The sequence below is a fragment of the Meriones unguiculatus genome, chromosome X (genome assembly GCF_030254825.1).
Source record: "Meriones unguiculatus strain TT.TT164.6M chromosome X, Bangor_MerUng_6.1, whole genome shotgun sequence".
NCBI classification, from domain to species: domain Eukaryota; kingdom Metazoa; phylum Chordata; class Mammalia; order Rodentia; family Muridae; genus Meriones; species Meriones unguiculatus.
The window spans coordinates 116448714-116570609 of NC_083369.1; the positions used below are offsets into that span (position 1 = coordinate 116448714).

The window sequence follows — 121896 nt, forward strand, 5'->3', positions numbered from 1 at the left end:
AAAGGTCTATGACATCCTAAAACATGCAGTTACAGTGTTGCCAGTGTCTGCTTTCTTGGCCACCCTGAGCTCTTCATGTTAGAGGGCATGGAGAATGACTTGTGTGTGGCTTTGTTGCTCTGTGACCCTTCGAATCCTACAAGGGCCTCACCTCCTGTTTCTACATGGGCCACCTGAGGCCCCCAGAAGGCAAACAATTGCTCTCCAGAGTTCAGGCATTGACCTGCACTCCAGCCTTCCAGCAGCAAACCTTTGAAGAGTCTCTTTTAAATTAAAACTGAGGCTTTGGAGAAATAAAATGGCTGTCCTATCTCAGAATTACTCTGAGGATTACTCTGAGGATTACTCTCAGAATTACTCTGAGGATCTGTGGTAGAAAATAGAAGCAAAAGCACTTTGACAAGTCAGCAGTCACTAGTGCAAGAAAAGACAACAGAGAGGCAGAATCAGCCTCCTGATCCTACCACTGTAAAGAATAATAAGGTGTCCCTTATAGCACGCTTGACTATGACTATTGGTAAAAGGCTTGCCATCGTTTAAAAGATGAATCAGAGGGTTAGTATGTATCAGTTGTTGAATACTTACTTAGAACTCAAGAATTCCTAGGTTCAGTCCCTAGCATTCCACCACACATTCACATTCAGAAAGAATCCATGCTGGAACAACTAATTTTCTAGTGTCCTTCCCTTCCCAGATCACTGTAAATCACCTGAATGACAGCACCTTCACTTTCCTCATCCACCAAAATGGCTACAGATATCCATGTCAGTTTATTCTGGTGTGAATAAGTGAAACAAAGTCAAGAGCTATAAGGTCTAAGTGAGTAGACAGACCATCAATGAGGAAACCTGTCAGTCTTCTTGACTGACTTCGGATGCATCAGACTGTGTGAAATAGGACTCCCTTCAGAAGCTTAGAGTTTCTGCCTTTAGTTGATCCTAGACTTATTGTACCCAGGATGTGTACAGGGCCTTGTTTCTGCTACAGTGATCAAGATAGCCTAGAATGTTGAGACAGTACTTAGCATTGGGATATCTTGAAAGAAAACCTATTTAAAGTATGCAAAAGTGTATTTTCCTTCAAGATATCATAGCTAGAGATTGGGGATGTAGCAGTGATGAAGGGAATGAAGGGGAGAGTACCTCCAACACTCTAGAAAAACCCAACAACAGGTTCCTTTGAATGAGAACCATGTATATATTTCCAACTTGATTGTTTGTAAAATTCACTTCAACCATCTTCTCATTCTTCTTACAAGCAGTGATATTTGGATCCCACAGACTTCCTCCAAGTTGAGAGAAAACCTCATGGGTGACCTGATAATTCCTCCCTCATCTGAGCTCCCAGGGAGCTTTACAGAAACAAATCTAAATCATTAGGCACACACCCATGAGACAGGAACCAGACTGTAGTTTATCTTCTGACCCAGTTCCCAGAATCACAAAGTATCTAATGTCCAAGAATGTTTAGGAATTCCCCACCCAATGCCATTACTTTGCTAAAAATAGCTTCTTTAAGCTTGCAGTAGTAGGTATAGATCTCAGTCTTTGACTCAGTTCAATGCTCACCTTACATTTTGAGGTAAGAGAGCTGCTAGGACCTCTGTTTTCTCCTTTCAAGGGTAGGAGGAAAAGCCTTAGTTTAGGAGTTATGCCCGAAAATATGGAATAAGTGCACTGATGCTCAGGGCTTACAAGCACAAAGACATGCTGCCAGTTTTACTGGATACAATGAAGGAAGGAAATGCCAAACAGCTTACAGGAATCCCTGACAGAACAACTACAACAAAGTCCATTGTGTCACTCATGTGACTTGCAAATAAGAGTGGACAAATTTTCAGGAATGTGTATACGTAATAGCACAAATTATCTTCCCTACTCTTGGAACAATTTTGGGCTCTGGAAGGGAACTGGTTCTAGAAGAGAATCAGAGGGCCGATTCCAGGCCCTGGACCTCATAATTCTTACAGCTCCACTCTTTTACAGTGCTTCTGATGTGAAGAAAGATCTTTCCTAATATCATTAACTTAACTAATATCACTAGCATGACATTGTACTGCTCTGTAATTCATGTTCACCTTTAGAAGCAGGGATGATATGAGAAACTGTCCTAAAGCAGTTCCTTCATAAATCAAAGGAAATTCTAAGGGTCTACCATAGAGAAGGCAGTTTTTGAGAAGGAAAATAGGGCCTCCTTTGGAAAACTTTCACCCTGTGTGTTAATCCAAACAGAAGCTACCAGAGATTCCTCTGACCACAGGTCACTTGTGATAAGCAGGTGCATAGGCTATATGGACTCTCCTCCAATCACAAAACAGCTTACCATGAGTACTGCTGTTAAGTGGGATTTGGGATAAAGTGTTAGATAAGCCAAGGAACAGGAAAGGTTTTCTGTAGCTGTTACTGTACTATGTAAACCTAAGAGTCCGTCCCAGTCTGCATAGCTGCTTAGCCCAAAGCCACTCCTTTTCTGAGTTCAGTTATTTTTTTTATTTTTAATTTAATTTATTTTTTTATTATTAGTTACATTTTATTAACTCTGTATCCCAGCTGTATCCCTCTCCCTCATTCCCTCAAAAACCCTCCATCCCTCATCTCCTCCCTGCCCCTTTCCAAGTCCACTGATGGGGAGGACCTCCTCCCCTTTCATCTGACCCTGTTTTATCAGGTATCTTCCAGACTGGCTGCAAAGTCCTCCTCTGTGGCCTATCAGGACTGCTCCTCCCTTGGGGGGGGGAGGTCAAAGAGCCTGCCATTGAGTTCTTTTCAGAAATAGTCCCTGTTCCTGTTCCTATGGGAAACCAGTTGGTTACTGAGCTACCATGGGCTTCATCTGAGCCGAGGTTCTAGGTTATATCCATACATGGTCCTTGGTGGAGTGTCAGTCTCAGGAAAGACCCCTGTGCCCAGATATATTTGGTCCTTGAGCTCTTATCCTTTCCATGTCATACTAACTCCTCCTTCTTTCTTTGATTCCCTGCACTTTGCCGAAGGTTTGGTTATGAGTCTTAGTATCTGCTTTGATACACTGCTAAGTAGAGTCTTTCAGAGACCCTCTGCAGTAGCTCCTGTCCTGTTACTTGTTTTCTCTTAAGTCCAATGCACATCCTATTTGTCTTTCTAAGTGAGGATTGATCATCTTCCCCCGGGTCTTCTTTCTTGTTTATCTTCTTTAAGTATATAGATTTCATTATGTTTATCATATCTTATGATATATGAGTGAGTATATACCATGTGTGTCTTTCTCCTTCTGGGGTACCTCACTCAGAATGATCTTTTCTAGATCCCACCATTTGCCCGCAATTTCATGATTTCCTCATTTTTGATTGCTGATTAGTATTCCATTGTGTAAAAATACCACAATTTCTGTACCCATTCCTCTGCTGAGGGACATCTGGGTTCTTTCCAGGTTATGGCTATTACAAATAAAGGTTACAAACATGGTTGAGCAAATGTCCTTGTTGTGTACTTGAGCAAATTTTGGGTATATGGTTAGCAGTGCTATAGGAAAGCACCAGATTAACTTCCAAAGTGGTTGTACCAGTTTACATTCCCACCAGCAATGGAGGAGGGTTCCCCTTTCTCCACAACCTCCCCAGAATGTGTTGTCACTTGAGTTATTCATCTCAGCCACTCTGATGGGTATATGGTGAAATCTCAGGGTCATTTTGATTTGTGTCTCCCTGATGGCTAAGGATGTTGAGCATCTCTTTAAGTGTTTCTCTGCCATTCTATATTCCTCTACAGAGAATTCACTATTTAGCTCCAAACCCTGTTTTTTAATTGGGTTACTTGATTTATTGCTTTCTAACTTCTTTAGTTCTTTATATATGCTGGATATCAGCACTCTGTCAGATATAGGGTCAGTGAAGATCCTTTTCCAGTCTGCAGGCTGTCGTTTCGTTCTGATGACAGTGTCTTTTGCTTTACAGTTTTTCAGTTTCATGAGGTCCCATTTATTGATTGTTGCTTTTAGAGCCTGTGCTGTTGGCATTCTGTTCAGGATGTAGTCTCCTGTGCCAATGAGTTCTAGGCTCTTCCCCACTTTTTCTTCTAACCGATCTAGTGTATCTGGTTTTATGTGGAGGTCTTTGATCCACTTGGACTATAGTTTTATGCAGGATGATGAATATGGATCTATTTTCATTTTTCTGCATAGACGTCCAATTAAAACAACACACTTTGTTGAAGATGCCTACCACAGAGGACCTCTTAAAGACTCTACATATCAGTGTATCAAAGCAGATGATGAGACTCATCACAAAGTTTGGGCAGAGTGTAGGGAATCATATGAAAGAAGGAGGAATTTTTATGACCTGGATAGGATCGGAGATGCAAAAGGAGAGTAACAGAACCAAAATATCTGGGCACAGGGGACTTTTCTGAGACTCGTACTCCAACGAAGGTCCATTTATGGATATAACCTGGAACCCCTGATCTCACGTAGCCCGTGGCATCTCAATATCCAAGTGGGTTCCCTAGTAAGGAGAACAGGGACTGTCTCTGACATGAACTCAGTTGCTCTTTGACCCCCCAGGAAGAAGCAGCACTGCTAGACCACAGCGGAGGATATCGCAGCCAGTCCTGATGAGACCTGATAAGCTAGTGTCAGATGGAAGGGGAAGAAGAGCTCCCCTATCAGTGGACTTAGAGAGGGGCATGGAAGAAGGTAAGGGAGGTAGGGTAGGATTGGCCTACAACTTGGATACAAAGCTAATAAAATGTTATTAATGTAAAAAAATAAAATTTAATTAAAAAAAGAGTGCTCTTAGAAGAGGACCTGAGTTCCATTCCTAGCACCCACATTGGCAGCTCACAGGCACCTGCAATTCTAGCTCCAGGAAACCAGATGACCTCTTCTGAACTCTGTGGGCACCTGCACACACAAATTCACATACCTATACAGGCATACATATTTACACCTAATTTAGATGTAATATTTTAAAAAGAAGGGGCAAATGTATATTCCAACTAATGCTACTTTGTCTTGGGGGAATAACTGTCCAACAATGAGCTGGAATTCTGACCTAAACATTCACATTTTTCTCCGCAAATGCACATTCCTGATTTCATTTCTGCAAGTGTATCTTTGGCACCTTAGCCACTCTAACTAAAAGGCAGAGAGAATCTATCCAAATCAGCAAAATCAGAAATGAAAAGGGTAACGTAACTACAGACACTGATGAAATCCAAACAATCATTAGGTCATACTATAAAAGGATATATGGCACAAAATTTGAAAATCTAAATGAAATGGACAATTTTCTTGATAGAATCCATCTACCAACATTGAGTCAAGATCATGTAGGAAAGGTTGAGTAGCCCTATATCCCCAAAGGAAATTGAAATTGAAGCAGCCATTAACAGTCTCCCATCAAAAAAAAAAAAAAAAAAAAAAAAAAAAAAAAGCCCTGGGCCGGATGGTCTCAGCTCAGAATTCTACCAGACTTACAAGGAAGTGCTAACACCAATACTGCTCAAACTATTCTACAATATAGAAACAAAAGGAAATATTATCAAACTCATTCTATGAAGCCATAGTCACCTTCATACCTAAACCACACAAAGACCCAACAAAAAAGAGAACTTCAGACCTATTTATTTTTGTTGTTGTTGTTGTTAATTTTTTCTTTTCTTCCTTTTCATTAATTACACTTTATTCACTTTGTATCCCCCCATAAGCCTCTCCCTCCTCCCATCTCGATCCCACTTTCCCTCCCCTTCTTCATGCATGTAAGGCTCCTTCCCCTTTAGGGGCAGGTGATCAAAGAGCAGGCCAATCAGTTTGTGTTAGAGGCAGTCCCTCTTCCCATTACTATGGAACCCACGTGGACACTAAACTGCCATGGGCTACATCTGTGCAGGGGTTCTAGGTTATCTCCATGCATGGTACTTGGTTGGAGTATGAGTATCTGGGAAATCACCAGTGTTCAAATTTTCTGGTTTTCTTGCTCTCCTTGTGGAGCTCCTGTCCTCCCCAGATCTTACTATTTCCCACTTCCTACATAAAATTCAATGAGTACTGCCCAACAGTTGGCCATACGTCTCAGAGTCTGCTTTGATACCCTGCAGGGCAGAGCCTTTCAGAGGCCCTCTGTGGCAGGTTCCTAGGTTGTTTTCTGTTTTCTTCTTCTTCTGATTTCTTCTTCTTTGCCTTTCAGGCTAGGGATTGAGCGTTTTACTCAGGCTACTCTCTTGATTAGTTTATTTAGATGGACAGATTTTGGTAGGTTTATCTTATATTACATATCTATATGACTGAGTTTATACAGTGTGTGTGTTTCTGCTTCTGGGACAGCTCATTCAGGATGATCCTTTCCAGGTCCCACAATTTACCTGCAAATTTCATGATTTCCTTATTTTTCATTGCTGAGTAATATTCCTTTGTGAAGATGTACCACAGTTTTTGCATTCATTCTTCAGTTGAGGGGCATATGCCAAAACCATATAATGGAAAAAACATAGCATCTTCAACAAATGGTACTGGTCCAACTGGATGTCTACATGTAGAAAAATGCAAATAGATCCATACTTATGACCCTGCACAAAACTAAAGTCCAAGTGGATCAAAGACCTCAACATAAAACCAGACACATTAAATTGGTTAGAAGAAAAAGTGGGGAAGACACTAGAACTCATTGGTACAGGAGACAACTTCCTGAACAGAACACCAACAGCATAAGCCCTAAGAGCAACAATCAATAAAAGGGACCTCATGAAACTGAAAAGCTACTGTAAAGCAAAGGACATCATCATAAAAACAAAAGGACTTCCTACAGATTGGGAAAGAATCTTCACCAACCCTTTATCTGACAGAGGGCTAATATCCAGTATATAAAGAACTAAAGAACCTGAAAAGTAGCAAACCAAGTAATCCAATTAAAAAATGGGGAACAGTGCTAAACAGAGAATTCTTTGTAGAGGAATATTGAATGGCAGAGAAACACTTAAAGAAATGCTCAAGGTCAATAGCCATTAGGGAAATGCAAATGAAAACAACCCTGAGATTTCACCTTATACCCACCAGAATGGCCAAAATGAAAAACTGAAGTGACAACACATGCTGAAGAGGTCGTGGAGAAAGGGGATCCCTCTTCCACTGCTGGTGGAAATGTAAACTTTTACAACCACTTTGGAAATCATTCATGCACTTTCTCAGATAACTAGGAATAGCACTTCCTCAAGATCCAGCCATACCACTCCTAGGAATATATCCCAAAGAGGCTCAAGTACACAATAAGGAAATTTCCTCAACCATGTTTGTTGCAGCTTTATTTGTAATAGCTTTATTTGGAAACAGACCTATCTCTTTTATGAACATTGATTCAAAAGTACTCAATAAAATACTGGCTAACAGAATCCAAGAACACTTAAAAGATATCATTCACCATGACCAAGTCAGTTTCATACCAGGCATGCAAGGGTGGTTCAACATACTGAAATCCATCAATTTAATCCACCATATAAACAAACTGAAGGAGATAAACCACATGATAATCTCCTTCGATGCTGAAAAAGCATTTGAAAAAACCCAACACCCATTCATGCTTAATGTCTTGGAGAGTTCAGGGATACAAAGCACATACCTAAAGATAGTAAAGACAGCATACAGCAAGCCTATAGCCAACATCAAACTCAATGGAGAGAAACACAAAAAAATCCCACTGAAATCAGGAACAGGGCAAGGCTGTCCACTCTTTCCATATCTCTTCAGTTTAGTGCTTGAAGTCCTAGCTAGAGCAATAAGACATCTAAAGGAGATCAAGGGGATACAAATTGGAATGGAAGAGGTTTAAATATTTAGGAAGGAAGAGGGATAATAAGAGTGGTAAGGTGTGGATATACCTAAGTGTTATTAATTATTCATAATATATTACTATTTTGTAACTCACAATGAAATCTACCAAAATGCAATTGCAATTATATTAGTAATGTTATGTGTGTATGTGTGTATATATATATATATATATATATATATATATATATATATATATATATATATACATATGTGTGTGTCGGTAACTTCTACTTACCATAATTAAGAAGTAGTTTAAAAGATGTAGAGACATTTTTGTTGTTACCGAGAAACTATTTTCTCAGTAATTCCTCTATGATCTAGATTTGTTCTGCTTTCCTTGCAAACCTTCAACCTTTTCCATTAGATCCAGGCAAGAAGAAGCTGACCACTGCATTCAAGGATTCCTCTTCCTCTGGCTACCAGTTGAATTTGGCCAATAGGAAGGCTGGCAAAAGACTGAAGAGAGGAAGGGACATGTGAGTTTCAGGTATTCACTTCACCAACTCCCTCCCTATTATCACCAAAGTTGATAAATAACCCAGCCTAGGACAAGAGCTCCTTGCAGGCAGCCCTCTGCTGTAGTTGCAGCTTCTCTGTTTTGATCAAATAACAAATCCTCTCTTGGTCTTTTATGTGTTCCTCTTCTTCACACATGCCCCTCCCCAAGTCCACTGATAGGGGAGGTCCCCCTCTCCTTCCTTCTGATCTTAGTCTATCAAATCTCATCATGAGTGGTTGCATTGTAAAATTCTGTGGCTTGGTAAGGCTGCTCTCCCCTCAGGGAGAGGTGATCAAAGAGCAGGCTAATCAGTTTATGTCAGAGGCAGTTCCTGTTCCCATTACTATGTAACCCACTTGGACACTGAACTGCCAAAGGCTACATCTGTGCAGGGGTTCTAGGTTATCTCCATGCATGGTACCTGGTTGGAGTATGAGTCTCTGGAAAGACTCCTGTGTTCAAATATGTTGCTTCTGTTGCTCTCCTTGTGGAGTTCCTGTCCTCTCCAGATCTTACTATTTCCCACTTCTTTCATAAGATTCCATGCACTCTGCCTAACATTTGGCCATATGTCTCAGCATCTGCTTTGATAGGAACCTGCCACAGAGGGCCTCTGAAAGGCTCTGCCCTGCAGACTATCAAAGCAGATGTTAGCTTTTTTATACCTGCAACACTTACAGTGTCAGTTACCCCATTACAATATGCCATCTACTTTCTACCATGAGAATTTATATCATAAAAGGTAATAAAAATAGAGTAGAGATGCTAAAGTCAGGAATAACAAGACTGACTAAAAAAGCTTGCTAGTGTGTCTCAGACTTTCTTTTATCACCTATAAAAATTAGTAACAATGCCTACTTCAAAATACTGTTTACAATGAATTGTATTTAATGTACATGAATTTCATTGGCATAAAGTTACAGACATTTGTGGGGGAGTACCTTTTTTTTAATTATACATTCAGTGCACAGTAAGAACCAGGTAACTTCCATATCCATATCCTCTATCTAGGACCAACAGCCTACTATCTGTTCTGATGCATTGATTTAACCGATGTCAACTATAGTCATCCTATTGTGCTATGTAGAATAATACCAGTTGTTCCTCCTAATGATAGTTATTCAATACAATAAGCTCAGGTTAGCAACTTACACAAAGCAAAGGAAAAATAAATAAATTATCATGATTATTGGTTATTCCCATTTACTTCAAAGGCATATTGCAAAATTAGCCACATAACTGTTGCCAATGTATTTAAAGATTTTCACTTCCTTTGTTGGATAACAGATCAAATTTCATACCAGAAATCTAGGCCACAGGCAAAATGTCCCTTTAACAAAACTATACTTTCTGTACTGCTAGATTAAAATATAAGTAGCATACATCAATTTTCTAAGTAGACAAACATTTCATGCTTTAGAGGAGCACATTCACAAAAGTGGTTCTGCTCCAACTCACCATTATTGTTGGAGGGGGCACAGTGGCATAAAGTGGGATAACTGTTACTTCAGCTGGCTACAGGCTGGAGTAAATTATAACTGGGTCAAGTCAAAGCAAATCATTTGAATACATCATATGCAATTGCCCTAAGCTCCACCCCACTGAAAAAAGGATGTATCAGAGAGAAATCCAATATATATTTCTCGCCAGATATACTGAAAAATAAGAGCAGTAATTTGAAAATTTAAACCAAGAACAGAAGAAAGACAGAGCATCAAAATACAGTATCCCTCTTTCTGTTTTAAAACTGTGACCGACAGTCTGGATATGCATGCCACTGGGTGTTAATGGGCAGATACAGCCAGCAAGAGAAACTGTGGTGTTAGACTGCCTGACCCATTGCATGTCCTTCAAAGACAACTGAGGCTGCTGTCTAAAATCATGCTTGGCAGCACCAGAGAGATGACTATTTTCCAAATGTTCCCTAAGTAAACAATAGTATCAATAACAATAGAAGACTGATGATTGCTAAGAAAACTTTTTTTTTCCAGGACAGCTGCGTACTGAGTCCATGGGTAGAGAGAGAAAGACTTAGTTCTCATGTACTGCAGAGTAAGGGGTTCCAGTTCATCCCAGCCGCTGTGTGGACTATCGTTTAAGTCATTGATTGAAGAAGCCACCACTAACTATGTTCCTGAATCTGGTTTTTTACAAACATTGTAAGAACAATTTTCAATTTCACATGGAAAAGCAAAAAACCCAGAATAGCTAAAACATTCCAGTAAAATAAAAGATCTTCTGGGGGTTACTCCCTCCCTGATCTCAAGCTGTACAATAGAGTAACAATAACAAAAATGGCATGGTAATGGCATAGACATAGACTGGTGGATCAATGGAATGGAATTTAAAACCCAGAAATAAACTCATACACCTAAGGAAACTTAAGTTTTGACAAAAATGCCCAAACCATACAATGAAAAAACAAATGTTGCTGGTCTAACTGGATGTCTACATATAGAAAAATGCAAATGGACCCATATTTATCACCCTGCAGAAAGTTAAAATCCACGATGAGCAAAGACCTCAACATAAAACCAAACACACTAAATGTGTTAGAAGAAAAAGTGGGGAAGTACCTTGACCTCATTGGCACAGGAGACAACTTCCTGAACAGAACACTAACAGCACAGGCTCTAAGATCAACAATTAATAAATGGGAACTCAGGAAACTGAAAAGCTTCTGTAAAGCAAAGGAACTATCATCAGAACAAAATGACAGCCTATATATGGAGAAACGTTCTTCACCAACCCTGTATCTGACATAGGGCTAATATTCAGAATATATAAAGAACTGAAGAAGTTAAACAACAAAAAACAAGTAATTGAAATTAAAAAATGGAGTAAAGAGGTAAACAGAAAATTCTCATTAGGGGAATATCCAATGGCAGAGAAATACTTAAAGAAACGCTCAATGTTCTTAATCATCAGGGAGATGAAAATCAAAAGAACCCTAAGATTCCACCTGAAACTCAGCAGAGTGACCAAGATAAAAAAAAATCACTCAAAGAATAGTGCATACTGGAGAGGTTGTGGAGAAAGAGAAACCCTCCTCCACTGCTGGCTGAAATTCATCCTTGTACAACTACTTTGGAAATCAGTGTGGCAGACAGGTGGGGATGGTGTTAACTCAAGATCCAGCTCTGCCACTCTAAGCCATATAACCAAAATATGCCCCATCTTTCAATAAGGATATCTACTTAGCTATGTTCATAGCAGCTTTATTTGTAATAGCCATCATCTGGAAACAACACAGATGTCCTTCAGTGGAGAAATGGTGCAGAAATTGTGTTACCTTTACACAATGGAATACTACTCAGCAATTAAAAACAAGAAAATCATGAAATTTGAAGGCAAATGGTGGGAACTAGAAAAGATCATCCTGAGTGAGGTAACCCAGAACGAGAAAGACACATATATGGTAGATACTCATTTATAAGTGGATATTAGCCATATTACATAGCATAAGCATACTAAATTCTATAGTCCTAAAGAAGCTAAACAACAAGGAGGACCCTAGGGAAGATGCTTAATCCTTATTCAGAAGGGCAAAAAGGATAGACATCAGAAGAAGAAGAAAAGGAACAGGACAGAAGCCTTCCACAGAGGACCTCTGAAAGACTCTACCCACCAGTGTATCAAAGGAGATACTGAGACTCATAGCCAAACTTTGGGCAGAGTGCTGGAATCCTTATGGATAAAGAGGAATATAGAAAGACCTGGCGGTGACAGGAACTCCACAAGGAGAAAAACAGAGTCAAACACTTTGGTCCAGATATCAATGCCTGTGCCTGCAGAGACTGATATTCCAACCAAGGACCATGCATGGAGAGGACCTTGACCACCTGCTCAGAGGAAACACATGGGATGCTCAGTTACCATGTGGATTCCTTAGTAAGGATTATGGGGTCTGTCACTGATGTGAATTCAGTGGCCAGCTCTTTTATCACCTCTCCGGGGGAGGGAGGCGTGCAGCCTTGCCAGGCCTCAGAGGAAGATGATGAAGCCAGCCTTGTTGAGACATGATAAGCTAGGGTCAGATAGAAGGGGAGGAGGTCTACTTCAGGGGACTAGGGAAAGGGCTGAGGGGAAGAAGAGAGAGGGTGTGTGGGACTGGGAGGAGACATGGAATGGATCTGAAGAGAGGATGCAAAGTGAATTAAATTTAATAAACACACAAACAAACAAACCTAAATTAAGAAAAAAAGAAAAAAGATTAAAAAAAAATCAAACTACCCCACAAACATTTTATAAGAGGTACCACCACCTAGTGGTGACAAAAATGAATTAATTTCCCCCAATGACTTTATTCTCTAAAGCATAAAAATCTATATAATATTTTATACAAATTAGCCAGTTCTTAGAAAAGTAAAGCAGTTTTGGACTAATGACATTACACTATATTTGTGGTGAAGGCAAAAGAATATATGTGTAGTTAGCTCTTATGCATCTATTCAGTCTCTATGGTTATCACTTAATTCTTGGAAATAAATAACTGGCTTGTATTTTGGCAAGCCAAGAATTGTTGAGAACAAGAAGCAGTGTTGAGAACAAGAAACGACAAGGTTTGTATTTGACAAAGGACTGCTTTTTTCTCTTATTTTCAGTATTTTTTTATTTATTACAATTTATTCACTTTGTATCCCAGCTGTACCCCTACTCTCACCCCCTCCCAATCCCTTACTCCCTGCACATCTCCTCCTATGCCTCTTCACCAGTCCACTGACACTAGGGTCCAGCTGACCATAGCTGATCATAGACAATCTCATAGGGACTGTCTTTCATAGTCTTCCTCTGTGGCCTGATAAGGCTGTTCCCCCCTTTATGGGGAGGTGATCAAAGAGCCAGCCACTGAATTCATGTCAGAAACAGCCTCTGTTCACCCTACTAGTGTACCCATTTGGAGACTAATCTGTCACGGGCTACCTCTGTGCAGGGGGTTTAGGTTATCTCCATGAATGGTACTTGGTTAGAGTATCAGTCTCAGAAAAAACCCCTAGGCCCAGAATATTTGATTGTGTTGCTCTATTTGTGGAGCTCCTGTCCTCTCCAGATCTTTCTCTCTCCCCCTTCTTTCATAAGATTTCATGCACTCTGCCCAAAGTTTGGTTATGAGTCTCAGCATCCATTGAATACCCTGCTGGGTAGAGTCTTTCAGAGGCCCTCTGTGGTACACTCCTGTCCTGTTCCCTGTTTTCTCCCTCTACCAATGTCCATCCCATTTACCTTTCTGGGCTAGAATTAATCATCTTACCCAGGGTCCTCGTTCTTGCTTAGCTTCTTTATGTGTACAGATTTTAGTATGATTATCCTATAGTACATGTCTAATATCTGCTTATAATTGAGTATATACCTTGTGTTTCTTTCTGCTTCTGATATACCTCACTCAGGATGATCTTTTGTATTTCCCACCATTTCCCTGCAAATATCATGATTTCCTTGTTTTTAATAACTGAGTAATATTCCATTATGTAAATGTACCTCAATTTATGAACTTTGTGTTCTCTATTGCAGATGGCCATTTGAGTTGATGCTTCAGTATCCATGCTGCCTTCATCTGTAGTCTCTGGAATGCCTTCATTTTCATCATCATCATGAAGAAATAAAGAAATTAAAATCTTCCTAGAACTCAATGAAAATGAAGACACAACATACCCAAACTTGTGGGACACAATGAAAGCAGTGCTAAGAGGAAAGTTCATAGCACTAAGTGCCTTCAAGAAGAAATTTGAGACAGCACATTCAAGCAAATTAATGGCTCACTTAAAAACACTAGAAAAAGAAGAAGCAGACACACCAAGAAGGAGCAGATGGCTGGAAATAATCAAACTCAGGGCTGAAATCAATCAATTAGAAAAAAATAAATCAATTCAAAGAATCAATGAAACCAAGAGCTGGTTCTTTGAGAAAATCAACAAGATAGAGAAACCCTTAGCCAAGCTAACTAAAAGGCAGCGAGACACTGTCCAAATCAACAAAATCAGAAATGAAAAGCGGGATATAACTACAGACACTGAGGAAATCCAAGCAATCATTAGGACTTACTTCAAAAGTCTATACGCAACAAAATTTGAAAATTTAAATGAAATGGACAATTTTCTTGATCGATTCCACCAACCAAAGCTAAATCAGGACCAGGTAAATCAATTAAATAGTCCTATATCCCCCAAGGAAATAGAAGCAGTCTTTGAAAGTCTCCAATCCAAAAAAAGCCCAGGACATGAAGGTTTCAGCACAGAATTCTACCAAACATTCAAGAAGAGCTAACTCCACGTCTCTTCAAACTATTCAACAAAATCGAAACAGAAGCAACATTACCAAACTCATTCTATGAAGCCACAGTCACCTTGGTACCTAAACCTCACAAAGACCCAACAAAAAAAGAGAACTTCAGGCCAATCACCCTTATGAACATTGATGCAAAAATACTCAACAAAATACTCGCAAACCAAATACAAGAACACATCAAAGATATCATCCACCATGACCAAGTAGGCTTCATCCCAGGAATGCAGGAGTGGTTGAATATACAGAAATCCATCAATGTGATCCACCATATTAATAAACTGAAAGAAAAAAACACATGATAATCTCCCTAGACGCTGAAAGAGCATTTGACAAAATCCAACATCCATTCATGTTTAAAGTATTGGAGAGATCAGGAATACAAGGCACATATCTAAACATAATAAAGACAATATACAGCAAACCTATGGCCAACATCAAACTGAACAGAAAGAAACTTAAAGCAATCCCACTAAAATCAGGACAAGACAAGGCTGCCCACTCTCTCCATATCTCTTCAACATAGTTCTGGAAGTCCTTGATAAAGCAATAAGACAGTTGAAAGAGATCAAGGGGATACAAATTGGAAAGGAAGAAGTCAAATTATCACTATTTGCAGATGATATGATAGTATATGTGAGTGACCCCAAAAACTCTACCAGGGAACTCCTACAGCTGATAAACACCTTCAGAAAGTGGCCGGATACAAAATTAACTCAAAAAAAAAAAAATCAGTAGCCCTCCTGTATACAAAAGACAAAAGGGCTGAGAAAGAAATTAGGGAAACAACACCCTTCACAATAGCCACAGATGACATAAGGTAGCTCGGAGTAACCCTAACCAAGGAAGTCATAGACTTGTATGAAAAAAATTTCAAGTCTCTGAAGAAAGAATTAGAAGAAGATATGAGAAGATGGAAGATCTCCCATGCTCATGGCTTGGCAGGATTAACATAGTAAAAATGGCCATCTTACCAAAAGCAATCTATGGATTCAATGCAATGCCCATCAAATTACCAACACAATTCTTTACAGACCTGGAAAGAAAAATTCTCAACTTCATATGGAATAAAAAGAAACCCAGAATTGCTAAAACAATCCTCTACAATAAAAGATCTTCTGGAGGTATCTCCATCCCTGATCTTAAGTTGTTGTACTGTAGAGCCACAGTTTTAAAAACTGCATGGTACTGGCATACAAACAGAATAGTGGATCAATGGAACCGAAAAGAGGACCCAGAAATAAACCCACACACTTATAGACACCTGATCTTTGACAAAGATGCCAAAACCACACAATGGAAAAAAGATAGCATCTTCAACAAATGGTGCTGGTCCAACTGGATGTCTACATATAGAAAAATAAAAATAGATCCATACTTATCACCATGAACAAAACTGAAGTCTAAGTGGATCAAAGACCTCAACATAGAACCTGACAAATTAAATCAGCTAGAAAAAAAAAAAAGTGGGGAATACCCTAGAACTCATTGGTACAGGAGAAAACTTCCTGAACAGAACCCCAACAGCACAGGCTCAATCAATAAATGGGAACTTATGAAACTGAAAAGCTTCTAGAATGCAAAGGAGACCATCACGAAAACAAAGTGACTGCCTACAGATTGGGAAAGAATCTTCCCAACCCTTTATCTGACAGAGGACTCATATCCAGTATATATAAAGAACTAAAGAAGCTGAAAAGCAGCAAACCAAGTAATCCAATTAAAAAAAATGGGGAACAGAGCTAAACAGAATTCTCTGTAGAGGAATACCGAATGGCAGAGAAGCACTTAAAGAAATGCTCAACCTCACTAGCCATTAGGGAAATGCAAATCAAAACAACTCTGAGATTTCACCTTACACCCATGAGAATGGCCAAGATCGAAAACTCAAGTGACAACACATTCTGGAGAGGTTGTGGAGAAAGGGGAACCCTTCTCCACTGCTGGTGGGAATGTAAACTTGTACAACCACTCTGGAAATCAATCTGGCACTTTCTCAGACAACTATGAATAGTGCTTCCCCAAGATCCAGCCATACCACTCCTAGGCATATATCCAAAAGAGGCTCAAGTACACAAAAAGGACATTTGCTCAACCATGTTTGTAGCAGCTTTATTTGTAATAGCCAGAAGCTGGAAACAACCCAGATGCCCCTCAACTAAAGAATGGATGCAGAAATTGTGGTACATCTACACAATGCAATATTACTCAGCAATGAAAAATAAGGAAATCATGAAATTTGCAGGTAAATGGTGGGATCTGGAAAGGAACATCCTGAGTGAGCTGTCCCAGTAGCAAAAAGACACACATGGTATATACTCACTCATATAGACATACAACATAGGACAAACCCATTAAAACCTGTGCATCTAAAGAAACTAAGCAAGAGAGAGGACCCTAAATAAAATGTCCCATCCCCATCCGGAAAGGCAAAGAGGATGGACATCAGAAGAAGAAGAAAACAGGAAAAAACCTAGGAACCTACCACAGAGAGCCTCTGAAAGCCTCTGCCCTACAGACTATCAAAGCAGATGCTGAGCCTGATGGGCAACTGTTGGGCAGAGTGAATGGAATTTTATGTAAGAACTGGGAAATAGTAAGAGTTGGAGAGGACAGGGTCTCCACAAGGAGAGCAACAGAGCAAGAAAATTTGAACACAGGGAACTTCCCAGAGACTCATACTCCAACCAAGGACTATTCCTGGAGATAACCCAGAACCCCTGCACAGATGTAGCCCAGGGCAGTTCAGAGTCCAATTGGGTTACATAGTAATGTGAAGAGGGACTGCCTCTGACATAATCTGATTGGCCTGATCTTTGATCACCTCCCCCTGGGGGGGGGGAGCACCCTTACCAGGCCATAGTAGAGGACAATGCAGCCACTTTTGATGTGAACTGATGGACTAATATCAGAAAGGATAGGAGAACCTCCCCTATCAGTGGACTTGGGGAATGGCATGCATGCAGTGGGAGGAGGGAGGGTGGGATTTGGAGGGAAGGAGAGATGGGTTTATGGGGGGACGCAGAATGAATAAAGTGTAATTGATGAAAAATTTAAAAAAAAGGGGAAAAATAATTTAAGAACCTTAAATGACTTTCAAAACTGGAGGAAAACATGGAGTTAGTCAATTTACATGGAGCACATCTCGCCCCTGGGGGCAATGGTCTCCTGAATCTACTCAGACCTCGGACACCACCACGGCTAGTTCTAGAACTGATGCAAGATGTTCCAACGAGGGGGTTAAGGCTTCTCATAATATTTCCTATAAGCCCAAACCTGTTTGTTTTTATTCCCCATTTTCATTCATTATTAGCCAGATAGAGCCAAGTAATTGTGGTAATGATACTTGCTTTTTTGCCCAATGCTGGAATGCTAGTAAATTTAGGTATGCCCTGGTTACTCGGATGCCTATCTATGTGCCTGTGCCCATTGATGCCCCTCACGCTATGACTCTCTTCAGACAGAAAATGGATCTTGGAACTACAGCTGCCATTGTTACTGCCATCTCATTGGCGGCTGTTGGAGCTACCACCAGGGCATTAGCCATGAGTCATACTGTGCAGACTCCTCAGTCCCTGAATAATCTTTTAGCCAATGTAGCTCATGCCTTAGTTGTACAAAAAGGAATTAATGCTCAACTAAAAGGAGGCTTGATGGTGTTCAATCAGAGGATTGACCTCGTGCAGGAGCAAATTGATACCCTATGACAAATCGCTCAACTTGGCTGTCAATGAGAGTATGCTGGACTTTGTGTCACTAGCATACAACATGAGAATTTTTCCTGTGCTGCAAATCTGTCTAAACAATTGTCGAGCTATATTTTAGGTAATTGGACTGGAGAATTCGATACTATGATGAAGCAGCTGAGAGTGGCCATTTTCACAGTAAATTCTACCAGAGTGGACGCAGGACTAGCCACAGGATTATCATCATGGATTGCTGCAGCCATGAATCATCTGAAGGAATGGGCGGGCATGGGAGCGTTAGCAGGCCTTCTGGTGTTGGTCTCCTTGGTTTGCCTGTGGTATATATGCAAGATTAGAGTCTCACAACTGCGTAATGCAGCCATGATCATTCAGGCCTTTACAGCCATTGAAACAGGATAGTCTTCCCAAGCATGGTTGGCTACCATAAAAAGCTAAAATGTTACGCTCAGGATGGGAGGGTAAGCACTGCACTCAGGGTCAGCCGCTTTGGACCCATAGAAGAGCAAGTCTGATTGCATGCGGGTTGATGCCCCAGGTCCCGCCTCTGAGAAAAAGGTATCAGACGGGTCTGATGCTCTTTGGGTGGATGACACCTAAATGAACATCGGTACAAAGTCCCAATTTATTTCTAATATCAGAGATCAGACCTCTACTCTTGCCTGATGCGTCTAAAACAAAAAGGGGGAACTGTAGAGAGCTGCATAATGCCGTGCCCTAAAGATGGAGCTGGTTTCTGCCTTCCACCTTCCCGATGGTGAGTGCTCTCTGTCACAAACAACTCCACATTTGGCTAAGGCTGAGGATCTGGCTTGCTTCCATGTATGTGGACCTATCTTCATTGCCCACGTGGCACGCTGGGTTTGGCTACCCAGAGGCTATTTAAGCTGTGGGCTGGCTTTCCCCAGGGTCAGATGATTGTTCAAGGTTCCTGAATAAACTGCATTTAAAAAAAAAAAAGCAAATACACAATCACCAGCAAAACAAGTAATCATTGATCACTAATATAAATTAATATCAATGGTTTCAACTGTCCAATAAAAAGACACAGACTAACAGAATGGTTGCGAAAACAGATTATATCTTTGTACTACATTTAAGATACATACCTCTGCAACAAAGACAGACACTACCTCAAAGAACAGAGCTGGGAAAAGGTTTTCTTTTTTTTTAAATTTTATTTTGTTTATATGCACTAATTTTTTCAAATTTTATTATATTAATTACACTTTATTCACTTTGAATCCCTCCATAAGTCCCTCCCTCTTCCCCTCACGATCTCACCCTCCCTCCCCCTTCTTCACAAACCCCCCCTCAAGTCTACTGATAGGGGAGGTCCTCCTGTCCTTCTTTCTGATCTTAATCTATCAAATATCATCAGGAGTGGCTGCACTATCATCTTCTGTGGCCTGGTAAGGCTGCTCCCCCTCAGGGGGAGGTGATCAAAGAACAGGCAAATCAGATTATGTCAGAGGCAGTCCCTCTTCCCATTACTATGGACCCCACTTTGACACTAAACTGCCATGGGCTTCATCTGTGCAGGAGTTCTAGGTTATCTCCATGCATGGTATTTAGTTGGAGTATGAGATTCTGGGAAGACACATGTGTTCAAATATTCTGGTTCTCTTGCTCTCCTTGTGGGGTTCTTGTCCTCTCCATATCTTACTATTTCCTACTTCTTACATAAGATTCCATGCACACTACCCAAAAGTTGGCCATAAGTTTCAGCATCTGCTTTGATAGTCTGCAGGGCAGATCCTTTCACAGGCCCTCTGTGGCATGTTCCTAACTTGTTTCCTGTTTTCTTCTTCTTCTGATGTCCATTCTCTTTTCCTTTCAGGATGGGGATTGATCATTTTAGTCAGGGGCCTCCCTCTTGATTAGTTTCTTTAGATTTACAGATTTTAGTAGGTTTATCCTAAATTATATGTCTATATGAGTGGGTTTAGACAGTGTGTCTTTCTGCTTCTGGGACAGCTCACTCAGGATGATCCTTTACAGTTCCCACCATTTACCTGCAAATTTTATGATGTCCTTATTTTTCATTGCAGAGTAATATTCCATTGTGTAGATGTACCACTTTCGATGACCACTTCTATTCTATTTCCTTGGGAGATATAGGACTATTTAATTGATTTACCTGGTCTTGACTCAGGTTTGGTAAGTGAAATCAATTAAGAAAATTGTCCATTTCATTTAGATTTTCAAATTTTGTGGCACATAGATTTTTGAAGTTAAGTCCTAATGATTGTTTGGATTTCCTCAGTGTCTGTAGTTATGTCCCCCTTTTCATTTCCAATTTTGATGATTTGGATGGTGTCTCTCTGCCTTTTAGTTAACTTGGCTAGGTGTTTATCTATCTTGTTGCTTTTCTCAAAGAACCAGCTCTTGGTTTGATTGATTTTTGAATTGTTTTATTTGTTTCTAATTGATTGATTTCAGCCCTGAGTTTGATTATTTCCAGCCGTCTACTCCGTTTTGGTTTGTCTGCTTCTTCTTTTTCTAGGGTTTTTAGGTGAGCCATTAAGTTGCTTGAATGAGCTGTCTCTAATTTCTTCTTAAAGGCACTTAGTGCTATGGACATTCCTCTTAACACTGTGTCCCACAAGTTTGGGTTTGACATAGCCATCTGAATAGCTAATTAATTAGACTTCCAACCACAATTAGTCATAAAAGATGGAGAGGGACACTTTATTGTTGTCAAGGGAAAAATCCACCAGGAGGACATCACAATCCTGGACATCTATGGACCAAATACAAGGGCTCCTGCATTTGTCAAAGAAACATTAATAAAACTTAAACACATTGATCCCAACACCTTCATAGTGTAAGACTCCAACTCTCCCATCTCACGAAGGGTCAGATGATTGAGACAGAAGCTAAACAGAGAAATGATGACACCTACAGAGGTGTTTATTTTTATGTTTCTTTTAAATTTTTATTTATATTTTTATACAGTATAGTTTATTCACTTTGTATTCTCAGTGCAGCCTCCTCCCTCCTCCCCTTCCAATCCCACACTCCCAACCCCATCTCCTCTCATGTCCCTCCCCAAGTCCACCTAAAACTTAGGTTTTCCTCCCCCTCTCTCTGACACCAGTCCATCAAGTCTCATCGGGACTGGCTTCATTGTCCACCTTTGTGTCCATGTACGGCTGCTCTCCCATCGAGGGAGATGATCAAAGAGCCAGACACTGAGTTCACACCAGAGACATTCTCTGTTATCATCATTAGGGAACCCACACAGAGACTGAGATATCATGGCCCACATCTTTGCGGGGGCTCTAAGGTTTAGAAAAACATTTACAGAGGTCTTAAATGAAATGGAACTAACAGATGTCTATAGAACATTTCATTCAAACACAAAAGAGTATACTTTCTTTTCAGCACCTCATGACACCTTCTCAAAAATTGATCATAGAGCAGGGCACAAAGCCAGCCTTAACAGATACCAGAATATAGAAATAATCCCTTGTAGCATATCAGACAACCATGGTCTAAAACTAGACTTCCACCTTAACAGAAATAACAAAAAGCCTACACACACATACGGAAACTGAACAACTCTCTACTCAATGACTTTTGTTTAGGGAGGAAATAATGAAAGGAATCAAAGACTTCCAAATATTCAATGAAAATGAAGGTACAACTTACCCTAACTTATGGGACACAATTAAAGCAGTGCTAAGAAGAATCTTCACAGCATTAAGTGTCTTTGTAAAAAATTCAGAGGCCTCTAATACAAGCAAATTAATGGTGTACCTGAAAGAACAAGAAAAAAAGAAGCAGATACACCCAAGAGGCGTAGATGGCTGGAAATAATCAAATTCAGGGCTGAAGTCAATAAACAACAAACAATGAAAACAATTCAAAGAATCAACAACACAAAGAGCTAATTCTTTGAGAAAATCAGCAAGACAGACAAACACATAGCCAAACTAAATCAAAGGAAGAAGGACACTGTCCAAATCAACAAAATCAGAAATGAAAAGGGAAACAAAATTACAGACACTGTGGAAATCAAAAGAATCATTAAGTCCTGCTTCAAAAGCCTATAAGCAACAAAATTTGAAAATCTAAATGAAATGGACAATTTTCTTGATAGATTCCATTTATCAAAGCTGAATCAAGATCAGGTAAGTAAATTAAATAGTCCTATATACCTGAAGGAAATAGAAGTTGTCATAAATAATCCTTCCACCTGACCTTCAAAGAAGAGGTAACACAAATATTCTTCAAACTATTCCACAAAATAGCAACAGAAGGAACATTACCAACTTCATTCTATGAGCTGACAGTCACATTGATACTTAAACCTCACAAAGACACTACAAAGAAAGACAACATCAGACCAATCCCACTTATGAACATTGATGCAAAAATACTGAATAAAATATTCACAAACAGAATCCAAGAACACATTAAAGATATCATCCAACACAACTAAGTAGGTTTGATCCTGGGCATGCAGGTGTATTTCAACATATGAAAATTCATCAATGGAATACAGCATATACACACACTAAAGGAGAAAAACCACATGATCATCTCATTAGGTGCTAAAAAAATTGACAAAATCCAAAACCCATTCATGTTTAAATTCTTGGAGAAATCAGGGATACAAGGCACATACCTAAACATTGTAAAAGCAACATAGAGGAATCATATAACTAACATCACACTAAACGGGGAGAAATGAAGTCAATCCCACTGAAATCAAGGACAAGGCAAGGCTCCCCACTCTCTCCTTATCTCTCCAACATAGTTCCTGAAGTCCTAGCTAGAGCAATAAGACAACTAAAGGAGATATAGGTGATAGAAATCAGAAAGGAAGAAGTCAAAATATCACTATTAGCAGATGATTAGTAGTTTACATGAGTGACCCCAAATATTCTACCAGAGACCTCCTTCAGCTGATAAACACCTTCAGGAAAGTGGCTGGATACAAAATTTACTCAAAAACAAAACAAAACAAAACAAAACAAAACCCTGAATCCATCCTGTATACAAAAGACAAATGGGCTGAGGAAGAAATTAGGGAAAAAATAATTTAACAATAACCACAAATAACATTAAAGTACCTTGGTGTGACTCTAACCAAGCAAGTAAAAGAACTGAAAAAAAAAAAAAAGCTTCAAGTCTCTGAAGAAAGAAACTGAAGAAGATATTTGAAGATGGAAAGCTACTACATGCTAATGGATCTGTATGAATAACAGTGAAAATGGCCACCCTACAAAAAGCAATCTATAGCATCAACACATTTCCCAACAAAATACCAACATAATATTTTACAGACCTTGAAAGAACAATTCTCAATTTCATATGGAAAAACAAAAACTCAGAATAGCTAAAACAATCTGGTACAATAACAGATCTTCAGGAGGTATCTCCATCCCTGATCTCAAGTTGTACTATAAAGCAACAGTAATAAAATTGGCATGTTTCTGGCATAGAAACAGACTGACAGATTTTATGGAATCAAATCAAAGACCCATAAATAAACCCACACACCCATGGGAACTTAATTTTGACACAAAAAAAGCCACAACCATACAATGGAAAAAAGACCACATCTTCATCAAATGGTGCTGGTCTAACTGGATGTCAATATGTAGAAGAATGCCAAAAGGCCCATATTATTACCCTGCACAAAAATCAAAGAAGAGAAGAGAAGAGAAGAGAAGAGAAGAGAAGAGAAGAGAAGAGAAGAGAAGAGAAGAGAAGAGAAGAGAAAAGAAAAAGAAAGAAAAGAAAGAAGGCAGGCCATATAATCTTTAAGCGATTTTTAGCACCTTTATTTTCCGTGTAACTGTTTTAGAAATATACCAATTCTTAGTAGTTCTCTCAAATACTACTACAGTATTTCACATAAGCCAGGAATTGTAAGTTAGCACTTAAAAGCTATTTCAACTTAGCTTTATTTGTTTGTTTGTTTGTTTGTTTATTTTTTTTAGATTATAGCAACTTATATTTTAGTGTTTCAGGGACTAAACGAAACATTTTGTGTACTTTTCATTCTAACGTGAAATACCTGTTTAAAGATATATAATCTGGCATAGACATTAAGTGGGCCTAAAGCTTCAGTTACGGAATGTCAGTGTCAAGATGGAACCTAAGCAGGGACATTTCAGAGGCGACATTTGTAAAAAATAGGTCATCTGGCTCATTGGGTAAGAATGTTTGCTATCAAGCATGTGGCCCTGAGTTTAAATCCCCAGCCTCTATGTAGAAATCCATGCACAGATGTTTGTGTATCTTTAACTGTGGCATTATATGGAAGGAAATCAGAGATTTCTGTAAGCTGGTCCACAGCCTAGCAAAAATGGTAAGCTTCCAGTAAATTAGAGACAGTCTCAAAGGATTAACATGTAATCCCTTGTGAAACCTGGTGTACAGATTATGCGCCATGACAAAGAGAGAGAGAGAGAGAGGAAGAGGAAGAGAGGAAGACACCCAACAGCCCCTGTCATCTCTACATGCCATTTTGTGGAACACTGATAAACATATACCATACACAATAAATAAGTAAATCATTTAATTAATAAATAGATAAATTTAGGTCAGAAAGTTAGAACTGAGAACATAAAGCTATGATAATTGCATGCTAATGGAGTTAAAAAGACCTATGGAATTGATCACATTATTCTCTCACTTCAATAGTATAAATTTAAAATTTACTTCAGAATCTTCACTTTCCCCAGGAGCCAGAGATGGTGATGACCTGTGAAGCTATTTCCAAGCACTTTGTAATTACTGCTTTCTTTTTTTCCCAATTCCACAATCCCCTTCCATCACTACAGATCCCTTCACTACTTATTTATTTTCATAAAAAGTCTTTGAAAATGTACATTAAGTAAGATCATTAATTACACTGTGATTTTGTTTTGTAGTCACCATTTCTTTAAATACTACAAAATCTCAGCACCAGCACTACTGAAAATGGTGATGCATTCCAGACCAGGAGGCAACCTGCAAGTGATGGGCTGAACCTGGGGCCCTGCATGCACTCACTTGAAGGCACACTCACTAGCCCTCAGGCCTAATCAGAATGCACAGGGGTACCCCCTATTCTCTACTCTCAGATTTGGACCATAGAGGAACCCGCACCCCCTCCTACATGTAAGCTCAACATTCCATGCATCTACATGCTCAGCACCCTGTTCTTCAAGGCACACTTCTGAGCACACACCTGTGCTTAATTGCTCGCACTTGCACAACTGTGACCTTCCTACCTTAGCTACAATGGAAACACCAATATCTGCTCTCAAAACTGTGTGGACCTCTCTTATCTTCCTGACACAAAAGAAAGACCTACCCAGTCTGAAATACAAACTAGGAATAAATTGAGCAAAGGTTACAGATAAACAGATAGCTAGAGGTTGGCATAAGAACACATCCAACAAAAATCAGGACATCATGGCTTCACCAGGAACCTCAAATGTTAATGGACATGCTAATTCATTGGAAAAACAGGAAAATTATCTCACTTCAAGGCTCATCAATATATTAGAGGCACAAAAAGAGAAAATGAACAAAGCTCTTAAGGGAACAGAGGCAAATACAGCCAAACAAATAGAGGCACAAGTAGAGGTATATAGAGAGGAAATGAACAAAGCTCTCAAAGAAATACTGGCAACTGCAGCCAAATTAATAGAGGTACAATTAGAGGCACAATTAATGGCATATAGACAGCAAACGAACAAAAAATCAGAGGTCATCATGGAAAGACAGGAATCCATATTCAAACGTATGAAGGAAATGATGCAAGACATGAAAACACAATTAGAATCAATAAAGAAAACACAAAAGAGAAAACCCTAGAGTTGGAGAACTTAGAAAAATGATCAGGAACCACAAAGGTCAGCATCACCAACAGGATACAAGAGATGGAATAGATAATCTCAGGCGCTGAAGATACACTTGCCAAAACTAATACATTTCTCAAAGAAAAAGTAAAATGAGAAAAGTTCCAAACACAAAACATCCAGGAAATCAAGGATAGCATGAAAAGACAATATCTAAGAATAATAAAAACAGATGAAAAAGAAGATTCCAAGGTTCAAGGTACACAAAGTATTTTCAAGAATATCATAGACAGATTTGCAGCGCAGGAAAAATTCTCATGTTGTATGCTAGTGACACAAAGTCCAGCATACTTTCATTGACAGCCAGGTTGAGCGATTTGCCATAGGGTATCAATTTGCTCCTGCAAGAGGTCAATCCTCTGATTGAACACCATCAAGCTTCCTTTTAGTTGAGCATTAATTCCTTTATGTACAACTAAGGCATGAGCTACATTGGCTAAATAATTATTCAGGGTCTGAGCAGTCTGCCCAGTATGACTCATGGCTAATGCCCTGGTGGTAGCTCCAACAGCCGTCAATGAGATGGTAGAAACAATGGTGGCTGTAGTTCCAAGATCCCTTTTCTGTCTGAAGAGAGTCATAGCGTGAGAGGCATCAATGGGCATAGGCATCCAGTGAGGCATGCGAGTAACCAGGGCATACCTAACTTTACTAGCATTGGGGTTTAAAAAAAAGCGAGTATCATTACCACAATTACTTGGCTCTATCTGGCTAATAATGAATAAAAATGGGGGATATAGACAAACAGGTGTGGGCTTATAGGAAATATTATGAGAAGCCTTAACCCCTCGTTGGAGCTATATTTTAGGTAATTGGACTGGAGAATTCGATACTACGATGGAGCAGCTGAGAGTGGCCATTGTCACAGTAAATTCTACCGGAGTGGACGCAGGACTAGCCACAGGATTATCAACATGGATTGCTGCAGCCATGAATCATCTGAAGGAATGGGCGGGCATGGGAGTGTTAGCAGGCCTTCTGGTGTTGGTCTCCTTGGTTTGCCTGTGGTATATATGCAAGATTAGAGTCTCACAACAGTGTGATGCAGCCATGATCATTCAGGCCTTTACAGCCATTGAAGCAAGACATTCTCCCCAAGCATGGTTGGATACCATAAAAAGCTAAAATGATACGCTCAGGATGCGAGGCTAAGCACTGCACTCAGGGTCAGCCGCTTTGGACCCAGAGAAGAGCATGTCTGATTGCATGCGGGTTGATGCCCCAGGTCCCGCCTCTGAGAAAAAGGTATCGGACGGGTCCGATGCTCTTTGGGTGGATGACACCTAAATGAACATCTGTACAAAGTCCCAATTTATTTCTAATATCAGAGATCAGACCTCTACTCTTGCCTGATGCGTCTAAAACAAAAAGGGGGAACTGTAGAGAGCTGCAGAATGCTATGCCTTAAAGATGGAGCTGGTTTCCGCCTTCCACCTTCCCGATGGTGAGTGCTCTCTGTCAGGAACAACTCCACATTTGGCTAAGGCCGAGGATCTGGCTTGCTTCCATGTATGTGGACCTATCTGCATTGCCCCCGTGGCATGCCTGGGTTGGCTACCCAGAGGCTATTTAAGCTGTGGGCTGGCTTTCCCCGGGGTCCGAGGATTGTTCAATGTTCCTGAATAAACTGCATTGAAAAAATAAAAAAATAAAAAAAAATAAAGGAAAAAAGAAATAAAAAAAAAAAAAAAAAAAAAGAATATCATAGAAGAAAAATTTCCCGACTTAAAGAAAGAGATGTCTATATGTCTATAAACATACAAGAGGCCTTCAGAACAACAAATAGACTAGATCAGAAAAGAAACTCCTCAAGTCACATCATAGTCAAAACACTAAATCTACAGAACAAAGAAAAAAAATATTAAAAGCAGTAAGGGGAAAGGGCCAAGTAACATACAAAGGTAGACCTATAAGAATCACACCAGACTTCTCCACTGTAACTATGAGAGCCAGAAGGGCCTGGACAGATGTCATGCAGAATCTAAAAGACCAAAGATGCCAATGCAGACTACTATACACAGCAAAGCATTCAATCAACATAGATGGAGAAAACAAAACATTCCATGACAAAACAAAACTTAAACAATATCTACACAGGAACCCAGCCCTACAGAAGGTACTAGAAGATAAACTCCAATCCAATGAAAACAGCTACACACAAGAAACCACAGGACATAGATAATTTCACAACAGGAAAATAAATAAAAGAAAGCAAGCATAGAAACACAGTAACATCACTAATTCCACAATAAAAGGAACTAATATTCATTGATCACTATTAACTATCAACATCAAGGGACTCAACTCTCCAATAAAAACACACAGACTAAAAAATGGTTGGAGAAACAGGATCCAACATTGAAATTTATCAACATTTTGAACGTCAACACTTTGAGTTGTCTCAAAATCTAAAATTAATATGCGCCTAGCCTATTTTAAGAAAGAGAAAAGCTGTACTGAATACAAGGACTTACAATAAAAGTTAAAATGATATATTTTAATTCTCAGGGGTATCATTGTATTGTTGAGGATATCATCAGTAATTATTCATTACATAAATCCTGTAAAAAACATTATCTTAGCTCAGGATTCTGAATTTCAACTTACAATAAAGTGGCAATCTCTCTCTTCTCTGCGTTCTCCTCTCTCTCCTTAAATGCAATTTTGTTTTTCCTCTTAATAAAGGGGAATGTTATATTCTCCTTTATGAAGTAAAAGCTGCTATTCACCAAAACTGACTTTCTATATGGACCTGGACCACTGTTCTAAGCCCAGCTACTGAAAAGGCTAGCAACAAATTGTCAATCCTGACTCATGATTTAATTTTAAAAAATGTGAAGAGTTCACAGTATCACTCAGTGGTAGAACACTTGCCTAATGTGTGCAAAGACCTAGGTTTTTCCTAATACCAAATAAATAAATAAAATTTAGATTGCTCATGGTGGCCCAAGGTTTTGTTCCTGTTTTCACTTGTTCTGTTCTCACAGTTCCTTCCTTCCCAGTCTCCTCAATCTGGCTACTCCTGAGGCCCAGAATATTCTTCAAGGGCTCCACAGGCTTAACTCCCTGTTTCTTCAAGTCTTTGTTCAGATGCTTGATTCTTTAGTTCTTGTCATTATTAATTTTTACTTTGTATTCAGAGAAGTGTTTCAAAATGATACTTTCACACATATGTATCATTGTAGTTCATTGTTCTATACCTTACTTCCCTTGTCCTCCCTTTCCTTCTTACTGGTCTCTTTGTTCTCCACTACTGCTCCAGTAACAAGCTCAATGCACCCTTCTGCTTCCCACACATGCACAGAATTTGACTCAATCTAACTGGGTCACACATTTGTGTAATGGTTCTCTTCTAAACTTAATGAAATGTAATCTCCATGGAGGGAAGGATTCGACCTAACTTACTCTTGTAGCCTCTGAATAGAAGTCACAGAGAAGGCACTTGATGAATATTTCTTCACTGAAAAAACAAATTCACAGCCGGGTGGTGGTAACACACACCTGTAATTCCAGCATTCAGGAAGCAGAGGCAGGAGGATCTCTGTGAGTTCAAGGCCAGCCTAGTCTACATAGTAAGTCTAGGAGAGCCAAGTCTACACAGAAAAACCCTGTCTCAAAACCCATCCTCCCGAAAAGAAAAAAATGGAAAAGCAAATTTACTAGACATTTCGAATCATCTCAAACATACAGCAAAATTAGAAGGTGTTTTTAGGTTGAAAGTAATTGTATTTGTCCCCTTTATGGAAATAAACATGCAAAACTATGAAGCAGTTTAAGCTTTCTTACATTGTTTATTTTGGACATTTTGTTAGTGTAATGCAAAGTTTATTAGCATATGTAGTTATCCATATATATGTGTGTGCACACACATACAATTCCTTCAGAGATATAAAATTTATATTGTAATAATAATTGATTTAGTTTTGGTAAAGAATGAGAGGCATTAAAAGGGAACTATTACTTTTTAATAATAATTCTGTAATAATATTCTATAAAAAATGTTTTCAAGGTAGTCTACAGAAAAGAAAAAGAGCAAAGATAAGTCTTGGCTCATTTTCTGCTTCTACTACATAAACAAATAAAAGAAGTACACCACATGATCATCTCATTAGATACAAAAAGGGCCTCTGACAAAATCCAATACTCTTCATTGGTAAATATCCTGGAGCAATTAGGGATATTAGAGATATACCTAAAAAATAATAGACATGGTCTGTGAGATTCTATCGAACACCGGCCATAATGTCTAAAACCAAAAACATTGATCATTGGCAGAGTCTATACAGAGGGGTAAGAGGATAGATTTATTAAAGCCAGTGCTTGATTTTTAAATCCATGTGCATTTAGATGTAAATCTTTATCTATCACTATGGTGTGGCCTGAATGAAGTATTGTTGTTTTCTTTTATTTGTATTTCAAAATGTGAAAACTAAAGAATCATAAAACAATTGAACCCAAATAAGCCTTTTTTCATTATTTCTCATAAATAAATGAAGTTATCAAGAGCAAAAATCATTGTGTATAAGGAAAAGACATCAATAATCCAAACCTGTTATAAGGAAGAAAGATGATAAAGCATGTTAATCGAGTGGTGAGCTCTATTAGGGTCCTTGTGCTTTTGTTACACATGGGGCATATGTAATGCATACTCATGTTTCAGATGATTGTTTGAAACCCAATCACAACACCCCATGAATACTCCCTTCCAAATATTGGGGAAATCTTCTCCCACAAAATGTACTCTTTTACTTTGTACTGGCATGAAAGATTAAGAAAATAATGGAATGTATTTTTCAGTATTGTACCTGAAATTACATGATTAATTCACATTTTATAACTGCTCATACAACAAGAGAAATACAGGTCTTTCTCCAGAAAATACGTTTATTCAGAAACCATATGACTAGCTGAAACTAATTAAACTCAACTAAGGGGCTGATATGTAAAATGTGGCTCAACTGAAAAGTCATTTCACGTACGATTATTCCATTAAAATTATTTTTATTTCCATAGTCAAAGGAAACTAAAGTCACCAAGAAAACTGGAATGACCCCTACTATTAAAACTGACTTTTTGTTGGTTGAAGGTTTGGTTATCTTGTTGCTATGGTAATGTGGAAAATAAAGTCACTCCTTTCCCTTATGTTGCTAGTATAAGATTTGCTAAAGTGTTCTCTTTCTTGATGCTTGAATAAGAAATAATCACTGCTGATTTCCTTATGGAGTCTCCCCCAGTCCTTTCCCATATCAAACCAGTATGTAAAGCATTTCATCTGTCACTAGAGGAACATAAACAGTTAATTTAACCAAATTATATCTCTGAATAAATTCAACATAGTACTTATAACATACACCTGCTGTGATAAATTCAGACAATAGGCTGACATCACATGACACAAAAATATCTACCACAGAGTTTCTGAGAATCTTCTGCTGTCTGTGTGTCCCTAATCCCGGTTGTTTCCAAGAGTCATTTAAATTGTAAATTACTATGACCTCATGTACAGGGTGGAATAATTAGTAACAAACTAGATACATAAATTATCTTTCCATTTTTTCTTAAATTACTACAATTTAAGCGAGGACAAATTTCAAATCTCCCTGGTAAACATTTGAAAAGTGTGAATTATCAGGTAAGAATTGGTACGCAAAATAACTTGAACACTACATTTCTGACCCTTTCTGACATATTGCTAGTGAGAGAGATGACTTAGTTAATAAAAAGGAGAATCCAGAATCTTTTTTATCAAAATCATTTTGGGCTCTTTACTGATATCTTTTTATCGCTCACTTCCCATCAGAAACCACCATGAATCTCTTCCAGGCTTTCTTAATGGTGTTTTTCATATCCTTATTCCTAAAAGTGCAAATAATAAATTGAACAAGGGAGTTATAATGTTGTAAAATATTGCCACCATTTTATCAGAGGAGAAAGCAGATGGTGGGTGTGCATATACAAATAAGCATGGGACAAAGAACAAAATCACAACTGCAGTGTGGGACCCACAGGTGGAGAGAGTTTTCCATTGCCCTTTACAAATGTAAGCTTTCAGAGAGCACAGGATGACACCATAGGATACAAGCAAATTAGAAAAGATTATTATGCAGTTAGACCCACTCTCGCCAACCACCAAAAGGCTGAAGCTATGCGTATCAGTGCAGGCAAGTACTTGTAATGGGAACAAATCACAAATTAAATGATCAAGAACATTGGGTGCAAAGAAGGGTAACTGCAAAGCAAAAATTATTTGTATGATAGAACACAAGAATCCTCCTGTTTATAGTACCCCCATCAGTGTGCCACAGGCCTTCCAGTTCATGATGGAAGGGTAGTGCAAGGGCTTACAAATTGCTACCTAGTGGCCATAGGACCTGGTTGTCAGTACAATCACTTTTACTGCTTTAAGGAAGTGTTCAGCAAAGAGCTGCATCATGCATCCTTCAAAGGAGATAGTTTTCTTCTCATATAGGCAGTACACAAGCTTTGGTGTGGTTATCGAAGAGAAGAATGCATCCAATAGGGACAAAAATGCCAAGAAGGAATATAAAGAACAGTCTGTATGTTCTGGGCTACAGATAGTGGTCACCACAATTATCATGTTGCCCCCAACAGTTTGCAATGTAGACAAATGAAAATACAATAAAAACTATTTTCTGGACTTTAGGGTTCTGTGAAAGTCTGAGGAATATAAACTCTGTTAGAAAACTCTGCTTTTGCATAATTTTAAGGAGGAGGAAGAAGTAACTGTGTTTATATAATCTGTAATTGTTAGAGAAAAATGCTTCAAATAAGTATACATTATCATCAAGAAGTTGGGTAGTAAACAATTTTATCTTCAGTGGGAATTGGATAAAACATGCTTTTCCCAAGACATGTTAATACAATGAACACTAATTGAATTGTGTTTGTGAGCATGTCTTTGTGCAGTAATAGAGAGACTAATGTGTAAACAGATAGATGATAGGCATATACATATGCAGATAGAAAGATAGATAGATAGATAGATAGATAGATAGATAGACAGACAGACAGAGAGATACATAGATAGATACATAGATTTACTAATAAGTAGAGTTCATAAATTATAGAGAGGATTACAGTATGAGTCAGAAGGAGAAGGGATGTAAGGGAAAGAATTAGATTTAAAAAAGATATACATGTATAAATTTGTTTTTAACAAAATATCATTTTCTGTCACCAGTATTCAGAAATCATGTATGATTAAAATGCTGGCTATTTTTACTCCACAATGCATCCACATGTTTTTGACAGTGAATTGCTGACTTGTTTTCTCTAGTGGTGCCCTGAAGTAGAATAACAAAAAAGCATTGTGAAACTATTTACATATTACACATGTAGAGAAAACACTTTGTGTTAACCATTTTTCTAATCTGCTTGGAACAAGGTACAGATAAATAGTTTACAATGTCTGATCAGAACTCTTACTTACCAACAGAAAAAAAGACAAAATGTACTGTAGAATGCAATTGAAAACCGTCTTCATATTTCAGATTGTCGTGAAGATCTGAGATTAATTGCAATGTTAGATGAGTTACTTTATTCTTAAAAATTATAAAGACCTACAGGAAATGTTTGTCTCTGTTTGTAATGTATATGTTCCATTTGTTGAGATTTCCTTTTAATTCATTAATTTAAATTGTTACCAGGACAGAATATAATGCCTGTTGTCATAGTAAGTGAAAGACAACAAGTTAAGCAGCTGCTTAGAAGTTAGGTAACAAGGAACAATGTCTGTATTATATTATATCTATTTTCTTGGTGAACATTTTAGTAAGAGGTGTTAACTTTAAGCTAACAAAAGATGCTTAACCTGCTATTTTAACACAGACTCTCTGGTTCAAACATACAGGAGCTTTCCTTTGGGATGAACAGAGAAGAAAAGAATTTCATCTTTTTAGACAAGAAGTACAGAGGAGTGGTGGCCTTTTCACACTCTACGTCCAGATATAAAAGTCAAAACATTTTTATTACTTTGCTGATTTGTGACTGGGCTATGTTGACCATGCTAACAGAAGAAATGGTTGAGAATTAAAAGTCAGTGTTCCAATCAGCCTCAGATACAAATTAACAGCAGTCACATAAAGAAGTGTAACTCTAAGTTGAAAAAGATTTAGTGTCTTGAAACATTATAAGTATCAATGATTTATTCATTGTTTCCCATGTTGATACAAGCCAAATTCCTCAAGGTATATGATTTGAAATTCTTAAGACTTTCCTGTAAAAGTGATGTTTATAAATAGTTTACCTGCTCAAAGGCGAGGTTTCTGGAAAAACATCAAAAGTGAACACTACCTACGCTAAAACGTCTTTAACAATTCTAGTTATAATTCATCCTTTTAAAATCACAGATAGTCTTTCCATAAGAGCACCAGATAAGTATTTCAGCTCTTGAATTCATTTTGTACAGACACATACTCAATCAACTGATTCTGAGTCCTCTTTCGTGTGGACAATTGAAATACTATTGGTACCTGCCATCTCTTGTCTTGCCTTCTCCCAGAGCCTCTGTGCTTAAAGACCCTGTACCCTTGATTGATGGAGAAATGTTCTGTAGTGTGTGCATGCTTACTTTCTTTCATGCCTGAAGCTACAGGGGTCTGGCTGGGGGGAACTATATGATAGAGTTTTAAGTGAACAGTACTTCCTGGTTTCCACAAAGAACTGGCTACTTGCAGAAAACTTTTCTATGACATTGTGGTGGCCATGACAACGAGGACAAGCCATTCTTTCCTGGTTACAGACGTATTTGTGAAGGATACTCACAGAATGGAGAGGTGAGATCACTTGACAACCACAGGAAGCATGTAGGTAGGTGCCTTGAGCCAACCTGGGTAACACTGTGAGCTGACCCTCTGAGAGTTCACTGGGAGCCTGTGTGCTTGTTCATGGGGCAGGAGTTGTTGTCACTACTACTGTTTGAAGTGAAGCCCAAAGGACCTTGCCTTGTCTCTTTGTCCTCAGGTGACAACCCTTTGGTGCCAGCTTTATCATTTCAGGCCATGAAAGCATATTTCCCCAACACATGTGAATGGATACCTTTTCTCTCTTTGGCGATGACTGTCATTTGTGTGCTTGACAGAATGACCGCATCTGTGTGGCAGCAACTTAATGCCTAGATAGTTGTGGCGTTTGTTGTCTTAGAGAGAAGCTGGAAGGCATTTAAGGCAGAGGTGTATCTGGGCAACCCTTTGGGGCAGGGGTGGAAGTTTTTGAGTGGGAGGTTTGTGCTGACCTGCAGTTTCATTGGAAGATTGTTTATAGGAAGTGGTGATACTCTTCATGCCTGGATATCTGCCACAGGCCTACAAAAAGATAGCTGCCTCTAATACTGGCCACTAATGGCAGTTGGGTATACTGAAGTAAAACATCTGGTTGTTATGAATACCCGAGGAGAGGCCAGACTTTGTTTCCCCAACAGGCATTTGTATGTGTCTGTGTCTGAGACTTTACAGTGCTGTGAGTTGGGTTAAGAACCAGCTGGGCGGAAACCAGCTCCATCTTTAAGGCATAGCATTCCGCAGCTCTCTACAGTTCCCCCTTTTTGTTTTAGACGCATCAGGCAAGAGTAGAGGTCTGATCTCTGATATTAGAAATAAATTGAGACTTTGTACCGATGTTCATTTAGGTGTCATCCACCCAAAGAGCATCAGACCCGTCTGATACCTTTTTCTCAGAGGCAGGACCTGGGGCATCAACCCGCATGCAATCAGACATGCTCTTCTCTGGTTTCTGCCTTCCACCTTCCCGATGGTGAGTGCTCTCTGTCACGAACAACTCCACATTTGGCTAAGGCCGAGGATCTGGCTTGCTTCCATGTATTTGGACCTATCTGCATTGCCCACGTGGCACGCCTGGGTTGGCTACCCAGAGGCTATTTAAACTGTGGGCTGGCTTTCCCCAGGGTCCGAGGATTGTTCAAAGTTCCTGAATAAACTGCATTGAAAAAAAAAAAAAAAAAAAAGAACCAGCTGGGAATTACAGAGTGTGCAACCATGGATTCCCCATAACCCACCAACACATCAGGATCCCTCTGTGTGTCTCTGCTCCTCTGTGTGACCAATATACACTATACCCTTCTTGCACCCTCTCATCAGACTTCCTTTAACCCATATGTCTGTCTTGCCACAGGAAAGGAAGCTATTGTTCCCATCTGCAGAAAATGTGTATAGATTTCACACACAGCAATTGTGTGCAAGTTCTTGATAAAAGGCCTTTAGTCCCAGGGCTGAAGCATGTGCTGAGACAGGGATTTCAGTATTCTACCTCCCACACATCTCTTTGTGCCTCTGGAAAAGAGAGCACTGTTTTTGCCAGAAAGGTAACTATCACAGAAATTTCAGCAAAGCATTGGTAGAAAGTAGTGGTCTGGATGCAGGTGATGCCTGAAACAGTGGAGGCAGGTGGCAATAGTGATAACATTTAAGCAGTCTGTAGGAAGGGCAAGGACTTTTATATGCCCTGGAGCAACAGGCATACAAAGACAGAATATACAAAGGGGGTGTGTAAGTGGGGGATTGTGGACTGATATGAGTGCATGCACATCTCTCTATGTCTGGGTTACAGATGATGCCTGAATAGCATGGTTTGTGGGCTTGAATACACACTTTGTATTCCAGATATGATTTCTAAGTGAAGTATGTGAGTCTGAGAACATACTTCCCGAGGGAAGCTGAACATTGTGCAGACCTGTGCAGCGTAAAAAGGGTGCATTTTGTAAGTATAACTCACATATCTGAGGTTTCTAAGGGTACCCTGTGAGGCATGGTGTCTGGATGGTGGTGATGTGGTTGGGCCTGATGGTGCTCGTTCATCCTTGCTGGAGGGCCAGTTCAAGGAAGATCCAGAAGAAGACAGCCTAAGGTACCTGAGGGGGTTATATTTTCCTCTGTGTTCTCAGGAGACACCTGTGTCCCAACGTCTAGGACTCCAAGGGAGCTGCATCAGAGGGAGCCAGCTAACCATGTTAGATGACACACCCTCATCAGAGGAAGGGTTCCTGTTGGTGATCACTAAAATGAACTCCATACTTCCACCATACGCATTTAGTGCTGCATCATCCAGCAGATGTGGCCTGAGACACACCTAGCCTCCTTTATGTAGATAGCCACTTTATGCATTGTGAGATCAGATTTGAAGTCAGTAAGGCTTGGAAGGGAATGCAACAGGAGAGACACTGCACATTTGCATTGTGAATAGGGGGCTAGCGTGGACCACCAGTAGTTTATGGATACAGGGGTTCAGAAGGAAAGAACTGAGGAATTGAGGAGAATGTCATTGCTCTCCACCCCCTCCTTCTGTAATGTTAGGAATTCCTAGGATAAGATCTGGGGTCCCTATGCTCAGTATGGCCACACTCACAGAGGGGACCTGTTGTAATGGGAGTTTCCAAGATGATTTGTGTCACAGGAGCCTCCAGTTCACAGTGCTCTGCTTCACTATGGCTCATGGTGCCCTGGTAATGTTAAGAAAAAAATTTGCATCCTAGCATGAATAGTGAACATGGGTGGCATGTGGGTCTTTCTTGGTTCTTCCTCTGTGTTGTAGTTCTTCTCAGCAAGCACAGCCTCTTGAGGATCAGACAGATGTGTTTTCCCTCAGGTGACATGCACACCGCTGATAGGAAACTGGCCAGCTCAAGGAAGAAGCAGTCAAGAGCAGATTAGCTACAACCATAAACACACACACACACACAGAGGGAGAGACAGAGAGAGACAAACAGACAGATGGACAGAGAGAAGAAAGGGTTGAAATTACACTGAGATGGTTAAGGGGAAAGGACTATTGAGAGGCTCAATATGGAGGAACATGAAGAGGAGAGCTACAATACAGATGAGATTGAATGTCAGGAGACCTAGGGATGGGCATGTGACCATCCATATCATCAAGTAGCTACTTTAATTTCCTGTCTAAGACTTTATGGATTAACATTAGGGCACAGAGGTTGGAGACAGGAGAGGTCAGTGGTCTGTAATCTCTTGGATAAATAGTGCTCATCACAGGCAGATATGGGTGTGCAGGTTATAGCATAGGCTTGACATAGCAGCAGGAGGGTGCACAGTTCCAACAGAGACACTTGTCTCCCTGTCATGTCACATAACCCTGTTGCTTGCCATCTGAAATCACTGAGTCTTCCAATTAATTAGTAAGCATGTCTGTTTAGTGAAGAAGTAGCTTCTCTTTGGGAATCTCGCCAAGTGTGCCCTGTAGACACTTGATGCCATAGTGAGGTCCACAATGGAAACAGAAGTAAGATGAAAGATTGGTGGTGGGCTGGTGGGGTAGCCAGAAGCTATGAAAGCAGCCATCTTCTCTTACCATGTTATGCGAATCACCATGAAGAGTTCCCCACCTCCTTGCTGCTCAACTTAGAATCACACAAGTATGGAAGGCTCATGCACTAGGTTGTTCATAGGAATCCTGGGGTTGGCAGAGCAGGACTAGCTCCCTAGGAAAGAGAACAATGAGGTTTCCTTGGCAAAAGAATCCCAGGGAGCCCTAAGGTACTGACTGGGTGGGCAAGAAAATGCACAGCCTTTGTAATGACATCCTCCTTTCTGGGACGAAGTTAAACACTCCAGACTTGGGGTTGGGAACAACAATAGTACAACTGTTTCCCACCTGCTCTGGACCTTTTGCATATCTTCTCCCACATCTGTAGAACAGGCTTTATGAGCTCCTTTGATTACCCTTGCATCACCTGACCATGCTGATGTGTCCATGCTGGTTAAGCCTATTTATTTCCTTCCTAATGCAACTCTGCTTCCTTCTTCCACCATACAGGGGAAGCCCACATAACCCTGAGGGAAGTCAGCTCCAGCTCCTCCACAAGAATCTGGATGGAGGCCAGTACCACAGGCAGGAGAGCCTGGACAGAGACAACTGTCAGGCAGTCACAGTGCCCACCAAAACCAAACTGCTCACGCTGTAGTGATCAGCACAGCCCCAGAGTACTGTCACCATGAACTCTGCAGAGTATGTGCTGTGTGGCTGGAAGGGTCAGCTGTGGCCTGCAAGGGTGTTGTCCAGACCCAGGACATCAGCCCATAGTAAGAGGAGAGGGGCACCTTTCTTGGAGGTGCAAATCTTGCCTATGGGGGAGAAGACAAGAGTGAGGAGCACCAAAGCAAGGCCACTAACCAAGTCTGAAATTGTGAACCTTGCCTCCATGGCAGGGAAGGAGTCACAGGGCAATGGCTCACCAAAGCAGACCAGAGCATACAGAAGAGCCCTCAAGGTGGCTCTCGATATCCTGGGGGAGGAAGGCTGTTTGCAAGGTGGAAGGACAGGTGGCCAAAGAACCAGCACAAGAACAAGTCCTCAAAAGGTTCCAAAAGAGCAGGCCAACTCCAAACCACGTCCTCGCTTTCGCCTGCGCGTGCGTCTGTGCTTCCAAAAGCACAACCAGAAAGGCCAAGAGCTCTCCCAGAGGAGTCCTGGAAAGCAGAGCCACCGTCAGGGTCCTGTGTTGCCAGTGGGCTCACAGAAAGTACCCACAGTGCGAGGGGGAAAAGCCCAGGCACAGACTGCTGTTGGGCCTCCACACTTTGAGATGAAACAGAATGTCCTAAGAGGCATCAGAGTACGGCCATGTCACACAACATCTGAAGGAAATTCTGGTCGTAATGCATGCATGAAAAAGCTAAACACATCCAAACCCAAGTCTTTGATTGCCTCAGCCTCCAGGCAGAGTGTCCAGGCTAAGAAAGAGCAGCAGGCTGCTTCTTGGCCACTGAGGTGCATCTGGTTCTCGCCCAAAGCCCTCAAGCAACAAGCACGTTTTGCTGACCTACACACCAGGGCTACTGGAGGCCAAAGGAAGAATGCCATCTGTGAGAGCAAGGAGGACCACGGCCCGGGCACCCTGAAGCCAGCTGCAAACTCGGCATCAGCAGCTTGCATGCCTCCAATCCCGAGGCTGCGAAGATCCCTCCGCATTGCTAACAGGAAAAGGAAGATCCACGTGCTGTGTCCACATTGCAGGGTGCCAGAACTGGAACCGTGTGCTCACTCAAAGGTGACGAAGACCAGGTTCAAGAGGAGGCGTTCCACCATTCAAAAAGCACGCCAAGCTGCCAAGGTGGCTTCTGCCCAGCTACAGAATACCATTGAACGAGGAATGCTGGTCTGGTTCAAATTTCAGGACCTTCCATTCTGGCCAGCGGTGGTAAAAAGTGTCAGCCAAAATGACAAGATGGCGAGGGTGTTGTTGATGGAAGCTAACATGCAGTTTGAGCACAAGGGTGTCCGTGCCCCTCTACACAAGTTGAAACATCTGGACTGTGGAGAAAAAATATCACTCATAAGAAGAGCCAGCAGAGTGTACAGACAGGGCATCATCTGGTGCCTCACAGTGATCGACCACTACAGAGAGAGCCTGGCCTGTGGCGCCTACCTGGGCTCCTTTATGGGCTATTACACTGCCCAAGTCAGTTACCCGCTAAGGAGGGCCATCCAGGAAGGAGACCTGCACATTGATTTCCCTAAGGTGAGCTATGTGGACCTGGAAGATTGGGAGGAGGAGAATGCCCCAGGTGGGACAGGGTCCCACAAGAAAGTTCTGCCTGACAGTATGAAGGCTGCTTGGGACAGAGCCAACCAGAAGCTCATGGACTTCGTAGTGAAGAGAAAGGGGGCCGACCAGCACCTGCGGGAGATTGTGCAGGACAGAAAACAGTCCAGATGGGTGGACAATCTTTGGAAATCAAGGGGGGAAGATTTCTGTATTGAGACCTACCTGGAGGATGACAACCAGTTGCATCTTGTGGCCAGGCATTTGCAAGAAATATGCAAGGAAGCAGATGAGGCTCTGCTCTCCCTGACTAGAGGAGATAAAGTGCAGTTTACCATGGACGTTCTTCTTCCAGAAGCAATCATCTGCTCCATCGCTGCCCTGGATGAGCTCAGCTACATGGAAGCAGAAGAGGAGTACCTGCATGCCCCACCAGTGCACTACCGTGAGAAAGAGCTCTTTGAAAAGAACCTCTTAAAGGCAGCCCGGAAGAGGTCAGCAGCCAGAATTGGGGCTGCCAGGGCCCCTCATGCACCCATTCCTTAGAAGGGTGCTCACTGCTATCAGCCATCACCCCTGCAAATCCCAAGAGAGGAGACAGGAAGCAACTCCAAAGAGGAACATCTGGGAGACTGTGGGGTGTACTTTGGGCACTGGGACAACTGCTCGCTGAGTGTTTCTTTCTCCACCTCGAAATTAATATTTTCTTTCCTGCTTGACAGTGCAGATGTCTACATGGGCTCTACAGACAGATTCTGTTAGCTTCAGGCCACGCCAGCCCTCTTTGGCCTGTGCCTAGGTGTGCACAAGTCTTGTGAGTGCACTTCCCTGGAACCTTTTCAGCCCTGAGTGGAGCATTGGCTACCTTGGCATAGCCTTGCCCTCTCTGCAGTTTCCCCACGTACCCAGCCAGCACATCAGGTTAATGATGACACCTGTCTCTGACTTCCCCATACTTCCTGTCCTCTTTTCTCTAAGGTGCTATGGATGGAGCCAGTTTAGCTTCCACTATTTTCTTCCTCCATTACCTCCTTCTTCACTCACTCACAATGAAGAAGAGGAACAGATATGTGTATTGAGGCAGTTGGTTAAAGCCAGAGAAAGGAAATGAATGTACTCCCTGAGTTAGTCTGATTTCAAAGATCATGATGTATTGCGTTTTACAACCTCTCATTCTCTCTCTCCTTCCCTTCCTTTATTCTTCCCTCTCTACTCTCTCTCATCTTTCTGCACCTTCCTCCCTCCCTTTCCCTCTCTTTCCCTCCCTGCCTCCCTTCCTCTCTCTCTCTCTGTATGTGTGCACAAACGTGAGGATGTCATAGGGCAAAATCTGGTGTTTATTCACTTATTCTCTCTGCTTTTTGAGACAGGATCTCTGATTGAACATGTTGCTCACTGATTGTGCTAGAAGAGGTATCCAGGCAGCTCTTTCCATCCTCCTGTCTCTGTCACCCTAGTGCACAGATTAGATATGCCTGTCCATATACTTTTCTTTTAAATGAGTACTGGATGGTGAACTCATGTTTTCACCCCATGCAGTTAAAACTTTATATTCTCAGCCATTCTCCAGTCCCCCAGAGACTACATTCTCTTAATGAGAAAGGTCTGCCAATCTCATGGGCTGACTGTCTGCAGCAGCAGACAATAGTATCTCTGCTTTTCTCACATTTCTGAGATCAAAGCCTTCTGATTTTGGCCAGAAGAGGGAGGGAGTTTTTCATTCCTTGGAGTCACTGACAAGTTGGGTGTATTGATGAGAAGCCGCCTTGCCATACCTCCCAGACTGTCCTGTTTCCCCCCTATTGGATCATAGTCCTTGATGTGTATTCTAGGTACACATGAATCAGTCCCTATTTAGACCGCAAAGTACAACTGTATAAGTACCTGAGTCCACTGTCCCCTACTTTTCTGCCAAATCCCTGTAAATGTCCATTTGTCCTCCAGCCTATATCCCTGAATACATGATACCTGTTCCCTTCCTGTTGCACTGGAGAATGGTGAACATTAGGCCTTGATACTAATTAGTGCCTTTCCTTTGTGCATCCAGTGGGCTCTTCCCTGTTCAAAAGGGCAAGAATGACACAGATGCTTGTATTCTCAGTAGTGGGTGCACAAAGACAAGAACACTGAGGCTTGCCAACCAGCCAGTAGAGCTGCATTGGCAAGCCTCTTGTTTTGTGAGAGATCTTGTAAAAAAAAAATGAAACAAAATAAAAAAAAAAAACCTAAGGTGGAGAGAAAATGAGGAAGACTGCTAATGTCTTCTGGCTTCACATTCAGGTGCAAATAAAAATGACAATGTATACACACCAAAAATATCTTAAGTGATGAAGACTTTTAAATGAAATCGCATTTTTTTCTGCTATGAGTCATCTCTCTATAAAAGCCACCAACACTGTATAATTCAATCCTCCTTGCTTTTTAAAAGTATATAAATCATTGACACCTCCTTTATTCCTGCTTCTGACTCCATCTAGGATAGGAATTGATAAATCCAATCTCTTAATGGCTTTTCCAGGAGAAGCCAATGTCTAAGCTCTTTTTCTTCTACATACCCAAGCACCATGCCAGTGCACTTCTCAGAGGCTTCCTATCAGACATAGTCTCACCTGCATAGTCAGCCTCTACTATGACTTTAAATGCCACTGCCCCTTTTGCATTATATTCTGACAACAAAATCTTCTGTCCTCAATTCTACCATTTCTTTGCCCTAACAGTACCACTTCCCCTTCCTGCAGCATCCTCTTTCAAAGCTAAAAGTCATTTCTTCCTTCGCAACTTACAAGGGAATTTTGTGCCATTTTTACTGTTTACTTTGAGCACTGACATAGAACAAGAGAGCACACAATTGTCCAAACTGCTGCACAAATCTCCTCAGTTTCCTATTATCTTCTTATCTCCTGTTTCTCATCTTTCCTACCAGTATTTCTTTCTTGGTTTCTTAAGACACTGGAGTCCTCATAATTTCCTATTCAATTTGGAGTATACCAGAATTTTCGACCTTTTCTTTTGCTTAACTCCTGAAAGTTTTTTGGTTTTTTGTTTTGATTTGTTTTGTTTTTGTTTTTCAACATTAAACCTCTGCCACCCACTCACATGATTACATTTCCACTACTTATTATCCATAACTGATGTTAAGGATCATGATCTCTCTCTCAGTTTGGGTTTTACTGCTGTGAAGAGACACCTTGACCACAGCACTCTGATAAAGAGACACATTTAATTTGTTTTGGTTTACAGTTTCAGAGGTTTAGTCCATGCTTGTCTTAATAGGAAGCATGTCAGCATGCAGGTAGATATGGTTCTGGAAATGGAGATAAGAGTTCTACATCTTGATCCATAGGCAGCAGAACGAAAATGTCCCCATAAGGCCCATCCTGAGTGTTTGAGACCTCAATGCCCACCCCCTCAGTGACACAGTTTCTCCATCAAGATCACACCTACTCCAACAAGGCCACACCTCCCAATAGTACCACTTCCTATGGGCCAACCATTCAAACACATGAGTCTATTAGGCATCACTCAGCCAGTGAATTGTTCTTGGAGAGAAATATAGTAACCATATTCCAGCTTGGACCTTTGCTCAGTGGCACTGCTAGAATTAAATGTTACACTCATGGCAAAAGATGCCAACTCTTCTTATTCTTTATAAATGCTAACAGATACTCACTAATTGGAAGGCCTATATTCTACTGGAGATGCATCTAATTAGCTACTTTAACTTGATGTTTGCTTCTTTGTTTCTCTACTTCTTTATCTATGAATCAGGAAGTGTTGCCTCCCACATTTCACATATTTGAAATAAAGGGATCAATGTAAGGTAAAAAGAAAAAAAGAATACTATATGTAAATAATCCACAAGAGTGCAGAAAAAATAACCCTGTGGCTTCAGAAGGTAAAGGAAATGAAGTAATGGCTCCTAGTCTTATCAGCTTTATCCAGAGGCTTCCCACTGGGCAGAGGGCAGAATTGTGTGACACAAAGAGAAGACAAATTAGTGGAACTTGGAAATTTTTTAACTGAGCCTAAGATTCCTTTAGATGTTCATTCCAGCTTAGTGAAAATTAGATTGGTGACCTGTAGGCTAAAAGAGATAAGCAGTTGTTTGAGTTGTTCATCCCCACCACCAAAAAGATTCACTAGGCCCCATCCATTCCAGAGGGAACAGAAAAGTTTGTAGAATCACTTTCAGACCAGGTAAACTGCAAAGAAGACTCTGAGAGCAGCTGAGCTGCCTGGAAGTGGGTTAGACCAACTGAGTCTCTTGGAAGGACACACTCCAACTGTTGAGCTGCCTGCAGGCTGTGCAGTCTGCTCTAGGTTCTCAAATCTGTGAGCTGTAACCAGGGCTGCAGCTAGCATTGGTGATGAATCATTTTTTGAGTCATTTCTACTCCTGTAAGTAGTGTTCATAAAGCTCATTGGTTTACCAAGTTGAACTTTGGTGGATTTGTTTAGTGGTATTTGGTGGTAGCCTCCTTAGATGGGGTGAGTCTATGTGTGTGTTATCTCTTCTTAGGAGAATTATTATAACACAGCAATGTGCATGCATGCTTGTCTACTTATGACCATACAAAAGAGAGAGGCTGAGCTCGAGTATTTTTCTATATCACTCTCCACCTTACCTTTTCTTTTATTATTATTATTATTATTATCATTTATTACAATTTATTCAATTTGTACCCTAGCTGTAGCCCTCTCCCTTGTCTCCTCCCAATCACAACTGCCCTCCATCTTCTCCACCTATGCCACTCCCTTAGGCCATGCCCCTAGTCCCCTAGAGAGGGGTTCCTCCTCTACCTTCTATCTGACCCTAGTTTATCAGGTCTCATCAGGACTGGCTGCATTTTCTTCCTCTGTGGCCAGCAAGACTGCACCCACCAGGTGGAGGTGATCAGAATCAGAGAACCTGCCACTATGTTCATGCCAGAGACAGACCCGGCTCCCATTAATAGGGAACCCACTTGTAGACAGAGTCTAGGGCTACATCTAAGGAGGGGTTTTAGGTCCTCTCCATGCATGGTTTTGTTTGGGGTACCATTTTCTTCAGGCCCATAGGGCTGAGGGGTTTTTTTTTTTTTTGGCTCTGTAGTTCTCCTTTAGGAGCTCTGATCTCTGATGCCTTCCAGATCTTTCAATCTCCCCCTTTTTCATAAAATTTCATGCATTCTGCCAAAATTTTGGATATAAGTCTCAGCCTCTGCTTCAATGCATTGATCAGTGGAGTCTTTCAGAGGTCCTCTGTGATAGGCTCCTGTCCACTTCCCTGTCTTTGCCTGCCTCTGATGTCTATCATGTTTGCCATTGAGGACTGACCATCTCTCCTAAAGTATTTCATGTTGTTTAGCTTATTTAGGAGTATAGCTTTTAGTATGTTTATTCTATATTATATGTCTAAAAACCACTTATGAGTGAATATATGCAATGTGTGTCTTTCTGTTTCTGGGTTACCTCACTCAGGATGATCTTTTCTAGTTACCACCATTTGCCTGCAAGTTTCATGAGTTCCTTTTTTTAAAATAGCTGAGTAGTATTTCATTGTGCAAATAAACCACAATTTCTGTATCCATTCCTCTGTCGAGGGAAATCTGAGTTGTTTCCAAATTCTGACTATTACAAACAAAGCTTCTATGCACATAGTTGCACAAATATCTTTAGTGAATTGTGGGGCATCTTTTGGGTATATGCGTAGGAGACATATAGCTGGATCTTGAGGTATCACTCTTCCTAATTTTATTGAAAAGCACAAGATTAATTTCCAAATTGGTTGAACAAGGTTACTTTCCCACCATTAATGGAGGAGGGTTCTCCTTTCTCCACATCCTCTCCAACATGTGCTGTCATGAGTTTTTGATCTTAGCCATTCTGATGGGTGTAAGGTGAAATCTCAGGGTTGTTTTGAGTTGCATCTCCCTGATGACTAAAGATGTTGAACTGAAATTCAACATCTGTTGAATTTCAGCTGTTTCTCTGAAATTCAAAATTCCTCTATTGAGAATTCTCTGTTTAGCTCTGTACACCATTATTTATTTGTATTACTAGATTTATTGGTGTTTATCTTCTTGAGTCCTTTTTACATTCTGGATATTATCCCCCTGTCAGGTATGGGGTTGGTGAATATCCTTTCCCAATCCACAGGATAATGTTTTGTTCTGACGACAGTGTCCTTTGCTTTACAGAAGCCTTTCAGTTTCATAAGGTCCCATTTATTGATTATCCATCTTAGAGCTGTGCTATGGTGCTTTGTTCTGGTTCTTGTCTCCTGTGCCAATGAGTTCAAGGCTCTTCCCCAATTTTCTTCTAACAGGTTTACTGTGTCTGGTTTTATGTTGAGGTGTTTGATCCTCTTAGAATTTAGTTTTGAGCAGGATAATAACTGTGGATCTACTTGCATTTTTCAACATGAAGGTATCCATTTGTTGAAGATGCAGTCTTTCTTCCCTCGTATTTTTCTGGACTCTATGTCAAAAATCAGGTGTGCATTTGTGTGAGGGTTTATGTGGAGGTCTTCTATTCGATTCCATTGATCATCCAGCCCTGCTTCTCTTCCAGTATGATGCTAGTTTTATTAATGTTGTTCTATAGTACAGATTGAGATCAGGGATGGAGATACCTCCAGAAGATCTGTCATTGAACAGGAATGTTTTAGCAAATCTACAATTGTTTCCTTGTTTTTTCGTATGAAAATGTGGATTATTCTTTAAAGTTCTGTAAATAATTGTGTTGATATTTTGATAGGAATTGCATTTAATCTGTAGATTGCTTTTGCTAGGGTGTCCATTTTCACTATGTTAATCCTACTAGTCTATGAGCATGGGAGATCATTCCATGTTCTGATATCTTCTTCAATTTCTTTCTTCAGAGATGTGAAGTTTTTTGTTTGTTTTGTTTTGCTTTTGATTTCTTTGGTTTTGTTTGTTTGTTTGTTTTTTATACACGTATTTCACTTGCTTGGTTAGTGTTATACCAAGGTACTTTATGTTATTTGTGGCTATTATAAAGGGTGTTCTTTCCCTAATTTCTTTTTCATCACTTTGGTCTTTTATATATCGGATGGCTATTTTTTGAGTTAATTTTGTATCCAGCCACTTTGTAGAAGGCATTTATCACCTGAAGGAATTCTCTGGTAGAATTTTTGTAGTCACTGTGTATACTATCCTCACATCTGCTAAGAGTGATACTTTGACTTCTGCCTTTCCAAATTGTATCCTCTTTATCTCTTTTAGTTTTCTGTTGCTGAATCTAGGAGACTTCAAGTGCTACTTTGAAGAACTACTGAGAGAGAGGACATGCTTGCCTTTTCCCTAATTTCAGGGGGATTGATTAAGTTTCTCTCCATTTAGTTTGATATTGGCTATAGGCTTACTGTATATTACCTTTGCTATGTTTAAGTATATGCCATGTATTCCTGACCTCTCTAAAACAAAAATATTAATGGGTGTAGGATTCTGTCAAATGCTTTTTTGGCATCTAAGATATTCATGTTTTTTTTTTCCTTCTGTTTGTTTATTTGGTGGATTTCATTGATTTATTTCCATATTTGAACCACTCCTGCATGCCTGGGAAGAAGTTTAATTGGTCATGGTGGATGATATCTTTTATGTGGTCTTGGATTTGTTTTGCTAATATTTTATTGAATATTTTTGAGTCAAAGTTCATAAAAGAGGTAGGTCTGAAATTCTCTCTTTTTGTTGGGTCTTCTTCAACCTCTGGGTTCTGAGAAAGACAGCAGAAAATGAATTCAGTGACATAGTTTACTCCTTCCATGGAATAAGTACTTGAACTATATTTCCAAGAGGCGACTAAATTATCTGAAGAACAAATAAATAAACCACCAGAAGTCATTTCTCTTTTAAAACAATAAATAATTATACTGGCTGGTGGTTGAAGTTGAGCTTACATTTTTCATACTCAGGTTTCAGTTTAAGTCATCTATTCTAAACAAATTACCTCAACATTAAATTCTGTGGTTTTTCAGTTCAGGTGGGAATTGAAGTCCAAAGACATAAGAAAGCTTCTTTCAGGGTCATGTGACAATTGAAGAATGTACTTTTCTCTTATTGTGTGTAAGATTTATACTACATTTCAAAAAGACTTCTCTGTTTGAAGCTATGCTAATATTTATATATCAGCAAATGCTTGCTGCATTTCTACACAGAAATGAGAATGTTTGCTCAGATTTGCCCCTCTTCATGCTGCCCTTCCTGGATGTCATATCTGCTCAGAATTCTTAGGCAGCACAGCCACAGTGACTTCTGCAGATTTCTCCTCTCCTAAAAGCTGGATCATCTTGAAGTGAAGTTATAGCCTCTCATCTGATCTCAAGAGTTCAATATCACTATGTGGTGCTATAGGAAGAGATGTAAATTATATATCTTTGATTCTGTAATAATACCATTGAAACTCAACTAAATTATTTAACATTATAAGACTTCTTTTATATAATTAGTGATATAGTAATTTTTTTAATTTTTATTTTTATTAATTACACTTTATTCACTTTGTATCCCCCCATAATCCCTTCCCTCCTCCCTTACAGGTCCCACCCTCTCACCTCCTTCTTCACGAATGCCCCTCCCCAAATCCACTGATAGGGAAGGTCCTCCTCTCCTTCCTTCTGATCTTAGTCTATCAGATCTGATTATAGTCTATCAGATATCAGCAGGATGGCGCTATCACCTCAGGGGGAGGTGATCAAAGAAAAGGCAAATCACATTATGTCAGAGGCAGTCCCTCTTCACAATACTATGTAACCCACATGGACGCTAAACTGCCATCTGTGCAGGGGTTCTAGGTTATCTCTATGCATGGTACTTTGATGGAGTATGAGATTCTAGGAAGACATCTGTGTTCAAATTTCTGGTTCTGTTGCTCTCCTTGTGGAGTTGCTCTCCTCTCCAGATCTTAATATTTCCCACTTCTTACATAAGATTCTGTGAACACTGCCTAACATTTGGCCATAAGTCCCAGAATCTGCTTTGATAGTCTGCAGGGCAGAGCCTTTCAGAAGCCCTCTGTGGCAGGTTCCTAGGTTGTTTCCTCTCTTCTTCTTCTTCTTCTTCTTCTTCTTCTTCTTCGGATGTCCATCCTCTTTGCCTTTCTGGGTGGGGATTGAGCATTTTAGCCGGAGTCCTCATTCTTGATTAATTTCTTTAGGTGTAGAGATTTTCATAAGTTTATCCTATATTACATGTCTATATGAGTGAGTATATACCGTGTGTGTCTTTCTCCTTCTGGGACAGCTCACTCAGGATGATCCTTTCCAGGTCCCAAAAATTACCTGCAAATTTCATGATTTCCTCATTTTTCATTGCTGAGTAATATTCCATTGTGTAGATGTACCACAATTTCTGCATCCATTCTATAGATGAGGAGCATCTGGGCTGTTTCTAGCTTCTGGCTATTCCAAATAAGGCTGCTACAAACATGAAGCAAATGTCCTTATTGTGTACTTGAGCCCATTTTGGATATATGCCTAGGAGTGGCATGGCTGGATCTTGAGGAAGCATTATTCCTAGTTGTCTGAGGAAGCGCCAGATTGATTTCCAGTGTGGTTGTACATGTTTACATTCCCACCAGCAGTAGAGGAGTGTTCCCCTTTCTCCACAGCCTCTCCAGCATGTATTGTCACTTGAGTTTTTCATCTTGGTCATTCTGGATGGGTGTAAGGTGAAATCTCAGGGTCGTTTTCATTTGCATTTCCCTGATGGCTAATGACATTGAGCATTTCTTTAAGTGTTTCTCTGTCATTCTATATTCCTTTACAGAGAATTCTCTGTTTAGCTCTGTTCCCCCTTTTTTAATTGGATTACTTGGTTTGCTGTTTTTCAGCTTCTTTAGTTCTTTATATATACTGGATATGAGCCCTCTGTCAGAAAAAGGTTTGGTGAAGATTCTTTCCCAATCTGTAGGCCATCATTGTGTTTGGATGACAGTGTCCTTTGCTTTCAGAAGCTTTTCAGTTTCATGAGGTCCCATTTATTGATTGTTGTTCTTAGAGCCTGTGCTGTTGGTGTTCTGTTCAGGAAGTTGTCTCCTGTACCAATGAGTCTAGGGTCTTCCCCACTTTTTCTTCTAACTGATTTAATGTGTCTGGTTTTATTTTGAGGTCTTTGATCCACTTGGACTTTAGTTATGTTCAGGGTGATAAGTATGGATCTATTTGTACTTTTCTACATGTAGACATCCAGTTATCCCAGTACCATTTATTGACAATGATATCTCTTTTCCACTGTATGGTTTTTGCATCTTTGTCAAAGATCAAGTGTCCATAAGTGTGAGGTAACTCCAGTTCTCTTCAAACTATTCCACAAAGTAGAAACAGAAGGAACACTACCAAACTCGTGCTATGAAGCCTCGGTCACCTTGGTACCTAAACCTCACAAAGACCCAACAAAGAAAGCAAATTTCAGGCCAATCTCCTTTATGAACATTGATACAAAAATACTCAACAAAATACTTGCAAACCGAATACAAGATGACATCAAAGATATCATCCACTATGACCAAGTAGGCTTCATCCCAGGTATGCAGTGGTGGTTCAATATATGGACATCCATCAATGTGGTCCACCATATTAACAAACTGAAAGAAAAAAAAAAAACATATGATAATCTCCCTAGATGCTGAAAAAGCATTTGACAAAATCCAACTTCCATTCATGTTTAAAGTCTTGGAGAGTTCAGGGATACAAGGCAAATATCTAAATATAGTAAAGGCAATATATACAGCAATCCTATAGCCAACATCAAACTAAACGGAGAGAAACTTAAAGTAATACCACTAAAATCAGGGACAAGACAAGGCTCCCCACTCTCTCCATATCTCTTCAACATAGTTCTGGAAGTCCTTGCTAGAGCAATAAGACAGTTGAAGGAGATCAAGGGGATACAAATTGGAAAGGAAGAAGTCAAAGTATCACTATTTGCAGAAGTTATGATAGTATACTTGAGTGACCCCAAAATTCTACCAGCGAACTCTTATAGCTGATAAACACCTGCAGCAAAGTGGCCAGATACAAAATTAACTCAAAAAAAATTCAGTATCCCTCCTGTATACAAAACACAAAAAGGCTAAGAAAGAAATTAGGGAAACAACACCCTTCACAATAGCCACAAGTGACATAAAGTACCTTGGTGCAACCTTAACCAAGCAAGTCAAATTTATATGAAAAAAATTTCATGTCTCTGAAGAAAGAATGAGAAGAAGATATCAGAAGATGGAAAGATCTCCCATGCTCATGGCTTGGCAGGATTAACATAGTAAAAATGGCCATCTAACCAAAGGCAATCTACAAATTCAATGCAATTCCCACCAAATTAGCAACACAATTCTTTACAGACCTGGAAAGAAAAAATTCTCAACTTCATACAGAATAACAAGAGATCCAGAATTGCTAAAACAGTCTTCTACAATGAAAAAGCTTCTGTAGGTATCTCCATCCCTGATCTTAAGCTGTACTATATAGCAACAGTAATAAAAACTGCATGGTACTGGCATAGAAATAGAATGGTGGATCAATGGAACTGAACAGAAGCCCCAGAGACATAATAAATTTTTAATTCAGTATTATTTATCATTAAAGGTCACATCCATGATTCAATTAAATTACCCCAGAAGCATAGAAGAGCCACAAAACCCTGAGGAAGAGCAAAGATAAGAATTAATGATAATAGGAGAAGAATCTTCAGGAAATGAATTCAGCTCTACATGCTTGATCAGGACAGAATTAAATTACCAGCTCATTTCTTCAGCTGAAAATGGAGTCATTCTAGGATTCTCCTTACTTTCCTTGATTTGATATTTAAATGCCTACATGAATCAAAGAAAAAACAAAACAAAAGAGGAAATACTCTGCACTTTAATATCAGTGCTTTCTTTTTGCATTCTCATATTTCCTGTTTCCTGTTAGCTACACCACACTACTCAATGTGGGAAACTTTGAGTTCCATATTTCTGGAAGAGGTTGTCATTTAATTGGGCTGGAATGAGTCTAAGGAGAGGATCAACTTTACTTTCAATAGAAGTATCTTTAGTGGTAGAATTGCAGGCATTCTAATGAGAGGTCATTGACATAAGATAACAGATATGGTTAAGTAGTGATTAATAGTTTTCAAAATTCTTTCCCAAATCAACACCTGGGTATAAATAATCCGTGCAGTGGTAGGCTGTTCTTTTGTGAACACATCTCTCAAGGTCAATTATGTTTAGTTCTTGCAAACAACAGAACCCTACGTTTTCAATCATCTTTTGCAAAAAAGAATGATCCAACCATGAACTTCTGGAAAGTCATGTATGCTGTGAGCTTCCAGGTGTTTGTCCTAGCATTGTATAAAAGTCAGAATAGACCTGTCTCCTTTTTTTGTAAAGAGGATTTGAACCCTGAACTTTCAGATTCAGGGTCTGGAGCTTTATCAATTCAGGTATGCATGCCTTCTTATCTATCTCCTTTTGGGTATTACAGAGTAATGTGGAAAATGTAGTAGGGAGCAGCAGCTTTACAATCAAGGTCAATCCCATGGCATTATGAGCTGGTACTCATTTGGTCCCTGACTGGCTTAAGATTGCAAATTATTGAACATGATTGAGCTCGTATCAGAGAAGTTTAGAGAATTTCTTATGTTATTTGATTTCCTAGAACAGAGAGATACTTAACACACAAACTAATACTATCCCGCTAAGTTCAGTGTGCTTCTAAGACAGTGCATTTAGACAGCATCTAAAAGACTTTGTGTACTTTTTAAGCACTTCAGACTTAATTATGTTATTTCCAATGACTGGCATTTTTTTTACTCCCATTCATAACTTACTATCTCTAAGGTACTATATATACAGGAATAAGTTATCCTTATATCATTGTCTTTGTAACCCCATAATTTCTTTCCTCATAAAAAACCAGGGCATGGAGACTCCAAGATGGCAGTGAACAGAGCACACCGTTTTGGAGAGGCAGAAGACATGAATCTCCAGAATTGGTGAGTGGAGAGTCACTCAAGCTAGAATTTGGACTTTTGGGCTTTCTAAAGGAGAGGGGCCTCCACAGAAGCATGGAGTGCTACTAGATTTATATCGGGAAAGCTAACTAAAAAGCAGAGAGAATCTATCCAAATCAGCAAAATCAGAAATGAAAAAGAGGACATAACTAAAGACACTGAAGATATCCAAACAATCATTAGGTCATACTACAAAAGCCTATATGCCACAAAATTTGAAAACCTAAACGAAATGGACAATTTTCTTGATAGATTCCATCTACCAACATTAAATCAAGATCAGGTAGAAAGACTGAATAACCCTATATCCCCCAAGGAAATTGAAGCAAGTCATTAACAGTCTCCCCTCCAAAAACAATCCTTGGGCTCTATGGTTTCAGCACAGAATTCTACCAGACATTCAAAGAAGTGCTAATACCAATTCTCCTCAAACTATTCCACAAAAAAGAAAAATAAGGGACACTACAAAACTCATTCTATGAAGTGACAGTCACCCTGATACCCAAACCACACAAAATCCCCCCAAAAAAAAGAGAACGTCAGAACTATCTCTCTTATGAATATTGATGCAAAAATACTCAATAAAATACTTGCAAAACGAATCAAAGAACACATCAAAGATATCATCCACCATGACCAAGTAGGCTTCATTCCAGGCATGCAAGGGGGGGGTTCAACTTAAGGAAATCAATCAATGTAATCCACCACATAAGCAAACTGAAGGAGAAAAACCACATGATCATCTCCTTGGAAACTGAAAAAGCATTTGACAAAGGCCAACACCCATTCATTTTTAAAGTCTTGGAGTGATCAGGGATACAAGGCATATACTTAAACATGGTAAAGGCAATATACAGCAAGCCTACAGCCAACATCAAACTCAATGAAGAGAAACTTAAATCAGTCCCACTGAAATCAGGGACAAGACAAGGCTACAAACTCTCTCCATATCTCTTCATCATAGTACTTGAAGTCCTAGCCAGAGCAATAAGACAACTAAAGGAGATCAAGGGGATACAAATTGGAAAGGAATAAGTCAAAGTGTCACTATTCGCAGATGATAAGATAGGTTACATGAATGACACCAAAAATTCAACCAAAGAACTCCTTCAGCTGATAAACACCTTAAGCAAAGTGGCAGGATACAAAATCAACTCAAAAAACGCAGAAGCCCTCCTGTACACAAAAGACGAAAGGGCTGAGAAAGAAATTAGGGAAACAACACCCTTCACAATAGCCACTAATAACATAAAGTACCTTGGGGTGACATTAACCAAACAAGTGAAAGACCTGTTTGAGAAAACTTCAAGTCTCTGAAGAAAGAAATTGAAGAAGATCTCAGAAGATGGAAACATCTCCCTTGCTCATGTATTAGTAGGATTAACATTGTGAAAATGGCCACCCTGCCAAAAGCAATCTACAGATTCAACGCAATTCCCATCAAAATAACAACTCAGTTCTTTTCAGACCTTGAAAAAAAGATTCTCAGCTTCATATAGAGAAACAAATAACCTAGAATCTCCAAAACAACCCTGTACAACAACAGATGATCCGGAGTTATCTCCATCCCTGATCTCAAGCTGTACTACAGAGCAATAGTAATAAAAACTGCATGGAATTGGCAGAGAAATAGAAAGGAGGATCAATGAAACCAAATAGAAGACCCAGAAATAAACCTATGTACCTATGAATACTCGATTTTTGACAAAGCAGCCAAAACAATTCAATGGAAAAAAGATAGGATCTTCAACAGGTGGTGCTGGTGTAATTGGATGTCTACATGCAGAAAAATGAAAATAGATCCACATTTATCATCCTGCACAAAACTAAAGTCTAAGTGGATCAAAGACCTCAACATAAAACCAGATATGCTAAATCTGTTAGTAGAAAAAGTGGGGAACAGCCTAGAACTCATTGGCACAGGAGACAACTTCCTGAACAGAACTCCAACAGCACAGGCTTTAAGAGCAACAATCAATAAACAGGACCTCATGAAATTGAAAACCTTCTGTAAAGCAAAGGACACTGTCATCAAAACAAAACGACTACCTACAGATTGGAAAGAGTCTTCACCAACCCTTTATCTGACAGAGGGCTAATATCCAGTATATATAAAGAACTAAAGAAGCTGAAAAGCAACAAACCAAGTAATCCAATTAAAAAAGGGGGAACAGAGCTAAACAGAGAATTCTCTCTAGAGGAATATAGAATGACAGAGAAAGACTTAAAGAAATGCTCAACGTCATTAACCTTTTGGGAAATGCAAATGAAAAGGACCCTGAGATTTCACCTTACACCCATCAAAATGACCAAGATGAAAAACTCAAGTGACAACATATGTTGGAGAGGTTGTGGAGAAAGGGAAACCCTCCTCCACTGCTGGTCAGAATGTAAACTTGTACAACCACTTTTGAAGTCAATCTGGTGCTTTCTCAGACAATTAGGAATAGTGCTTCCTCAAGACCTACCTATACCTCTGCTAGGCATATACCCAAAATTTGCTCAAGTGTACAATAAGGACATTTGCTCAACCATGTTTGTAGCAGCTTTATTTGTAATAGCCATAACCTGGAAACTACCCCGATGTCCATCAACGGAGGAATGGGTACAGAAATTGTGGTATTTTTACACAATGGAATACTACTCAGCAATCAAAAAGGAGGAAATCATGAAATTTGCAGGCAAATGGTGGAATCTAGAAAAGATCATTCTGAGTGAAGTATCCCAAAACGAGAAAGACAAACATGGAATATACTCGCTTATATAGACCTAAAAGATAGGATAAACATAATGAAATCTATACACCTAAAGAAGATAATCAAGAAAGCAGACATGGGGTATGATGATCTATCCTCATTTAGAAAGACAAATGGCATATGCATTGAACATATGACAGGAGTCTACCCCAGAAATCATCTGAAAGACTCTACCTAGCAGTGCTCCAAATTAGATACTAAGATTCATAACCTCATAACCAAACTTTCGGCAGAGTGCAGGGAATCATATGAAAGAAGGGGAGTTTGATGTGGAAAGGATAGGAGCTCCACAAGGACCAAACATATCTGGGCACAGGGTCTTTTCTGAGATGGACACTCAGTCAAAGTCCATGAGAGGATAAAACCTAGAACCTCTGCTTGGATGTGACTCGTTATAGCTCAGTAATCAATTGGTTTCCCATAGTAAGGGGAACAAGGACTATTTCTAACAGGAACTCAATGACTGGCTCTTTGACCTCCCCACCTCCCAAGTGAGGAGCACTCCTGTTAGGCCACAGAGGAGGACTTTGCAGCCAGCCCTGAAGATACCTGATAAAACAGGGTCAAATGAAAGGGAAGGAGATCCTCCCCTATCAGTGGACTTGGAAAGGGGCAGGGAGGAAATCAGGGAAGGAGTGTGGGGTTGGGGAGGGAATGAGGGAACAGGATACAGCTGGGACACAGAGTTAACAAAATGTAACTAATAAGAAAAATAATTTTTTTTTAAAAAAAGCAAAAAGAAAAAAATCCCCAAATTGAATAATATTTTAAAACCTGTTATAAAAAAAATCTCATTGACAGAAAATAAGAATAAAGAAAATTAAAAATAAAGGTAAAACAAAGTTTCTGGAATAAGATGATACAATTTTATGTGTCTATGTTATAATTGTAGCCTAATGTTTTTGAAGTTTACCATGTAATTGCATTATTGGTGAGTTGTTCTTGTTTTTCACCTGATGGTATTCTATTTTGTCACCATTCCTTTGTGGATATTTGGATATTTGTATTCCCAGCCTACAGCTATAATAAACAGTGCTTCTGTGAACATTTATGTTCAATTCATGTACACATACACTTTCACTTCTCTTGCATAGCAACCTAAAATTTTAAACATAAGAGGATGAAATTCTATAATTTGCAGGAACATGAATGAAGCTGGATATCATTATAAAAAAAATGAGCGAAACAGAGGGAAAACAATCACATTTTATCTCTAATGATGCATATCTAAGTAGATATCTGTCTGTCTATCTACCTATCTATGCACACACAAACACACACACACACATATATGTGTATATACACCTATCTATTATCTATCGATTGTTTATTTATCTGTCTAGAAAGGAACTATGTATATGAAGACTCAAAAGGAACAAAATAGAGTTACAGTTGGAAGAAAAATAAAATACCAAACATTGTCAGCATATCTCTGTACACAAAACCAAGTGTTGACAGACAGACAGACAGACAGACAGACAGACAGACAGATAGATAGATAGATAGATAGATAGATAGATAATGAGACAGAAAGGGGAGAGAGGTCAGAGGGTGTGATGAAAGAATAATGGTGGAGTAAATATGATCAAGGTACAATGAAACATTCATACATACATGTGTGCATGTGTGAATGTCATAATAAATATCATTAATTAATTTTAATTATATTTGATTAATTTATTCTAGAGTGGCATAAAGTGAAGGCAGGCACAACAGGAGAGTGAAGGTCAGTGTCCAATTTGCAGGAATAGTTTCTCCCCTATTACTTTGGTCCTGGGAATCATTGCTCTTCAATCTTGAAAGCAGTGGCATCACACCAGCACCTAAAACTCATTATTTTGTATAATACCAAAAAATTTTAAGTAAGAAAATGCTTGATGAGTCTTATTTTTTCATTATTATAATTATCATTATTTAAAATTTGTTCACTTTGTATCTTAGTCATAGCCCCCTCCCTCATCTCCTCCTGGTCCCACATTCCCTCCCTTTTCCTCCCCTATCCCTCTTACTTAGTACAAAGATAGGGGAAGTCTTCTTACCCTACTGTCTGACCCAAGCCTATCTGGTCCTAACAGGTCTGCTGGATCATTTTCCTCTGTGTGAAGTAATCAAGGAGCAGGCAATCTAGTTCATTTTGGAAACTGTCTCTATTCCCCTTTTTAGGGAAACCACTGAGCTGTCTATCGGCTACCTCTGAGTAGAGGGTCTATGTCCTTTCTATATATGGTCTTTAGTTGATGCATCCGTTTCTATAGTCTTGCCTGGACCCAGTTTAGTGTTTTGATTGTCTCCTCCTGGAGCTCTTTTCCCCTCCATGTTCTTTTATTTCCCCCTTCTTCTATAAGACTACCTATGTTCTGTCCAAAGTTTGGCTGTGAGTCTCTGCATCTGCTTCAATCCTCTCCTGGGTGGAGTCTTCTATTGGAGTATTAGAGGTTGGTCTGATGCATGTTACTTGTCCTCAAGATCTAGGAACACCTATATGTGTTGTGTAAACCTACCTGATTGGCTAATTAAATGGCCTATACCGGGGCAAGGCAGAATAGGATAGGTGTGGGTAAGTTTCCTGGGCTTTGAGAAGACAGAGAATCAAGCAAAGGAGATGGATAGGAAGAGAGAAGGAAGGAGGACTTAAGGATGGGTTAGCCTGGAGAAGGACTCTAATAATGGCATGAAAGGACCCTGAGGAAGAATAAAAGCAAAATTTATAAGATTATGGATGGAAAATAGGATAGATAAGGAAAATTGCATGGGATGGTGGCTGAGAGATGGATGGTCAAGGGATTCTGACAGTGTAGGTTGCAAGATCTGCTAGCCCAAGGTATATGAGGCAACTATAAAATCTAACAGGTGTTTTATTTTTTTTATTTGTGATAGTGGGTTAAATAATACTGCTATGATAATCTGAGGACTAATAATGAATAACGTATAGCCCAATAATTATCTTTTTAAATTTACTACAACAGAGGAGATCTTTGATAGATGCCTGTCCTGTTCTCACTCTTCTACCACTTTAGGTGTCCTGATTTCCCTTCTGAATGAGAATTAAGCATATTTGTTAGTATCCTCCTCGTTGATAAGTTTCTTTAGAACTGTAGATTTTAGTATGTTTATCCATTTACAAAAGGGAATATTACTCAGCTATTAAAAACAAGGAAATTTTGAAATTTGCAGGCAAATGGTTAGAACTAGGAAAAAATCATAACCCAGATGAAGAAAGACAGCATGGTATATACACACTCATAGGGGAATATTAGCCATATAATATTGGGTCTTATTTTATTTTATTAATTTTTTAATAATTAAATTTTATTTGCTTTGCATCCTAGCTGTAGCAACCTCTCTCATTCCCTCCCAATCCCACCCTCCTTCCCTCATCTCCACCCATGCCCCTCTCCAAGTAAACCGATAGGGGAGGTCCACCTCTGCTTCTAATCGACTCTAGCTTGTCAGGCCTCATCAGGACTGGATCCAATGTCCTCCTCTGTGGCCTGGCCAGGCTCCCTGCCCCTCAGGGGGGGTGGTCAAAGAGGCAGCCTCTGAGTTCATTACACAGACATTCCTTGTTCCCATTACTGGGGAACCCACTTGAATACTGAGCTGCTATGAGCTACATATGAGCAGGGGTTCTAGGTTATATCCATGAATGTACTTGGTTGGAGGATCAGTCTAAGAAAATACACCTGAACCCAGACATTTTGGTTCTGTTGCTCTCTTTGTGGCGCTCCTGTACTCTCCAGGTCTTACTAACTACCTCTTCTTTCACATGATTCCCTGCACTCTGCCCAAAGTTTGTTTATAAGTCTCAGCATCTGCTTTGATACATTATTAGGTAGAGTCTTTCAGAGGCCCTCAGTGGTAGGCTCCTGTCCTGTTTCTTGCTTTCCCCTACTTCCAATATCCTTTCCCTTTGTCTTTCTAAGAGAGGATTGATCTTCTTACCATCGGTCCTCCTTCTTCTTTAGATTGCAGAGGTTTTTATGTTTATCCTATCCTATAGATCTAGTTTCCACTTATAAGTGAGTATATAATGTGTGTTTTTCTGCTTCTAGGATACCTCACTCAGGGTGATCTTTTCTAAATCCCACCATTTGCCTGCAAATTTCATGATTTCCTCGTTTTTATTGCTGACTAGTATTCCATTGTGTAAATGTAACAGAATTTCTGTATCCATTCCTCAGGTGAGGGACATCTGGGTTGTTTCCAGATTCTACCTATTATGAATAAAGCTGCTACGAACATGATTGACCAAATGTCCTTGTGTACTTGAGCATATTTTGGATGTATGCCTAGGAATGGTATAGCTGGATCTTGAGGAAGTGCTATTCCTAATTGTCTGAGAAAATTCCAGATTGATTTCCAAAGTGGTTGTACAAGTATAAACTCCCAGCAGCAATGGAGGAGGGTTCCCCTTTCTCCACGAACTATCCAGCCTGTGTTGTCACTTGAGTTTTTGATCTTGGCTATTCTGATGGGTGTAAGGTGAAATCTCATGGTCATTTTGATTTGTATCTCCCTGATGGCTAAGGATGTTGAGCATTTCTTTTAGCGTTTATTCTCCATTCTTTATTACTCTACAGAGAATTATCTGATTAGCTCCATACCCCATTTTTTAATTGGATTACTTGATTTATTGCGTTTTAACTTCTTTAGTTCTTTATATATTCTGGATATCAGCCCTCAGTCAGATATAGGGTTGGTGAAGATCCTTTCCCAGTCTGTAGGCTGTCAATTTCTTCTGAGGACAGTGTCTTTTGCTTTACAGAAGCTTTTCAATTTCATGAGGTTCAATTTATGGTTTGTTGCTCTTAGAGCCTGAGCTGATGATGTTCTGTTCAGGAAGTAGTCTCATGTACCAATGAGTTCTAGGAACTTTTCCACTTATCCTTCAAAAACATTTAGTGTTTCTGGTTTTATGTTGAGGTCTTTGATCCACTTGGACTTTAGTTTTTTGCAGTGTAATAAATATGGATCTATTTTCATTTTTCTGCATGTAGACATCCAGTTGGAACAGCAAAATTTGTTGAAGATGCTGCCTTTTTTCCACTGAATGGTTTTGACTTCTTTGTCAAAAATCAAGTATCCATAGGTACATGGGTTTATTTCTGGGTCCTCTACTCTGTTCAATCAATCCACCCTTCTGTTTCTATGCCAATATCATGCAGGAGGGCTTCTGGTTATTTTTGAATTAATTTTGTATCCGGCCAAATTGCTGAAGGTGTTTATCAACTGAAAGAGTTCTCTGGTTGAATTTTTGGGGTCCCTGATATATACTATCATATCATATGCGAGTAGTGAATTTTGATCTCTTACATTCCAATTTGTATCCACTTGATTTCTTTTAGTTTTCTTATTGATCTAGCTATGACTTCAAGTAATATGTGGAAGAGAAATGGAGAGAGTGAGCAGCCTTGCCTTATTCCTGATATCACTGGGATAGCTTTAAATTTCTCTCAGTTGAGTTTGATGTTGGCTATAGGCTTGCTGGATATTGCTTTTATGATGTTTAGATATGTGACTTGTATCCCTGATCTCTCCAAGACTTAAACCTGAATGGGTGTTGGATTTTGTCAAATGCATTTTTGGAATCTAAGGAGAAGATCATGTGGTTTATCTCCTTCAGTTTATTTACATGATGTATTTCCATATATTCAACCACACTTGCATGCCTGGGAAGAAGCCTACTTGTTCATGATGGATGATATCTTTTATGTGTTCTTGAATTCGGTTTGCAAGTATTTTATTGAGTATTTTTGCTTTAATATTCATAAGAGAGATAGGTGTGAAGTTCTCTTTATTGGTTAGGTATTTGTGTGTTTTAGGTATCAAGGTGCCTTCATAGAATGAGTATGGTAATGTTCCTTCTGTTTCTATTTTGTGGAATATTTTTAGAGATTTAGCATTAGCTCTTTACTGAAGGGCTGGTAGAATTTTGCACTGAAACCATCTGGCCCTGGTTTTTTTCTTTTTAAAGGAGACTTTTGATGACTACTTCTCTTTCCTTGGGGGATAGAGGACTGTTTAATTGATTTTCCTGTTCTTGATTTAATTTTGGTAAATGGAATCTATCAAGAAAATTGTCCATTTTATTTAGAGTTTCAAATTTTGTGGTGTATAGGCTTTTGTAGTAGGACCTATTGATTGTTTGAATTCCCTTCGTGTCTGTTGTTATGTCCCTTTTTTCATTTCTGATTTTGCTGATTTGGACAGTTTCTCTGAGGCTTCTATTTAGTTTGGCTAAGGATTTGTCTATCTTTTTTATTTTCTCGAAGAACCAGCACATGGTTTTATTGATTCTTTGAATTGTTTTATTTGTTTTTCATTTATTGATTTCTGCCCTGAGCTTGAGTATTTTGAGCCATCTACTCCTCTTGGGTGTGCCTGCTTCTTTTCTTTCTTGGGCTTTCAGATGAGCTACTAAATTGCTTGTATTCAGTGTTTCAAATTTCTCCTTGAAGGCACTTATGAACTTTCCAGTACTGCTTTCATTGTGTCGCATAAGTTTAGGTATGTTGTGCCTTCATTTCCATTGAATTCTAGGGAGTCTTTTATTTCTTCCTTTATTTCCTCCCTAACTCACCTGCTGTTGAGTAGCAAGTTTTCCAATTTCCATGTGCTTATATGTAGGCTTTTTGCTATTTCTGTTGTTGTTGAAGTCGAGCTTAGTCCATGGTGGTCAGACAGATTACAAGGGATTATTTCAATCTTCTTCTATCTTCTGAGGCTTGCTTTATGACCAACTATATGGTCTATTTTGGAAAAGGTTCCATGAGGTGCTTAAAAGAAGGTATAATCGTTCGAGTTTGGGTAAAAAGATCTGTAGACGTCTATTAAGTCCATTTGATTTAGGGAATCTGTAAGTGCTCTTATTTCCCTGTTTAGCTTCTGTATGGATTTTCTGTCCATTTCTGTGAGTGGAGTGTTGAAGTCCCCCACTATTAAGGTGTTGTGATCGATGTATAATTTCAGCTTTACTAATAGTTAATTTACAAACGTAGATGCTCTTGAATTTGAGGCATATGTTCAGAATTGTGATGTTCTCCTGGTGGATTTTTCTTTTGATGAGAATGAAGTGCCCCTCCTCATCATTTTTGATTAATGTTGGTTGAATGTCTATTTTATTAGATATTAGGATAGCTACTCGATTTTGTTTTCTGGGTCCATTCGCTTGAAAGACATTTTTCCAGCCCTTTTTCTGAGGTAGTGTTTAATCTTTGCTGCATAGTTGTATTTCTTGGATGCAGCAGAATGTTGGATCCTGTTTCCACAACAATTCTGTTAATCTGTGCCTTTTTATTGGAGAGTTGAGTCTATTGATATTGATAGATAATAGTGATCAATGGCTGTTAGTTCCTTTTACTGTGGAGTTGGTGGTATTACTGTTGTTCATTGGTTGTTTTCTTGCAATTTCTCTTGAGAGATTATGTATATCCTGTCTTTTCTTGGGTGTATTTGTTTTCAATGCATTGGAGTTTTCCTTCTAGTAACTTCTGTAGGGGTGGGTTGCTGAGCAGATATTGCTTAAATTTAGTTTTGTCATGGTGTATTTTGTTTTCTCCATCAATGTAGGTTGAAAGCTTTGCTGGGTATAGGAGTCTGGGTTGATATCTGTGGTCCCTTAAAGTCTTCATGATATCTGCCCAGGCCTTTCTGGCTTTTATAGTTTCTCATGAGAAGTCTGGTGTGATTCTGATAGGTCTTCCTCCATGTGTTACTTGGCCCTTTTCCTTGCTTCCTTTAATATCTTTTCTTTGTTCTTTAGATTTAGTGTTTCGACTATGATGTGACATAAGGAGTTTCTTTTCTGGTCTAGTCTATTTGGTGTTCTGTAGGCCTCTTGTATATTTATAGACATCTTTTTCTTTAAGTTGGGAAATTTTCTTCTAAGGGTCTTATTTTAACTATGTACATTTTCTTTCCTTTTTAAAGAATTCATTTAATGTGTAAAACCAATTGTGCCATTGTTTACCACAACCTGAAACATGACATTATCAATCCTTCAGTGTAGTGTTGAGCTGTTTATACTCTTCCCTTATATTATCTTTCATTTCTGTTAGCTCTAAGGAACTAAAGTGTAACTCTTTATGTATAATGTGTGTATGTGTGTGTGTGTATCACTGTTTTTATTTTTTTTTCAATTTTCTTCTTTTACTCATTTTTTAATTTTATTTTTTATATCAATTATAGTTTATTCACATTTAACTCAGCTGTAACCCCGTGACTCAATCCCTCCCAATACCACATTTCCTCCCTCATCTTCTCCCATGCTCTCATCCAAGTTTACTGATAGGGGAGATCCTCCTCCCTTTCCATTTGACCCTAGCCTATCAGGTCTCAATAGAATTGTCTGTATTGTCTTCCTCTGTGGACTAGAAAGGCTGCTCCCTTATCAGGAGGAGATGATCAAAGAGTTAGCCACTGAGTTCATATCAGAAACAGTCCTATTCCAATTACTAGGGAACACACTTGGACACTGAACTGCCATGGGCTACATCTTTGCAAGGTTTCCAAGTTAACTTTGATACATGGACCTTGGTTGGAGTATTAGTCTCAGAAAATAGCCCTGTGCCCGTATTTCTTGGTTCTGATGCTCTCCTTGTGAAGCTCCTGGCCCCTGCAGGTCTTTCTATCTCCCCCTCTTTTCAAAAGATTCCGTGCACTCTGCCCAAGGTTCGGCTATGAGCCTTACAATCTGCTTTGACACCCTGCAGTGTAGACTCTTTTATTTTAATAGTTTTTTTTTTTTAATTTTATTTTTCTCATTAGTTACATTTTGTTAATTCTGTATCCCAGCTGTATCCCTCATTCCCTCCCCAATCCCACCCTCCCTCCCTCATCGCCTCCCTGCCCCTTTCCAAGTCCACTGATAGGGGAAGACCTCCTCCAATTTCATATGATTCCCTTTTGTCAGGTATTTTCAGGACTGGTTGCAAAGCCCTCCTCTGTGGCCTAACAGTACTGCTCCTCACTTGGGAGGTGGGGAGGTCAAAGAGCCAGTCATTGAGTTCCTGTTAGAAATAGTCCTTGTTCCCCTTACTATGGGAAACCAATTGATTACTGAGCTATCACAGGTCACATCCGAGTAGAGGTTCTAGGTTTTATCCTCTCATGGTCTTTGGTTGAGTGTCTATCTCAGAAAAGACCCTGTGCCCAGATATGTTTGGTCCTTGTGGAGCTCCTATCCTTTCCACATCAAACGTCCCTTCTTTCATATGATTCCCTGCACTCTGCCGAAGGTTTGGTTATGAGTCTTAGTATCTAATTTGGAGCACTGCTAGGTAGGGTCTTTCAGATGATTTCTGTGGTAGACTCATGTCATACATTCAATGCATATGCCATTTGTCTTTCTAAATGAGGATAGATCATCATACCCCGTGTCTGCTTTTTTGATTGTCTTCTTTAGGTGTATAGATTTCATTATGTTTATCTTATCTTTTAGGCCTATATAAGCGAGTATATTCCATATTTGCCTTTCTCGTTCTGGGATACTTCACTCAGAATGATCTTTTCTAGATCCCACCATTTGCCTGCAAGTTTCATGACTTCCTCCTTTTTGATTGCTGAGTAATAATCCATTGTGTAAAAATACCACAATTTCTGTACCCATTCCTCCGTTGATGGACATCTGGGTTGTTTCCAGGTTCTGGCTATTACAAATAAAGCTGCTACAAACATGGTTGAGCAAATGTCCTTATTGTACACTTGAGCAAATTTTGGGCATATGCCTAGCAGAGGTATAGCTAGGTCTTGAGGAACCACTATTCCCAATTGTCTGGGAAAGCACCAGATTGACTTCCAAAGTGGTTTTACCAGTTTACATTCCCACCAGCAATGGAGGAGTGTTCCCCTTTTTCCACAACCTCTCCAACATGTGTTGTCATTTGAGTTTTTCATCTTGGCCATTCTGATGGGTGTAAGGTGAAATATCAGGGTCCTTTTCATTTGCATTTCCCTAAAGGCTAATGACGTTGAGCATCTCTTTAAGTGTTTTTCTGCCATTCTATATTCCCCTACAGAGAATTCTCTGTTTAGCTCTGTTCCCCATTTTTTTTTAATTGGATTACTTGGGTTGCTGCTTTTCTGCTTCTTTAGTTCTTTATATATACTGGATATTAGCCCTCTGTCAGATAAAGGGTTGGTGAAGTTTCTTTCCAATCTGTAGGTAGTCGTTTTGTTTTGATGACGGTGTCCTTTGCTTAACAGAAGCTTTTCAGTTTCAAGAGGTCCCATTTATTGATTGTTGCTCTTAAAGCCTGTGCTGTTGGGGTTCTGTTCAGGAAGTTGTCTCCTGTGTCAATGAGTTCTAGGCTGTTCCCCACTTTGTCTACTAACAGATTTAGCATATCTGGTTTTATGTTGAGTTCTTTGATCCACTTAGACTTTAGTTTTGTGCAGGGTGATAAATGTGGATATATTTTCATTTTTCTGCATGTAGACATCCAATTACACCAGCACCATCTGTTGAAGATGCTATCTTTTTTCCATTGAATGGTTTTGGCTGCTTTGTCAAAAATCGGGTATTCATAGGTACATAGGTTTATTTCTGGGTCTTATATTTGGTTCCATTGAACCTCGTTTCTGTTTCTATGAAAATACCATGCAGTTTTTATTACTATTGCTCTGTAGTACAACTTGAGATCAGGGATGGAGATACCTCCAGATGATCTGTTGTTGTACAGGGTTGTTTTGGAGATTCTAGGTTATTTGTTTCTCCATATGAAGCTGAGAATCTTTTTTTCAAGGTCTGAAAAGAACTGCGTTGGTATTGTGATGGGAATTGCATTGAATCTGTAGATTGCTTTTGGCAGGATGGCCATTTTCACAATGTTAATCCTACCAATCCTTGGGCAAAGGATATGTTTCCATCTTCTGAGATCTCCTTTAATTTCTTTCTTCAGAGACTTGAAGTTTTCACAAATAGGTCTTTCACTTGTTTGGTTAATGTCACCCCAAGGTACCTTATGTTATTAGTGGCTATTGTGAAGGGTGTTGTTTCACTAATTTCTTTCTCAGCCCTTTTTTCTTTTGTGTACAGGAGGGCTTCTGATTTTTTTTAGTTGATTTTGTATCCTGCCACATTGCTTAAGGTGTTTATCAGCTGAAGGAGTTCTCTGGTAGAATTTTTGGGGTCACTCATGTATACTATCATATCATCTGTGAATAGTGACACTTTGACCTCTTCCTTTCCAACTTGTATCCCCTTGATCTCCTTTAGTTGTTTTATTGCTCTGGCTAGGACTTCAAGTACTATGTTGAAGAGATATGGAGAGAGTGCGCAGCCTTGTCTTGTCCCTGATTTCAGTGGGATTGATTTAAGTTTCTCTCCATTGAGTTTGATGTTGGCTGTATGCTTGCTGTATATTGCCTTTACTATGTTTACGTATGTGCCTTGTATCCCTGATCTCTCCAAGGCTTTAAACATGAATGGGTGTTGGACTTTGTCAAATGCTTTTCGGAGTCCAAGGACATGATCATGTGGTTTTTCTCCTTCAGTTTGTTTATGTGGTGGATTACATTGATGGATTTCTGTATGTTGAACCACCCTTGCATGCCTGAGTTGAAGCCTACTTGGTCATGGTGGGTGATATCTTTGATGTGTTCTTGGATTCCATTTGGAAGTAATTTATTGAGTATTTCTGCATCAATGTTCATAAGAGAGATAGGTCTGAAGTTCTCTATTTTTGTTGGGTCTTTGTGTGGTTTAGGTATCAGTGTGACTGTGGCTTCATAGAATGAATGTGGTAATGTTCCTTCTGTTTATATTTTGTGGAATAGTTTGGAGAGAATTGGAGTTAACACTTCTTTGAATATTGGTAGAATTCTGCACTAAATCCATCTGGCCCAGGGCTTTTATTGAAAGTGAGAGTTTTGATGACTGCTGTTACTTCCTTCGGGGATATAGGACAATTCAGTCTTTCTACCTGATCTTGACTTAGTTTTGGTAGATGGAATCTTTCAAGAAAATTATCCATTTCATTTAAATTTTCAAATTTTGTGGCATATAGGCTTTTGTAGCATGACCTAATGATTGTTTGGATTTCTTCAGTGTCTTTAGTTATGTCCCCCTTTTCATTTCTGATTTTGATGATTTGGATAGATTCTGCTTTTTAGTTAGCTTGCCTAAGGGTTTGTCTATCTTGTTGATTTTCTCAAAGAACCACTTTTTTGTTTCATTGATTCTTTGAATAAATTTATTTGTTTCTAATTGATTGATTTCAGCCCGAGTTTGAATATTTCCAGCCTTCTGCTCCTCTTGGATGTATCTGCTTCTTTTTTTTTTTTTCTAGTGTTTTCAGTTGGGCCATAAAGTTACTTGTATGTGATGTTACAAATTTCTTCTTGAAGGCGCTTAGTGTTATAAATTTTCCTCTGAGCACTGCGTTCAATATGTCCCATAAATTTGGGTATGTTGTGCCTTCATTTTCATTGAATTCTAGGAAGTCTTTAATTTCTTTCTTTATTTCTTCCTTAGCCCAGCTTTCATTGAGTAGTAAGTTGTTCAGTTTCCATGTGCGTGTCGGCTTTTTGTTGTTTCTATTGTTGTTGATGTCCAGCTTTATTTCATGGTGATCCAATAGAATACAAGGTATTATCTCAATCTTTTTATATCTGTTGAGGCTTGCTTTGTGACCAACTATATGGTCTATTTTGAAGAAGGTTCCATGAGGTGCTGAAAAGAATGTATACACTTTTGAGTTTGGGTGGAAAGGTCTGTAGACATCTATTAGGTCCATTTGATTTAGGGACTCTGTAAATGCTTTTATTTCCCTATTTGGTTTCTGTCTAGTTGATCTGTCCCTTGGTGAGAGTGGGGTGTTGAAGTCACCCACTATTAGGGTATTGTGATCAATGTGTTTTTTAAGCTTTAATAATGTTTCATTTATGAATGTGGGTGCTCTTGATATGGGGCATAGATGTTTAGAATTGTGATGTCTTCTTGGTGAATTTTTCCTTTGATGAAAATGTAGTGCCCCTCTATGTCTTTTTTGATTAGTTTTGGTTGAAAAATCTATTTTATTAGATATTAGGATAGCCATTCCTGCTTGTTTTTTGGGTCCATTGGCTTGAAAAACTGTTTGCCAGACTTTTACTCTGAGGTAATGTTTATCTTTGTTGCGTAGGTGTTTCTTGGATGCAGCAGAATATTGGTTTCTGTTTCCACATCCATTCTGTTAGTCTGTCTCTTTTTATTGAATAGTTGAGTCTATTGATGTTGATAGATAATAATGACCATTGAATGTTATTTCTTATTATTGTGGAGTTGGCGATGTTACTGTGAATTGTTGCTTGTTTGCTTTTGATTTTTGTTGGAAATTATCTTTAACCTATGTTTTCTTGGGTGTATTTGTTTTCATTTGATAGGAATTTCCCTTCTAGTATCTTCTGTAGGGCTGGGTTGCTGTTCAAATATTGCTTAAATTTAGTTTTGTGATGGAATATTTTATTTTCTCCATCTATGTTGATTGAAAGCTTTGCTGGGTAAAGTAGTCTAGGTTGGCATCTGTGGTCCCTTAGGGCCTGAATGATATCTCCCCAGGCCCTTCTGGCTTTCATAGTTTCTGATGAGAAGTCTGGGGTGATTCTGATAGGTTTGCCTTTGTATGTTACTTGGCCTTTTTCCCTTGCTGCTTTTAGTATCTTTTCTTTGTTCTGTAGATTAAGTGTTTTGACTATGATGTGGAGTGAGGAGTTTCTTCTCTGGTCTAGTCTATTTGGTGTTCTGTTGGCCTGTTGTATGCTTGTGGAAATCTCTTTCTTTAGGTTGGGAAAATTTTCTTCTATGATTTTCTTGAAAATATTTTCTGGACCTCGTAACCTGGACTCCTCTTCTTCTTCAATTCCTATTATTCTTAGATTTTGCCTTTTCATGGCCTCTTTGATTTCTTGGATGGTTTGTGTTTGGGATTTTTCTGATTTTATTTTTGCTTTGAGTACCAATTTCTGTGAGTGTATCTTCAGCACCTGAGATCCTCTCTTCCATCTCTTGTATTCTATTAGTGATGCTTACCTTTGTGATTCCTTCTCTTTTCTCTAAGTTCTTCAGTGCCAGGGTTTTCTCGGTTTGTGTTTTCTTTATTGATTCTAATTCTGTTTTCATATCTTGCAACATTTCCTTCATCTGTTTGAGTGTGGATTCCTGTGTCTCCAAGATGGTCTCTATTTTTTGTTTGTTTCCTCTCTCAGGGCCTCTGCTTCTGCCTCCAATTGTTTGGCTATATTTGCATGTGTTTCTTTATGAGCTTCTTCGTTCACTTCGTTTTTCTTTGTTTCTCTTTGGGAGGCCAAATCTTTAAGGGATTTTTTTGTATCCTCTTTAACTGCTTGAATCTCTATGACTATTAGAGATTCAAACAGTTTCCTCTTTATGTGCCTCAAATAACTGGATAATCATAGCTTTATAATCATTTTCTTTTTCTGTTTCTGCTGAGTTGGAGTGTCCAATAATTTTGGAGGTTGCCGATGAAGCCATGATATCTTGATTTGGGTTGGTTGTGTTCTTTCGCTGATCTCTGGCCATTTGGTTATCTCTTGTGTTCACTGTTTGTTCCTGGATTCTGCAGGTCAGACTGGTTTTTCTCTGGTATCTGGAGAATTCTTCAGGAAAATGAAGGTCTAGTGAGGTCTAGTGGTTTCAGTGTGTGCGTTGGTTATTCAGCTATACCTGTAGAAGGAAAGTTCGCAGGCTCAGAAGGACAAATTCGTTTAGTGTGTGTTTGAGCTTTTGATTGTGGGTGTTTCTAAGGGACATTGTGTTGGTGGATGAAGAGGCCTTCAGTGTGTGAGAGGGGTGCTTTGTAGGCACTGAAGTTGTTGCAGGCGCTAAGGGATCGTAAACGCTGTTGAAGAATGCACGTGTGTATTGATTTTACAGGTCTGCTGGTCTTTGGTGTCTATTCAGCTGGTTTTCTGCCACTGAGGGGTTGGATGGCCTGTTCAATCACTGGCTGGGCAGACCTGTGTAGTACATGCTGCCACTAGCAGTCTTGGGGCCTGAGATGGGTTGCACTGTGTGTCTGAGTCTCTGTGGTTAGCACTGTATTGGGCGTATGCTCTGGCGGGGTGGAGTTTCAGCGGTGTGTGCACTCCTGCAGAGCAGGGTGGTGTTGGTAGTGGGGAGTGTGTTCAGTGGGTCAAGAGTTCGGCGAGAGGGCCCTAGGTTGGGTGTGTTTTCCTCTGAGTGGTGGCGTTCAGCAGGTCATTATTGCTCTCCGCTGTGGCAGTGGGGTCTGGAGCCCTGCCTCCCTGCTTCCACCTGTCTTGGGTCCCAGACACTGAGCTTTGCTGCTTTGGTATCCAGGAAGAATTGTATTGTGGATCTGAGTCTTTGTGGTTAATGCTCAGTGGTTGGAGCTCTGTGATTGGGCCTGTGCTCCTCCTGTGAGGAGGTTTCTGGGGTTATTGCGCTCTGGCAGCTTGGGATGTGTGCTCAGCTGCACTTCCTGCTGCAGTCTAGCTTGGGATCTCCTCAGAGGGATGGGGAAGGGGATGCTCCGTGGGTCTGGAGGGCCCTGATTGGGACGTATGTCCAAGGAGGGGACGGGAGTTCAAACGGTGGTTACAGCAGACCACTGCTGTAAGGGGCCCGGAGCACTGTCTCTGCTGCCTTGATCTCCTGGATGTGAGCTTTGCACTCAGCTGCCTGGTGCTGTGTGCCGGTTTCCCCACAGGAGGCCTGGACAAGGGAAAATCCCTATTTCCTTCCCGGAGAAGTCTGTGCCCGATCTAAATCTACTAGCACTCCACGCTTCTGTGGTGGCCCCTCTCCTTTAGAAAGCCCAAAAGTCCAAATTCTAGCCTGAATGACTCTCCACTCACCAATTCTGGAGATTCATCTCTTCTGCCTCTCCAAATTGGTGTGCTCTGCTCCCCGCCATCTTGGAGTCTCCTCCTGGGTAGACTCTTTCAGAAACCTTCTGTAGTAGGATCCTGTCCTATGTCCTGTTTTCCCCCTCTTCAGATATCTGCTACAAACATGATTCAGCAAATCTCTATGTGGATTACTTGAGCATATTTTGTATATATGCTCAGGAGTGTTGTAGCTGAATCTTGAGGTAACTGTTCCTAACTGTCAGACAAAGCACCAGATTGATTTCAAAAGTGGTTGTACAAGGTTACATTCCCACCAGCAATGGAGGAGTTTTCCAATTTCTCCACAGCCTCTCCAGCATATGTTGCCATTGGAGTTTTATTTCTAGTTATTTTGATGGGTTTAAAATGGAATCTCATGGTCAATTTGATTTGCATTTCCAACCAAGGACTATTCATGGAGATAACCCAGAACCCCTGCACAGATGTAGCCCAGGGCAGTTCAGAGTCCAATTGGGTTACATAGTAATGGGAAGAGGGACTGCCTCTGACATAATCTGATTGGCCTGCTCTTTGATCACCTCCCCCTGGGGGGGAGCAGCCTTACCAGGCCATAGTAAAGGACAATGCAGCCACTTTTGATGTGAACTGATAGACTAAGATCAGAAAGGAGAGGAGAACCTCACCTATCAGTGGACTTGGGGAGTGGCATGCAAGCAGAGGGAGGAGGGAGGGTGGGATTGGGAGGGGAGGAGGGAGGGGCTTATGGGGGGATGCAGAATGAATAAAGTGTAATTGATGAAAAATTAAAAAAAAAAAAGGGGAGGAAATAATTTAAGAACCTTAAATGACTTTCAAAAGTGGAGGAAAACATGGAGTTAGTCAATTGGCATGGAGCACATCTCGCCCCTGGGGGCAATGGTCTCCTGAACCTACTCAGACCACGGACACCACCACTGCTAGTTCTAGAACTGATGCAGGATGTTCCAAAGAGGGTGTTAAGGCTTCTCATAATATTTCCTATAAGCCCACACCTGTTTGTTTATATCCCCCATTTTTATTCATTGTTAGCCAGATAGAGCCAAGTAATTTTGGTAATGATACTTGCTTTTTTACCCAATGCTGGAATGCTAGTAAATTTAGGTATGCCCTGGTTACTCGCATGCCTCGCTGGGTACCTGTGCCCGTCGATGCCCCTCACGCTATGACTCTCTTCAGACAGAAAAGGGATCTTGGAACTACAGCCACCATTGTTACTTCCATCTCATTGGCGGCTATTGGAGCTATCACCGGGGCATTAGCCATGAGTCATACTGGGCAGACTGCTCAGAGCCTGAATAATCATTTAGCCAATGTAGCTCATGCCTTAGTTGTACAAAAAGGAATTAATGCTCAACTAAAAGGAGGCTTGATGGTGTTCAATCAGAGGATTGACCTCGTGCAGGAGCAAATTGATACCCTATGGCAAATTGCTCAACTTGGCTGTCAATGAAAATATGCTGGACTTTGAGTCACTAGCATATAACATGAGAATTTTTCCTGTGCTGCAAATCTGTCTAAACAATTGTCGAGCTATATTTTAGGTAATTGGACTGGAGAATTCGATACTACCATGGAGCAGCTGAGAATGGCCATTATCACAGTAAATTCTACCAGAGTGGACGCAGGACTAGCCACAGGATTATCATCATGGATTGCTGCAGCCATGAATCATCTGAAGGAATGGGCGGGCATGGGAGCATTAGCAGGCCTTCTGGTGTTGGTCTCCTTGGTTTGCCTGTAGTATATATGCAAGATTAGAGTCTCACAACAGTGTAATGCAGCCAAGACCATTCAGGCCTTTACAGCCATTGAAACAAGACAGTCTCCCCAAGCATGGTTGGCTACCATAAAAAGCTAAAATGTTACGCTCAGGATGCCAGGCTAAGCACTGCACTCAGGGTCAGCCACTTTGGACCCAGAGAAGAGCAAGTCTGATTGCATGTGGGTTGATGCCCCAGGTCCCGCCTCTGAGAAAAAGGTATCGGACAGGTCTGATGCTCTTAGGGTGGATGACACCTAAATGAACATCGGTACAAAGTCCCAATTTATTTCTAATATCAGAGATCAGACCTCACTCTTGCCTGATGCGTCTAAAACAAAAAGGGGAAACTGTAGAGAGCTGTAGAATGCTGTGCCTTAAAGATGGAGCTGGTTTCCACCTTCCACCTTCTCGATGGTGAGTGCTCTCTGTCATGAACAATTCCACATTTGGCTAAGGCTGAGGATCTGGCTTGCTTCCATGTATGTGGACCTATCTGCATTGCCCACGAGGCATGCTGGGGTTGGCTACCCAGAGGCTATTTAAGCTGTGGGCTGGCTTTCCCCAGGGTCAGATGATTGTTCAAGGTTCCTGAATAAACTGCATTGAAAAATAAAATAAAATAAAATAAAATAAAATGAAATCTCATGGTCGATTTAATTTGCATTTCCTTGATGATTTAGGATGTTGAGCATTTGTTTAAGTGTTTCCCTACCGTCAATATTCTTCTATTGAGACTTCTCTGTTTAGCTCTGTACCCCATTTTATAATTGGATTACTTGGTTTCTTGCTTTTTAACTTCTTGTGTTCTTTATATATTCTGGTTATTAGCATTCTGTTGCCAGTAGCCAAAGCTATCTACTGAAGCAAAAGTCAATTAGCGAGCCAAAGCTATCTAGTGGAGACAAAGGTATTTACTGAAGCCAAAGCCAAGTAGTGAGCAAAGGTCATTTAGTGGAGACCTAAAGCTATTTAGTGAAAGAGTTATCTAAGACCCTAAATCATGGGTGATAGATTGTTAGAGCATCTGTAAGATATCTTAAGAAAACATCATTATGGTATCTTGCAGGTACAATATTTAACCTATGAAAGCCCTCTTCCTATCTCCTCCAACAGTAAATTAACCTTCCCTCTTTCCTGCCTTCTCCCTATATAAGTTGGGTAAAAATCTCTAAAAAAACAAGGCTTTGATCAGACAAACAGACTTAGCCTTCATTCCTGTGTTTCTCGTCCTTTCCCACCCATTCCTTCCATTCTCCTACTTTAGGAACCCGTTAAAGTCCCATGGGTCGGGACATTCTGTCAGATATAGGCTTGGTGAAGCTACTTTCCTAGGCTGTAGGCTGTCATTTTGTTCTGATGACAGTATCCTTTGCATTATAGAAGGTTTTCAGATTCCTGAGGTCCCATTTATTGATTCTTGGTCTTAGAGCATGTGCTGTTTAAATTCTGTAAAGGAGGTTAGCTCTTGAACCAATGAGTTCAAGGCTCCTCCCGACTTTTTCTTCTAACAGGTTTAGTTCGTCTAGTTGTATATTAAGGTCTTTGATCCACTTGTACTTTAGTTTTTTGCAGGGTGATAAATATGGATCTATTTGCATTTTTCTATATGTAGATATCCAGTTTGACTAACACGATTTGTTTAAGATGATATCATTTTTTCATTGTACGATTTTAACATCTTTATCAAAAATTGGGTATCCATAAATGTGTGGGTTTCTTTCTGGGGCTTTTATTTGATTCCATTGATCCACCAGCCTGTTTCTATGCCAGTACCATGCAGTTTTTATTACTGTTGCTCTGTAGTGCAACTTGAGATCAGGTATGGATATACCTCCACAAGATTTTTTTTTTTATTGTAGAAGATTGTTTTAGACATTCTGGGTTTCTTTTTATTCCTTATGAAGTGCAGAATTTCTCTTTCAAGGTCTGTAAAGAACTGTGTTAATAATTTGATAGGAATTTCATAGAATCTATAGATTGATTTTGGTAAGATGGTCACTTTCACTTCGTGTACACTGCCAAGCCATGAGCATGGAGATATTTCCATCTTCTGATATTTTATTCCTCACTTCAGAGACTAGAAGTTTATTTTTGTTGTTTAATTTTTTTCATACTAGTCTTTGACTTGCTTTGTTAGAGTTACACCAAGGTTTCTTATGTTTTTTGTCCCTATTGTGAAGGGTGTTGTTCCCTAACTTCTTTCTAAGACCATTTGTCTTTTATATGCAATAGGGCTACTGAATTTTTTTAGTTAATTTAGTATCCAGCCACTTTGCTAAAGGTCTTTATCAGCTGTAGCAGTTCCCTGATAGAATGTTTATGGTCACTATGTATACTCTCATATCATCTGCAAATAGTGATACTTTGATTTCTTACCTTCCAAATGGAATCTCCTTGATCTTCTTAACTTTCTTTATTGATCCAGCAAGGACTTCAAAACTACTTTGAAGAGATATATAGAGGGAAGGTAGCCTTACCTTTTTCCTGATTTCCATGGGATTGTTTTGAATTTCCCTCTGTTTAGTTTAGTGTTGGCTATAGGCTTGCTGTATGTTGACTTCCATGATCTCTCCAGGACATTAAACATGAATGGGTGCTGGATTTTATCATATGTTTTTTAGCATCTAAGGAGATTATCATGTGTTCTTTTATTCCTTTCAGTTTGTCTATATAGTGGATTACATTGGTGGATTTCCATATATTTCACAATCCCTTGGATGAAGTTTACTTGGTCCTAGTGGATGATATTTTTGATGTCTTTTGGATTTGGTTTGCAAAGATTTTGTTGAGTATTTTTGCATCAATGTTCATAAGGGAGATTGGCCTGAAATTTTCGTTTTTTGTTGGGTCTTTGTGATGTTTAGGTATCAAGGTGACTATGTCTTCGTTGAATGAATTTGGTAATGTTCCTTTTGTTTATATTTTGTGAAATAGTTTGAAGAGTATTGGTGTTAGCTCTTCTTTGAAGTTTTGGTAGAATTCTGCACTGAAACCATCTAGTCCTGGGCTTTTTTTTGCTGGGAGATTTTGATGACCATTTCTATTTCCTTAGGGTATATAGGATTATTTAATCTATTTACCTGGTCTTGATTCAGCTTTGGTAAATTGAATCAATCAAGAAAAATTTCAATTTCATTTAGATTTCAAATTTTGTGGTGTATAGGTTTTGAATTAAGACCTAATGATTGTTTGGATTTCCTCAGTGTCTGCTGTAATTTCCCCTTTTCATTTCTCACTTTGTTGATTTGGATAGTGTCTCTTTACCTTTTTTATTAGCTTGGCTAAGAGTTTGTCTATCTTGTTGATTTTCTCAAAAACCTAGCTCTTGGTTTCATTGAGTCTTTGGATTGTTTTATCTGTCTCTAATTTATTGATTTCAGCCCCACGTTTGATAATTTCCAGCCATCTACTACCCTTGGTGTGTCTGCTTCTGTTTTTGTTCCCTAGGGCTTTCAGGTGAACTGTTAAGTTGCTTGTATGAGATGTCTCCAACTTCTTTCAGGAGGCACTTAGTGATATTCACTTACCTCTTATCACTGATGTCATTGTGTTCCATAAGTTTGGTAATGTGCCTTCATTTTCACTGGATTCTAGGAAGACTTTAAATTCTGTATTTCTTCCCTGATACAGCTGTCATTGAGTAGAGAGTTGTTCAATTTCCATATGTGTGCAAGCTTTTGCTATTTCTGTTGCTGTTCAGGTCAAGCTTTAGTCCATGGTGAACAAATAGGATACAAGGCATTATTTCAATCTTCTTGTATCTGTTCAGGCATGCTTTGTGACCAACTATATGGTCTATTTTGGAGAAGGTTCCATGAGGTGCTGAGAAGAAAGTAAATTCTTTTCTTTGGGTGAAAGGCCCTGTAGATGTCTGCTGGTCCACTTGATTCATGACCTCTGTTAGAGTCATTTTTTCTTCATTTAATATGTTTTTTTTGACCTTGCCTAATATAGTCCAATTCATTTTTGAGACAATAATTATCCTGATATAAAAAATGTGTATCCTGTTTGCCTTTTTGAATGAGGATTTAGCATCTTTCCTAAGGTCCTCCTTGCTGTTTAGCTTCTTAAGATATATAGATTTTAGAGTTTTTATCCTATGTTATATGCCTAATATACACTTATAACTGATAATAGATCATATTTGTCTTTCTGCTTCTAGGATACCTCACTCAGGATGATCTTTTCTATTTCCAACCATTTGCCTGCAACATTCATGATTTCTTTGTTTTTAATTTCTGAGTAGTATTTCATTGTGTAAGTATACCACACTTTCTGTATCCATTCTTCCATTGAGGGGCATCTGGGTTGTTTTCAGATTCTGGCTATTATGAAGAAAGCTGCTATGAACATAGTTGAGCAAATATCCTTATTAAATGTTGTGGCATATTTTGGGTATATGCCTAGCAGTGTAATAGCTGGATCTTGAGGTAGGATTATTCCCAATTTTCTGAGAAAGTGGAAGATTGATTTCCTGTGGAGGGCCGTGATTCTTTCAGCCTTTTGTGTTCCATCTTATTACTCTGGATGAGCTTGCCCTGCTAGAAAATTTTTTTTGAAGAAAGTAAGGTTATCCTCTCATACTCAGTAGAACAGTGCATAGAGACCTGACCTTACTCCCGTTTCCATGGCATCAGTATCTATTCTTACAGACAGCCTGTATCCTGTCTAGAAGTAGTGATTAATCATTATCAACCGAAGGTTGCCAAGTAAGAGATTTTGTGGTGTATTAATAAGGAAGAGGAAAAACTAACTTGCCTCAGTTCTTTTGTTAGGCCCAGCAAGAGCCTAATTTCTGGGGAGACAGTTGAGGGGATCTGAGAAGACTCAACTGATGCAAATGCAAGAGGTTTATTCAAGCCATTGCATGATGGGGTTAGCTCTACAATCAGGCTAGAGTCAGCACCAAGTCAGGGGGCTAGCTCTGCAATCAGGCTAGTGTCAGCACCAAGTTAGGAAAGCCTCAGGTTTTTAAAGGAAACACTGTAGGGATAGAGGGGTTTACAGGTTTCACAGCATGGTAGTATATATATGGTCTATTTGGGGAACCAGGTCAGGTCTGTCCCAGACATCTGGGGGATATCAGATCTTTCCTGATACGTGCAGATTCAGCCACTGTTAAATGTGGGAAAAGGATTATTACATCCTGTGGTCAGACTAGGCCATTGTTAAACGTGGGAAAAGTAATTTGCTCATCCTGTGGTCTCTCCGAAAAGCAGGGGTACATGCCTTTGGTCAAAAAATCAGGGATTATTTGGGAGGGGAGTTAGGACCATCTGGATCGGCTGCTAGATGACATTATCTTCTTTTGCAACCGGGTGGAGGTCTTTCTTTGTTCATTTCCTTATCTCCATCAGTGCAAATGGCTAGGATCAGGAGGGCTGTTACATTCTCCTGTTCTCTGGAAAAGTACTGATAGACTTTAGTTTGACATGGGCCTACAATTTAAAATTATAAGTTTCATGACAATTAAAAGAAATATAAGTAATAGGGTTAGTCTGATTCTTTCACTTTCTGAAGTCCTGAGATTTACTGGTCTAACTTTTCTCTTTTACTCCCCACACCTCCTCTTGTATTCCCTGTTGCATGACCAAGAGGGTTTGGTCATACTTGGCACCCTATATAGGAGAATGGAGAGTACTGTAAGCAACACCACTGGATACTAAAAGAGAGTTTGAAATAGAGAAGAGAAGCAGTGAGGTTTTTGTTTGTTTGTTTGTTTTTGTTTTTGTTTTTTTTTTTTAACATGGAACAGGGGAATAGTATAAAAATATTTGTGCAAATGTTGATAAATATGTTAAAATCCTGAGAAGCAAGTGTTAGTCAGCAACAGTTGTTGAAATTTTTGCAATTTATTGAAGAAGTGTGTCCATGGTTTCCCAAAGAGGGGACAGTGAATTTACCCAACTGGGAAAAAGATGGGGGCTAAGTTGCAAGATCATTTTGATGGTTTGGGACATGAAAAGGTTCCTGTAAATACATTTACTTCATGGGCCTTAGTTAGAAGACCCTCCACATGAAAGAGAGAAGGTTCCAAATCTAGAAAAGGTTGCAGCCACTTTCACAAATGATGGAGAAGAAAATGAAACTTTCTGCACTGGCAGAACATCTTTATAAAACAAAACTAACAGATAAATTACTATTGATATAAATGGATGATCCTCTTGACCCAGAGCATTCAGAGGAGTTGGAAGAAGAGGCATCTGAATATCATAGTAAGGAAACCCCCCACCCACCCACACACTTTTAACTATGAATGTGGCCGAGTGTGTTGAAAAAGATAAATACAAAAAGGAGATATGAAAGTTGACTGGTGAGGCCAAGATGACTGTAAAAAGCACTCTCCATGTCTGAGGGGCACAGGAACCAAAATGCTGAAATTGGTGAGTGGAGAGGCAGCTGAAGCAAGAACATCTACATTGAGGCTTCGTGGGAAAGAGGAGAAAACCCATAAGCTGGAAAAATTTGGATCTATATCACCCATGGATGTCTCCTGAGAAGGAGAGTAGCCATCATTCAACCCCCCTGCACTTCCCCTTACCCCAAGAATGGGCATCCCTGCTCATCTGGATCCAGGCAGCATGCAGTAGCAGCTGCCTCAAACACAGGCGGGGGTGGCAGTGGTTGCCCCAAGGATGAACCTCTGAGCTCAGGGAATGAAACAGTAATACAAGCCTCTCTGGTCTGCAGCTGTGAGGGGTTGGAGGAGACAGCTAGGCCAAGCAGGAGCCTCCATGCTAATTGACTAAGAAAGCAGAGGCTGCTGCCCCAAACAGGATTCTCTCTGCTCAGTGATTGAGACAATAGAGGCAAATACCCCAAGATCTGGTATCCCCACCCACCGACCAAACAGTGGACACCACTGAGCTAACAGATTTCCTACACTCTCATTTTCTCCTGAGGGATGATATCTGAGAAAAGAGAACAGGAGGAACCCATGTCCTTCCTGATTAGACCTATAAGATAGTGAGTGCACTTCCAAGTGAGTGCATGTAGAGCCCTAGATCCAAGATCCCTCTACAGTAGCAGCCAGATATCACTTTCCTTTCATCCACACCCTCACAGTGGGCAACATGGGGATTCTTAGGAGAGCATTCTCAAAATTGAAGCACCTGTTCTGTTGGTCTACCAGTGGAGTCCAGGAAAACATTTCCTGGAGCACAGAAATATCTGATCACCAGGAGTATAGTATAACAGGCCTGTAGAACACTGAGGTATTCAGGACAGCTGTGAATGTACATTGCACATGAATAATGCGAGCACACACTCGTAACAGTAAAGCTCTACATTATGAGGCATCTCCATGCTCTAACACCCTGTCCTTCCAGTACACTTCCACACATATCCCCTTACTTACACGTATGTGCCTGAAAACTTCCTTCCTTGGCTACAGCTGAAACACCAACTCACACCGTCAAAACAGTGGATCTCTCTGATCCTCCTGAAGAACAGCCCAGACACCAGAGACAGTTGGACCCTGTTTGAAGTGTAGACTCAAGAAATAAACATCAAAATTAAGATAAGCAGATGGCTAAAGGTCCATATAAAAACACATCCAATAAAAATCAGGACACCATGGCTCCACCAACAACCCCAAATATCAAGATATATACTAATTCATTGGAATCAGAGGAAAATTATCTCAAATTTATTCTTACTCATTTATTAGAGGCACATAAAGAGGAAATGAATAAAGGTCTCAAAGAAATACAAGCAAATACAGCCATACAAATAGAGATACATGTAAAGGCACAAGGGGTGGCATATTGAGAGGAAATGAACAATGACAACACCAAAATAGAGGCGATCATAGAAAGACAGGAATCCACATTCAAACACATGAAAGAAATGGTGCAAGACACTAAAACAGAATTAGAATCAATAAAGAAAGTACAAACAAAGAAAACCCAGGAGCTGAGGAACTTAGAAAATAGGTCAGGAACCACAAAGTTAAACATTATCAACAGGCTACAAGACATAGAATAGATAATCTCAGGCGCTGAAGATACAATTGCAGAAATTAATACATCTTTCAAAGAAAAAGTAAAATTGAAAAAGACCCAAACACAAATTATCGAAGAAATCAAGGATGCGATGAAAGAACGAAATCTAAGAATATTATGAATAGATAAAAAGTAGATTCTGGGTTCCAAAGTGCAGGAAATATTTTCCAGAAAAAAATAGGAGAAAATTCTCCCAACTTAAAGACTGAAATGTCCATAAACATACGAGAGGCCAACAGAATACCAAAGAGACTAGACCAGAAAAGAAACTCCTCATGTCACATAATAGTCAAAACACTAAATCTACAGAACAAAGAAAAACTATTAAAAGCAGCAAGGGAAAGAAGCCAAGTAACATATAACTACCTATCAAAATCACACAAGATTTCTCAACAAAAAGTATGGGTGGGCCACAAGGGCCTGGGCAGATGTCATGCAGACTCTAAGGGACCACAGATGCCAATCCCAACTATCATACTCAGCAAAGATTTCAATCAAAATTGATGGAGAAAACAAAATATTCCATGACAAAACTATATTTAAACAATATCTACACAGGTATTGTAGGGCTGAGGCACTACAGAAGATACTAGAAGGAAAACTCCAATGCAGCGAAAACAACTACACCTAAGAAAGCACAGGATATAGATAAATTCACAACAAAGAATTAAAACAAAACAAGAATTGAAACACTGTAACACGACCAAATCACAATAAAAGAAAATAACACTCATTGGTCACTAATTTCTATCAACATCAATTACTGAACTTTAGAATAAAAAGTCACAGACCAACAGAATGGTTGTGGAAACAGGATCCAACATTCTGCTGCATCCAAGAAACACCCCTCTGCAACAAAGACAAACACTACCTCAGAGTAAAGGGCTGGAAAAATGTCTTTCAAGCAAATGAACCCAGAAAACAGGCTGGGGTAGTTATCTTAATATCTAATAAAGTAGATATTCAACCAAACTTTAATCGAAAAAGATGTGGAGGGGCACTACATTCTCATCAAAAGAAAAATCCACCAAGCAGACATCACAACTCTGAACATCTATGCCCCAAATACAAGAGCGCATACATTCATAAAGGAAACATTATTAAAACTCAAATCACACACGGATCCCAACGCCTTAATAGTGGGAGACTTCAACATTCCACTTTCACCAAGGGACAGATCATCTAGACAGAAGCCTAATAAAGAAAGGCACTTACATGGGTTCTAAATCAAATGGACCTAAGAGATGTCTATAGAACTTTCCACCCAAACTCAAAAGAGTATACATTCTTTTCAGAACCGCATGGAACCTTCTCCAAAATAGACCATATAGTTGGTCACAAAGCAAGCCTAAACAGATACAAGAAGATTGAAATAATTCCCTGTATTCTATCTGACCACCATGAACTAAAGCTGTACCTCAACAAAAATAGGATTAGAAAAAAGCCTACAAGCAAATGGAAACTGAACAACTTGCTGCTCAATGACAGGTGGGTTAAGGAAGAAATAAAGAAAGGAAATAAAGACTTCCTAGAATTCATTGAAAACGAAGGTACAACATAACCTAATTTATGGGACACAATGAAAGCAGTGCTCAGAGGAAAATTCATAGCACTAAGTGTCTTCAAGAAGAAATTTGTGACGTCTCATACAAGCAACTTAATGGCCCAACTGAAAGTCCTAGAAAAAAAAAAAAGAACAAATGCATCTAAGAGGAGCAGACAGCTGGAAATAATGAAGCTCAGGGCAGAAATCAATCAATTAGAAACAAATAAAACTATTCAAAGAATCAATGAAAGCCAGAGCTGATTCTTTGAGAAAATCAACAAGATGGACAAACCTTTAGCCAAATAAACTAAAAGACAGAGAGAAACTATCCAAATCAGCAAAATCAGAAATGAAAAGGGGGACATAACTACAGACACTGAAAAAAATCCAAGCAATCATTAGATCTTACTACAAAAGCCTATATGCCACAAATTGGAAAATTTAAAAGAAATGGAGAATTTTCTAGATGGAGTCCATCTACCAAAATTAAGTCAAGATCAGGGAGAAAGACTAAGTAGTCCTATATCCCTGAAGGAAATAGAAGCAGTCCCTTCCAAAAAAAGCCCTGGGCCAGATGGATTTAGTGCAGAATTCTACCAATATTCAAAGAAGTGTTAACTCCAATTCTCTCCAAACTATTCCACAAAATAGAAACAGAAGGAACATTACCACACTCATTCTATGAAGCCACAGTCACACTGATACCTAAACCACACAAAGACCCAACAAAAATAGAGAACTTCAGACCTATCTCTCTTATGAACATTGATGCAGAAATACTCAATAAATTACTTCCAAATGGAATCCAAGAACACATCAAAGATATCACCCACCATGACCAAGTAGGCTTCAACCCAGGCATGCAAGGGTGGTTCAACATACAGAAATCCATCAATGTAATCCACCACATTAACAAACTGAAGGAGAAAACCACATGATCATCTCCTTAGATGCCGAAAAAGCATTTGACAAAGTCCCACACCCATTCATGTTTAAAGTCATGGAGAGATCAGAGATACAAGGCACATACCTAAACATAGTAAAGGCAATATACACCAAGCCTATAGCCAACAACAAACTCAATGGAGAGAAACTTAAATCAATCCCACTGAAATCAGGGACAAGGCAAGGCTGCTCACTCTCTCCATATATCTTCAACATACTACTTGAAGTCCTAGCTAAAGCAATAAGGCAACTAAAGGAGATCAAGAGGATACAAATTAGAAAGGAAGAGGTCATAGTGTCACTATTCGCAGATAATGATAGTCTGCATGAGTGACCCCCAAAATTCAACCAGAGAACTCCATCAGCTGATAAACACCTTCAGCAAAGTGGCAGGATACAAAGTCAACTCAAAAAAATAAGAAGCTCTCCTTTATACCAAAGACAAAAGGGCCAAGAAAGAAATCAGGGAAACAACACACTTCACAATAGCCACTAATAACATAAAATACCTTGGGGTGACTCTAACCAAGCAAGTGAAAGACCTGTTTGAAAAAAAAAAGAAAAAAATACTTTAAATCCCTGAAGAAAGAAATTGAAGAAGATATAAGATGGAAAGATCTCCCATGCTCATGGATTGGTAGGATTAACATAGTGAAAATGGCCATCCTGCCAAAAGCAATCTACACATTCAATGCAATTACCATCAAAATACCAACTCAGTTCTTTACAGACCATGAAAGAAAAATTCTCAGCTTCATATGGAGAAACAAAAAACCGAGAATCAATTCTGCACAACAACAGATAACCATGAGGTATCTTCATCCCCCATCTCAAGCTGTACTACAGAGCAATAGTAATAAAAACTGCATGGTATTGGCATAGAAACAGAAGAAGATCAGTGATACTGAATAGAAGACCCAGAAATAAACCCACACACACCTATGAATACTTGATTTTTGACAAAGAAACCAAAACCATTCAATGGAAAAAAGACAGCATCTTCAACAAATTGTGCTTAGCCAACTGGATGTCTACATGCAAAAAAAATAAAAAAATAAAAAAAAATAAAGAAAGAAAGAAAGAAAGAAAGAAAGAAAATAACTCCATATCCACACGCAAAAAAATAAATAAGTAAATAAAGAGAAAGAAAAAAGAAAATAACTCCATATCTATCACCCTGCACAAAACTAAAGTGCAAGTGGATCAAAGACCTCAACATAAAACCTGATACACTAGATCGGTTAGAAGAAGAAGTAGGGAAGACCCCAGAACTCATTGGCACAGGAGACAACTTCCTGAAAGGAACAACCAAAGCACAGGCTCTAAGAGCAACAATCGATAAATGGGACATCATGAAACTGAAAAGCTTCTGTAAAGCAAAAGACACTGTCATCAGAACAAATTGACAGCCTACAGACTGTGAAAGTATCTTCACCAACCCTATATCTGACAGAGGGCTGATATCCTGCATATATATAAAACTAAAGAAGTTAAAAAGCAATAAATCAAGTAATCCAATTAAAATATGGGGTATACATCTAAACAGATAATTTTCTCTAGAGGATTGTAGAGTGGGAGAGAAACACTTAAAGACATGATAAACATGCTCAGCCATCAGGAAGATGCAAATCAAAACGACCCTGAGATTTCACCTGACACCCATCAGAAGGACTAAGATCAAAAACTCAAGTGACAACACATGCTGGAGAGGTTGTGGAGAAAGGGGAACTCTCCTCCATTGCTGGTGGGAATGTAAACTTGTACAACCACTTTGGAAGTCAATCTGGCACTTTCTCAGACAATTAGGAATATTGATTCCTTAAGATCCAGCTATACTACTCCTAGGCCTATATCCAAAATTTGCTTAAGTACACAATGAAGACATTTGCTCAACCATGTTTGGAGCATCTTTCTTTGTAATAACCAGAACCTGAAAACAACCCAGATGTCCCTCAGTTGAGGAATGGATACAGAAATTGTGGCACTTTTACACAATGGAATACTACTCAGCAATTAAAAATGAGGAAATCATGAAATTTGCAGGCAAATGGTGGGACCTAGAAAGGATCATCCTGAGTGAAGTATCCCAAAAATAGAAAGATACACATGGTACGTATTCTCTTATACAGACCTATAAGATAGGATAAACATAGTGAAATCTATACACCTAAAGAAGATAAACAAGAAAGAGTACCCTGGTTAAGATGATCAATCCTCACTCAGAAAGACAATGTGATGGACCTTGGAGGTAGAAGAAAACAAGTAACAGGATAGGAGCCTTCCACAGAGGGCCTCTGAAAGACTACCTAGCAGTGTATCAAAGCAGATACTAAGATTCATATCCAAACTTTCAGCAGAGTGCAGGAAATCATAGGAAAAAAGGGGGGTTTGTATGACATGGAAGGAATAGGAGCTCCACAAGAACCAAATATATCTGGGCACAGGGGTCTTTTCTGAGACTGACACTTCACCAAAGACCATGTATGGATATAACCAATACCTCTGCTCAGATGAAACCTGTGGTAGCTCAGTAACCCACTGGATTTCTATAGTAAGGGGAACAGGAACTATTTCTGTCCGGAACTCAATGGCAGGCTCTTTGACCTCCCCAACCCCCAAGGTAGGAGCAGTCCTGCTAGGCCACAGAGGATGACTTTGCAGCTAGTCTGGAAGATACCTGATAAAACAAGGTCAGTTGAAAGGGGAGGAGGTCCTCCCCCATCAGTGGACTTGGAAAGGTGCAGGAAGGAGATGAGGGAAGAAGGGAGGATTTGGGAGGGAATGAGGGAGTGGGATACAGCTGGAAAAATGTTTTTCAAGCAAATAGACCCAGATAATAAGCTGTAGAATTTATAATATCTAAAAAAATAGCCTTTCAACCAAAATTAATTAAAAAACATGAGGAAGGGCATTTCATTCTCATGAAAGGAAACATCCATCAGGAGGTCATCATAGTCCTGAACATATATGACCCAAATACAAGAGCAACTGCATTTGTAAATGAAACATTATTAAAGTTTAAATCACAAATAGATCCCAACACCTTAATAGTGGGAGAGTTCAACTCTCCTCTCCTACCAAGGCAAGATGTTCTAGACAGAAGCTAAATAGCGAAATAATAACAGTTACAGAGGTCCTAAATCAAATGGAAATAATAGCTGTCTACTGAAATTTTCACCCAAGCACAAAAGAGTAGACCTTCTTTTCAGCACCTCATAGAACCTTCTCAAAAATTTGCCATATAGTTGGGCACAAAGCAAGCCTCAATGATACAAGATTATTTAAATCTTGTATCCTATCAGACCACCATGGCCTAAAACTACACCTCAACAACAACAGAATATTTTAAAAGCCTACATACATATGGAAATTGAACACCTCTCTACTCACTGACAGCTTGGTCAGGGAAGAAATGAAAAAAGAAATTAGATATTTCCTAAATTTCAATGAAAATGCAGGTACAACTTATCCAAACTCATGGGACATAATGAAAGCAGTGCTATCAGGAAATTTCATAGCATTAAGTGCCTCCAGAAAGAAGTTTAAGAAATTTCTTACAAACAACCTAAAGCACACCTAAAAGCCGAAGAAGAAGAAGAAGAAGAAGAAGAAGAAGAAGAAGAAGAAGAAGAAGAAGAAGAAGAAGAAGAACAAGAACAAGAAGAAGAAGAAGAACAAGAAGAAGAAGAACAAGAACAAGAAGAACAAGAAGAAGAACAAGAAGAAGAACAAGAAGAAGAACAAGAAGAAGAAGAACAAGAAGAAGAACAAGAAGAAGAAGAAGAAGAACAAGAACAAGAAGAAGAAGAAGAAGAAGGAGAAGAAGACTCACCCAAGAGGAGGAATAGATAACTGGAAATAATCATACTCAGAGCTGAAATCAATGAAGTAGAAGTAAAGAGAACAATTCAAAGAATCAATGAGACCAAGAGCTGGTTGTTAGAGAAAATCAACAAGACAGACAAACCCTTAGCCATACTAACTAAAAGGCAGAGAGAAATTATCCAAATTAGCAAAATAAGAAATGAAAAGGGGACATAACGATAGGCACTGAGGAAATACAAACAAATATTAGGTCTTACTACAGAAGCCTATATAAAACAAAATTTGAAAATTTAAGTCAAATGGACAATTTTCTTCATAGATTCCATTTAACAAAATTAAATCAAGATCAGACACATATATTACATAGTCCTATATCCCACAAGTTAATAGATGCAGTCATCAAAAGTCTCCCTTTCAAAAAAAGCCCTGGGCCAGATGGATTCAGTGAAGAATTCTACCAGACCTTCAAAGAAATGCTAACTCCAATTCTCTTCAAACTATTCCACAAAATAGAAACAGAAGAAACTTTACCAAACTCATTCTATGAAGCCACAGTCACCTTGATACCTAAACCACAAAAAGACCAATCAAAAAAGAGACCTTCAGACCTATCACTGTTATGTAAATTTCTGCCAAAATACTCAATGTAGTACTTGCAAACCACATCCAAAAACATATAAAAGTTCTCATCCACCATGACCAAGTAGGCTTCATCCCAGGCATGCAGGGGTGATTCACTATGTGGAAATATAACAATGTAATCCATCATATAAACAAATGAAGGAGAAATACCACAGCATCATCTCCTTAGATGTTGACAAATCATTTGACAAAATACAACACCCGTTCATGATCGAAGACTTGGTGAAATCAGGGATACAAGGCACATATGTAAACATAGTAAAAACAATATACAGCAAGCCTATAGCAAACATCAAACTACATGTAGAGAAACTTAAATCAGTCTTGATGAAACCAGTGACAACGAAAGGCTGTCCACTCTCTCTGCATCTCTTCAACATAACAATTGAATTAAGACAACTATTGGAGAGCAAGGGAATATACAGATTCAATGCAATTCCCATCAAAATACCAACTCAATTCTTTACAGACCTTATAAAAAAGAATCTCAGCTTCCTATGGAGAAACAAAAACACAGAATCTCCCAAACAATCCTGTACAACAGATCATCTGTATGTATGCTGAAAAACAGCAAACCAAGTAATCCAATTAAAAAATGGGGAACAGATCTAAACAGAGAATTCTTGACAGAGGAATATCGAATGGCAGAGAAACACTTAAAGAAATGCTCAACATCATTAGCCATTAGGGAAATGCAAATCAAAACGACCCTGAGACCTTACACCAATCAGAATGGCCAAGATGAAAATTCAAGTGACAACACATGCTGGAGAGGTTGTGGAGAAAGGGGAACACTCCTCCACTGATGGTGGGAATGTAAACTGGTACAACCACTCTGGAAATCTATCTGGCACTTTCTAAGACAATTAGGAATAATGCTTCCTCAAGACCCAGCTATACCACTGCTAGGTATATATCCAAAATTTGCTCAAGTATACAACAGGGATATTTGCTCTATCATGTGTATAGCAGCTTTTTTTGTAATAGCCAGAACCTGGAAACAACCTAGATATCCATCAATGGAGGAATGGATGCAGAAATTGTGGTATTCTTACACAATGGAATACTACTCAGCAATCAAAAAGGAGGAAATCATGAAATTGGCAGGCAAATGGTGGGATCTAGAAAAGATCATTCTGAGTGAATTATCCCAGAAGGAGAAAGACAAACACGGTATATACTTGCTTATATAAACCTATAAGTTATGATAAACACAATGAAATCTATACACCTAAAAAAGATAATCAAAAGAGTGGACACAGGGTAAGATGATCAATCCTTATTTACAAAGACAGATGGGGTGTGCTTTGAACATATGACAGGAGTCTACCGCAGAAGGCATCTGAAAGACTCTACCTAGCAGTGTTTCAAAGCAGACACTAAGACGCATAACCAAACTTTCGGCAGAGTACAGGGAATCATATGAAAGAAGGGGAGTTAGTATGATGTGGAAAAGATAGGAGCTCCACAAGGACCAAATATATCTGGGCACAGAATCTTTTCAGACTGACATTCAACCAAGGACCATGTACAGATATAACCTAGAACCTCTGCTCAGATGCAGCCTGTGGTAGCTCAGTATCCAATTGGTTTCCCATAGTAAGGGGAAAAAAAGAATATTTCTAACAGGAACTCAATGGCTGGCTCTTTGACTTCCCCACCCCCTAAGGGAGGAGCAGGCCTGTTAGGCCACAGAGGAGGATTTTACAGCCTGTCCTGAAGATACCTGATAAAACAGGGTCAGATGAATGGGGAGGAGGTCCCCAACCCTATCAGTGGACTTGGAAAGGGGCAGGGTGGAGATGAGGGAGTGAGGGTGGGATTGGGAGGGAATGAGGAATACAGAGTCAATAAAATGTAACTAATGAGAAAAAATGAAATTAAAAAAAGAAAATGTAAAAAAAGAGAAAAGAATGGGTATAGGATTATAGAATAAAAGGTAGATTATTGAATCTAATTGTATCAAAAAAAAGATGAAATGATTTCCCGTGCTCATGGGCTGACAGGATAAAGATGGTAAAAATGGTCATCTTAGATAAAGCAATCTACAGATTAATTGCAATTCTCCTCAAAATACCAACACAATTATTTTCACAACTTGATGGAACAAGTCTCAACTTCAAAGGGAAAAAATAAAAAAAATAAAAAAAACAGAATTGCGAAAATAATCCAGCACAACAACAGGTCATCTGAAGGTATCTCCATCCCTGATCTCTAGCTGCACTACAGAGCAATAGTAATAAAACCTGCATGGTACTGGCCTAAAAAAAGAATGGTGGATCAATGGCATAGAATAAATGACCCAGAAATAAAAACAAACACCTATGGATATTTGATTATTGACAAAAAATCATAAACCTTACATTATCAACAAGACAGCATTTTCAACAAGTGGTGCTTGTCTAACTAGAAGTCAACATGTAGAAAAAAATGCAAGTACTTCCATTTTTATCATCTTGCACAAAACTAAATTCCAAGTGGATCAAAGACCTCAACATAAAACAAGACAAAAAATATATTAGAAATGGGAAGAGTTTAGAACTCATTGACACATGAGACAACTTTCTGATCAGAACACCAACAGCACAGGCTCTAAGATCAACAGTCAATAAGTGGCCTAGGCATATATCCAAAATATGCTCAAGTACACAACAAGGACATTTGTTCAACCATGTTGAAAGCATCTATATTTGTAATAGCAAGAACCAGAAAATGACCCAGACGTCCCTCAGTTGAGAAATGGATACAGAAATATCGTGGTACATTTACACAATGGACTACTACTCAGCAATTAAAAACAAGTAAATCTTTAAATTTGCAGGCAAATGTTGGGATAGAGAAAAGATTATCCCGAGTGAGGAATGCCAGAAGCAGAAAGACACACTTGGTATATATAAGTGAATATTAGACAAACAATATACGAAAAACGTACTATAATCTGTATACCTGAAGAAACTAAGGAAGAAGGAGGTTCTGGGTAAGGTAATTAATCCTCACTCAGAAAGACAAATAGTACAGACATTGGAAGGAGAAAACAGGAAACAGGACTGGAGCCATACAAAGAAGGCCTCTGAAAGACTCTACCCAGCAGTGTATCAAAGCAGATACTGAGGTTCATAAACAACTTTGGGCAGAGTGCCAGAAAAATTATGAATAAAAGGAGACATAGAAAGACCTGGAAGAGACAGGAGCTCCACAATGACATCAACACAACCAAAAAATCAGGGCCCAGGGGTGTTTTTTGAGACTGATACTCCAACCAAGGGCCATTCATGGAGATAACTTAGAACCCCTACACAGATGTAGTTCATGGCAGCTCAGTAGCCAAGTGGATTTTGCAATAGGGGAACAGAGACTGTCTGTGACATGAACTCAGTAGGTGGCTGTTTTATCACCTCCCCCTGATTGGGAAACAGCTTTACCAGGCAAAGAGGAAGACAACGCAGCCAGTCATGATGAGACTTTATAGGCTAAGTTCAGATGGAAGGAGAGGAAGATCTCCCCTATCAGTGTACTTGGGAAGGGGCATGGGAGGAGATGAATGAGGGGTGGTGGGATTGGAAGGGATGAGGGAGGGAGCTACAGCTGGCATACAAGTGAAAAAAACTGTAATTAATATAAAAATAAAAATAAAAATAAAAAAACAATCAATAATTGGGTCCTCATGAAAGTGAAAAGCTCCTGTAAAATAAAAGACACTGTCATCAGAACCAAGGGACAGACTGCAGTCTGGGAAAAGATCTTCACCAACTCTGTATCTGAGAGAGAGTTAATATCCAGAATATATAAAGAACTCAATAAGTTAAAAAGCAACAAATGAAGTAATCCAATTTAAAAATGGGGGACGGAGCTAAACAGAGAATTCTCAATAGAGGAATATCAAATTGCAGAGAAACATTTAAAGAAATGCTCAACATCCTTAGTCATCAGGGAACTGCATATCAAAATGACCCTGAGATTCACCTTACACCCATCAGAATGGCTAAGAGAAACAACTCAAGTGACAAGACATACAGGAGATGATGTGGAGAAAGGGGAAACTTCCTTTGTTGCTTGCTGAGAATGTAAACATATACAACCTCTTTGGAAAGAAATCTGGTGTGTTCTCAGTTGGGGATTGTTCTAACTCAAAATGCAGCTACTAGGCACATATCCAAAATATGCTCAAGTACACCACAAGGACATGCTCAAACATGTTCCCATCAGCATTATCTGTAATAGCCCAAATCTGGAAAAAAAAAAAACCAGATGTCCCTCAGTTAAGGAAAGGATACAATAATTGTGTTACATTCACACAATGGAATAATATTCAGCAATTGGAATCAAAGAAATCATGGAATGTGCAGGCTAATGGTGGGACCTAGAAAAGATCATCCTGAGTGAGGTATCCCAGAAGAAGAAAGCCACACATTGTATATACTCACTTAGAAGTGGATATTATACATATAATATAGGATAAGCATACTAAAATCTGTATACCTGAAGAAGCTAAACAAGAAGGAGTACCCTGGGTAATATGATCTATTGTCACTCAGAAAGGTGAACAGGATGGATGTCAGAAGAAGGAGAAAGCAGGGAACAGGACAGGAGCTTATCACAGAGGGCCACTAAAAGACCCTGTCCAGCAGGGTATCAAAGCAGATGCTGAAACACATAGCCAAATTTTCAACAGAGTGCATCGAATCTTATGAAAGAAGGGGGAGATAGAGAGACCTGGACAGGCCAGGTGGTACACAAGTAGAGCAGCAGAAGCAAAACTTCTGTGCACATGGGGTCTTCTTTGAGACTGATATTCCAAACAAGGACCATGCATGGTGATAACCTAGAACCGCCCCAGAGAAATATCCTATGGCAGCTCAGTCTCCAAGTGGGTTACCTAGTAAGGGGAAGAGGGACTGTCTCAGACATGAACTCAGTGGCTGGATCTTTGATCATCTCTCCCTGAGCAGGAAACAGTCTTACCAGGCCACAGAGGAAGATAATGCAACCAGTCCTGATGAGACCTGATAGACTAGGATTAGAAGGAAGGAGGGGAAGACCACCCCTATCAGTGGACTTGGGGAAGGGCATGCAAAGAAATGAGGGAGGGATGGTGGGATTGGGATGGAATGAGGGAAGGGGATACAGGTGGCATACAAAATGAATAAATGCAATTAATAAAAAATGATTTTAAATATAAGGAATGTTGACTAGTGTGGTAAAGTCTCTTTCCATACAATCGCAGAAGTCACAAAAGGATGCTGGATGATGCTCCAAGATCCCAGAGAGATTCTATGAGACTCTCAGCAAGTTCTGAGAGGGCCTGGTGCTCCAAACTCCCAGTGAGAGTCTGATGTCTTTCATTTAGTTTTTGAACCTGCATAGAGCCTCTTTGCCTCTCATGCACAGATATAAAAGTCAAGAGATGCTGGTCTGATGTTTTGTTTGTCTCCTGGGAGTATTTATTTGTACATGTCATTTGAGTTATGTTTGTCATTGGCTCATTTTGGACTCTTCTGGATTAATATGTAGTAATCATGAACCAAACATTATCTGTTGGCCATCTGTTTACCCCTTAACTTGGTTTAGCTTGTTTCAAAAATTTTCAGAAAAAAAAAAATACAGCTTCTCTAGTAAAAAAAATGAATAAATAAAAATAAAAAAGCAGCTCATTTGACAAAGACTGATAATACTGGCTCTGTCCTTGAAGGTCTGCATTTTTGCAACTGAGTCTCCTGCCTGGGTTAACCTGGCAGCCAGCCAGTTATGGCATGTTCAGCCTGCTCTTGAAAGGGCACCAGTGGCTTCTCCGTTTCTCCATAAGAAATCTAATGTTTAATTCTGCTACAAAGCCTCTGTGCTCATAAGAAATTGGATTCAACAGGTAGCAAGATGCTCCTCCTTTGAAATAACAGCTTAAAAGTACAAAGAGTATTGTTTGTATAAGTTTGCAATGTTATATAAGTCTTGGTTATAGGTTAATGGTTATTGGGTATGTTTAAAATCTGTAACGTAAAGTTAACTTAAAACTTAGGATTGGAGCCATTCTAAATAACAAATGGCATGAGCTCAATAAAAAAAAGTCTCCAAAGGTAATATAAATTTGTATAAGATTTTACATAATTTCTGTCCTGTCTTAAAAACAAGGATCATAAAAAAAAAACGTTTAAAACTTTGTTTGTATGAGATATTAGAGATACACCTCCATGTGTCTGTATATCAGAACTTTTCTTGTTGGCAGTCAAACTTTGTAACATCAAAATAATACATTTGGTATTGATTTTAAAGACACTGATTTGTCTGAATTTTTAACACTGATAAAATTTGGATTTGACTTCTAAAAACTATGGTTATGCTCTAACACTTCACTCTGGGCATTTTAATATTGCAAAAGCAGATTTTGAAGAATGTTTGAATGTTTAAGGCTATAAAACATTTTAAAATTTTTCAGGTATTTAAAAATAATGACCCTCTGCAACCTAACAAGGAAATTGGAACAGTTTCTCAGTGCTTTCAGGGAGGTAAAAAGGCCTTGTTATTTATTTTATTAATTTTACCAAATTAAACCAAGCCATACTGTTTAAGGCAATTGAAGAAACTAGAGTTTTTAAAATGTATCATTTCAGGATGGTAAAAACCCATGGAATGAGTGAGTAAAAATAAAAATGAAAAGGATTTTAAAGGAAGTTTTTATGTTGTCTATAAAACAAAACAAAAAAAAAAGCAAGAGACTGGGATGGAAAAAAAAGCTTGTCTAAAGTAAAAATGTTCTCTTTTTTTTAATTTTATTTTTTTTTCTTATCAGTTACATTTTATTAACTCTGTATCCCAGCCATATCCCGCTCCCTCATTCGCTCCCAATCCCACCCTCACTCCCTCATCTACACCCTGCCCCTTTCCAAGTCCACTGATGTGGGGGGCTCCTCCCCATTCATCTGATCCTGTTTTACCAGGTATCTTCAGAACTGGCTGCAAAGCCCTCCTCTGTGGCCTAACAGGACTGCTCCTCTCTTGGGGGGTGGGGTGGAGAGGTCAAAGAGCCAGTCATTAAGTTCCCGGTAGAAATAGTCCTTGTTCCCCTCACTATGGGAAACCAATTGGTTACTGAGCTACCACAGGTTACATCTGAGCAGAGGTTCTATGTTATATCCATAAATGGTCTTCTTCCGTAGAATTGGGGTACTATGTAGATATTGTTTAAATTTGGTTTTGTCATGGAATATTTTGAATTCTCCGTCTATGTTGATTGAAAGTTTTGCTGGGTATAGTAGTCTGGGTTGGAATCTGTGGTCCCTTAAGGACTGTATGATTTCTGTCCAGGCCCTTCTGGCTTTCATAGTTTCTGTTGAGAAATCTGGTGTGATTATGATAGGTCTACCTTCATATGTTACTTGGCTTTTTCCCTTGCTGCTTTTATAATTTTTTCTTTGTTCTGTAGGTTCAGTGTTTTGACTGTGATGTGACGTGAAGAATTTCTTTTCTGGTCTAGTCTACTTGGTATTCTGTAGGACTCTTGTATGTTTATGGCCGTCTCCTTCTTTAAGTTGGGAAAGTTTTCTTCTATAATTTTCTTGAAAATATTTTCTGGACCTTTGAGCCTGATGTCTTCTTTTTCTTCTACTCCTATTATTCTTAGATTTTGTCTTTTCATGGTGTCCTTGATTTCTTGGATGTTTTGTGTTTGGAACTTTTTTGATTTTATTTTTTCTTTGAGAGATGTGTCAATTTCTGCAAGTGTATCTTCGTCTCCTGAGATTCTTTCTTCCATCTCTTGTATTCTGTTGGTGATGCTTACCTTTGTAGTTCCTGATCTTTTCTCTATGTTCTCCAGCTCCTGGTTTTTCTCTATTTGTATTTTCTTTATTGATTCTAATTCTGTTTTCATGTCTTGTACAATTTCCTTCATCTGTTTGAATGTGGAGTCCTGCTTTTCAATGACCGCTTCTATTTTTTTTTCCGTTTCCTCTCTATGTATCACTAATTGTGCCTCTACTTTTTTGGCTATAATTGCGTGTATTTCTATGGGAGCTTTGTTTATTTCTTCTTTATTTGCCTTCATTTGTGTGGACATTTCTTTGAAAGCTTTGTTCATTTCTTCTTTGTTTCCCTCAATTCTCGTGGTCATTTCTCTGAGAGTTCTATATGTTTCCTCTTTGTTCGTCTCGATTTCCTTGGCTATTTTTCTGAGGGCTTTGTTCATTTCATCTTTATGGGCCTCTAATAGCTGGAGAAGCATAGTTTTGAGGTCCTTTTCTTGTCTATCTAGTGAATTGAAGTGTCCATTGATTTGTGGGGTTGCTGGTGAGGTCATTATGTCCTGATTTTTATTGGGTGTGTTCTTATGTCTGCCTCTAGCCATCTGGTTATCTATAGCCCTCACTGTTTGTTCCTTGGTTTATAGCTCAGGCTATGATCATCTCTTTCTGTTTTCTGGACCGTTTTTTTTTTTTTTCAGGAAGATGAGAGAGGTTCAGTGGTTTTGGAGTGTGCACTGTGGTTTCAGTTTTGCCTAAGTAAGGAATGTGGCACAGTGTGCATGTGCGGATTCTTTGACTATTGCAGTGGTCTGTAGGCCACTATTATGCATTTCTGTCTGAGATCCAGGGATTGTTTGCCTGGATTACACTGGTGGACCCACAAGGCAGAGGCTGCAACATTGGGGTCGCTATCCCAAGAATCCCTATGATGCCCACACTAGGGTTGAGGGTGGCAGGGATCTCGTCTGGTTGCTTCTGTGGAGAGGCCCTGGGTCTGGGGCAAACTCTCCCTAGAATGCTCACTCACTCTCTTGCAGGACCAGTTGGAATGCACAGGGGTTCCCCTTTCTCTCTACTCTCTGATTTGGTCCTGCTGCAGAAAATGCACGGGTAGGCTAACAGTCAGCTCTGTGACACTGTGGCCACAGGACTCGGTGTCCACCATTCCTGTGTGCTGCCTCTCTGTCCTTTCCCTCTACCAGGAAGGATTATGATGACTGGTTCCAGGGTAGCGTGGGAAAGAGTTAGGTTGAGTGTTCTCAATCCCAGGTCCCAGGCCCAGATCTCTCTGCAAGAAGCAGCCTGGCGGTAGAACCTATGTTTGCTGATGCCGAGATTGTACCAGGTAGGGTTGAGTGTCCTAAGATCCAGAGCTTGGGTTTCTCTGCCAGGGGCCGCTGGGTGAGCTGAAGACGGGGTGCTGTGTCCTGTGGCAGGCTCCCTCTCTGTCCTTCCCCTCTGACCTGCCCCTCCACCAGGGCAAGCTTATGGCTGTGCTCTCAGGGGAGTGCCAGAAGGGGTTGGGAATTCTCAGTCCCGATCCTGAGCCAGGGTTTTTCTGCCAGGGGTCAGGGGGCTGCCGGTGATAGGACTTGGTGCTAGACCTTATTGTGCAGGATGCAGGAGATTCTCAGGATGTGTTGAATGACCACAGTCCCAGATCCTGAGCTGAAGTTTGTTTGCTAGGAGCCTCTGGCAGCACTGGGGTCCGAGCACTGTGAAGCCACTGTGCACCTCTTTATCTTTCCTCTCCACCATGGCAGGGTTATGGTGGCATTTGCGGGAGTGCTCGAAAGGATTGGGTTTTCTCAGTCCCAATCTCGGGTTGGGGTAAAGACAATGTGGTCTGTGGCAGATTCTGGTGGATGCCCCCTGCCTCCTCCGAAGAGGAAGTAGGGATTTTGAGCTGGGCGCGCAGCAGCTCTCTGCACAGTGGATCTCAGCTGTGAAGGTGGCGGGTACCCATGGTCAGTGAGACCTTCCAGGGAAAGACCGGGTAACCCATGATAAGTCTCTCAACCTTCCTTCCCCATGGGGTTTTCTTGGAACTGGAACTCTCAGTCTCTGGCACCCTTGTGCCCACCAATCAGCCTGGGAAAGTGATCAGGACACGCAAGCGTGCGGCTCCAGCCTGGAGAACCAAAGCCCGCATTAGCTGGGATCTCTTCTGGGTTCTAGCTGTGTGGCCTGAGAGTGGACCCGACCAATTCCCATGCTGTGGGAGCCTCCCCTCACCTGGGAAACATGATAGCTGTAGTTTTAGGGCCCAGAGTTCAGCCTCCTGGTCGCTGCACGGAGAGTTTTGTCCTGTTTCTCAGACACAGTGTTCTCCTGGCGCCGCCATCTTGGCCCCCCAAAAATGTTTTCTTAAACCTAAAAATCAGAGCTAGAAAAAAATCATAACCTAAACATGTATAAAATGTTGTAAAATGTCAAAGTATATAAAAATTTATAAAAGGCCAGAGTATGTAAAAATTACAAGAAGCTAGAGGGCATATGAACTTTATTTGCTTTGGTTGTATACCTGGAAATACAAGAAAAAATAAACTGTAAAGTATGCCAAAATTTAAACCATATTAAGTTAATTCTGGTTGGTTTTGCCCCAGATCCAAGGTCCCTGTTTGCTAGCAGGCAGATATCAGATCCCTCCCAACCACATCCACACTGTAGGCAACATAGACATCATTGGGACAGTGTTCTCAACATTGAAGCCCGTCTTCTGTGGGTCTCCTAGTGGAGTCCAGGCAAAAAATTCCTAGATCCCAGACAGATCTGAATAATGGGAGGACAGTACCACAGGCCTATATGCATTTAGAGCACCCATGCAGGCACATTGTGCCCATGAACTGCACCCGCACCCAATCCTGCACTTATGCTCCACCATTCCAGGCATCTAAACACTCAGGCACACTGTCCTTCAAGGCACACTTCCACACACTCCCATGATTTTGTGTATGTACCTGCATCTTTCCTGCCTTAGCTACAGCTAAAACACCAACATCTGCTCTCAAAGTGGTGGACTTCTCTCATCTTCCTGAAGTATACTCCAGATACCAGAGACAAACAGACCCAGTTTGGAAGTACAGACTAGAGGAAAAAACAGCCAAAGCCACTGATAAGCAATGGCTAAAGATTGGCATAAGAACACATCCAAAAATATCAGGACAACTTGCCTTCATCACCAACCCCAAATATCAACGGATATTTTAATAACATCAGAAGCACAGGAGAATGATCTCAAGTGTGTGCTTTTCCAGTTATTAGAGGCCCATAAGAAAATATCAGAAAAAGGATAGATATCCCATGCTCATGGATTGATAGGATAAACATAATGAAAATGGCCATCCTGCTAAAAGTAGTCTACAGATTCAAGGTAATTCCCATCAAAATACCAACATAATTCTTTACAGAACTTGAAAGAACAATTCTCAATTTCATATGGAAAATAAAAAACCCACAGTTGTTTAAAAAAAAATCCTGTACAACAACAGATCATCTGGAGTTATCTCTATCCTTGATCTCAATCTGTACTATAGAACCACAGTAATAAAAACTGCATGGTACTGGCAGAGAAACAGTCTGGAGGATCAACACAATCAAATAGAAGACCCAGAAATAAACCCACACACCTACGGATATTTGATTTTTGACAAAAATCCAAAACCATACAATGGAATATTGATAGCGTCTTCAACAAATGCTTCTGGCTTAACTAGATATCTACATGTAGAAAAATGTAAATAGATCCATACTTATGACCCTGCCCCAAACTAAAGTCCCAGTGCATCAAAGACCTCCACATAAAACCAGACACACTAAATCTGTAAGAAGATCAAGTGGGGAAGATCCTTGAACTCATTGGCATAGGAGTCAACTCTTAAACACAACATCAACAACACAGGCTCTAAGATCAACAGTTAATAAATGGGACCTCATGAAACTGAAAAGGTTCTGTAAAGCAAAGAACACTGTCATCAGAACAAAACGACAGCCTACAGATTGGGAAGGATCTTCACCAACCCTCTATCTGACAGAGGGCTAATATCCAGAATATATAAAGAACTTAAGAAGTTAAACACCGGGAGAATCCAAGATTGGGGCGACCAGCATGCACCATATTCAGAGGAGCTGAAACTCTGAATTGGTGAGTCTAGGGGCTGTAAAACCCAAAACAATGGTAGAAGAGTCTGGGGAGAAGGGAGACAAACCCTGATCTGAGTCCAATAGGATACAGTTTGTCAGCGAACATCTCCTTGGACTTCACCTGGGGAATCGATTCCCAGGCACTTCCATAATAATGGGTGGAAGCAGAAGTGGAGGTAGCCAAGCCTACAGCAGAGGAAGCAGCGGAGGTACCGCAGCAAACATGGAGGCAGCAGTGGAGGCACCACAACTAGCAGCTGAAGCAGAGGAAGCACCCCGCAGTGCAAACAGCTTGCCTAAACACAGTGCTACCTGTTCCAAGCACAAATCCTCCTCCTTGAGATTTGAGACTAAGTACACTCAAACCCCTGGCATTTTCCCCAGGAACTCTGATCACCAGCCTTGCCTGAGGGGGAGGAGGCAGAGGAAGCACATAGCGCTTCCCAAATCAGAGAGCACAGCACAGCCTGCTGTGTTCACAGCTTCTAGCACAGAGCAGAGGGCTGGGCACACAGAGCCCACGACAGAGTACTTGTCCAACCTGCAGTGTCAGCCACAGACCTCATAGTCCAGCCTGCAGAGCCTTCCAAAGATTGGAGACCACTGGCTATTCAGGAAACCTGCACAGGGATTTGTGTCCACAATCTGTGCTTGCTAACACCATTAGCATCCACATCCCCTCCTGTGCTTCCTCCCAACCCCCATATCCCAATTACACTCTCTAGCACTACCCATCAAGACACACTTAGACATGCGTGGGAGCACACACACACACACACACTTACTCCCCCGCAATAATGAATCTGTGCCAGCAGCTTTTCCTCTCTAGGGTACAACTGAAGCAACAACACACACTCTCAAAACATTGGACTTCCCTGATTTTCCTGAAGAATATTCCAGACACCAGAGAAAGACAGTTCCAGTCTGAAGTTCAGACTCAAGGAAAAGACAGTGAAGATCACATATAAGCAAATGGACAAAGGTAGGAGTAAGAACTCACCCAACAAAAATCAAGACACCATGGCCCCACCAGCAACCCCCAAGCTGTCATTGAGTAGCAAGTTGTTCAGTTTCCATTTATGTACAGGCTTTTTGCTGTTTCTCTTGTTGGTGAGGTCCAGCTTTAAACCATGATGGTCAGATAGGATACAAAGGATTATTTCAATCTTCTTGTATCTGCTGAAGCTTGCTTTGTGACAAACTACATGGTCTATTTTGGAGAATGTTCCATGAGGTGCTGAAAAGGTATACTCTTGGTTTTGGGTGCAAAGTTCTGTAGACATCTATTAGGTCCATTTGATTTAGGGCCTCTGTAAGTGCCCTTTTTTTCCTGTTTTACTTGTGAATGGATGACCTGTCCCTTGGTGAAAGCAGAGCGTTGAAGTCTCCCACTATTAAGGCTTCCAATCAATGTGTGATTTCAGCTTTAATCATGTTTCTTTTACAGATGTAGGTGGTCTTTTATTTGGGGATTAGATGTTCAAAATTGTGATGTTCTCCTGTTGGAATTTTCCCTGATGAGAAGGAAGTGCCCCTCCTCATCTTTTTTTATTAATTTTGGTTGAAAGCCTATTTTATTAGATATTGGGATCGCTCCCTCAGCTTGTTTTCTGGGTCCATTTGCTTGATAAACATTTTTCCAGCCCTTTACTCTAAGGTAGTGTTTACCTTTTTTGCATAGGTGTGTTTCTTGGATGCAGCAGAATTCTGGATCCTGTTTGCACAACTGTTCTATTAGTCTGTGTCTTTTTATTGGAGAGTTGAGTCCATTGATATTGATAGATAATAGTGACCAATGACCGATAGTTCCTTTTACTGTAGAGTTGGTGGTCTTACTATGATTCATTGCAGGTTTTTTTTCTTTTAATTTTTTTGGGAAATTATCTGTACACTATTTTTTCTTTAGTGTAGTTGTTTTCATTGGATTGGAGTTTTCCTTCTAATATCTTCTTTCGGGCTGGGTAGCTGTGTAGATATTGCTTCAATTTAGTTTTATCATGGAATATTTTGATTTCTCCATCTATGTTGATTGAAAGCTTTGCTGGGTATAGTAGTCTGAGTTGACATCTGTGTTCCCTTAAAGACTGAATGATTTCTGTCCAGACCCTTTTGGCTTTCATAGTTTCTGATGAGAAGTCTGGTGTGATTCTGATTGGTCTACCTTCATATGTCACTTGGCCTTTTTCCCTTTGTTTTGTAGGTTTAGTGATTTGACTATGATGTGACACGAAGTATTTCTTTTCTGGTCTAGTCTATTTGGTGTTCTGTAGGCTTCTTGTATGTTTATGGACATCTCTTTCTTTAAGTTGGGAAATTTTTCTTCTATTATTTTCTTAAAAATATTTTCCAGTTCTTGGAGCATGGAGTCTTCTTTTTCATCTATTCCTATTATTCTTAGGTTTCATCTCAGCAATTAAAAACAATCCTACTCAACAATTAAAAACAAGGAAATTATGAAATTTGCAGGCAAATTTTGGGACCTAGAAACGATCATCCTGAGCGAGGTATCCCAAAAGCAGAAAGACACACATGGTATATACTCACTTATATAGACCTATAAGATAGGATAAATATCCTGAAATCTTTACACCTAAAGAAGATAAACAAGAAAGAAGACCAAGGGTTAGATGATCAATCCTCACTTAGAAAGACAAATGGGATGGACCTTGGATGTAGGAGACAACAAATAACAGGACAGGAACCTACCACAGAGGGCCTCTGAAACACTCTACCTAGCAGTGTATCAAAGCAGATATTAAGACTCATAACTAAAATTTGGGCAGAGTGCAGGGAATCATATGAAATTAGGGGGAGTTAGTAAGACCTGGAGAGGACAGGAGCTCCACAAGGACCATATATATCTGGGCACAGGCGTCTTTCATGAGACTGTTTCTCCAACCAAGAACCACGTATGCATATAACCTAGAACCCCAGTTCAGATATAGCTCATGGTAGCTCAGTATCCAAGTGGATTCTATATTAAGGGGAACAGGGGCTATTTCTGACATGAACTCAATGGTGAGCTCTTCACACACACACACACACACACACACACACACACACACACACCCGCAAGGGAGCAGCAACCTTGCTAGGTCACAGTAGGGGACATTGCAGCCAGTCCTGAAGAGACCTGATAAACTAGGGTCAGATGGAAGGGGAGGAGGTCCTCCCCTATCAGTGGATTTGGAAAGGAGCATGGAGGAGATGAGGGAGGGGGGGTGGGAATGGGAGGGAATAAGGACGGGGTCTACGGCTGGAATACAAAGTAAATAACCTGTGATTAATATAAAAAATTTAAAAATTTTAAAAAATAATAAAATTTAAAAAAGAAACTTAGAAAACAAGAAGTTAAACACCAGCACATCAAATGATCCAATTTAAAAAAATGGATTTCAAAGCTAAACAGAGAATTCTCTGTAGAGGAATATCGAATGGCAGAGAAACACTTAAAGAAATCCTCAGCCTCATTATCCATCAGGGAAATGCAAATCAAAATGACCCTGAGATTTCACCTACACCCATCAGAATGGCCAAGACCATAAATTCAAGTGACAACACATGCTGGAGAGGCTGTGAAGAAAGGGGAACCCTCCTCCACTTCCATTGGGAATGTAAACCTGTACAACCTCTCTGGAAATTCAATCTGGCACATTCTCAGACAACTAGGAATAACTCTTCCTCAAGATCCATCCATACCACTCCTAAGCGTGTATCCAAAATACACTCAACTATACAACAAGAACATTTGCTCAACAATGTTCCTAGAAGCTCTATTCATAATAGCCACAATCTGGAAATGACGTAGGTGTCCCTCAATGGAGGAATAGATACAGAAATTGTGGTACATTTGCACAACGGAATACTACACATCTATTAAAAACAAGGAAATCATGAAATTTTCAGGCAAATGGTGGGAACTATAAAAGACCATCTTGAGTGAAGTGACCCAAAGAAAAAAAATATACTCTATACAATGTTATTTTTAATTTTTTAATTTTTTTAATTAATTTATTTTCAATTAATTACAGTTTATTCACTTTGTATCCCACCTGCAGCCCCTACTTTGTCCTCGTCTAATCCCACCCTCGTTCCCTTATCTCCTCCCATTCCCCTCCACAAGTTCACTGATAGTGGAAAGCATCCTCCCCTTCCATCTGACCCTAGCATATCAGGTCTCATCAGGAGTGGCTGCATTGTCTTCCTCTGTGGCATAGTAAGGCTGCTCCCCACTCAAGGGAAGAGCCGGGTGAGTTCATGTCAGAGACAGTCCCTGTTCCAGTTACTAGGGAACCACTTGAATAATGAGGTTCCATGGATTACATATCTGCAGGAGTTCTAGGTTATCCCCATGCATGGGCCCAGGTTGGAGCATCAGTCTTGGAAAAGACCCTTTTGCCCAGATCCTTCAGTTCTGCTGCTCTCTTTGTGGAGTTTCTGTCCCCTCCTACCACCGAGGTCCTTCATCTCCCCCTTCTTTCACAAGACACTCTGCACTCTGCCCAAAGTTTGGCCAGCAGTCTCAGCATCTGCTTTGATACCCTGCTGGGTAGAGTCCTTCAGAGGTCCCCTGTGGTAGGCTCCTGTCCTGTTCCCTACACTCTCCCTCTTCTGACGTCCATCTTGTTTGCCTTTCTGAGTGATTATTAATGATTTTATCCAGGGTCCTCCTTCTTGCTTAGCTTCTTTGGGTGTACAGATTTTAGTATGTTTATCCTATATTCTAAGTCTAATATCCACTTTTAAGTTAGTGAAAAAATTTATTTATATGTTTTTAGTTTGCATTTTCTGAATCAGCAGAGCCTAACCCCTCTTCTAGAGCCTGTTTCCATTCCCCTCTTAGAAAGTTTCTTTAACTGAATTGTCTCTCCAGGGAGTGTAAGGGATGACTTACGATGTCATGTTCTCAACATGATTATTTTCATAAATTTCATAATTCTGCCTTGAACCTGGTGACTACATGCACCTTGTTGCAGCTATAAGTGACTTCCAAACTGAGGAGCACAGCTGTTTTCAGAAATCAAATTTACAAGCCAGTGATTTAAAAAAAAAATGAAGGGAAAGAAGGCACTCCATAAGCACTTTTTTAAATCACTTTTTTTCATGAAACTGTACACCAAGTCGTACTAGTTTTCTAAAATACCACTACAACAATTCACAGAAGTCAGAAATTTTAAAATAGAGCTTAAAAGGGGCAAGATGGCGGCGCCGGGAGAACTCTCATTCTGAGCAGCAGCACAGCAGGATCAGCACAGTGAACAGCAATCAGAACTCTCGGCCATAAAACACAGTCATTGTGTTTCCCAGGTGAGAGGATACCCCACGGTGGGGGATTCAATCAGCTTTTAACTCACCCGGCTAAACCGCGGAAGAGATCCCGGTTCCGCCAGACGCTTGGCTGCCGGCCACCAGACGCTTGGCTGCCGGCCGCCAGCCCCAGCCCCAGCCCAGAGCCACAAGCCAGTGTCTCTGGTCACGGTCCCAGACTGAACCTTGGGCACCACACTATCAGAGACTGGAATTTTCAGTCGAGAGATAACCCCAGGGTACAGGAAACGATTGGGACCGGCCTTAGGTCACCCAGACATCCCCTGGAAAAGACTCGGGCGGGTTCCACGGGCACCCCAGGAGCCAGCCCGGAGCCAGAGCCGGGGACCCAGGTTCCGGCACAGAGCCCTGCCTGCCTGCGCGCCTGATTCGCCGCCAGAGATAGAAACGGCGGGTCTGATCTCAGAGCACTCAGCTCACCCCCAACCTGAAAAGGTCCCCGGAAAATTACCCACCTTAGGGAGCCACTCAGACTCCCAAAAGCCACAAAGGCAGACACAGGCAGTTTCTGCGCACCAGACAGCTGGCAGAGACTGAGCCGCCATCACACAGCTGTGCTCCAGGCACAGGCAAATTTCTGTGGCCAGCCAGCTGGCGGACACTGAGCAGTGTGCACCAGGGCAAAAAAAGACACTAGGAGTCCGTGTCTCCAGAGAATCCACGGGGAAGGAAGGAAACTGTACTGATCTAAATCACCCAATCCTTCCCTAGAAAAAGTCTAGCAGTCTAGTGGGGCCGAGGCGCCAGCACTCAGCTGTGCTCCAGACACAAGCACAAACAGTAGAGGCACGCCTGATGTCCAACTGGGTCACAGCAGCTGATCATTAAATTTGCAACAAGAAACCCAGAAACAGGGCAGCTGCCCTCAGGACTTTCCTAGGTGAGAGGAGAACCCTCTCGACTAACAAAGACCACAGTTACCACTCAGGTCTATATCCCTGAGGTGAGTAACTCCTGAAAAAACACCAGCCATCCAGGGACTATACCCAAAAAGCTGAGAAGACATCCTTCAGGAAAATCCAGCTTTCTGCAAAGGGGATTCTCTCCCCCACAGGATCCCCAGGAACCACCAGAAAATAACCCCAAACTCCTAAGATAACACAATGGGTAGAGGCCAGCGTAAAAGCTCAAGCAACAAAAGACAGAGCAATATGGCATCTCCAGAACCCAGTTACCCAAGGGCAAGTAGCCCTGGACACCCCACCATAACTGAAATCCAAGAAGATGACCTAACAAGTATGCTCATGAAGATGATAACAGAGGAAACAAATAAGATTCGTAAAGACATAGAGGAAGATAAACTCAAACAGAATATTGCCATCCGTAAAGAAATAGAGGAAGCTGCAGCCAAACAGTTTATGGCCTTTAGAAAGGAAATGCTTAAAACACTGAATGAAATGAAAGAAACAGAGTTGAAGGAACTAAAAGAAAAACAGGAAAGTACAATCAGACAGGTGAAGGAAGTAAACAAAACAACTCAAGACCTGAAGATAGAATTAGAAAAATTAAAGAAAACACAAATGGAAGAAATAATGGAAAGGAAGAATCTAGGGAAGAAAACAGGAACTACAGAGGTAAGCATAACCAACAGACTACAAGAGATGGAAGAAAGAATCTCAGGTGTAGAAGATACAATGGAAGAAATCGATGTATCTGTCAAAGAAAATGTTAAATCTGAAAAATTCCTGACACAGACCATCCAAGAAATGCAAGACAATATGAAAAGACAAAACCTAAGAATAATAGGTATAGAGGAAAAAGAAGACTCCCTTCTTCAAGGCCCAGAAAATATTTTCAACAAAATCATTGAAGAAAATTTCCCCAAGCTAAAGGAGAGGCCAATTAGAATAAATGAGGCCTACAGAACACCCAGCAAATTTGACCAGAAAAGAAAATCCTCCCGCCACATAATAATCAAAACAGTAAGTATACAGAACAAAGAAAAAATACTAAAAGCTGCAAGGGAAAAAGGCCAAGTAACATATAATGGCAAACCCATTAGAATCACACCTGACTTTTCAACAGAGACTATGAAAGCCAGAAGGGCCTGGACAGATATCATGCAGACCCTAAGAGAACACAGATGTCAGCCCAGGCTACTATACCCAGCAAAACTCTCAGTCCTCATAGATGGAGAAAACAAGATATTCAATGACAAAAACAAATTTCAACAATACCTACAAACAAATCCAGCATTACGGAAGACACTGGAAGGGAAAATACAACCCAAGAAAGCTAGCTACATTCAAGAAAACACAGGAAATAAATAACCTCACTTCAGTAAAACAAAAAGCAACCAAACACACAACCTGATGACCACAGCCAACATCAAAATCAAGAGATCTAACAGCCACTGGTCATTAATCTCTCTCAACATCAATGGACTCAACTCTCCAATAAAAAGACACAGATTAACAGAATGGATATGTAAACAAAACCCAGCAATCTGTTGCATACAAGAAACACTCCTAAGACACAAAGATAGACATTACCTGAGGGTAAAGGGTTGGAAGACGACTTTCCAAGCAAACGGACCCAAGAAGCAAGCAGGAGTAGCCATTCTAATATCTGATAAAATAGACTTTCAACCAAAATTAATCAAAAGAGATGGGGAAGGACACTTCATACTCATCAAGGGAAAATTCCACCAGGAAGACATCACAATCCTGAACATATATGCCCCAAATACAAGGGCACCCACATTTGTGAAAGAAACATTGATAAAATTTAAAGCACATATAGATCCACACACATTAATAGTGGGAGACTTCAACACCCCACTCTCAACAAATGACAGGTCAACAAAACAGAAATTAAACAAAGAAACAATGTCTCTGACAGAGGTCATGAATCAAATGGACCTAACAGACATTTACAGAACTTTACACCCAAACAAAAAAGAATTTACCTTCTTCTCAGCACCTCATGGAACCTTCTCCAAAATAGACCACATAGTGGGTCACAAAGCAAGCCTCAGCAAATACAAGAAGAATGAAATAATCCCATGTATCTTGTCTGATCACCATGGAATAAAGCTGGACCTCAACAATAACAGAAATAACAAAAAGCCTACACACACATGGAAACTGAACAACTTGTTACTAAATGACAGCTGGGTCAGGGAAGAAATAAAGAAAGAAATTAAAGTCTTTCTAGAAATCAATGAAAATGAAGACACAACATACCCGAACTTATGGGACACAATGAAAGCAGTGCTAAGAGGAAAGTTCATAGCACTAAGTGCCTTCAAAAAGAAATTCGAGACAGCTCATTCAAGCACCCTAATGGCTCACTTAAAAACCCTAGAAAAAGAAGAAGCAGACACACCAAGAAGGAGTAGACGGCTGGAAATAATCAAACTCAGGGCTGAAATCAATCAATTGGAAACAAATAAAACAATTCAAAGAATCAATGAAACCAAGAGCTGGTTCTTTGAGAAAATCAACAAGATCGACAAACCCTTAGCCAGGCTAACTAAAAGGCAGAGAGACACCACCCAAATCAACAAAATCAGAAATGAAAAGGGGGATATAACTACAGACACTGAGGAAATCCAAACAATCATTAGGACTTACTTCAAAAGTCTATATGCCACAAAATTTGAAAATCTAAATGAAATGGACAATTTTCTTGATCGATTTGACTTACCAAAGCTGAACCAGGACCAGGTAAATCAACTAAATAGACCTATATGCCCCAAAGAAATAGAGGCGGTCATCAAAAGTCTCCCATCCAAAAAAAGCCCAGGACCAGATGGCTTCAGCGCAGAATTCTACCAGACCTTCAAAGAAGAGCTAACACCAATTCTCTTCAAACTATTCCACAAAATAGAAACAGAAGGAATATTACCAAATTCATTCTATGAAGCCACAGTCACCTTGGTACCTAAACCTCACAAAGACTCAACAAAGAAAGAGAATTTCCGGCCAATCTCCCTTATGAACATTGATGCAAAAATACTTAATAAAATACTTGCAAACCGAATCCAAGAACACATCAAAGATATTATCCACTATGACCAAGTAGGCTTCATCCCAGGTATGCAGGGGTGGTTCAATATACGGAAATCCATCAATGTGATCCACCATATTAACAAACTGAAAGAAAAAAACCACATGATAATCTCCCTAGATGCTGAAAAAGCCTTTGACAAAATCCAACATCCATTCATGTTCAAAGTATTGGAGAGATCAGGGATACAAGGCACATATCTAAACATAGTAAAGGCGATATACAGCAAGCCTATAGCCAACATCAAACTGAATGGAGAGAAACTTAAAGCAACCCCACTGAAATCAGGGACAAGACAAGGCTGCCCACTCTCTCCATATCTCTTCAACATAGTGTTGGAAGTCCTTGCTAGAGCAATAGGACAGTTGAAGGAGATCAAGGGGATACAAATTGGAAAGGAAGAAGTCAAATTATCACTATTTGCAGATGATATGATAGTATACGTGAGTGACCCCAAAAACTCTACCAGGGAACTCCTACAGCTGATAAACACCTTCAGCAAAGTGGCAGGATACAAAATTAACTCAAAAAAATCAGTAGCCCTCCTGTATACAAAAGACAAAAGGGCTGAGAAAGAAATTAAGGAAACAACACCCTTCACAATAGCCACAAATGACATAAGGTACCTCGGAGTAACCCTAACCAAGGAAGTCAAAGACTTGTATGAAAAAAATTTCAAATCTCTGAAGAAAGAATTAGAAGAAGATATGAGAAGATGGAAAGATCTCCCATGCTCATGGCTTGGTAGGATTAACATAGTAAAAATGGCCATCTTACCAAAAGCAATCTACAGATTCAATGCAATGCCCATCAAATTACCAACACAATTCTTTACAGACCTGGAAAGGAAAATTCTCAACTTCATATGGAATAACAAGAAACCCAGAATTGCTAAAACAATCCTCTACAATAAAAGATCTTCTGGAGGTATCTCCATCCCTGATCTTAAGTTGTACTATAGAGCAACAGTTTTAAAAACTGCATGGTACTGGCATAGAAACAGAATGGTGGATCAATGGAACCGAACAGAGGACCCAGAAATAAACCCACAAACTTATGGACACCTGATCTTTGACAAAGACGCCAAAACCATACAATGGAAAAAAGATAGCATCTTCAACAAATGGTGCTGGTCTAACTGGATGTCTACATGTAGAAAAATGAAAATAGATCCATACTTGTCACCCTGCACAAAACTGAAGTCCAAGTGGATCAAAGACCTCAACATAAAACCAGACACATTAAATCGGCTTGAAAAAAAAGTGGGAAATACCCTAGAACTCATTGGTACAGGGGGAAACTTCCTGAACAGAACACCAACAGCACAGACTCTAAGAGCAACAACCAATAAATGGGACCTCATGAAACTGAAAAGCTTCTGTAAAGCAAAGGACACCGTCATCAAAACAAAGCGACCACCTACAGATTGGGAAAGAATCTTCACCAACCCTTTATCTGACAGAGGACTCATATCCAGTATATATAAAGAACTAAAGAAGCTGAAAAGCAGCAAACCAAGTAATCCACTTAAAAAATGGGGAACAGAGCTAAACAGAGAATTCTCTGTAGAGGAATACCGAATTGCAGAGAAGCACTTAAAGAAATGCTCAACCTCATTAGCCATTAGGGAAATGCAAATCAAAACAACCCTGAGATTTCACCTTACACCCATGAGAATGGCCAAGATCAAAAACTCAAGTGACAGCACATGCTGGAGAGGTTGTGGAGAAAGGGGAACCCTTCTCCACTGCTGGTGGGAATGTAAACTTGTACAACCACTCTGGAAATCAATCTGGCGCTTTCTCAGACAACTAGGAATAGCGCTTCCTCAAGATCCAGCCATACCACTACTGGGCATATATCCAAAAGAGGCTCAAGTACACAAAAAGGACATTTGCTCAACCATGTTTGTAGCAGCTTTATTTGTAATAGCCAGAAGCTGGAAACAACCCAGATGCCCCTCAACTGAAGAATGGATGCAGAAATTGTGGTACATCTACACAATGGAATATTACTCAGCAATGAAAAATAAGGAAATCATGAAATTCGCAGGTAAATGGTGGGATCTGGAAAGGATCATCCTGAGTGAGTTGTCCCAGAAGCAAAAAGACACACATGGTATATACTCACTCATATAGACATACAACATAGGACAAACCCACTAAAACCTGTGCATCTAAAGAAACTAAGCAAGAGAGAGGACCCTAACTAAAACGTCCAATCCCCATCCAGAAAGGCAAAGAGGATGGACATCAGAAGAAGAAGAAAACAGGAAACAACCTAGGAACCTACCACAGAGGGCCTCTGAAAGCCTCTGCCCTTCAGACTATCAAAGCAGATGCTGAGCCTGATGGGCAACTGTTGGGCAGAGTGAACGGAATTTTAGGTAAGAACTGGGAAATAGTAAGAGCTGGAGAGGACAGGGTCTCCACAAGGAGAGCAACAGAACAAGAAAATTTGAACATAGGGAACTTCCCAGTGACTCATACTCCAACCAAGGACTATTCATGGAGATAACCTAGAACCCCTGCACAGATGTAGCCCAGGGCAGTTCAGAGTCCAATTGGGTTACATAGTAATGTGAAGAGGGACTGCCTCTGACATAATCTGATTGGCCTGCTCTTTGATCACCTCCCTCGGGGGGGGGGGGGGGTTGCAGCCTTACCAGGCCACAGTAGAGGACAATACAGCCACTTTTGATGTGAACTGACAGACTAAGATCAGAAAGGAGAGGAGAACCTCCCCTATTAGTGGACTTGGGGAGTGGCATGCAAGCAGAGGGAGGAGGGAGGGTGGGATTGGGATGGGAGGAGGGAGGGGCTTATAGGGGGATGCAGAATGAATAAAGTGTAATTGATGAAAAAATTAAGAAAAAAAGGGAAAAAAATAATTTAAGAACCTTAAATGACTTTCAAAATTGGAGGAAAACATGGAGTTAGTCAATTGGCATGGAGCACGTCTCGCCCCTGGGGGCAATGGTCTCCTGAACCTACTCAGACCTCGGAAACCACCACTGCTAGTTCTAGAACTGACGCAGGATGTTCCAACGAGGGGTTAAGGCTTCTCATAATATTTCCTATAAGCCCACACCGGTTTGTCTATATCCCCCATTTTTATTCATTATTAGCCAGATAGAGCCAAGTAATTGTGGTAATGATACTCGCTTTTTTTTAAACCCCAATGCTAGTAAAGTTAGGTATGCCCTGGTTACTCGCATGCCTCACTGGGTGCCTATGCCCATTGATGCCCCTCACGCTATGACTCTCTTCAGACAGAAAAGGGATCTTGGAACTACAGCCACCATTGTTACTACCATCTCATTGACGGCTGTTGGAGCTACCACCAGGGCATTAGCCATGAGTCATACTGGGCAGACTGCTCAGACCCTGAATAATCATTTAGCCAATGTAGCTCATGCCTTAGTTGTACATAAAGGAATTAATGCTCAACTAAAAGGAAGCTTGATGGTGTTCAATCAGAGGATTGACCTCGTGCAGGAGCAAATTGATACCCTATGGCAAATCGCTCAACCTGGCTGTCAATGAAAGTATGCTGGACTTTGTGTCACTAGCATACAACATGAGAATTTTTCCTGCGCTGCAAATCTGTCTAAAAAATTGTCGAGCTATATTTTAGGTAATTGGACTGGAGAATTCGATACTACGATGGAGCAGCTGAGAGTGGCCATTGTCACAGTAAATTCTACCGGAGTGGACGCAGGACTAGCCACAGGATTATCAACATGGATTGCTGCAGCCATGAATCATCTGAAGGAATGGGCGGGCATGGGAGTATTAGCAGGCCTTCTGGTGTTGGTCTCCTTGGTTTGCCTGTGGTTTATATGCAAGATTAGAGTCTCACAACAATGTGATGCAGCCATGATCATTCAGGCCTTACAGCCATTGAAGCAAGACATTCTCCCCAAGCATGGTTGGATACCATAAAAAGCTAAAATGATACGCTCAGGATGCGAGGCTAAGCACTGCACTCAGGGTCAGCCGCTTTGGACCCAGAGAAGAGCATGTCTGATTGCATGCGGGTTGATGCCCCAAGTCCCGCCTCTGAGAAAAAGGTATCGGACGGGTCCGATGCTCTTTGGGTGGATGACACCTAAATGAACATCTGTACAAAGTCCCAATTTATTTCTAATATCAGAGATCAGACCTCTACTCTTGCCTGATGCGTCTAAAACAAAAAGGGGGAACTGTAGAGAGCTGCAGAATGCTATGCCTTAAAGATGGAGCTGGTTTCCGCCTTCCACCTTCCCGATGGTGAGTGCTCTCTGTCAGGAACAACTCCACATTTGGCTAAGGCCGAGGATCTGGCTTGCTTCCATGTATGTGGACCTATCTGCATTGCCCCTGTGGCACGCCTGGGTTGGCTACCCAGAGGCTATTTAAGCTGTGGGCTGGCTTTCCCCGGGGTCCGAGAATTGTTCAATGTTCCTGAATAAACTGCATTGAAAAAAAAAAAAAATAGAGCTTAAAGGCTATTTAGCTCCTACACAAATGCCACAAATCCATGTATCTTTGGGACTAAATACAAGTCAAAAGATTTTTCATGGAGCTGCTTGTGTTAAGGAGAGTAAAGAAAACTCACCAATGGATGCTGTCTAAACTGTCTCACTATTTTCAGGTGTTTTGTTTTGGTAGCAAAGCTGGCTTTAATTGGCATTATTCAATTTTCAAAGTATTTATTGAATACTTACCGTGGCCTAGCACTGGATTAAAGATTTTCATGTCGTTTAATAATCATGGCAGTCCAGTACTGTACTTTCATTCCTTTTCTGTAAATAGGGAAATAAACAAATGCATTCAGAAATTCACCTCATTATCATACTACAGTAATGAACTCAGGAGCACCAAACTGAAAATCACCTCTGAACAGTTAAACTGTTGACTGGCATTAGGAAACTGAAGTATCTAAACTTACCTACCTGTAAGATAAAAGTAAATCTAGCTATTGATGATGTTATGAAGATTAGATGAGGTAATTTATTTAAAGCTTCTAGATGAGCCATATGCAATGAGCCATAGTAGTGATTATCTTTCTCTCTTTTCCCTGTAAACAGAAGAGCCAAATTTTTAACTTATGTTTTGATTTCCAAGATGGTCTCTGTTCTTTCAGCTTGTGGTTGCAATTTAATTAATAAATCAATAAATTTAGGTCATAAAGTTAGAACTGAGAACATAATCAAAGCTATGATGATTACATGTTAATGGAGATAAAAAGGCCTATCGAGTTGATCATATTATTCCTTCACTTCAATAGGATATTAAAGTTTACTTTGTAATCTTCAATTTCCCTGGGGGCCAGAGATGATGATGACTCGTGAAGCTATTTCCCAGTGCTTGTAGATGCTGTTTTATTCCCCCCCAGCCCCCCATTCTACAGTCCTCTTCCATCACTACAGATCCCTTCAGTATTTATTTATTTTCATAAAAAATCTTTTGAAATTGTATATTATGTAAGAACCTTGATTGTACTGTGATTTTGTTTTATAGTCAGCATTACTTTAAATACTGCAAAATCTCAACATTGGCTCTACTGAAAATCGTGATGCATGCCAGATCAGGAGGCAACCTGGAAGTGATGGGCTTGGTGCTTGGTAAAGAGGACAGTGGGACCATGATCATCATGGGCAGTTTTGTTTTGTCTGTAGAGGTCACTGAAACCAAAATAAATTCTCAGGCTGCCACATATGAGGAAATGGCTGCAAACACAGAAAATGACAAACAGGTAAAAATATGGTTTCTTAGAACTTAGTAACTCTTAAGAGTCTCAAGATGACTTTTGGGTTTCTGAGCTTAAAACTGTCCTTTTCACATTAAAATTTACAATTAAAATTGAATAATTTTCATGTAAAGTATTAAAAATCTTGTGAGGTTTATAGTACTAGGTTGGAGGAAGGAGTCCTTCTCAATTAAATTTTCATAGTCAGTGTCAGTTGTGTTTCAAATTGAAAAAAAAATATGTAGGCTTGGCATTCATGAGCCCAGAGTTCAATATCTCCAGAATCCCTCAACACTGGAAAAAAAAATGAAGAAATTTAGGAATTAACTATTCCTGAGAAGAGTGAATCTAATTTTTTCTAAGTAATTTTATTTATTTATTTATTTATTTATTTATTTATTACAATTTATTCACTTTGTATCCCAGCTGCAGCCCCCTCTCTTGTCCCAGTCCCACCAACCTTCCCTCATCTCCTTCTATGTCCTTTCCCTATTCACCTGATAGGGGAGTAACTTCTCCCATTCTAACTGACCTTAGAGTATCAGGTCTCATCAAGGCTCACTGCATCATCTTCCTCTGTTGCCTGGCAAGGCTCCACCCACCAAGGGAATGTGATCAGAGAGCCTGCCACTGTGTTAATGTCAGAGACAGCCCCTGCACCCCTTGCTAGGGAACCCACTTGTATACTGACCAGCCGATTGGCTTTCTCTAAACAGGGGTTCTAGGTCCTCTCTATGAATGGTCCATAGTTGGAGTATAGGTCTCTACAGTCCCCACTCAGCCAAGGAAGTTTGGCAATGTTTTCCTCCTTGTGGAGTTCCTGTCCCCTCCAGGTCTTTCTATCTCCCTCTTCTTTCTATCTCTTTTTCTTAATAATTCTGCCACTCTTCCCAAAATTAGGCTATGAGTTTAAGTTTCTCCTTCAATATCCAGGTAGGTAGAGTCTATCCGAGGTCCCTTGTGGACCTCCTGTCTTGTTCCTTCTACTACTTTCAAATCAATACTGTTTGCCCTTCTGAATATGGATTAAGCATCTTCCCTAGGGTCCTCCTTGTTGTTAAGCTTCTTGAGGGCTATAGATTTAGTATGTTTATCCTATATTATATGGTTAATATCCGCTTATAAGTGAGTATATAACATTTGTGTCTTTCTGCTTCTGGGTTATCTCACTCGGGATGATCTTTCCTCGTTCCCATCATTAGCCTGCAAATTGTATGATTTCCTTGTTTGAATTACTGAGTACTGTTCCATTGTGTAAATGTACCACAATTTCGGCATCCATTACTTCATGAGAGACATCTAGGTTGTTTCCAGATTCTGGCTATTACGAATAGAGCTGCTACAAACGTGGTTGAGCAAATGTCGTTAGTGAGTGGTGGGGTATCTTTTGGATATATGCCTAGGAGTGGTATAGCTGGATCTTGAGGTACCATTATTCCTAAATTTTGGCAGAAGCACCAGATTGATTTCCAAAGTGATTGTACTAGGTTACATTCCCACCAACAGTGGAGGAGGGTTCCACTTTCTCCATATCCTCTCCAGCATGCATCATTCCTTAAGCTTTTTATCTTAGCCATTCTGATGAGTGTGAGGTTGAAATCTAATGGACTAGGATATTTTTCTTCCTTAAGTTACTTATATACTTACACAGAACAAGATCAAGATTTTTTGTTCAATTTTTTAAGTATGTTGTATGTGATATGCATCTATGTGCAGATATGTTTTATAATCTACAGCATATTCCTGCGAAGGTATATCAGATGTTAGTGATAATGTCTGGGCTGAGAAAGAGAGAGATGAGGGAAAAGGTACAGAAAGAGAGTGGATTGCCTTGATCTGGTACCTTGATAATTTTACACTGCATGCATGTGTGTCTTTTCAGAAATTCTTTAGCTTCAAAGAAGCATGTGCTTCACACTGCTACTAGACCACAGTGCTTCATAAAACCTGTAAATGACAATATCTGAGATTCTACCACACCTCAAGCAAGCTTTTTCTTTCATGTATTAAGGTGGCCACCTTGAAAATGCAATTAGCTTATACCAGAGCTACCCAGGTTAAAGCTCTTGGCTCTCTGGGATTGATGTTAGTAGGCAGATGCTTAACTTGCACTCCCAGTAACCATTCATGGCAGTGGTGGTACGTGCATTAAAAAAACAAAACAAAACAAAACAAAACAAAAAGTGTCTCTGCTTTAGCAAAGAACTAAAGAACTCTAGTTTGATTCTTATCACCCATATGAAGGCTTACAACCTAGATCCAGGGTATCTGAAACCTTTCTCTGACCTCCAAGGACACGATATAAGACATATATTCAAGGAGTCATACATAAGGTAAAAATAAATAAGCGAATGAATGAATGAGGGTCTCATGTGTTTCAGGCTGGTCATTACCTCCTGAAATTGAACTCCTGATTCTCCTATTATGTGCTTAGCATACTAGGACTATAAGTGTAGAGTACCACATTCTTTTTAGCATTTTTTTATTTCAGTTTTAATTTTTGTTGTTTGTCTTCCTTCTTGTACGTTTGTATCAGGAGCTGGGGGAGAGACATACACATGCTATGACCCATGTACATAGGTGAGAAGACAGCTTGTTGGGGTCCATTCTCTCCCTCCACCATGTCGGTCTCAGGGACCAAATTCAGGTCCTCAGGCTTGACAGTAGGCACGTTTACCCATAGGACCATCCTAGTGGCTCCACTTTTTTTGTTTCATTTTACCTTTTGTTTTTATGGTGTCAGGGTTTCATATGCTATTTAAGAGTTCTCTCTACCATGAAGCTATATCCTCAGTCCTCTAGCTTCAGTAAATATTTAAAAATTTGTATCTTTATGAGTGTTTGCATGTTATCTTTGTGCACCACACATGTGCTTGGTGCCTGTAGGGTCCAGAAGTAGCAGTGGGATACCCTGGAATTGGAGTTAGATGTGAGTGCTGGGAACCAAACCCATTTCCTTCTGCCAGAGCAGCAACTACCCTTAACTTCTGAGGTATCCCTCCAACCTATATAAGTTTTGTATGGGTTTAATTTTGTTTTGTTTTGTTACTGTTTTTGGCACAGAGTCTCTCTGTTATGTAGCTCTGTCTATCCTAGAACTGGATATGTTGACCAGGCTGTCCTTGAACTCCCAGACAGCCTCTGCCTGAGTGTTCAGGTTAATGCCATATACCACCACACCAAGCTTGTTTTATGTTTCTGTGTGTGTGTGTGTGTGTGTGTGTGTGTGTGTGTGTGTGTGTGTGTGTTTTAAGTTGTTCAGAAAGATTTGCTAAAGAAAGAATACTGAAAAATTAAAACACTGTGATAAAGGCTTAAGCTCTGGTGTCTTAACCCTCTTGCACCTCACACTTCACTCCTGTGATAAGAAGTTAAATCATAGAACCCATGTCATCTTCTTTGCTCTGCATAGGCATTTAATCAGGGTGGACTGAATTGGAGAAGCAGAAATGGCTAGAACCTGTCTTCTTCTATGTCCAGGGTGCTTTAGATGCAATCTGGATTTTATTAGGAGGAAACTAATAGTTGTTCATCTATTAAAGTATTTGGGTAAGGGAGGGAAGATTCTCAGTTGATTTGTTTGTTTCAAAAATATGTCCTTGTTGAATAGCATGCACAGCTTAAATAATAATAATAAATACTCTTTGATGATATGGTAACTAAATCTAATCTGTAAAATAACTGAATATTCCCATTTTATTGAACTTTTCTGGTTATTTTGGTTATCTTTTTCAGATGGTTTGCTAGTTTAGTTTACAAATATATAGTGCTATATTTACTTGCTTGTTTTGGGTTTCTGATCTTGACTCACTAGAACATATGGTTTATGTTGACCAATATTAAGCATATATCTCTTCTAGATTAACCCAACCAGAACAATATCTTCAGGAAAAGTGAATCTTGATACCCTTTGGACATATCCAAAGGTAATTTGGATGGAGAAGATAAGCAGGACATTCACAGTCTCAGGTAGTTTATACTAGCCATGAAATTACTTACCTGTGAAGCACTGGGAGTAGAGATGTGAGTCACCACAGGAGTGGCATGTGTTCATGAGTACAAGCACTGGTGTGCAGGTCAGAAGACAGCCTTTGGTGCCAGTCTTCTCCTTCCTCCTTGTTTGAGGCAGGTTCTTTTAGTTTTCACTGCAAATGTGCTACCAGCCACCAGGCTTATACAGCTGGCTTCTGTGGAATCTGTCTCCAGCTCCCCCGACTATAAGTATTAACTAGTCCTTCTTTGTGTGGGTTTTGGGATCCAAATTTAGCTTCTCATATTTTTATACAATCTTTTTTTTTAAAGTTCTAAGGGATAGAGGCAAGCTATATGTCCATCCTGTTTGATATTTTTTTAGTGTAGAAAACTTTTCAAATACAAAATTGCAAACTGCCACAGTTCAAATAAAAAGATAACATAGTTGTTAAATATTAATCTTGGCAGACAAAGGGTTTTATCCGGGCACAGGGTCTTTTCTGAGACTGACACTCAAACAAGGACCGTCCATGGATATAACCTAGAACTTCTGCTCGGATGTGGCCCATGGTAGCTCAGTAACCAAGTAGTTTTCCAAAGTAAGGGGAACAAGGACTATTTCTAACAGGATCTCAAGGGTAGGCTCTTTGACCTCCCCCCCCCAGGGGAGGAGCAGTCCTGTTAGACCACAGAGGAGGACTGTGCAGCCTGCCCTGAACATACCTGATAAAACAGGATCAAATGAAAGGGGAGGAGGTCCTCCCTTATCAGTAGACTTGGAAAGGGGCAGGGAGGAGACCAGGGAGGGAGTGTGGGGTTGGGGAGGGAATGAGGGAGCGAGATACAGCTGGGACACAGAGTTAACAAAATGTAACTAAAAAGAAAAATTAAAATTAAAAAAAAAGAGAAATGCTTGTGAGACCTTTGCAGCTTGACAAGTACTAGAGAAATAAGCTGAATCCATCTCTTTCCATGAAGGGAGCCTGTAGTCAGCAATCGATATTACTAGCATATGTAAACATCACCTAAACACAAGAGAATTTAAGCCATATGCCAAATCCTGCCTAGAGAAACTAATGGCTTTGGAGGTGAGTAGGAGGAATGTTTTTTCCTTCTTGGATTTGTTATTTGCTTTGGTTTTGCTTTTAAGATAAAATCACACTCTGTATAGCCCATGCTTTCCTGGAGCTGAATACATGCTGTCCTCACAACTGTCAGTAGTCCTTTTGTCTCTGCCTCCCAAGTACTGAAATTGACATGTATGAGCCACCAGGCCCAGCTGTTATTAAAATATTGATGCTTACTAATTGGTTTTCCAGATTTTCATCCCATCCATAATAAGCTATAGAATATGCTAAGGGGATTTTCTTTCCTTCTCTCTTTCTTTCTTTCTTTCTTTCTTTCTTTCTTTCTTTCTTTCTTTCTTTCTTTCTTTCTTTCCTTCTTTCCTTTCCTTCTTTCTTTCTTCTTTGTCTTTCTTTCTTCCTTTCTGGCTACAAATCTCCTGATGAAGAACGTTCTGAGTATCAGACTATACCACTTAATAAAATAGAAGACTTTTTTGTGCACTGCAAACAGTGAGTAGTCGACCAGACATCAGGGCCAAGGATGTAACACAACAGCAGAATACATGCCTGTCACTCCCATGGCCTTGAGTTCAACCCCAGCACCAAAAACTCAGAAATGATTTAGTCAAAGATTTTTTTAACACATAAGAAAACTCAGACAGAATGCATTTGATAATATATAGTACCTTTGAAATAGTAGTAAAAATTGATTTAGGATAATAGTCAAATTATTTAGGTAATAATTACTCTTTTATTTATGTTTATTCCTCAGTAATTATATTAATATAGCTCATATCTTTCACATAAACATAAACATTTTTTATTGCACAGGATACTGTGTCCACAAAAAATTAACAGTGGAGACAAATACTACAGGTCTACAGTAACATGTTTGCTGACCTTCAAATA

General features: G+C 39.9%; 1 protein-coding gene and 1 pseudogene across 1 annotated transcript; both read left to right on the forward strand.

Moving 5' to 3' along the window:
- The first annotated feature begins 39258 nt into the window (after positions 1 to 39258).
- Positions 39259 to 41223, forward strand: LOC132649915 (PWWP domain-containing DNA repair factor 4-like). The gene has a single exon (XM_060374696.1). The coding sequence runs from the start codon at positions 39259 to 39261 to the stop codon at positions 41221 to 41223; it is 1965 nt and encodes a 654-aa protein (XP_060230679.1).
- Positions 41224 to 52949: 11726 nt separating this feature from the next.
- Positions 52950 to 121501, forward strand: LOC132649916 (COP9 signalosome complex subunit 5-like; annotated as a pseudogene).
- Positions 121502 to 121896: the final 395 nt, after the last annotated feature.

What these genes read in the sequence shown, in the direction of transcription:
- LOC132649915 (XM_060374696.1), top strand. Translation starts at nt 39,259, where the DNA reads ATGGGGGAGAAGACAAGAGTGAGGAGCACCAAAGCAAGGCCACTAACC.